A 130,040-nucleotide genomic window follows, 5' to 3' on the forward strand; every position below is an offset into this window, starting at 1 on the left:
TTGACAGTCAAACTTAATGACCGATTCAAGCACCCAATTAAATATTTCACATAATATGGTCATTTCATTTCAGAAAAAGACAACACACACAAACACACACACACACACACACACACACACACACACACACACACACACCTACATACACACAAACAATATGGTCGAGAAGGCCATCACAATGGGGGACACGGAAAAGAGCTTGAGCTGCAGCAAAACTGCTGACACTAAATGACATTGATAACAGCCGCAACGAACACTTATCATAACATTTAAAATAACACATTCCAGCGCCGGATCACCAGTCAAAACACACACAGATGAAATAGAAACTCTAACTCAAGAACTGAAGATGTTTCATGTGGATTATACACATACCTGACGAAAGCTATTTCAAAAAGTGGTGAGGACACATCTAACCCATCTCAAAGCATAACTGACGGTGATCTATCTAATAATCATTCAGTGAATACTTGGAAACAACTGAGAAATTCATCTTTTACCTCTTTTTTTTCCACGTATTTGTCCATTGTTGTTGAGGAAATAAGCTCATCAAACCACGAGAGCCCAAACACTGTACACATGCTGCTATAGTAGATAGGCAATTGGCAGATGCTGTGATTGGCTGCTGCTGTAATCAATCAATGGGTCTGTAGTCATTTGTGCATTAGGTGAGAGCTTAGGCAGTTTGACATGAATAAACAATGTCAAAATCAATGATAATATACTTACATTTATATTTAGTACATTTGGATGATTATGCTAGGGTGGCAGATGGGGTGGCAATGCTTTTTCTTAGGGTGGCATTTGCCACCCCATGCCACCCTGGTAGATCCGTCCCTGGAATCATTGTTTAGTTCTTTTTTTTTTTATTTTGCTACCTTTTCACTCTTACTGTAGAAATACACCATCTATCAGCGCCACACTGAATTATTTATTCCTCTAAACACCACCTACGCCTGCTCCAGATTTCCATTCTCTCTCCTTTTCTTTTTCTATTTCTCTTCCCATCTATTTCTCTCTCTGTGTCTTTTCCACAGTGGAGTTGCGGGCACTCATTGCGCTAGATGACAGTTCTCCTCCATAGTGATTCATGGATCCAAATGCTGCACATATTGCATATTTTGCATTGCAAAAACTAGTTTGTCAAACCGAAAAGAAAAAGTATGTCTGACAGAAAGTCTAACCATTCACTCTTTCCAGTCTCAATATACGTAGCATGATTATTTTCGGCTGCGAAAATATAAAAATAAACAATTGAAGCAATAAAAAAAAAATATGACAATAGACAACAGAGCAGTTAGATAGAATGCTAATTCTTTAAAGCTGTATTTTTTACTCATAAACCTCAAGGTTTGAAGCTCACTCTTTTATGCAATAATATAAGGTCATCTCTTCACCCTTATGATTTGTTGAGACCCAAATGCTATATGTTCCTCAGATCTAATCAGATCACAGTAGACAAATATTATAGAAGCTTTAAGCAACAACCCTTTGTGTTGTATCACAAAGAAGACATGCACTTTTCAGAATGGTGACTGTTATCCAATATAGTACATTGTATTCCTTTGGGTTCAAAATGACCCATGCAAAAACACATTGTACAACATTACAATAAAACAAATAAAAAATAAACAATTGACAATGGTGTTGTAATGTAAACTCAGACTCGAGGATGATGTTTGAACCCAAGCAGGTATTTATTGACACACAAACAAAGACAGCAGGTAAGTGATGACGTGACAGTACTGGGTTGAAGTGGTGATAGTTTACGTGATGAAGACTAATGCTGATAGAGAAGGTGACTTTCCTAGAGGTGGAGGGTTTGCAACAACGAAGCTTGTGTTGAGGAGATGGACACTGGAGTCACTGGAGAGGAAACGTTTGGAGTAGAAGAGTCGCTGGAGAGGAGAGGAATCGTTAACGCTGGAGATACAGGTAAGTGAGTCTGTATATGAAGTTGTGACCAGACACAGAATGGAAGGGGAGTGAGGTTTATATATAGGGGTTGATTGATGCAATGATTGGAGGCAGGTGTGGGTGATCAGTACTCAGGAGAGTGAGAGGGTTGAGTGAAATTGGTAGGTGGGTCAGAAAGATCTGTGACATTACCCGCCCCACCCCCCTCCACAGACCGCTACAGAGGGACATGCTTCCTGACACTGTGGCCGACCCCGTCCACACAGAGCTGGATGATCAGGATGTGCATCGTGGAAGTTGGAGAGTAGGGTCGGGTCCAGGATGTCATCTCGAGGAATCCAAGATCTCTCTTCTGGACCATAACCTTACCAATCTATGAAGTATTCGAGACGACCCCTGTGGCGTCGGGAGTCCAGAATGTCTCGGACTGCGTAGATCAGTCCGTCCTCCAAGACAAGTGGCTGGTGGGGGGTGGTAAGGTTTTAACAGTGAGACGTGGAAGGTGGGATGTATGCAATATTGGGGAGGGAGTTGGAACTGGTAAGTGACTGGGTTGATCTGTCTGGTGATTGTGAAGGGACCAATGTAACGGGGACTTAGCTTTTTGCAGGGGAGATGCAGCCTGATGTCCCTTGTGGAGAGCCACACCTTCTGCCCAGGTTGGTAGGTGGGAGGAGGAGATCTTCGGGCATCGGTGTGGAATCTCTGGTGGTGCACCGCCCGTTGCAGGTGGTGGTGAGTTAAGTCCCAGACCCTCTCGCTTTCTCTGAACCAATGGTCGACTGCTGGGACATCAGATGGTTCGCCAGACCAGGAGAAGAGAGGCAGTTGGTAACCGAGTATGCACTGGAAGGGTGTGAGGTTGGTGGAGGGTTGATGAAGGGAGTTCTGTGCATACTCGGCCCAGGACAGGAAGCGACTCCAGCGGTTCTGGCGGTGATGACAGAGGGTTCTAAAGAAACAGCTTACCTCCTGAATCTTCCTCTCTGACTGCCCATTACTCTGCAGGTGGTAACCAGATGAGAGGCTGATGGACACTCTCAAAGAGAGAAGAAGGCTCTCCAGTCTCAGGAGATGAATTGGGGACCACGGTCGGAAACGATGTCTTCAGGGATCCCATAGTTCCGAAACACATAGTTGAAGAGGTCTCCAGAGTTGTGGGCAGACCCTTGAGGGGGATCAGTTTGCAGGCTTTGGAGAAACGGTCTATAGCTACCAGCATGCAGGTATGACCCTCAGAGGGAGGAAGGTCAGTGATATAGTCGACCCCTAGATATGACCAGGGTCGGCGAGGAACGGGCAATGGAAGGAGTTTGCCAGCCGGTAGTTGTCATGGTGTTCTGGATATAGCATATTCTGGGCATCCTTGGATGAACCTTCTGACATCTCGAACCATGTGGGGCCACCAGAACCGGTTCTGGATAAGCGAGAGGGTCCTATTGGTCCCAGGGTGGCCAGTGCCCAAGGAGGAGTGTACGGAGTCGATGAGTGTGAGACATTGAGAGGAGGGTACATAGGTCTTGTTGGTAGGGCATCCCGACAGAGCTGGTTCAGTGGCGGAGGCTTCACGGATACTATCGTCCAGAGACCATTGAATGGGACTTACTATGACATGTGGGGGTAAAATGGTATGCGGTTCCTCGGAGCCTTCCTCTGGAGTGTAAAGGCGGGAAAGGGCATCTGCCTTGGAGTTCTTGTCAACTGGATGATAGGAGATGGTAAAGTTAAAGCGAGTGAAGAAGGCCCATCTTGCCTGGCGAGGGTTTAAGCAACAAGCCTCTCTGAGATACTCGAGGTTCTTTGGCCTGTGAGCACCAGGAATGGATGTTATGCTCCCTCCAGCCAATACTGCCACTCCTTCAAGGCCAGTTTAATTGCCAACAGCTCTCGGTTCCCGATGTCATAGTTCTGCTCCATCGGGGAGAGTTTCCTGGAGAAGAAGGCACATGGATGAAGTAGCGGTGGTTTCCCCTGTTGCTGAGACAAGACTGCTCCTACGCTGCTGGTGGAAGTGTCTACCTCAATGATAAATGGTTTATTCGGATCAGGGTGTACAAGGAATGGAGCGGAGGTGAAGGCATCCTTCAGGAGTTGGAAGGCGTGTGAAGCTTCGGAGGTCCAGGAGAGAGATTTGGGTTTGGATCAGAGAAGAGAGGTCAATGGGGATGTGAGGGTACTGTAGTTCATGATGAAGCGGTGGTAGAAGTTGGCAAATCCTAGGAATCACTGGAGTTCTTTGATGGTGGTTGGAGTGGGTCAGGATTGCACCGCTGTTACCTTCCCCTTGTCCATCCGAATGCCTTCCGGGCTGATGATGTAGCCAAGGAACTGGAGGGATGTCTGGTGGAAAGAACACTTCTCAGCCTTGAGGTACATGTGGTATTCCCTCAGCTTTTCCAACACGAGCGCTACATGATGACAATGGTTGGTCATGTTCCGAGAGTACACCAGTATGTCATCAATGTAGATGAGGATGAATCATTGGAGATACTCACGGAACACCTCATTCATGAAGCCTTGAAACACGGAGGTGGCATTGACCAGGCCATACGGCATCTCCCGGTACTCGTAGTGGCCTGTAGGAGTCACGAAGGCTGTCTTCCATTCGTCTCCCCTCCATATTCTTGTAAGTGCTGCGAAGTTCCAGCTTGGTGAAAACAGTGGCTCCTCTCAACAGTTCCAAGGCAGCTGGGACGAGGGGAAGTGGATACCGGAACTTAACCATAATTATGTTGAGGAGTAATCAATACAAGGGCATAGGCCTCTGTCCTTCTTAGCCACGAAGAAGAAACTCGAAGCAGCAGGGGAAGTGGAAGGTCGGATGTAACCTTGGCTTAGAGCCTCCTTGATATAATCCTCCATGGCCTTCTGCTCAGGAATGGAAAGTGGGTAAACTTTGCCACGAGGCACTGGCTCATCAGGGAGGAGGTCTATTGCACAGTCCCAGGGTGGATGAGGTGGTAGTTGTGAGGCACGTAAAGGGCAGAAGACGTCCTGTAAGTGTGAATAACAGGAAGGGATCTCCAGAGGGGTTGTACTGGCAGGGCTCTCAATGGTGGTGGTGTTGACATTGAGAGGGGAAGAGTTTCTGATGGGCATGCAGGGTCTGTGAGTGAGTCGGTTTGGGAAGCAGGCAGGGAAACACTGAGGCCCCCCATTTCAGGATGTCGCTGAAACCCAGGAGATGACTGGAGAATGTTGTATAAGCCAGGGACGCCCTAATACGTTGTCTGCGGTGGAATTCTCCAGAACCAGTAGGGTGAGGTCTTCGTTATGCAGCCATCCCACTTGGAGTCTTACAGGACCCACGCTGTGACGAATAAAACCTCTTCCTAAGGGCTTGCCAATTATGGAGTGGATTTGAATCTTGTGTTCGCAAGGTCGTTTTTGAAGCTGGAGTTGGTGACAGAGCGCATCCAAGATGAAATTGCCTGCTGAGCCGGAGTTGAGTAGTGCGGATACTGAAAGAGCGATATCAGGAATTGTAAGTGTTACACAGGTTACTAAAGGAGAAATACTGACCATAGCTGTGGTCAGGTGGCTCACCTGAGGACGGGGAGGTCGAGTGGGACACGCAGAGATTATGTGTCCCTTACCACCACAGTACAGGCACAGACCCTGGCTCAGCCAGCGTTGGTGCTCTACAGTGAAAAGAAGAAAAGAATCCATCTGCATGGGCTCGCTGCTAGGTTCTGGATAGTGGAGAGGGGACCTCAGTGAAGGGAAAGGTGGGGACTGCAAGGTGGGTAATTCATTGAGGCAGCTCTTCCTGTTGGCTACTCTGATAGAGAACTGAATGAAGCACTCCAGCCCCATGGTGTTGTCGTATGATGAGAGATATACTGTAGCTGCAGCTTGGGATCGAGTCCATGGCGATAAGTGGTCAGTAGAGCGGACTCATTCCAGCCACTAAATGCTGCCAGAGTACGGAACTTTAGAGCATAGTCATTAATAGAGGACTGACCTTGACATAGTTTGAGAAGCTGTTCAACAGCTGATGCGTCACCCTCAGAACTTCCAAACACCTCCTTAAAGTGCTGAATGAAGCTAGCAAGAGACTGTATTACTGGACTTTTCTGTTCCCAGAGTGAATTGGCCCATTGAAGTGCTCTTCCAGACAGCAAGGAGGTGATGTAGGCCACCTTCGACCGCTCGTGGGGAATCGATGCAGCTGCATCTCAAGGGCGAGCGAACATTGGAGTAGGAAACCACCGCAGTCCTCCTTCGATCCTGAGAAGGGCGCTGGATTGACCACGGGACTGGCGGAGTACACCAGTGAAGAAATTGCAGAAGTGCTGGGAGCAGGTGAAACAGAGGGATTGCGGATTGAGTGAGTGCACGCCGTAGTGTGTCAACCAGCTCCTGGATGGGATCCGGACCTGCTGGGTTCATGATTCTTGCCGGTCTGATCTTCTGTAACATATACTCAGACTCGAGTATAATGTTAGAACCCAAGCAGGTATTTATTAACACACAAACAAAGACAGCAGGTAAGTGATGACGTGACAATACTGGGTTGCAGTGGTGATAGTTTACATGATTAAGACTAATGCTGATAGAGAAGGTGACTTTCCTTGAGGTGGAGGGTTTGCAACAACGAAGCTTGCGTTGAGGAGATGGACACTGGAGTCACTGGAGAGGAAACGTTTGGAGTAGAAGAGTCGTTGGAGATTAGAGGAATCGTTAACGCTGGAGATACAGGTAAGTGAGTCTGTACACGAAGTTGTGACCAGACACAGAATGGAAGGGGAGTGAGGTTTATATAGAGGGGTTGATTGATGCAATGATTGGAGGCAAGTGTGGGTGATCAGTACAGAGAGTGAGATGGTTGAGTGAAATTGGTAGGTGGGTCAGAAGGATCCGTGACAGGTGTATAGCTACAGCACTGTGTGCAGACAAATCACAAAAATCCAACCCGGACCCATGATAAGTTGTAATAATATTATGAGATGGTGAAACCATAATAAACTGCATGAGTTGGCTAATACAAAAATGTATGACTTTTACTCCCACAGAGAAAAATAAATGAACAGATGAACAATGTTATACATATACTTAACCCCTAATCAAAACCTTAACCTAATGTGAAATTCTGTTTGATGATTGGTTTCACTGAAATAAAAGTGTTACCTTTTTGTACGAGCCAAGTCGCGCTATATCTTATAATTTTGCCATATCATACGAATTATTAAAGGTGTCATAAGACTTTGTAAGAAAATGTTTGCAAGCGAAAATGAATTGCAATTGTTAATGTTTTGGTAACAATTTATATGAAGGTTCCATTTGTTAACATTAGTTAATAACAGTAGTTAACATGAACTAACAATGAACAATACTTTTACAGCATTTACTAATCTTAGTTAATGTTAATTTCAACATATACTAATACCCTTTTAAAATTAAAAGTTGTGTTTGATAACATTAGTTAATGCACTATGAACTAACATGAACTAACAATGAACAATTGCATTTTTATTAACTACCATTAACAAAGATTAATAATTGCTGTAACCAATGTATTGTTAATTGTTTGTTCATGACACCTAATGCATTAACACATGTTAACAAATGGAACCTTATTGTAAGTGTTACCCATGTTTTATATCTGGGCTCTCTGAGATCCAGAATATAAGTAATGTAAAAATTTTCATGGAGGTTGTTTGGCGCAAGCTATCACTTTAAAATGTTGCTCATAATCAGTTCTTACAATATTAGAATACTTCATTTCTTCAATGTTAAGTAAGTTTTTGAGCGATAAAGACCCCAAATAGAGCATGGAGGGTTAAACACAACACTCAACGTAAAAACACCTTAAACATTTCTAGGTAGGCCAATATGATGTATACTGTACAGACAAAATTAGGTTATCTTTCATAATATCAAAGAATATGACTGAATGAGTTCTATGAGTGGGCTTTCTTAATGGTAATATTACTTGCAAAACAGGGACATATGGGTGGCATAGGCTTTTATACAGATTCATTGTGAAGAGGCAGATGTAAGAGGTTCCTGCTTCACAGCTCATAATCACTGTCAATCAAAACACAAAGGACTGAGAACTTGCACATTAAAGAGTGAGATAAAGAGTAAGATGACAGCTTAGCTCAGGTTTCATTTATGGTCAGTAGTAGTCAACATTTTATGTATGAATAATAACAGCAAAACGGAGGTCTCTTTAGTGCACTTTAAAATCAAAGTATTCATTAAATAACGGGATAGCTGTTGCCTCATTACAGCCCAAAATAGATGTGGAAATGTTTTGCATAGCCAAAACATAATCATGAAGACCAGTTTCCATGAGCACATTTCTAAGTAAATAAATTCCCTGCTACAAAATCAGCTAAATTTCTCGCCAGAGAGATTAATGATTCAGATAAATGCTGATAATGTAAAATCAGCACACGAAAATGGTTACATACCCCCCATGTTCTTGTTTCCTTTCTTCTCAAAATAAAGTTGACATATCAAAAGTGCTTCAGAACACTTGACAGTTTGTGAAATAAATTAATCACATGCATTCTTTTATCTAACAGACTCCCTGTAGATCTAATTCGACAGCTGTAGATATTTAACAGTCATCCTCAAACAGAATTATTTCAGTTCCAGTTCCCAAAGTTCATTATTATTGCATCACTTATGGCTACTCCTCTTCATCAAGGCTGCATTACATTATTTACAAACTGAAAACAATTGTGTGAAAAGTAAATTACAAGACCGGGGACACAGCTAAAAAGGAGTTTGCATAATGTATGAAAAAGTCATTTTTCGTGCATACGTTACATAACAAACTCCACACGTTGGTGGTATATGAGGAACCAGCACTTCCTAAACTCATCTATTTGTTTTAAGAGGGAGGTAAATGGACAGATCTAGGACAACCTAGGTGGAGTCTCAGTGCTGCAAAGTGGCGCTCCATAACTTCATGGCCCTAATGGGAAGAGAATTTCACAGCAAAGCTTCTTGTTTCTGAGAGAAGGGGCAAAAATAGATATAAATGGACTTAAATAGCTGATCAAGGGGAAAAAAACACAGAAAAGCAGAACAAGGAACTCGTATTTCCTTCCTATTTCGGTATTGCTAGAGTTCAGAGAGGTTTGGGTCTCAGCAAGCTATTATGGGTCAAGGGAGAAGATAAGAGACACTGCTGATAATCAAACATTTTGCTGCAGTTTGCTCTAATGAAAAGTCCCTCAGAGCAGACGATTAGGAGGGAAACATTTTACACAATAGTAGTGGCATGGTGTTCACATGGGCTCATTTTTGCTCCTACCAAACTATTAGCTTTTTCACAGGTACGATAGCTCGAAAATGTTAACTGCAAACATATATTGACAGTATCTATTAACTTGTCAAGTTCTTTTAAATATGTGGCAAGCAATACCACATAATATTTTGGCTCCTGTTTTATACTTAACACTAGCTGACAGAGTGGAGTCACCTGACACCATGCGAGGATCGGATGTGTGAACGGCGAGCTCTGTGCACTTTGCTAGTTTTTATATCTTTTAATGACATAAACCAGTGAGATCCGATACACTCTGTTCCCTAACTGTTCTAGGAGGACAATATGTCAAAGAATTCAAAATCCTCAGGCTCTGGAGACATAAAAAGACACTTACGTGCTCAGGCTGACACCCCTGAGAAGGCCGTGGACCAGGGAGTTGATTTGGTCGGAGAGTTGCGGGAAATGCGGCGAGATGTTGAACATGTCGGCAATGCTGACGAAGGTCATTGCTGACTTGGAGGATCTTGCTGTTATACGTCGATCGATCACTGCCATGGAGGCGAAATTTACTGATGTGGTCACAAGAGTGGGGGATGTCGAGAAACGGATCGATTATCTGGAGTCATCGTAGAGGGAACTATCTGCTAATCCGCTAGCAACCAAGGTGGATTTGGAGCGTGTCTAGGAGAAGTTGGAAGACGGAAAACCGTAGCTGGTGGAATAACGTCCGTTTCATGGGAGTCCCAAAGGGAGTGGAGGGACAGAATATGGTGGAATTCCTGGACGGGCTCTTTCCGAGTCTGCTCGACATAGCAGGCCATAAGCTGGAAATCGAGCAAGCTCACAGGGTTCCAGCTCGGCGATCTGCTGAGGGAGACAGACTCCGATCAATTCTGGCCAAATTTCTGAGATCATCCGATAAAGATCTTGTGTTACGTGAGGCGAGGAGTAAAGGAAGGCTTTCTTGGAAGAACCACAGCATTTTCTTGTTCCCAGACTTTGCAAACTCGACAAGAGAAAAACGTGATCGATTCAAGGAATGCAAGAAACTTTACATCAATGGAAGGTTGCTTTTGCACTGATATTCCTGGCCAAATTGAGAACAGATGCTAAGGATGGCCGTAAAACATTCACATACCCACATAAATTGATGTCCTTAATAAAGTCAATGGAGTGAGTGGGTCGTGTTGTGGTGCTCACGTTGCAGCCGGGTGGACCGGCTTACTGAACATTCGCTTGACTGTTTGAAGATTCTGCACGCTCTTTTTGTGCTGGTTCCGCCTAGTGGCTGGAGTTTATTTTGTAGAGCAACACACCTTCAGGACGGTTTTGTGTATGAATCTACAAGCTCTTTGTGCTTAATCTGCCTATTGGCTGGAGTTCCCTATCTGTCACTCACTCGACGTTGTGTCGATGTAGTGACACTAGGGGTCACTCTTGGGAGCCCGAGACACCTCTGGTCTTTGATAAAAGGCCAATGAAAATTGGCGAGTGGTATTTGCATGCCACTCCCCCGGACATACAGGAATAAAAGGAGCTGGTATGCAACCACTCATTCAGATTTTCTCTTTGGAGCCGAACGGTCATGCTCACTGAGCTGAATTCCCACGACTGTTCATTCACCTCTGCTGGATCTGACAGCGCATTTCAGCAGCTTCTCCCCGCTCTGCACTGGTACACTGCAGATAATTCCCCTGGGCGCTTCGGCAGAAATAAAAGAGTATATTTCTCTAAAAGTGTATATTTCTCTAAAAGAGCGGCACACACGGAACATCTTTTTAAAGACGTGTCTTTCTAAAGATGCTTTTCCGATTGTGTGTTATTCTTGGTTGCACTCGTTATCTCTCGCTTTCTGAAGGTCACGATCACTGTTGCAGTCGCGGCTCTCCTTAGTAAGAAAGCAAGCCACCCCAGAGGCTCCCTGCCTCGGTCCTTTTACCCACGGGTATGAGGCCAGCGCAGCTAGCACTGGGGGGCGATTTGGGGACCCCAATGGGACCGCCTCCGTCGGGTATCCCCCCGCAGACCTCCCATTCCCCAGCACGCTCGTCTGCCCCGATCGGGCTTCCGGATGAGTCCGCCGGCACGTCTCAAGGCGAGTTCGACCTCTTATTCGGAGCCCGCGAAAGTGATGAGCTCTCGAGCGCAGCATCGGAGAGCGGGCTCATCCAGTCGGAAGCCTCAGCTGGGCTCCTCCCTTCGGGGATGATCGCTCAGTCACAGGCTGACGCGGAGATGACGAAATGCTTTCCCGGGCAGCTGCGAGCGTCGGCTAGAGTGGATCCCTCTGCTCTTCCCTGAACCCTCGCGGCTCGGTAATTGGTTCCTGGGCTCGCGGCACCGCTCAAAGCCAAACCCGCCCCCGTTCCTTTCTTCCTGGAAGTGCATGAAGAGCTGACAAGGTCGCAGGAGGCACTTTTTACTGCCCGGTCTTACCGCCCTCACTACCCTCGATGGTGGGGCAGCCAAGGGCTATTCGGCAATCCCCCGGTGCACCAATGCCTGCAGAGCGCCGCCACCTGGCGCGGGTGCCCAAAGCCCCTGTCCAAGGCCTGTAGGTTTACGTCGTCTCTGATGGCCAAGGCCTACGGTGCCGCTGGACAAGCCGCCTCCGCCCTGCATGCCATGGCTCTCCTGCAAGTCCGCCAAGGCGCTAAAGGAACTGCACGAAGGTAGTTCCACCCCGGGATTGATGCAGGAACTGAGCTCGGCGACCAACCTTGCTCTCCGAGCGAGCCCAGGAGCACCACCTTTGGCTCAACCTGGTCGAGATGGGTAAGGCCGACAAGACACGGTTCCTTGCTGCCCCCATTTCCCAGGCGGGCCTATTTGGTGACACCGTCGAGGACTTTGCCCAGTAGTTCTCGATGGTGGAGCAGTAGACGGATGCTAGCCGACATATCCTGCCCCGGTGCGGCTCAAGATTCTGCACGCCGTCTACTCAACGCCAAGGGCGTCCCCCTGCGGTGACTGCACTGGCTCCGCTGCAGCCCGCCCCTTCGGCCCGGCCCCAGCGTGGAGCCCACCACAGGAAGCAGACGCCACCCGTCTCGTGGCTGCCCAGAACCCATGAAAGGCTTCAAAGCGCCCTTGAGAGGGGCGACCCAGGGACAACGAAACCCGCTGCTCTGGAGCTGGTAAGCAGATCTCTCCATCTTTTTGTTACCTTTTGCATTTAATTGCGCTGCATGCCCAAGTGGCTGCAGTACTCAAGAGCTCAGCAAGAGCAGTTTCCTTGTTCCCTGATTCACATATCCGGTGTCTCCATGGGTTACGAGGACAGGCCTCTTCCTCCCCCGTCCCAGGCTGTTCCGGGGGTGGTCACAAGGAGCCAGGTAAGTGCTTCGTTGTCCTTAGACTCAGCACAGCCACGACGTGGTGTGGCACCTCGAGCTTCGCCCCGCCGCGAGGCCCCACCTGCCGGTATGTCCGATGACATTGTCCCTTTGGTCCCCCTTACGTGGAACTTGGACGCATGGCTTGCACTTTCCAATATGTCGCGAGGGCTGGTCCGGACCGTCGGACTCGGCTACGCAATTCACTTCGCCGGGTGTCCGCCCAGGTTCAGCGGTGTCCGCTGCTACCTTGCGTGGAGATCGCTACCCTCCTACGGAAGAGCGCAATAGAACCTGTCCCTCCAGCTGAGATGAAGAAGGGGTTTTTCAGCCCCTACTTCATCGTACCGAAAAAAGGCGGTGGGTTGCGGCCAATCTTAGACCTGTGAATACTGAACTAGGCTTTACACAGACTCCTGTTCAAGATGCTGAAGCAAAAATGCATTCTGGCAAGCGTCCAGCATCAAGATTGGTTCGCGGCGGTAAACCTGAAGGATGCGTACTTCCACGTCTCGATCCTTGCTCGAAACAGACCCTTCCTGCGGTTTGCGTTCTGTGTCAGGCGTATCAGTACAAGTCCTCCCTTTCGGCCTGTCCCTGTCTCCTTGCATCTTTACGAAGGTCGCAGAGGCTGCCCTTGCCCCGTTAAGGGAGGTGGGCATTCGCATTCTCAACTATCTCGATGACTGGCTAATCCTAGCTCACTCTCGAGACATGTTGTGCGCACACAGGGACCTGGTGCTCTCGCACCTCAGCCGACTAGGGCTTCGGGTCAACTGGGAAAAGAGCAAGCTCCTCCTGGTTCAGAGCATCTCTTTTCTCGGTTTGGAGTTGGACTCAGTCTCCTTGACGGCGCGCCTCACGAATGAGCATGCCCAGTCAATGCTGGCCTGTTTGAAGGCATTCAAACAGAAAACAGCGGTTCCACTGAAACTTTTTCAGAGGCTCCAGGAGCATATGACATCCTCGGCTGTGGCCACCCCGCTCGGGTTGATGCATATGAGGCCGCTTCAGCACTGGCTCCAGACTCGAGTCCCGAGATGGGCATAGCACCACGGGACATGTTGCGTGGTCATCACGCCGGTCTGTCACCGCCTTTTCAGCCCTTGGACCGACCTCTCGTTTCTACGGGCAGGCGTTCCTCTAGAACTGGTCTCCAGGCGCGTCGTGGTCATGACAGACGCCTCCAAAATGGGCTAGGGCGCTGTTTGCAACAGGCACGCAGCCGCTGGCCTCTGGACGGGTCCGCAACTGCATTGGCACATCAACTGCCTCGAGTTGTTGGCAATTCTGCTCGCCCTGCGGAGGTTTCGGCCGTTGATCCAGGGCAAGCACGTGTTAGTTCAGACAGACAGCACAACAACGGTAGCATATGTTAACCGCAAAGGTGGTCTGCGCTCTCGTTGTATGTCACGACTCGCCCGCCGTCTCCTCCTCTGGAGTCCCGGGCAACCTCAACACTACAGCGGACGCGCTGTCATGACAGGTTACCCTCAGGGGAGAGTGAAGACTCCACCCTCAGGTGGTCCAGCTGACTTGGAGTCGATTCGACAGGCACAGGTGCACCTGTTTGCCTCCCAAGAATCCTCCCCACTGCCCGCTCTGGTACGCCCTGACCGAGACCCCCCCGGCATAAACGTGCTGGCACACAGCTGGCCCCCTGGCATTCGCAAATATGCGTTTTCCCCAGACCCTGTGCAAGGTCAGGGAGGACGAGGAGCAGGTCATCCTGGTAGCACCCTACTGGCCTACCCAGGTGTGGTTCTTGGACCTCAAGCTCCTCATGACAGCCCCCCCTGGCGAATTCCCCTGAGGAAGGATCTTCTTTCTCAGGGACGGGGCACCATCTGGCACCCACGCCCAGACCTCTGGAATCTCCATGTCTGGCCCCTGGACGGCCCCTGCAGTGGTAGACACGATCACACAGGCTAGGGCCCCCTCTACGAGGCGCCTATATGCCTTTAAGTGGCGTCTGTTCGCTAAGTGGTGTTCTTCAAGTCAGGAAGAGCCCCAGAGATGCACAGTCAGATCAGTGCTTTCCTTCCTGCAGGAGAGGTTGGAAGGGAGGCTGTCCCCTTCCACCTTGAAGGTGTACGTTGCCGTCATAGCAGCACACCACGACACAGTCGACGGTAAGTCCTTAGGGAAGCATGACTTGATCATCAGGTTCCTAAGAGGTGCCAGGAGGATGAATCCCTCCAGACCACGCCTAGTTCCCTCATCGGACCTCTCTCTGTAGTTCTTCAGGGTCTACAGAGAGCCCCCTTTGAGCCTTTGCAGTCAGCTGAGCTTAAGGCATTCTTCTTGAAGACTGCCCTCTTGACTGCGCTCACTTCCATCAACTGCAAGCGTTCTCTGTCAGCGAAACGTGCCTGGAGTTCGGTCCGGGTTACTCTCACGTGATCCTGAGACCATGACCAGTCTATGTGCCCAAGGTTCCCACCACCCCTTTAGGGACCAAGTGGTGAACCTGCAAGCGCTGCTCCAGGAGGAGGCAGACCCAGCCCTGTCATCGCTGTGTCCGGTGCACGCTTTATGCATCTATTTGGATCACACGCAGAGCTTTAGAATCTCTGAGCAGCTCTCTGTCTGCTTTGGTCCACAGCGGAAAGGAAGAGCTGTCTCCAAGCAGAGGATCACCCACTGGCTCATTGACGCCATAACTATGGCATATGTCACCCAGGACATGCCGCCCCCGGTAGGGCTACAAGCCCATTCTACCAGGGGTGTAGTGGCTCCCTGGGCCCTGGCCAGGGGTGCCTCTCTAACAGACATTTGCAGAGCAGCGGGCTGGGCAACACCCAACACCTGTGCAAGGTTCTACAACCTCCGGGTGGAACCGGTTTCGTCCCAGGTAGTGGCATGCAACACAAGCGAATGAGCCCGGGATAGCTGGCTGGGTGAATCGCTTGCACATAGCGCTTTCCACCTCCCTTGGAGCTGAAGACGTGCGCCATTAATTCCCAGTAGTGTTCACAAACTTTGTTCCCTGGTTGACTTCCTCCGAGCCCTGTGGCAGTTGAGTTTTTGGAGAGATTCGCTGCTGGCCCAGTACACGTGCTAACTAAGAGCCCTGTTCTGGGATATGTGCTCCGCATGTTCCCTGTAAGGCTAACCCCATGTGATTATATATCTTCCGCTAATTCGTTTCCCTGTTGGCAAACTGCGTCTTCCTTGGGCAGAGCCCCTCTAACATAGTTCAGCCAATTGTGGCGTTTCGTATAGTTACCCCTAGTGTCACTACATCGATACAAAGTTGAGTGAGTGACAGATAGGGAACGTCACGGTTACTTGTGTAACCTCCATTCCCTGATGGAGGAAACGAGACGTTGTGTCCCTCCTGCCACAACGCTGAACTACCTGCTGAAATGGTCGGACCTTATATCGGCTCCTCAGCATAAAACCTGAATGAGTGGTTGCATACCAGCTCCTTTTATACCCGTATGTCCGGGGGAGTGGCATGCAAATACCACTCACCAGTTTTCATTGGCCTTTTATCAAAGACCAGAAGTGTCTTGGACTCCCAAGAGTGACCCCTAGTGTCACTACATCGACACAACGTCTCGTTCCCTCCATCAGGGAACGGAGGTTACACAAGTAACCATGATGTTTATTTTGTGGAGAATTTATGGCAAAGTCATTGGAGTAAGTTATTTGCTTACAGTCATGTTGCAGCCGAGTGGGCCAGCTCACTGAACATCCGCTTGACAGTTTGAGGAACCTGCACATTTGTTTTTTTTTGTTTTTTTTGTGCTGGTGCCGCCTATCAGCTGGAGTTTATTTTGTAGAATAATACACCTTTAGGACTGTTTTATGGATGAAGCTACATGCTTTTTGTGTTTATTCTGCCTACTGGCTGTAGTTTGTTTTATAGATTATCTTTTGCTGTGTAATTCTGTCTCAAAATTTGTATAGAATCACCGGACTTGAGCAATCTGAGGGCAAATTTGTCGTGGAGGTTCTCATAGGCGTTCATGGACTGTTTGTGTTTGGAGGGATGGACACTAGTTGCCGCTGTCATGCACGGGGTTAATGCGCACGTTTTTCTTTTTTCTGTTTGTTTGGTTCTGGGGAATGTCCGGGTTTTGACTGTTGCACTAATGTTGGAATGTGGTCTTTATAATCCTGTTTTTGACACCCAATCTATTTTTCTTACATGTCAAAATATGTTAATATGAGTGGATTGTCTCTATCCACGTGGAATGTGAATGGGTTGGGGCACCCCATCAAAAGAAGGAAGGATATTCTCTTCTTAAGCGTAAGAAATATGATATAGTGTTTATTCAAGAAATGCATCTTTCCCCTCAGGAAGCTGAAAAATTTGGAAAGATATAGGGTGGGAATTTTTTTATAGTGCTGGCTCGAGTAAGAGCAGGGGAGTCATTACACTGATAAGTAAACATCTACAATTCAAATGTCTCAAACAAAGTAAAGATAAATTCAGGGACAAAGTCTTATTTTGCCGAATATTTATACACCTAATGTTGATGATCAGGGCTTTTTTATAGTCTTGAAGGGAGGTTGCAAGCTGCTGACACCCCTCATGATATAATATTGGGAGGAGATTTTAATCTTTTGATGGACTCAGTCCTTGATCATAGTGAAGCAAAAGTGTGCAAGCCCCCTAGAGCAACAGTGATGTTTCACAGGATGTGTAAAAAACATGGTCTTACAGATATTTGGAGACTTTTGAACCCATCTGGTAGGGACAATAATTTTTTTTTTCTTCAGTCCATAAGACTTACTCTATAATAGATTTTTTATATATCTAAGTCCCTCATTTCATCTGTTGTTGATTGCTCATTTGGAAACATTTTATTCTCAGATCACGCCCTGGTGTGTTTAGAGGTGTTGCCATATATGTAGAAAAAGAAATCATATAGTTGGCACTTAATGTATCCCTTTTGCTAAATCCTGAATTCCAACAAAGGCTGAAATCAGTGTCTATATGGAGACCAACTGGTCCTCAGTATTCTCTGTGGGCGTGGTTTGGGAGGCACTTAAGGTGGTTCTTAGGGGCCGGATCATACAGTATGCCTCATTCACCAAAAAATCCAAAGCACAAGAACTCGTGGAATTAGAAGGGAATATTAAAAGTGCCGAGGCAGAGCTGAAGCACCGAATGTCATCAATGACCTCAGAGAAGTGACCCGATTAAAATACAGATATAATACACTTTTGTCATGGAAGGTGGAGTTTGGCTATTCAGGGCAAGACAGTCAGACTTTGAGTCAGGGGACAAAGCAGGGAAGCTTTTGGCTAGATATATAAAACAGAGAGAGTCTTTTTCTACCATTCCCTCAGTGAAATCTGCTGGTGGTGAAATATTTACCTCGGCCATTGATATTAATAATGCTTTTAAAGAATTCTATCTTGATCTCTATAGTTCCATGTCTTTGTCTACTGATGAAAATATTAGAAACTTTTTGGAACCATTAGAACTTCCTAAACTGACAATTGAGCAAACAAATTCTCTTGATTCTGAGATAGCCTTGGAGGAGCTTGGTGAGGTAATTAAGGCTTTGCCTACAGGAAAGTCTCTGGGGCCAGACAGCTTTGCCGCAGAATTTTTTAGATCTTATGATACAGAACTGGCTCCACTTTTGCTAGAAGTTTATATGGAATCATTAAAGAATGGAAAGCTTCTGCCAACCATGACACAAGCCCAGATCAGTCTGATTCTTAAAAAGTACAAAGATCCAAACGAGTGTAAGAGTTACTGTCCAATTTCCCTGATCCAGCTAGACGTTAAAATATTGTAAAAAATTTTGGCTGACCGATTAAGTAAAGTTATGACATCTCTTATACATCTAGATCAGGTGGGGTTTATTCGGGGCCATAGCTCTTGTTACATTAGGCGTTTCATCAATATCATGTGGTCAGTGGTGAATGATCAGACCCCGGTCGCTGCCATCTCACTTGATGCTGAAAAGGCGTTTGATATGGTAGAATGGAATTATCTTTTTAAGATTTTGGAAATATATGGGTTTGGGAATACTTTTATTGGATGGATTAAGTTACTTTATAGACACCCGGTAGCGGCGGTACAAACATTCGATTAATTTCAGATTATTTTACTCTGGATAGGGGCACCCAGCAGGGTTGCCCTCTTTCCCCATTATTGTTCTGTCTTGCCCTGAAACCATTAGCAGCCGCAATAAGAAAGGTGTATGATTTTCCAGGGGTGGTGGCGGGACATATGACACATAAGCTTTTGCTTTACGGTGATGAGATTTTATTATTCGTCTCTGACCCTACTAGATCTATGCCTTGCCTCCACAGAATTATTCATTCTCAGGATACAGAGTCAGTTGGTCTAAATTCGAAGCTTTGGCTCTGACAGCATACTGCCCTGTAACGGCATTTCAGCCGGGCACCTTCCAGTGGCCCAAACAGGGCATTAAGTATTTGAGCATTTTATTCCCAAATTTGTTTCATTTAGTTAGAGTTAATTTTGACCCTTTAATAAAAAGGTTTTTGAACAATGTGGGCAGGTGGGCGTCATTACATTTATATATGAATGGGAAGGTTAATGTTATTAAAATGAATTGTCTTCCAAAATTCAGCTAGCTGCTACAATCTCTCCCTGTAGATGTCCTTCATTTGGAACGGTAAATGTCCCAGATTACATTTCAGTAAATTGCATAGGCCGATTGACAAAGGTGGGCTAGGGCTACCCAAGATTTTTTTTATTATTATGCATTTGGTCTCAGACATTTGGCTCATTGGTCACTTCCACCTGAGAGAGCCCTTCCCTGGTTTTGTATTGAACAGGAAGTTCTTGCAGCTATTTCGCCACTGCAAAGTCTTTCTATCAAACTAACTTGAGAAGTAAAGTAATACCCTGTTATCTCGCATTTGCACGTGGTATGGACAAAAGTGTGCAGAGTGTTTAATTTAGACATTTATTTAAATGTTGCTTCGAGCATATGGCTGAACCCAAAATTATGTATTAATAAGTCCCCTTTCTGCTGGACAGAGTGGATTGTGAGGGAGGTTAGTACGCTCGGTGTCTTGTCTGAGAGTAGAGTGTTGAGATCCTTTGAAAATATTGTTCAACCTTTTGGGATCCCCAGGTCTCAATTATTTAGGTATTTACAGCTGCACCACCTGCTCTGTACTATTTTTGGGAGTAGCATACACCCCCCTAAAGTGGCAGATATTCTGGAAGTGGCGATTACTGCTTTTGGAAAAGGCCATGAGGCATCAGTGTATTACTTCCTGCTAATTCAGAGTCTGGGGAACGGAGCTTCAACTTCTCTCAAGAGATTATTGGAGAAAGATTTAAACTTGGTATTGGAGGAGGGAGTGTGGGCTAGGATTCTAAAAAACATCAAGTCTACATCTAGAGATGCAAGGGTGCGCCTTATGCAATTTAAGATTTTACATCGATTCTATTGGACCCCCTCTAGATTGTATAGGCTTGGTCTTAAAGACACACCCACCTGCTGGCAATACCAATCAGAAGATGGGGACACAACCCATGTTTTTTGGTTGTGTGTTAAGATCCAAGATTTTTGGTTGAGGGTTCAGAGTTTTATGTGTGACATATATATGGGCAGTGGTAGCTCAGCAGTTAAAGGCTCTGGGTTACTGACCAGAAGGTCAGGGGTTCAAGCCCCAACACTGCCAAGATGCCACTGTTGGGCCCTTGAGCAAGGCCCTTGACCCTGTCTGCTCCAGGGGCACTGTATTATGGCTGACCCTGCACCCTGACCCCAGCTTAGCTGGGATATGTGAAAACAAAGAAATGTCACTGTATATATGAAAAATATATAATGTGTGACAGTAATAAAGGCTTTCATAGTATCGGACACTCAAATTTCATTTTGCCCCAGACTCTGCATTTTAGGCGATGGGGCAGTCATTAATATAGGGGATAAATATATTTAAAAAATTGGGTCCTAGCCAGTGTTATGATCGGCAGGCAGGTCATCCTTAGGGGATGGAAGTTGGCTGGAGCACCCTCATCTCAGGTGTGGTGCATAGAGATGGGCAGGGTGGCGGCATTCGAAGAAATGTCACATAGAAGAAGGGAAACTTGAGTTATTTAATAAAAAATGGGGCAGCTATTTGGCATTTTTGGAAGGCTCTCGGGGAGGGGAAGTGCAGAGAGATGTGTAGTTTTAAATGTGTGTGATTTTTATTTTTATTTTTTTATATATATATTTTTTTGTTTGTTTGTTTTGTGTGTATTCTCAAATTGGACCACAGGGATATTTGTTGAGGGTCAGGGTGGGGTTGGGGATTGGGAGGGCAAAAGGGAATTGTGGGGGTTAAAAGTTGATTCGGTGTTTATATGTTTGCTTTTCTGTTTCTTGTGTCTGAATCAATAAAAGTGTTAATCAGAAAAAACACTAGCTGACAGATTCGCTCCAAACTTATGAATCCATTCGACACATAGTCTCTTACTAACTTTGAGTATATGCTTATTATTCTGTTTATGCTCTCATTTAGATGACCAATTATATAACACAATGTTACTGTTATAGATATCCTTATTTGTTTTATACAGCTCTGTTGAGAACATTTTGCTTGAAATCTGCCTGTCACACACCCAGAAACCTTACATGAACATTTACATTCTGATTCCCTTGGATGTTTTTTGTGTTTTTGTATTTTTCTTATTTTTTTTTTTTTTATAGACATTATAGCGATATACCATTGATCATGGTATAAATATGGGGGGGGGGGGGTTAATGACTTCAACCTAAGTGTATGTAAACTTCTGACTTCAACTGTGTGTGTGTATATATATATATATATATATATCATTCTCCACTTTCACATTCTTCTTCCTTTGTTTTTGTTGATGTGCATATCACCACCTACTGGGCAGGGAGGATAATTTATGGTAAAAACAGACTTAAATATTGATATTTTTCTCAACCACACTAATCATATCGCTTCTGAAGATATAGATTTTAACACTGGAGTCGTGTGGATTACTTTTATGCTGTGTTTATGTGCATTTTGGAGCTTCACATTTTTGGTACCCATTCACTTGCCTTTTATGGACCTACAGAGCTGAGATATTCTTCTAAAAATGTATTTGTTTTTGTTCAGCAGATGAAAGTCATACACATCTGGGATGGTATGAGGGTGAGTAAATGATGAGAGAATTTTCATTTCCCTTAAAGATTAGATTTTCATCAAAACATGCGGTAAGTAATGCGGTAAGTAATACAAAAGTAATCAGATTACCTAAATTATATAACCTAAAATGTGTCATCTAAAAGATTACTTTAGTAATTCAAATTTTAGTTGTGTAATTTGTTATCATTACAAGATCAAATTTCAGAAGTAATCTACCCAACACTGATACTTATGGCGTAGAATATTGTAGTTTTAGCACTGATGTATGATCAATGTTATTAGTCAAAATAATTGCCCTCTAGGCTGAAGGAATATCAGTTGTGTCATATTAAAAATGCTTCCACTCTGCAACCCTTTATCCTTGGTCAACATTTTCAAATGTTTATCATACTGTATATGTGAAAAGTTCCACACAAGTCAATTGGTGTCCAGCTGTCTATAACAAACATCTCTTAGACACTCGCTAAAGATTATCCTCTTAAACATCTATTTCAAGGGAAATAATGATTGGCCATAGCTAGAAAAAATTAAAAAGCAAGCTAGTTCCTCCTCACACTCTTTAGATGTATCACCAAACCTGCCCTCAAAAGACGGGCACAGATTTTTCTTTTTTAAGACTCAGCCAATCTTTTTCAGTTTAATCTTACTGATTTTTTAGAATGCACAAAACAGAGCAAAGCAAGATGTGTAATTAACCTAGGTGTCAATGATGTATGCTGATAAAATCAAGCCCCCTAAGCTGAGTGTTGAAATTTTTACTATTTTAACACATCTGTGATTATTTTTCCATTGTATACATGTCTTGCACCAGGGTAAATACATTACATGCACAACAGCAATTAGTCCCATCATTCGCTGTATATGGCACCATTGCCTTTTTGAAAGAAAAACATAGTAAGCTCCCTTTAGTACAGTAAACAGGAAAGCGCACAGCATGCTAAACAGGGCAACACCTGCAATGTGTGCTGGTTTGGACCATCATTAATCAGAACTGCATTGCTGGTGGTTTGTGTAGATTGAGCGATTTGCGGGTCATGTAAACTCTGAGTGGCAATGATGCAGAAAGGTACCACTAGTGTGTTTTCCAGAAACACCGCCTGGAGGATTTATGCACACTTTGTGGTGTATTCATATTTCACCCAAAAATGAAAATTCTCTCATCATTTACTCACCCTCATGACATCCCAGATGTGTATGACTTTCTTTCTTCTGAACACAAACAAAGATTTTTAAAAGAATATTTCAGCTCTATAGGTCCTCACAAAGCAAGTGAATATGTACCAAAAATGTGATGCTCCAAAAGGACATAAAGGCAGCATAAAAGTAATCCATATTACTATTACATATTACTTTAGTTAAATCCATATCTTCAGAAGTGATATGATAGGTGTGGGTGAGAAACAGATCAATATTTAAATAATTTTTTACTGTCACTCTCCACTTCCACTTTCACATTAGTCTTCTTTTTTTTTTGGCAATTCACATTCTTCGTGCACCTACTGGGCAGGAGGAGAATTTATAGTAAAAAAGGACTTAAATATTGATCTGTTTCTCACCCACACTAATCATATAACTTCTGAAGATATGGACTTAACCACTGGAGTCTTATGGATTACATTTATGCTGCCTTTATGTGCATTTTTAGAAAATTAAATTTTGGTACCCACTAACTTTCATTGTGAGGACCTACAGAGCTCATATATTCTTCTAAAAATCTTTGTTAGTTTTCAGCAGAAGAAAAAAGTCTTAAACATCTGGGATGGCATGAGGGTGAGTAAATAATGAGAGATTTTTTTATGTTTTTTTGTTTGTTTTTTTTTTGTTTTTTTTGTTTTTTGTTTTTGTTTTTTTGGGTGAACTATCTCTTTAAGTACTATGTGACATCCCAATATGTCAGGGAGACACAAGCAGTTCAAAATTGTGAGGAATAAAAGTGCAGTGCAATTAAAAGACAAAGTAAGTGTAACTTTGGACACCTAACAAACAGATTTCTGGTTAGAATGTCATATATTATGTGTTTTGCATTAATTAACTTAAATGCTATTTATTAATATGATTTAGAGTTTGGAATGTGGAAAAAGTACTTTTGCGTGTACACAAAAAATGTGGCTACCACACCTGGAGTTCGCTAGTTAGAATCCCAGGGGTGCTGAGTGACTCCAGCCAGGTCTCCTAAGCAACCAAATTGCCCGGTTTCTAGGGAGGGTAGAGTCACATGGGGTAACCTCCTCGTGGTCGCTATAATGTGGTTCGTTCTCGGTGGGGCGTGTGATGAGTTGAGCGCGGATGCCGCGGTGGATGGCGTGAAGCCTCCACACGCGCTATGTCTCCGTGGCAACGTGCTCAACAAGCCACGTGATAAGATGCGGGGGTTGATGGTCTCAGATGAGAGGCAACTGGGATTCATCCTCCACTACCCGGATTGAGGCAAATCACTACGCGACCACGAGGTCTTAAAGGCGCACTGAGAATTGGGCATTCCAAATAAAAAGGATTTTTTATTTTATTTTTTATTATTAAATCATAAAATACATTATTTTATAGACCTGCTTATAATTATGGAATGTCCTGCCTATTGCTATATTATTAATAATTGTATGTAACACACTCATTCTTTATCATTACAGTTTTGCACATTTTAGAATAATAGTCAAGTAATCAAAACTATGAAATAAATAAAATGGAAGTAGCTATGGTAATTATGTAGTGACCATACAATATCAAAATTCTACAAAATTCAACATTTTAGCTTCTTCAGAATAGACATCTTTTGTCTTCATTCAACCAACTTGATGCATTCACCATTCTTTTTAAACAGAGTTAGAATTTATGCTGCTCATCCATCTCAACCATTGCAATATTTTTAATTAACATTTTAGTTTTGATAGATTTTCATACAAATACACAATTTGTATTTGTATCCAAACCTTATTTCAAGGATGCAGCTGCAGCATAAGCATAATCTTTTAAGATCATGAGAAACTTTAATTCAGTCAAATGTGTCCAGATTTGTTGGTAATGAATATAACATGGATCAGCATAATTTAAAGTGAAACACAATGTTTGGTCCTGGATGTTTCATACAATCGAAATTCTTTGGATAGGTGCAAAGGGAGCACATGCCAATGATACCTGCTCCAGAGACTCTATCAGAGACTAATCTGACAAAGGAACACCTGCTTGGATTTTATATCCCTCTTCTAACAGTATGGCTTGGATTTTAAAGGACCAATAGTGGGATGCTCTTCCTTGAAGTACGGCTACAGAGAGTTCTCCCCAACCATTTCCTGATGGGCGCCACCTGTTCTTCTTGCCACATGAGGATGCGTGCATCGCTGGGGGAAGAGAATATTGTCACCATAACACTGCAGGAGGTTCTCTCTCATTTTCCCTTTATTCTTTTGTCACCTGTTGTCCTTCAGATAGCAGATGTGAATGTTGGTGCAATAAAGGCCTTATCATATGAGTTTATCTGGCATGATTCCAGCTAGAGTGAACGTAGACAGACATAAGATTATTTTTATTAGTCTTTTACAAAATCCTCCCAAAGACAAATCATTGTTATATAATTGATTGTTAAAGGAATAGTTCACACAAAAATGGAAATTCTGTCATAATTTCCTCTGCTCATTCCAAACCGTATGACTTTTTTTCTTCCGTGCATGGAACACAAGGGATGAAAATTTGAAGAATGTGGATGTTATTCTTTTATTTATATACACAGAAAGTGAATGGTGACTGAGACTAACAACATCTCAGACTGTATTCCACAGAAAAAATAAAGTGGTACAGGTTTGGAACAACATGAAGTTAAGTAAATAATGACAGAATTTTAATTTTGTGGGGACTATCCCTTTAAAAAGAGAATATTCAATTCATATGCTCAATAAACATTGACATAGGACACAAATTTAAACTTGATAGCAATCCTGACCTCCACCATAGCGTTCAGTTCTTATTTGTGGTTCCACACATTCAAACTTAGCACTTTGCGTTTAGTTACAAAATGTGGGAAAATGCCATTTAGCATCACTGACGCCAGATCTGATGTGTTCCAACAAGTTTGAATATGCACAAAAGCAAATGAGATTTGAGATCCACAGCAAATTACATGATTTTCAGTGAATAACAACATAAATTTTGGTCTGTTCCACATACAAAGCTATCGTGTGGCTTCAGAAGACGGAATATACCCATTAGTCAAATGGACTACTTTTATGTTTTTTTTTTTTTTTTTTTACATTTTGGAACTTAACAGCCTCTTTCACTATATTGTTCCGTTGTACAGAAAAGAGCAGCATGAACATTATTCAAAACATCTCCTTTTGTGTTCCCCTGAAGAAAGTCATGCAGGTTTAGAACAACATAAGGATGAGAATATAATGACAAAAGTTTCATTTTGGGATGAACTGTTACTGTAACAGAAAACAAAACTGTCTATGAAGCAGAAAACGGGCTTTTGCCACCAAAGTGAAAGTGTAAGGGCTATTTAGTCATTATTTATTTATGCTTAGTAAATAAGTTATGAGTGTTTGTTACCCATAGCTTCAGTGGTGATTAGACCTTTGGCATGGGATCACAGACTAGTCTAAAACATGAACCTTTAGTACCCCACAAATACAAACATCTGGTGCCAACAGGCACTTTGTGTCTCATTATGCTGTAGACCAACAAAGTTCCTTCTGCCATGCCATTTTAAAGCCATAGATATGTTCACTGGGTAATTTGAGTTGTCTTCATCATCCGCTGCTTTCTGGTGACAAATGGAACTTCATGCAGAGGACCAGATGGCAAGACTAAGTCATAAATCTCAGAAATAAGATGTGATTGATGACTTTAGAGAGAAAGAAACACTCTCACTACGAAACAAACCGAACGGCAATTTCTATCTAATTTAAACTCACGCAACACTAGCAAATCTTTGCAGCTAATTAAATTTCATTTTGGCTTCTTGAAAATATTAAGCTAATGAAGTAAGTTGTATAGACTTTGGTCAAACTAGTTTTAAACTTGAGGTTTAAAGAGAAAGTTTCTCAGAAAATGAAAATTTTGTCATTATTTACTTATTCTCATATTGTTCCAAACCCATATGACTTTCTTTCCTCTATGGAACACAAAAGGAAATGTTAGGCAGTGTCAGGGGGCGGTAACACTACACGTCACTCTCCATTCACTCCCATTCAAAAGCATCCGAACGCGGGAGACCGGAAACGTAAGCTCATGCAAAGAAATTTTGCATTTGACAGTTGATGAAAGTTCATCTTTGGTGAACTCTGACCTGCAACTAATAGAAGATCGAAATGTCACACGGTGCCCACTTGGCTTAATACAAAGAATACATATTTCAAAGCTGCATGTTTAATTATTGCAGGTAAGTGGACAAAATATTATAACATTTTGAATATAATATAATTTGTTGTTAAGTATTTACACATTACTACACTAGAAGCCCTTGTGTGTGACTTCATATTGTGTTGGCTGAATAAAATTTGCGTGCTTAAAGGGATAGTTCACCCAAAAAGGAAAATTCTCTCATCGTTTACTCACCCTCATGCCATCCCAGATGTGTATGACTTTCTTTCTTCTGCTGAACACAAATGAAGATTTTTAGAAGAATATATCAGCTCTGTAGGTCCAAACAATGCAAGTGAAAGGTGGCCAGAACTTTAAATGTCCAAAAAGCATAAAAAGTCAGCATAAAAGTAATCCATACAGCTCCAGTTGTTAAATCCATATCTTCAGAAGCTATACAATAAGTGTGGGTGAGAAACAGATCAATATTTATGTCCTTTTTTTTTTTTTTACAGTCAGTCTCCACTTTCACATTCACCTACTGGGCAGGGAGGAGAATTTATAGTAAAAAATGACATCTGTTTCTCACCCACACCTATCATATCGCTTATGAATATTTGCATCCAGAATTTTAACCACTGGAGTTGTATGGATTACTTTTATGGTGACTTTATGTGCTTTTTGGATCATCAAAGTTGCATTGTATGGACCTACAGAGCAGAGATATTCTTCTAAAAATCTTCATTTGTGTTCAGCAGAAGAAAGAAAGTCATACACATCTGGGATGGCATGAGGGTGAGTAAACGATGAGAGAATTTGCATTTTTGGGTGAACTATCCCTTTATAGCCTAGTGTGAATGCCCCTTTAGTCACCATTCACTTTCATTTTATTTATTTTTTTCCTATACAATGAAAGTGAATGGTGACTAATGCTGTAATTCTGCCTAACATTTCCTTTGTGTTCCACCAAAAAAAGAAAGTGATACAGGTTTGGAACAACATGAGGGTGAGTAAATGATAGCAATTTTTTTAGTGAATTATCCCTTTAAGTATCAACACAATTTATTGGATCCAACAGTATGTGCAATGAAGTTTTCAGCTAAACAATGTATGAGTAACCCAAGGGTGGATACTCACAATCTTAAGCTGTGAATACACAAGATGATGGATCCATAATAGCAATTATATCCTGGAACAAGTTTGCATATCCCTGTATAACAAACCAAACCAAAACTAAGGTTCTTTTTACACTGAAAGTTTGACTCACTCGGTTCAGCACATTTAAAAGCACGTGTTTTTTCATGAGGAAGGCATCATAGTGACAAGTTATCACATTACATTATGAATAAAACATCTTGTGCTCAGGAAAAGAACAAATGTCTTTTCAGTACTCACAGATCTGTTTCTGTGATTAGCAACCTAAACTTTACCACACACCAACTATTGTAAGCAGACTGTCACACATTTTTATCTTTGTCCAAGAATGTCAACAATTTATTTTCTCCCTAGGTCTTCATTTATACAATTCATAGCTTGAATTGAAACCATTTAATCATTTACAATTGACCAAAAAAATGACAGAGAAAATGAAAGGAAATACAAAACATTTTGAATAGCTATTTTATTCATAATATACACCAGCAGATACAAAAAAAGAAAAAACCTATCCAAATGTGCAAGAAAATACTATTGGTTCTTTCATTAATTCAAATGACAACAAACAATAACTGACTTTGGAAAACAGACCATGTAAACTGGAGTGAGCAGACTCTTTCTGATAAAGGACTGAATTCAGAGCATTATGACTAACTAGAAACATTGACAATAATTTTTGCATCTGACTTTCTCAAGAGTATACCAAAGTCATTGTGTACACATAGGCCTATACCTAGGTGACATTCCATCTCCCCCATTTTGTAATTAAAAAGGCAATCATAATCGTAAAGCAGCATAAATGTGCATGACCCTTTAAAGAAAAACATTCGAAAAATTGTACCAAGATGTTTAGAGAGAGATCATATAAACAAAGAAAATGTCATTTGTATCATGTAAACATTCACCTTCATTCGCAGTACGAGGACAACATAATATGGATCAGAAAAATATATATTTCAGTGAAACTTGTTAAGTGCTTGACTGTCATCACAAAAGTCAAAATACTTCAGCAGTCCGAACAAGCAACAACTAACAACATACATACAAGGTTATGAAAAAAAATATTAAACATGATGGAGTCCCGGCAATGTTTAAAAAAATGCATGCTCACACACCACAGACAAAACTGAACAATTTCAGTGTTTATCTAATTATAATCCACACATCTGGCAAAAATAAAATAAAAACATTGTACATTGTGATCAAACACTTAAGTTCACATTTATTTTTTGCAATAGTCAACTTCCACATTCTGGTAAATGCATTTTCAACTAATTGAAAAGCTTGTGCCTTGCCTAAGACATTCTTCTTTTTGTTGCTTGCTTGTTCACTCACTTACACACACGATTTATAAGTAATTCAGACATCAGCAATTGATTTGAGAAGAAAATTCTCCTGACTCTTAACAAAACCATTTAATGGGGTAAAAAAATGGCAACTTCACCAGTTCAAATACAGCAAACACAGCCAACAATACACCTCACATTCAACAATACAGAGCACATTCTTCACCTCAACCTAAACATCTATGGTGTGTTAAAGGGACAGTTCGCCAAAAAAAAAAAATTATTTACTCATCATCATGTTGTTCCAAACCAATATCTTTCTTCCTTGGAACACAAAAGGAGATGTTAGGCAGAATGTTAGCCTCAATTACCATTCGCTTTCATTGTATAGAAAAAATATGACTGAGGCTAACATCTCCTTTTCTTTCCCCCAGAGGTCAGAAAGTCTTATAAGTTTTGGAACAAAATGAGGGTCAGAAAATTAGGACAATATTTTCATTTAGGGGTGAATTATCCCTTTAAGGGGAATCTTCCACCTCAACTGTTCCCTCATAAGCATATTTAAATCAAACTCATCACACTAATAAAACATTCATTCAAGAAATAAATTCCATGGGTATGTTTTCACGGATGAATATTAAAGATGGCACACTGTTTATTTTACAGCTAACCTTCAAACTCTCCCCAAGGTGTTTCACGAGTACTTCACACTGTATTGTTCAATGTTTTCCGTGAACGCTAGTTGGCACCTTTTATTTTTTTTAATAAAGGTCTTTAAAATGCCTTAGACCATGTGTGGTGTGAAAACCGTGACCAAGAAATTCTGGCTCTGATTCACACACATTTAATATGCCAGATAAAAATAAATGTGTAAGCTCCCCTATTTGCTGATTATCCCAATATAGTCTAAAGTAAAACAGTGCCGACTCTTATGAGGGCAACACATGTAGTCCTAATCTATCCCAGCATCATTTAGTCATTTCAGTCACATTCAGAGTTGATAACTACACCTTGTTTGATATGACTTTTTCCCTATAAGAAAGCCCAATTAAAGCCCTGATTAAAAGAAAAAAAAGCAATAAGCAATTCCCATTCAGGTGATAGGAGAGGTGATGATGACGACAGGTAAGTGAAAAGGAGACTAGCGGTGTGGAGAAAAAACAAAAAATGCACAACAGTGTATGAATTCTCAAATGTCTGAATGCAACATTTAGGCTTGAAGCATAGTTTATCAAATACTGACAGGCTGACATGTTGCTATTATAGAGGGCAGCGGGTAAAGAAAACCTGCTCTCATTCTGCATGGAAGAAAAAAATCTCCCATATTCACTCAGAGTATTTGACTTATGAATGCATAACTACTTTGGGATATTTGCAGATTAATTAATTGAAAGTTTGTCTATGGTTCAAGTATAAATAAGCCATTTAAGGTGTAATGTCTATAAAACTGTGCTTTTAGGTTTGGTAGATTGTCACGAACAATTCCTGCTTAATTTCCTTCACTCAACCACAGCAACTACAACAACAACTGATGGCAATCGTTCCAGCACTAGAATCTCAAAGAACAAATACTTGAAGTTAGTTCACTCGAAAAAGAACATTGTCAAAATGTTCTCACCCTCATTTTGTTCCAAACTTGTGTGACATTTATTTTCGTGGAACAAAAAACATTGTTAGGCAGAATGTTAGCTTCGATCACCATTCATGTTCATTGTATGGACAAATATGTAATGAAAGCAAATGGTGACTGAGGCTAACATACTGCCTAACATCTCTTTTTGTGTTCCACGGAAGTCAGTCATATGAGGTTGGAACAACATGACGGTGAGTAAATCAAACGAAGAAGACAATTTTTTACATTTTTGGGTGAACTATCCCGTTTACATGGTGTTTAAAAACAAAACGTTCATGAACCATATTATCTTTGCTTATGTACGTGAGCCAAAAATTTAGTATGATCAAATGGTACAGTAATTTTAACAGAACAAAATACTGCATGAACCACACAACACAACATAAATTAAAATAAAACAAAAACTCTTGTTCTTTACCTGCTCCCTTTTTGGAAAAAATCTGAGATTATTGGCATTTAAAAAAAACAAATATTTTTCTATATTTTTTTATTATTATTTTTTTATGTGATTCACAGTTTTTCTTTGTGGTGCTCTCATACCTGACTGACTCAATTTGTTGTCAATTTGCACAGATCTACAAAAGTGTAATGCATGGCATTGAACAAATGTTTAAAGTAAATGTTAAGAGAAAAATGTAACTTTTAACAATTGTAGAAGATTAATCCTCAATAAAAACTAACTCTTTCAGTAAAGTTTGTTGATCTTTGATGCAGAGCTATAAACATATTCCACCAAAAATCGGCATCCAGCATATTAGCAAGTTTAATTGAAACGTACCGATTATTAGAGAGAAAACTATTAAAACCTGCCAAAAATGTGGCTGACATCATATTTTCTTAGCAAAGAACAACCAAACGCTGAAGCTTTACAGCAACATGACTGTTTTCCAATCCAAGCTTTCAAATCAAAATCTACAATACATGTTCACTTAATCTGTATGCCTATAACTTCATTAGGCATGGCATCCCAATCCTGACTATGTTTCTTACAACATAATCTCAGTGAATGTTACTATAACTATAGTTTTGCAAACTGAGTTTTACGTGCCGCTTTCTACGTTTTTTTTGCAGTTTCCTGGTGAAATATACACTAGAGGCACTACAACAACTGTGCATTTTATTCACTTTCACACAAATCAAGGGTACAACGGCTGTTTATTACTTTATAAACACTTTTCTTATTTCCTCGCTCTATAACTCACACCCTGCTACGTTTTTCTCTAAAAACACGTTTATTCTAATGCATCATTTGAAATAGGGGTTAGCATTTTGGTCATTTTGTCTACTCAAGTACTCGGGGGGGGGGCATATAGACATGTACAAATACAGTATGTACATACATGTCATACATCTTTGGCTGCTGCATTGTCTTGTTGTTCCAACGTCTATTCATTAACATAGGCTGTTATAATGTAGTCTGTTACAATACATACAAAAGAAGGCATAATCAAAATATAACGCATAATATTTTGTCATTGGGAAGACTCGCTGGTCAAGTCAATGAAACAATGCTTAGAACATGCGTCTCTGTTCTTCCTTCAGGTTACTGTAATAAGCTTAGTAAGTGTGCTCCACTGTTTCTGAACCGTGTATCTGCAAACCGTGGTTTCCGTGACACCATAATAATCGCGTTTTTAAAGCACAGTGTTAAGTGTTTTGTTCTGTTACATTCAGCTGTGCTTGATCTAGATAAAGAAGATTTCCCTTATACGAGTGTGCATGTGCATCTCGAGAGTCTAGAGCGCTGTCTCTGCCCCGGACAGAAAGTCACGCTGCTCTCTGTTGGAGTTCGTTGCTGTGATAATTCATGCTTCCTCCCATTTAACTTGGAATTTTAAACTTCATACTGGGAAAACTGCAATGGAATGCCACTTTATGTTGGACTTACACAGGGTATCTGCAGGTTCGAAGGAATTAACTTTAAGACTTTTTAAGGCCAAATAAAAGAAAGATTTAAGACCACTTTCGCAATAAAATAAAAATGAATTAGCTGGTAAATACAAAACCACTGAAGCGATTTGAATGTCTCTGGATGTTTTTTTTTTAATATATATATATTTTATTGTGCATCTTGTTTTTCATTCAATGAAAGTGAATGGTGACTGAAACTCCCTAATATCTCCTTTTGATATCCACTGAAATAAGAAAATCATACAGGTTTGCAACAGCATGAAGGTAAGTGATGAAAATTTTCATTTTTGAGTGAAATATCTCAAATAAAAACTCATCAGTTACCTTAAAAATGGCCGTTTAAAGCTAACAAGATGTATTGAAAATGTTAATGCGCTTTGCTGTTGTTTTCCCCTTGATTGGTCTGAATAACTTGCAGCATCATGCAGGCTGCTCTGTCTTGTCTGTCCGTGCGCTGTCAGTGTCCTCTTTGCTCCGTGACGTTATCACTGCGTGAGAAAAGGGACGTGTGGTGTGAGAGTGTGAGAACAGTGTCAATTGCGTTGGCAGCCGTACATCTAGAGAGATGGAGATGAGAGATTTAACAGGTGTAAATCTGCAGCTGAGTAGTTCTGTTAGCTTTACAATTACTGTCAAATGTAGTGTAAAATAAGGAAGCGCAACGATTTGAAAGGTGTCAAAAGACCGCTCCAACCTCGTGCGCTTGCAAATTAACACCATTTGCATTTCGGATTAACGGGTTTATGAAGGTTTATACATGTAACATCGTAATTTCAGTAGAAATTCGCTTCCCTGCACGCGCTCACACTAAACTCAAGCTTCAGCTGCTAAATGCACGAGAGAGAGAGAGAGATGATTTTGACTCGCGCAGATTCTGTTTTTTGTGTGTCCTCTATTCACACCCCAAAATTTAAGACCTCAGCAAATGAAATTTAAGACTTCTTTAAGGCCTTACATTTTAAAAAGTAAATTTAAGACTTAAGGACCCGCGGATACCCCGTTACAACTCGTGCGGAAATCTTCAGCTCTGATTTCACTGAGATGCAGATGTCACGCAAACATGTCGGCACCGAGAGAGATTTACAGTCAATGACAAACCTTCACTTTTATTAAATGATATAAATTAAAGTTTCCACATTATATGACAATAAAACCTGTTTAGCAAATGTGTGCAGAGACAGATGTTCAAAACACGGTGGATTAAACTTTCGTTTGATTATCATAAACCTGTAGAACAAACGTTAGCATTGCAGCATCGTTTAGTAACGTCAGTTAGGTTGCTATGAGACGTCTCTGTTGACAATCAAGGTACCGCTGAAAATGACAATGTAATCAATCTCAAAAATAAGGCCCCTCTTTGATACGTATAGTTGTCACTGAATTTTGAATTCAGTGGTCACATCAAGCATTTTCATTTTCTATCATCGTTTTCATGATCGATCATTGCTGTCACTTCCGAGTACTCCCCTAATTTGAAAAACGATACATTTTAACGCTTGTATTCCAGACCGACCTACATTTACACACTTATTCCAATGTGATTAACTTCCGCGGGAGCTCACCTGATAAGAGTGTTGGACTTTGGACTTGGAGACTGAACCTCGAGCCCAGCCATGGACGCTCAAAGCAAAAGTGAAGCGAACGTGCCATAAAAGTGACAAAAAATGATTTTGTACACCTCTCATTTATCTTTTTAAACACTATTGGTTAGGTTTAGGTTAAAGTTTTAAGTTAGGGAGGTATGTTTTACTTGTTAAAACATCCATCTAATATTCTCCTTTAAAACCTTATCTGATTACAATATAATTTCACTCGATTTTGGTGCCCCCCGCTGGACATTTCACTGAGAAACTGCAGCCAAATGCGCAATGAAGCACTTAATTTTGGTTTGCAAAAATGTTGCCATTGTAATATAAATTTGATGAGAACAGGCTGGTTTCTTACCATGTAGCTATGATGAGCCCTGTAAAAAGTAAAACACTGAATCAGAGCAACAACAAATTTATCGCTCTTATTTGTAGGAAGATCAGATAGTCAACCTATGCTTTTGACACAAATCAAGCCTTTACCTCCATACGTGTAAACTGTTTTAAGGACGTATCACTCAACAAAAAGTGCAATTTACTACTGCATCCCATTACAATCAGTTCAGTAGTGCTTCTCCTGCAAATAATCTTTCATTTTGTTTGGTAAAGGCAGTTTCTGAATCAGATCGATCCGCGTGTACTGTCGAATGACAAATCGGCAAAGATATTGCAGCGAACGGACTTGCATGAACCGAGAGACAGGATTGGTCAACCGAACGGGGTACATGGCTGACCCTGGCAAGCGCGATCTGGAGTAACAGAACGCACCGTTTTCCGAGTCTTTAATAGAATGCTCAATGAGATCTACTATGGAAGTGTGACCTTCTATATCTGGCTGCTCATAAAAACTGAACCTGCCGTTTGAGTGTTCAATCCTGGTATGGAGCGTCTTTCTCTGTGACCGAAAGCTCAAGCTGAGAAGATGGCGTTCATCTGAGCTGTCTCTCACCAAAAAGGAACCGTCTGGAAGGTTGGTGAGCTTCTCCTCAGCCTCCCATCGAGTTATAGGTCCCCAGTACCAACCCTGCTTGGCCAGTTTTTTTAGTTCCTCCGTAAGGCTTGTTACAACCGTGGGTCCACTGCTTTGGAAAGAATCATACACCCTGCTTACACCGGGAGCGGAACTGGGGTCAAAGTTCAGATGATGCCTCACTCTCTCCACAACGTGAGAGTCTGCACCACTGAACCCGGAGAGGGTCCTTGGAATTTCAATGGTGGAAAGAGGTGACAGTGAGGGAGAAAATAAAGGTGTATTGGCTCTGGAACTGGAAAGGACCATTGATGGAGTACCAGGTAGGTTTCCATTCACTGACTGGTCCATAAGAATGTCTGATGGCATGAGATCATCTTGGTCCATGTGCAGCGAGTTAGATTCGACCTGATTTACCACTTCCATGGGCGAGGGGCCATCTAAGCAAAAAGCCTGGGATGAAACTGGGTACATTCCCTCATCTAAAGGCATTGTGTACTGGATGTAGTCCTGAGGTGTGAGTCCAATAGGCACATGATCCTCAATGTTCAAATGCAAGTTACCACTTTGAGTCTCCATGTCCTTCAGAGATTCAGTCTGATCTTGGAACAGACCTTCTAATTGGATGTCATGGAACTCCTTTCTGATGCCATTGAGGGAGGGACTAGGGTTGGGGGAGTGGACCATGGCTTTTACCTTCACCTCCATCTTGATACAAGCTTCCTCAGAACTCACAGGCCGGAAAGGCCATGGAGAAGGGCTGTAATGATGGCTTCGGAGAGAAGAGGATCTTAAGGGGCGCTGGGCTTTGATTTCACTAAAGCTTATTGGGACTGACGAGGAAGAGAAGCAGTCATCGTCGTCCCCAGAGCCCACTGCGGCAGAGCCTCCTTTGACTTTAGCTTTCTGTTTTGTAGACAGCCTCCTTTTTAGAGTGCCCATAAGACTCTCACTCTTCGATCTGTTCTTATGACCCTTCTCATCCTCCCCATTAAGATCACAACCGACCAGCCCTTTGGTGTAACAACCTCCAAAGAGAGAGTCCTCCTTGGTAAACTCGGCAGCTAAAGATGGCTGCTGGAGCATGACAAAATCCCCATCTTCTTTGCCCTTTATGTTAAGTGACTTTCTGATCGTCTTGAGACTGATCTTCTTCATCCTTACACACCCGGTCAGGCGAGGGCATGGGATGGTCCTTTCTGCTGACCAATAGATGCTAACTGCAGAGTCTTGCCATGTGACCGGGAAATGTCAGTGAACACCAAAGCCCTCGTCATCTGTAAAAGGTGAGATAAAAGATATAATTAAAAAGTGGACTAGGCATTAAACATGCTGTTTTATATTTACATGTATAACATAGGTACATATATTGCATCATAATGTAATCATTTATACATTTTTGCAGTCTGCCTTATGCATCCAATTTCCAATGTTTGTCAATTCCACGTAAAATTTTACATTTACACAAGAGAGCGCATATCAGCCCACATCATTTACACAATGCTCACATAAAGAACAGAAACTGGCTCTGCACCCTCCTATCTACACTCACTATAACTCTATATACCCTCCAGTAGCTTGCAATCAGCCAGTGAGCGGCACCTTATGGTGCCATCTCATAGCGGTTTTCCCAGACTTTCACCTCCACCTTCCTCGCTGTTGGAATGACCTTTCGAACTCCACCCGAGCTGCTGATTCTCTAGACACTTTCAAGAAACATCTAAAGACGCATCTCTTCTATGAGCACTAGACTCAATAATAACATGATGATTGCACGAGAGACGTTCCATGAGTACTGATGGTCTCACACCATCGACACTCGGACACTTCACTGTGTGTATCACTCCACTTGTGTTCGTACCATTCTAAACTAAAGTGTAAGAGCAGTGCAGATGTGTTCAGAGATATGTCTCTTTACATTTAATTTTGCGACATTAAATATTTTAGCCAGCAGGTAGAGGCAAAAGACCATTTTTGTGTGTAATATGAGCCAGTTGGCGACGTGAAGCGTGTCAGCGTCACTCAGTTTTTATATTCAACAGCACTCCATGATCGCTCGTATTAATACTACATTACTAAAACTAGGAAATAGCTTTAAACGGCTTTAAGCTAACAACTTCAGCATTAAGGCTCATCACAGCTGAGAGACACAACAGACTGATTAATTACACAAACTCAAGGCGCTTACCTCTTACCGGACTTTCCACATTGGAGAGAAAATACTGTTCAAAATGGCAGAGGACATTGCGGTTTCTATAGTGAATGACTCTTGCGCACCGGCTACCGCGAAATACGAAGGAATACCCCCGCTTGCACGGCTATTTATCCACTGAGAAAACAGGATGAATTTAATCAAAATTACATTATCTTCAAAAAGCTGACTAACAGACTACAGCATCATCAGCAGGTGATCGCACACACTCCACACTCTCTCTCTCTCTCTCTCTCTCTCTCTCTCTCTCTCTCTCTCTCTCACACACACACACACACAAACACATCCTTGTTTCTCCTATAACATGTTAGAAACAGCCCAAGCTGTAATACTAATAGTTCTGAAGTGATGTTTTTGAGAGGCCTGAATGCATCATTTGGTTTGAACCAGCAACTGCACATTCTGATCCATCGTGTAAGAAAGTAGTTCCATGCACAAATGCGTTTTTATGGCCGTACTCAGTTTTTCCAAAAAAAAAAAAATTTTACTTGTTCATTGAACTGTTGTATATAAGCAACATCACACTCGCAATCGTGCTATATGGCCCTAAATAAGCACTGCTGTGATTACCTGTGGCAAATCACAGCAGTGCTGATATAAGGCCATATCGCACTCTTGCTCGTGTTATATTGCATAAATAATTGTCTGCCTTTAGATGTTTGTTCTTTCACTTAATCAAACCTTTAATCAAGCGATCAAACCAACATGAGGTTCAGTCTTACAAGCTAATCTGTGGATGATAAATTTACCATTTATTTATATAAATCAGTCAGATCAACTTACAAATAAATGTTGTCTGGTCAAACAAACGTGTTTGTTTCGAATTCATTTGCAGATGATAATTCTGATTATGCAGAAGTTTATACAGCCTATATAAAACTTGACACAGGCCTGTGCAACAACATATTTAGCTTGAGTATGAAAGGACAAGCTAACTATCTCTATAATTTTAGCGTCAAAATAGAATAAAAACAATACTGTCACGTTGAGTCAAGTGAGGTCAACTCATTACAACATTACAAAAATAATAACGACTGTCAAATCAACCTTTATAACTTTTGTCTCGCAAAAGAAACAGGCCTTGAAGTGAGCTAACTCGGCTAGCATGCTAAGGGAGCTTCATATGTCAAGAAACAATTATAAATTGTGAATTTTTACTTATATAAAACAAGCTACTTACACTTACCACTTTAAAGATAATTAAATTCCCTTCCCGTTTAAAAAAGAAAGAACTGGGTGGAATGTGACGGCAAGACTGGCATTAGCTTGCTGATAACTGGCTGCTCACTGCTGAGCTAAAGCATCTGCAACTCCTTCACACGAATAAGAGGTTTCGCTACATAAACACACAATGCTCGTCATCTATGCTCATCTCATACACGTAGCTTTCTCTTCATCTGCATCTAGCAGTGTGATGAGAAATACATTCCTTAAAGTTTCATGAAAAGTCCATTCCTATCTTCCTCTGTATTTGTGCTAACAATCTCAATCTCCCCTCCCTCTTCCTTTGTTTACTGTTGCATTATGGGAAAAGACACTAAAAAGATAACCAGAGGAGGATTTCTGGACTGGGATTTGTGTTTGCCTGATTGTAGCCTATTTATTATATTATATTATATTATATTATATTATATTATATTATATTATATTATATTATATTATATTATATTTATTTGAATAAATCAACAACTGCTTTTCATTTGGTGGACAAGCGTACGACAGTGTGTTATTCTCACAGAATCTTGCTTTGCAAATTAATACATACAATAATACATATAATATTTTTGTTTATATACATATAAACAAAAATAGTATCCTAATATTATTAGTGTAAATTTTTAATTTTGAGTTGGCAGTAATTTATCTATCACTTATTATTGTATTAGATTCACTATGTAACACAATTTTTGTTCCTGGGTAGTAAATGTTATTTCCCAATTTCTTATGCCTCAAAAGTATAGAAAATGGCTATTATTTCCCACAAACTTTGCTTTTTGTGTCCAGGATATTTTGAAATTTACCTATTTCCAATGAGAAAACGGGCGAATTTGTGTCTTTTCGTTCACATAAAGTCAGAAAAAAACAACATATGAATCCAAAATCCTTCTTTATCTGTGGTCCGACGAAGACACCGGCTTTGACCTTTGCCTCAGACAGCTTAAGGAAGAAGTCTTGAAGGTACTTGAAGGCTGTCGACTCCTTACCTAGAGCTCTGACAAATTGTTTCATAAGGCCCAATTTGATGTGCAGTGGTGGAATCAGCACCTTCCGGGGGTCCACCAGTGGCTCCCACTTGACGACGTTCCTCCCCACAGAGAACTCGGTCTGCTGTGGCCAGTCCAGCCTGTGGTAGTGCGCCTTGGTGTCCCTGCTGTCCCAAAGGCAAAGATAGCAGGGAAACTTGGTAAAACTGCCTTGGAGACCCATCAGGAATGCCACCATTTTTAAGTCTCCTATGACCTCCCAGCCGTACTCATCATACTTCAAGGCATCCAGCAAGGTCTTGATGCTGTTGTAATCCTCTTTGAGGTGCACTGAGTGAGCCAGGGGAAGAGACGGGTACTTGTTACCATTATGGTCCAGCACGGCTTTGAATATTACTTAAGTATAAATACATGTTAATTTGGATTCATACGTTGTTTTTTTCTGACTTTATGTGAACAAAAAGACACAAATTCACCTGTTTTCTCATTGGAAATAGGTACATTTCAAAATATCACTGTCCTGTTCACAAAAGCAAAGCTTGTGGGGAATAATAGCCATTTTCAATACTTTTGAGGCATAAGCAATTAGGAAATAACACTTTCTACCCAGGAAAAAAAAAAAAAAAAAATTTACACAATCAAATATGTTATATAGCTTATATTAGAGGCATATGTTTGTTTGTTGGTTGGTTTGTAATGGCCAGTCTTATGCAAATAAAGATATAATCGCATAATACGACTTTAACAAAGAGTGTCAATTTTAATCTCAAGTATTCAGTAGATTATGTATTACTTTTTATTATATTTGAATATTTATAGAATTATATCTGATGTACTGTATGACATAGTCTTTATTAGATTTGATTATTGTTTGTTTACAATAGCCTTCATAAATAAGCTTCACATTTGGTGGACAACAAGTCCAACAACATTGTTTTATGCTCACAGAATCTTATGCAAATTAAGATATAGTCATATAATGTGACTTTAACAAAGAGTGTCAATTTTCAACATTGAGTATTCAGCTGATTATGCATAACTTATTATAATATTGTATTATTTCTAAAATTGTGTTGTTCTATTATCTCACATGTGATACATTAGATTAAATTGTTTGTTTGTTTGTTTGTTTGTTTGTTTGTATAAAATAGAAAAACAACTAAGCTTCACATTTGGTGGGCAACATAACAGTGTTTCATTCTTACAGAATCTTATTCAAATTAAGCTATAATCACTTAATATGAAATAAAATGTTGTAACACTCTAATCTTGAGTAGACAGTAGTTTATTTATTGCTTACTGGAATGTTTATTAAATTATATATTATAAATTATTTAGCATGTGATATTTATTCGATTTCTTATTTATTATGTGAAATATCCAACAAACCTGTACATATGCTTCACATTTGGTAGGGAACAAGAAATGAATGCATATACATATAATAGATTAGATTATGACTCAAAGGGTGTCATCTTTAATCTTGAGTAGGTTGTAGATTATTTATATTATTATAGCATTGGGATATTTATATTATTATACAGTATATTATATATTATTTACCTCTAAGGGTGTTAGGAGTTGTAAGGATGTAAAAAAGCAACTATATGACTGATGCACCAAAAGCGTTAACAAACAAGATGAAATTGTGTTCTACCTTTTGACTATGTTGCAGTTTAAGATGATGAAATCTCCTTCAAAAGGTGAAAACTTATCTTTTAAACTCTCACAGCAACCCTTAGGTTAGTTACAGTTTTGTGGTGCATTCTTTTTCACAACAGTATTTTTTCTTGTGTTATAGCCAATAATCTGAAATAGATAAGAGTAAGTCTTAAAAATGCCTACAGTAACAGAAACATACAAACACATATACACTACCAGTCAAAAGTTTTGAAACACTTGACTGAAATGTTTCTCATGACCTTAAAAATATTTTGATGTGAAGGCGTATGCTTAAATGTTTGAAATTTGTTTTGTAGACAAAAATAGAATTGTGCCACCATATTAATTTATTTCATTATAAAACTAAACTAAAATTTAATTTAAAATAAAAAGTTTTTGAAATTGATCACTTGGACCAAATAATAAAGAAAAGCAGCCAATAAGTGCCCAGCATAGATGGGAACTCCTTCAATACTGTTTAAAAAGCATCCCAGGGTGATACCTCAAGAAGCTGGTTGAGAAAATGTCAAGAGTACATGTCTGCAAATTCTAGGCAAAGGGTGACTACTTTAAAGATGCTAAAATTTAACACAGATTTGATTTATTTTGGATTTTGTTTAGTCGCAACATAATTCCCATAATTCCATGTATGTTATTCCATATTTTTGATGACTTTACTATTATTCTAAAATGTGAAAAAAAAATAAAAAATAAAAAATATATATATATATATATATATATATATATATATATATATATATATATATATATATATATATATATATATATAAAATAAAGAATGAGTAAGTGTTTCAAAACTTTTGACCAGTAGTGTATATATTTATAATGTTTTCTTGCTTTGTGTTTAAAAACGGCAAAAGATTGCTTTATTTTTGAAGATTTTGTCAGGTTACTATCTTCTTATTTCTAAAGTGGTGCAGTATATCAGAGATAAAGCATGAACTTTAAAGCAATTCATTGGTGGCCTAATTAGTGTCAGTATTGTTGTAAAGTGGGTAATTGTGTTTACTGCTGTTGGGCTAATTTGAGCCTTACACTCTGAGATATTGTTTTTTCCATTTTAAAGTTAAACTGTCAAGTTAATAAAATGATGTGGTGAATCTGCCTTAACTATTTGCGCAGACAGCTTCTATGCAACGAGTCTAATTACATGCCCCTATTAGGGCTTATCAAGCTCAACCACATTATATCCAGAGAGGAGAAGAGAACCTGTTTCTTGTGAGAGCATTTTAAAAGCACAGTCATGTTTTATTTAACAGGTTTTTGGACAAATCAAAATCTTTAATAAAGAAAGAAAGATCTGATTTTTTATTTTTTATTTTTATTATATATATATATATATATATATATATATATATATATATATATATATATATATATATATATATATGATAGAAGGACAGATTTGTACTTTGTATTCTCTTGACCAAAATTGATATATTCAGAAAGATGAGCCGCACAGAACAATGTCGATCACTTGAAATGTTACAAACAGCCATATTCACCTTTATGTTTTTTAAAACCTTGTCTAGTGCTACAAGCAGGAGATTATAATTTGTCATATCTTGTATTATTTGTCCTATTTTGTATGAACACTGCGTGAGCCAGAAATTATTTGCTCAGTATGTCTGCAACATCCCTCACATTGATTTAGTCCTTCAGCTTGAGTGTTTTCGCTAGGGGGGCAGTTGTCAGAGGTCCCTCAGTGCCCACCCTAATATCTTCAACACTTGCAGTGGAGCGGAAGATGTGTATTACAGACAAGTCAGACAGTGATGGTACCAGTGGGACCACTTGGGTTTTTGTTGTCTGAGATTACTTGGATATAGCGGCTCTTGCACTCCGGTCCAGGGTCATTTATTGGATTGATCATGTTTAGCTCTTTAGCGTGTGCCCTCCTTTCCTTTCAAGCCAGCAAGTGCATGCTCCAGATGCATTAGCATGCAGGAAAGGCAATCTGTGAGCTAGTCCTTCAAAACCTCTGCTCGCTCCACATGGAGAGTCCTTAAAGGGTCTGAGAGAGTTTGCATTAATTACACCTGAAACAGCTGGAGCCATGCAGAATGTAATTAGTCAGCTTTAGTATGACTTGAGCTGAATGCAGTTAACATAAGCACAGAGTGTGGAGAAAATAACATCAATATTTACTTAAGCATGTAATACATGGTTTTACTCATTATGCTTACACTAGGCATGTCTTTTTTGGTCATCTGGGTGTTAATGTGCTTCGAAGAACTCTATGAATTGTGCATGTGGTGAACACTTCGAATTTGTGTCCTTATGCAATGATGATAGTTTGGTTGTGTAATGTTAAAATATGATGTGTTTTATTCTGTTTTAGAATGAATCATTAGTGCATGCCTGTTACTTCACTTAGATATGCACCTTCTGATATTATTTTCACCCTTTAGAAATATTCCTGTGCATAGAGGACTAATAGTGAGATAAAAAAAAAGAAAGAAAAGTAAACAAAAATGTCCTATAATCAGACATTGAAATATATTAATATTTCCATCAACATCTTGTCTTTAATGTTTGAGTGTTTGGTTTCTAAATAATAATAATTAACTGAAAAAAAAAAAAAAAAAAAATTGTTGTCAGCACAAACCATGTCCTTGTTTAAAGTGAACCCAAATTTATAGTATTTTTGGTAGTATTTTCTTTAACCTTCCATAGTTTAGTTCATGGTTTTTGGGATGAGGGCATGTCACACAACCTGTCCATGTTGGCATCTGCCTAATTTGGCTAGCTTCTACTAAGTGACAGATGCATTGGCATCAAAATACTGGAGAGTTTAATTAAATGCATGGCCTTTGACGTCAACAACAAAAAATTTGCTTTCTCCCCCCTTTTAAAAGTTAATAAACCTTTTGCATTCCTATCTGTGAACAATTATATAGTTAGTTGCATTTTATTATTTGCTCTAGTATTTCTCCCCTGTTGTATGCAACCTTATAAGAACAGACCTGTGACCCATTTTGGGGTCTCAAAAAGAATCCATTAAATTTTTAAATAAGCAAATAAGAAACAGGACAGTCTTTTACGAAGGGTACAAAATCCAAATGCAATATCAAAGGACTCCAAGCTTATAGTGTTATGTTTCATATTGGACTTTTAGTGCAGAATATTCATGATAAGTCAGAGAAGGAGCATGGTTGCAAGCCAGGGCGATAGATTTGGTTAATCAGCCAAGCACTTTATCTCACAGCAGGAAAGGAAAGGGTAGAGTGATCCCTTTCCATATCGCAGGTTCACATATCAGAAAGAGACAGCCATGTGGAAAATAAAACGGGGAAATCAGTCTAAAGGTCTGTAGATCAGGGATGTGCTGAGAACCATATCAACTGGTCAGACTGCTCGGGGAGAAGACCACAGCACTGTGGAGTTTTAGACAAATAGAATGATTTTGACAGTAAAGCTTCGGTGTACCAGAGAAGGTGATGAATCATACTGAACATGGACACATTTATCTAAAGGTGCAGTCTGTTTCTGCAGGCTGGATTAATTTGAATGACTGATCTCAGATCTAGCCTGAGTACCAGCTGGGTCTATCACAGTGAAGACATGGTCAATATTTAGGTGTTTAAACCATATTTCATCCACTGCATAATAATAATAATAATACTTTACTTATATAAAGACTGATACAAAGGGAGGGTAACTCATCCGATGCTATCCAGAAGATGTGTCCTTTGAAACCAACCAGAATTAGAAATTAATTTTGTTTATTTGGCAATAAAAGCAAGATCTTAACTTTTTTGTCAAAGACACAAACACAATAAGCATTGTGCACCTTGTTATAACAGCAGCAATACCAACTCCCTGTCATTGGCATATCTGGCAAGTAAATACACTAATATATATATATATATATATATATATATATATATATATATATATATATATATATATATAAAATATTTTAAATAATAATAATAATAATAATAATAAAATGAGTGAGTGTTTTCTTATGCAGTATAATTCACAGTACATTTGAATCAAAATCTGGTGGAACACATCTCACAGCACATTGCATATGGATCAGATTGCCCTCTGTCACTTAGCTTGTATTATGTATGGACCATTTTTATAGGGATTGTTCACCCAAAAATGGAAATTCTCTCATCATTTACTCACCCTCATTCCATCACAGATGCGTATGACTTTTTTTCTTCTGCTGAACACAAATGAAGATTTTTCAATATCTCAGCTCTGTAGGTCCATACAATGCAAGTAAATGGTTGCCAGAATTTTGAAGGTCCAAAAAGCATATAAAGGCAGCACGAAAGTAATCCACATGACTCCAGTGGTTAAATCCATATCTTCAGAAGTGATACGATAGGTGTTGGTGAGTAACAGATCAATATTTATGTCCTTTTTTTTTTTTAATTTTTTTTTTTTTTACTATAAATCTCCACTTTCACATTCTATGTGCATATCGCCACCTACTGGGCAGAGAGGAGAATTTATAGAAAAAAATATTTAAATATTGATCTGTTTCTCACCCACACCTATCATATTGCTTCTGAAGAAGACATGGAGTTAACCACTGGAGTCGTGTGGACTACTTTTATGCTGCATTTATTTGCTTTTCTGGATCTTCAAAGTTCAGGCCACCATTCATTTGCATTGTATGGACTTACAGAGCTCAGATATTTTTCTAAAAATCTTCATTTGTGTTCAGCAGAAGAAAGTCATAAACATCTTTGATGACATGAGGGTGAGTACATGGTTTGAGAATTTTCCTAGTTGGGTTAACAATCCCTTTAAGTAAAAAGACATGCATGCACAGTTATCTATCAAAACTCTAGACAACTTTAAAATACCACTTTTGAGGATCCCACTGAGTTGTCATATGACACCGTCCAGTGTGTGAAAAATGTTAGTCACCAAATAAATACTATCTGCAAAATCATATGGACAGGCTTAGAGAGTCTTTGCACACCAGTTATAGTTATCTGATTATTGATGTTTGATGGTGGATAAGCTTGCTGGCAAGACAGTTTGAGGCACTTGAAATAATATGATGTCTCAAAAGTGTCTCTTGTACACTGATCACTTTTGAAATAAAACAGATCACTGTATTCATTTCACTGCACAGAGTTATATTGACTTTTCGTGTGTGTAAACAGTGTAGCTGATAAAGTGTTGTAATGAGCAGTGACATTTCTTGCTAGTAAAAAGATTCACAGTACAAATGCCACCCAAGAAATCGACAAAGGATACCCTGTAGGTCATATCTAGTCTTCCGAAACTCATATTGTTTTTTCCAAACAACAATCCCTCAAAATGCATGAAAAATCATTTTTACAAGCAATATGTCAGAAACTCCAGCAAGGCTATACTGTCTCAATGAGACAACTCAACTGATAAAATTGTGGTGTTTGTAGTAAGACCAAGTAATCAAAGGTAACATCATTGATGACTCTTTGTCTTAGATAGATCTAATGTAGGGTGACCATATGTCCTCTTTTTCGTGGACATGTCCTCTTTTTCGGACCTTAAAAAAGCGTCCAGCCGGGATTTCTAAATTTGCGAAAATGTCCGGGATTCGGCTTTAGTTGCATTATGATGTGCATCTGGTCTAATACTTCATTGTGTGCGCGTGCATATTTGCATTGCTTTAACCCCTCTTTGTAAGTCCCGCCTTCTCGCATGCTTTCGTCCAGGTCGAGATCCGTGGGAAGCAGAATGTATGACATGTAAAGCTGGCACTTATGTTTCAGTTGCTAATAAAGGTGCAAGTGATTCAGAAGCACACATTAGCTCTGCAAAGCATAAAGGGTCAGCAAAAGGTGAAAGTTCATCAGGTAAATTAACGGACTACTTTTTGCGACCAGGTAAAATTGTTATCACATTGCTTCATTTTCCATGGCCATTCAAAATAAAAGTAATAGTAAATGAAGGTACACTCATGGCATCAAATATTTTATTTTAGTACATGGACATTCAAAAGAATGTTGGAAACTTTTATTTATAAGTATTTATGTTATGCTAATAGAGTGTCTTTTTCGCTGTATTTGACTGTTTTGAACTCTATTATTCCAAAACCAGAATATGGTCACCCTACACGCACGCAACTGCTGTGGCGAGGAAGTGACGTTTAACCGAAAACTGCTGTGTGTACAATAAATGTAGTTTGTTTTGGTTTCTCACCAGAGAGACAGATGTCCATGGAGTTGTCATCGCTCATCAAGAAGATCGGTAAGACGGTTTTGTACAAAATTTCGCCAGTTTTTGATAGTCAATCATGTATCAAGACAGCTGATTTTTAAAGTAGCATGGTAAGCTAAACAGAAGTGAAGCTGTATAAGTGTAGATCAGTTATTTATAAATGACGGTCTCCATAATACTTAATTATCGTGTTTCTATTATTGTATTTCCGTATTACTACTAAACTCAGCAAAAAAAGCAACGTCCTTTCACTTTCAACTGCTTTTATTTTCAGCAAACTTAACATGTGTAAATAGTTGTAAGATTCAACAACTAAGACATAAACTGAACAAGTTTCACAGACATGTGACTAACAGAAATGGAATAAAGTGTCCCTGAACAAAGGGGGGGTCAAAATCAAAAGTAACAGTCAGTATCTGGTGTGGCCACCAGCTGCATTAAGTACTGCAGAGCATCTCCTCCTCATGGACTGCACCAGATTTGCCAGTTCTTGCTGTGAGATGTTACCCCACTCTTCCACCAAGCCAGTTGCAAGTTCCCGTACATTTCTGGGGGGAATGGCCCTAGCCCTCACCCTCCGATCCAACAGGTCCCAGACGTGCTCGATGGGATTGAGATCCGGGCTCTTCGCTGGCCATGGCAGAACACTGACATTCCTGTCTTGCAGGAAATCACGCATAGAACGAGCAGTATGGCTAGTGGCATTGTCATGCTGGGGGTCATGTCAGGATGAGCCTGCAGGAAGGGTACCACATGAGGGAGGAGGATGTCTTCCCTGTAATGCACAGCATTGAGATTGCCTGCAATGACAACAAGCTCAGTCCGATGATGCTGTGACACACCACCCCAGACCATGACGGACCCTCCACCTCCAAATCGATCCAGCTCCAGAGTACAGGCCTCGGTGTAACGCTCATTCCTTCGACGATAAACGCGAGTCCAACCATCAACCCTGGTGAGACAAAACCACGACTCGTCAGTGAAGAGCACTTTTTGCCAGTCCTGTCTGGTCCAGCGAAGGTGGGTTTGTGCCCATAGGCGACGTTGTTGCCAGTGATGTCTGGTAAGGACCTGCCTTACAACAGGCCTACATGCCCTCAGTCCAGCCCCTCTTAGCCTATTGCGGACAGTCTGAGCACTGATGGAGGGATTGTGTGTTCCTGGTGTAACTCGGGCAGTTGTTGTTGACATCCTGTACCTGTCCCGCAAGTATGCTATTCGGCTGTACCGATCCTGTGCAGGTGTTGTTACACATGGTCTGCCACTGCGAGGACGATCAACTGTCCTTCCTGTCTCCCTGTAGCGCTGTCTTAGGCGTCTCACAGTACGGACCTGGCCACATCTGCAGTCCTCATGCCTCCAGGCAGCATGCCAAAGGCACGTTCACGCAGATGAACAGGGACCCTGGGCATCTTAATTTTTGGTGTTTTTCAGAGTCAGTAGAAAGGTCTCTTTAGTGTCCTAAGTTTTTATAACTGTGACCTTAATTGCCTACCGTTTTAACGACCATTCCACAGGTGCATGTTCATTAATTGTTTATGGTTCATTGAACAAGCAAGGAAAACATTGTTTAAACCCTTTACAACAAAAATCTGTAAAGTTATTTGGATTTTTACAAAATTATCTTTAAAATACAATGTCCTGAAAAAGAGTTTATCATGCATTCATGAAAAAAATTTATGTGATGTTGCCAGTAACTGTTCAGACTTTAAGAGCTTTTTCATCAAGTTTATGATAATAACAAAAGACTGCACCTTTTTTGTAAGCTAAAGAAAGTTAAATGCCTTCTTTTTGTGGTATTTTGACAATTCACCAAACCAAAATGAGCTACTGACGTTTTTTTCTTCTTCATTTTTGCTTTGTATATTGTTACATATTTTGTAAATTGCACTTTATTTTTTCCATAAGGTCACTCCTTAGAGGAAACCAGAGTTCGGGCACTAAAAAATATCAGAAGCAAATTGGATCATGGTTTCATCTCCACTCCTGATCTGGTCTAGGAAAGGATGCTATTGGTTTTCCTTCTGGAATGGTTTAATTTTCCTGAGGTTCCAATGCAAGAGGAGGTTCTAGAGTTGATCAGCACATTGTCCAAGGTAATAATATGCACTGAGTGTAGCCTATATGGAATAATTTGAGGGTCTTGGCTGCATTAAATGAGATGTTTTCATTGTCTGGGAGTGAGGTTTTAATGGGTCTCTGTGCAAACGCACTATTCATCACCAATCTGATTTGGAAAAAAGCACTCAAGGGGATATTAGCATCCACTGAAAGTAAGATTATTCTACTTGATGACATGTTTTGAGCAGTATCTAATTTTGGTTTCTGTGCCATGTCATAGCACCAGGCTGGAGCACAAATGCTGCGGGAAATAGGGGCTGTCGAATTCCTAACACAGCTCTCGCCTAATGTATATCCTGGCCTTTGAACATTTGTAGACAGCATCTTCGATCAGCTCTTGCACCTCCCAGAGGCCCTGCCTAGTTGTCCACCCACCATCTTCTAGCAGCCACACACTCTGTTCCCTTACTGCAGACAGGTATAAAAAAACATGTTGCATTGATTTTATATCCTTCTGTACCACAGATTACTGTACATATCGATGTCATTGCTACCATTGTCAAGGCTACCACATTGGCCTGTTGAATAGCTGTCTTACACTACCTTCTGAATGAACATACGACTGTCTGTTTTAAGGCAAAGAACAGCATAAAAGTACTGGTTTCTGATTATGCCTTTACTTATAGCTGCTTTTGTGTCCTCCGAAGAGGACTCGTCAGCTAGGGGATATTTCCAGTGCAGTAAACCCAAGCAGACAGATGCTCCAACCCCCAGATTATCAGGTGACATCAACTCCCAATGCATCGAAACACTTTTAGTTAAACAAACTTTCAAAGGAACTTAAACATATTAAAAGGAATAGTTCACTCACATTTGAAAACTCATGTCATTCCAAAACTACATGACTTTCTCTTTTCTGTGGAACACAAAAATGAGATATTTTGAAGAACGTTCATACTGCTCTTTTCCATACAATGAAAGCACACAGTGCCTAGGGTCTGTAATGTTCCAAAAAGGACAAAAATACCATTAAAGTATTATAAAGTTGACCATATGACTCATGCTCTACTTTCTAAGTCTTCGGAAGCCATATGAAAGCTTTGTGTGAGGAACTGACCAAGTCATTATTTGCTGGAAATTTTCTCAACCTTAGCATATTTCATCTTGTGTTTATAATTCTTTGCATTTGTGCTTTATTTGAGAAGTTGACGTTGTTTATTTTTCATCACACAGTCAGTGTGTCTATTAGATGCTTGAAGTTCTCTGTTTTTCCATGGCTGTCTTTGAACACAACAGATCGGCATATATTGTTGTCAAACGAAAGGTATTTGCTTAGTGGAGTTTCAACAGAATTGCAGTCTTATGTGTCTCTTATTACACATATCAGAGTCTTAATGGTAAATTGACCTGTCGCTTACTCAGTTCTTAGTTCCCTTACACTTTAGTGCAAACCATGTGTGAGCTTCTCCGTGATGTCATCATGCAAGACTTCCACTCTGAAATATTCCTACAAAGGCCAAGTACATTGCAAGTAAGATTTACATTTCATTTCTGTCTTTGAACTGTCAATTTAGTTAACCCCGATGGGTTCTTGCAAGGTGTCATGAGTGACACTGATGAAACTGATATTGTGGGCTGCATGATTACAGTTCCATCCTATGCTCAGCAATTAAATTATGTGGAATCTGAGTGGTTGTAGAGTATGTTCATGTCTGGAAAGTATTGGAATGACAGCAGGAAATCGTGTCTTGTGTCAAGGGCTGCATGGTGATGATTAGCTGGCAAGCTAACACTAGTCATTTTAGTAGTAGCATTTAAAGCCAAGTGACTAGCATCGCTGTATATCTGTAAATCATGTTTTTGCACGGATGCATTTGAGACAGACTCTCAGATTTAAATGTCCTCAATGAAAATGATTAAGTGTAACAATAAAGTGCCCCCTTATATGTGTTCTTAATGCTCTTTATCTTTTGTATAATTGTTTAGAAATTGAGGGTGCCACTGATTCTGACTACGGTTGATCAATTCAATTAAGTTTATTGAATCACACTGATTCATTGACATGGGTTTGGTACCACTGGAGGGGTAGTTTTAAATTGGTACAAATTACACAACTTAAAAGTCAAGTTAAGGTGTCCTTTTATTTAGTGCCTAATTTAATGTGGAATTACTATTCAACAGTTTAAAGTCAATATGAAATCAGTATATCAAATATTTACCTTAAAGATACACTTCCAGGCCTTACAGTAGTGTTGGATTCGAGTTCACATTAGTCGAGTCCGAGTCAAGTCCGAGTCTTATCGAGTTCGAATCCATAACAGTCCGAGTCGAGTCTGAATGAATCTGTTCATGAATCTGAATTCAAATTTTAACCGTAAACTCAACATCAATATTTTAAGCTTATTTTAACTTTCACAACTAAGAAAAAACAATTGTTAATATAAATGTAACAAAAACACCTCTATATTTTATGATTAGTTTCCTGCTGAACAAACTTCAAAGTGGTTTCAGAATGAAAGCATATGTTTTAGGTGTATGAAGACAAAACTGTCCTTCAACAAACTTCCTATTGCGTTCTGTTGACATTTCAGTTATTTGTTGCTTTTCCCCTCCACTCAAACATAAACTAAAGAAAGTGAAAGCTGCGTTTGTCATTAAAACCAGAGTTGTTATTATTTCGAATTTTAATTTTGTTTTTTATTTCTACTTAATTTTCAATTTGTCCTTTCAATTTAGTTTAGTTTTATCTAAAATGATCCCTTTCTAAAGAAATAATATATATTGAGATTTCTTTTTGTCTCTTATCTGCTGACTGGTTTGGGAAAATAATGAGTCAACACAGAAGTAATTAGCACTCGCTGAGAAGTTACATCTCACGACTTGACTGCAAATGCTACATCTGAAAACACTGGTAAAGCCCACTGCTAATATTAGGACCATTTAACACAGACATGATTGTTAATTCACGGAAAACGTGGGGCAGTTCTAAGCACTGCTTGTGCACCTAAAACCCTGATGCGTCTGTGTGTTATTGTTTAAAAATAATAAGAGGTATCATAAAAATTTATTTAGTACTACCTTGAAGAAGCTATTTGACAACAGATACTCACATACTGTATATTCCACAAGACAAAATGGTAACTGAATTTAAACAAATGATCCGGTTCAAAAGTTTACCAAAAATGAAAATTCAGTCATTGTTTACTCACCCCTGTGTTGTTATAACCACATATGACTTTCTTTCTATTTCTAAACACAAAGGGAGAAATTGTGAAAAAAAAACAACAACAACAACAAAAAAAAAAACACATATGTATATATATATGTATGTATGCTCAGTGTTGTCACACATTTGCAGTTTATGGTGACCACTTCAAGCTTCAAAAGGACACAAAAGTATAATTCATAAGTCTAATAAATTATTGTATGCGACTCATGTCTTGCTCTGAAGGAATACGATAAGGTTTGGTGAGAAAAAAAACGAAATCTGATGTATTATTAAGTGAAACTCTTGACCGACCGTTGATCTCCTGTGCGCGTTCATGTGACAGACTGCACATGAGCTTTAGAGCTACTGGCATGAGAGCAAACCCTTTAATATGGTGTGTTGCTTTCTTTATAATTAATGACTGTTTGTGTAATAATTGTTCATGAGTCCCTGCTTTGTCCTGAGTTGTGAAGCTCTCCACTTTTCTTAAGAAAAATACTGTACATTCTTTGGTTTCCCTGTGTCTTCTGTACATTTTGAGTTCTTTCCAACAGTGGCTAAATGATATAGACATCCAGCTTTTGACACTTAAGACAATTGATGGACACATATACCGCTATTACAAAAGGTGCAAACATTCACTGATGCTCAAGAAGGCAACACAAGAACCAAGAACCAAGGGGATGCAAAATTTTGAACAGGATGATTTGTGTAAATTACAGTACATTTAGTGTAATATACCTTCTGAAGGGCAGTACTACATAAAATATATAATTTTTTATCTCTTATATTTGCATACATTCTGAAAGGGGTGTGAAAACGTGTAGACCTAAAACAAAAGGGGTATGCAAACTTCTGCAATATATAGTTTGTGAAAATGTATATTTTACTTTATATTTTGTTTTTCACTATTTAACCACATTTCAGTTTTTTTTTAATTTACAAATTCTACATAGCCTATTCTATCCATATAATTTTATATTGCATGTGTGATTATGAGTAGACTTGTCATGTCAGGTACACATTTTAACACAAAATTTACAACATTGGAACCTAAAATTCAAAATACAATCCCCTTATCTCAACATTTAAAGGAATGTTCCGGGTTCAATAAAAGTTAAGCTCAATCGACAGCATTTGTGGACATGAATGTGGACAATTTTTGGAGGGTTTAAACAAAGAAATGTGAAGCTATTAATTTTATAAAAGCACTTGCATTAATTCTTCTGTTAAAACTCATGTATTATTTGAGCTGTAAAGTTGTTTAAATCATAATTTTTTGTCATTTTAGGGTTTGTTGACATTACATCATCATGGCAAAGAAGTTGTAAAATTGGCTATAACTTTACACAGAAAAGGTTTGTAAGTGATTTTTTCACACTAAAATCATGTTGACATGAATATTGTGTATGTCTTGTGGCTATAGACCTACTTTTGAAACGAGTATTTTAACGTTCAAAAATTGGCCCACATTGACTTCCATTGTAAGTGCCTCACTGTAACCCAGGTTTTTGCTTTTTTTAAATTTTTTTAAGAAAAGTAAATAAATTTGTGTGGTAATCAACATTATGCCACAAATGCTGTCGATTGAACTTAACTTGTATTGAACCCGGAATATTCCTTTAAGTGCTTGTAGTATGTAAAAAGTGCAGTTTAGCTGTCTGAATGTGACACTAGTTTGATTTACCTCCATGCTCGTGGGGAAAATGAACATTCAGAAAACACCCCACTTACATATTCACATGTTGTGCAAAGACATGGATCGGCTTCTTTCAGCTCATTGTTGAAAATGCATTTTTGCATTATTTTGGGCATTTGCGCTGACTGACAGGACAACATAACATCATTGCCATGGTAACCAGACACATTTCAGCTGATTTGCTGAAGACTAGAATGAATGTATCGGCAAATTAACATGCGACGCAACAAAATTTATTTTCATCTCTGCAAACGATACCAGAGAAAATAGCGATAAGGACAATGAAGAAATTTAATTTAAGAAGAAAAAATCAGTGACCCTACCAAAAACCAGGACTGTCCTGTGTAATAAACCAGGATGTCTGGTCACCCAATCTATAATTAAATTATAAACAAAACATTTCGCTGCCCAAAATAACGTCATATTTCATTGTGCATTTTATTGTGGAAAAAACTGTAAAAGAACATATATTAAGCAGCTCGTCAATGCTTTTAAAATAGAAAAACAATAAATAGGTGCTGTTTTTATCTTTTTTTCAGAGTTGCAGTCTGCTTTAGCAATAAAAAATGTCTCCGTCTATTTAAAAAGTTACAGTTAATTCATCAAGGACCAGTTTAAGTTGACAACACTGCATGGACCACAAAAGACTACAGATGCCTACATGTGTGGATACATTACGCCTAAATATTTGTATATGTAGATTTAGTAAACTGTGAGAGACATGATGTGGGTGACTTGACTTGACGAAACCGCAATGAGAGCACTGTCTTGACTGCACAAATGCCACGTGCGATTTTACCAGTTGTCAGGTCCCGTGTCATGCGAAACTGCCTTGTAGTTTCTAGTACATTGGCTACATACCTGTCTTTATGTGTTTGTCGTGCCAGCCACCTCAGTAATCAATGTTATACAGCAGTCTCCGTAGCAACATTCAAGCGTATTGGTTGACTGAGTTTGCCACTCTGCAGGTGTGTTTGCTCAACATGGTGAAACAAACTCTGGCTATGTCTACGACATCAGGGGGTGCTACGACTGCTTGTAGACAGAGTGTCCATTTATTTCTGTTTTGTTATTTTTATTTATTTATTTTGTTCATTGCATCACAAATCAAATGCCATGGACTCGGCTGGACTCTGAAGTCCCAAAGGCTCGAGTCCGAGTCAAGTCCGAGTAAAAATGCATCCGAGTCCGTGAGAAGTCCAAGTCCATTAAAATTGGACCCGTGACTTGGTCTCGAGTCCGGGTCCGAACTCGAGTACCCCAACCCTACCTTATTGTTTATGATTCATCAATGCATGGATGTTATTCCAAAAATGTACATTCTCGACTCGACTGCACATCCTAGCACAGAAACTGATTGTGTGGAGCAGTGAACACTTATTACGTGGGACGCATGTTCCGGGCATAATAAACACGGGAGTGGATTTACTGTATGGAGAAAGGAAACTTCAAGTGGTGAGCCAGGTGTGGGAGATACGGGCAAGCTGCCGTATCTCTCGCATCGCCCGAAAACGCTCACTCACTGTCTTCTGAACCAATGTCAAAAGCGAAACCGCGCTAAAGAGACTAAAGAGACGTGTGCATGACAGAGACTGAATGGCAGCCAGAGAAAATAATAGTTTTGAGATTTTAAACTTCAGCAAATATAATATTTAATTTGTTTTATATCTGCATATATAGTCTATAATAATGAATTGACAATGTACATTTAAGTTTATCTTGCCAATAAAGCTTGATATGAATTGAATCTGCCCATTTGATCCTATTATTCAAAATGTCCACTGGAAAAATTCAGAAGAGTTTGCCAAACTTTTAATTACAGCTTGTCCACTGATATTATGGCTTTTGTACATCAAAAGAATTGTGAATCAAAGAATTACAACTGTAAAAATGTGTCTAATAACTATATCCGCAAAAAAGTTTAAAATGTACACATTTAAATAAATAATGACAAACCAATTTCTTGCAAGTTCGAGACAAAGTATAAAGTTAATATACAGGTATGTATGCTTATATTTTAATGTTTGTTTTAATGTACCACGATTAATTGCAATTAATCACAGAAAACTGTGCGATTAATTAGTTAAATTTTTTTTAATCGGTTCATAGCCCTAATTTGTAATATTTTATCAAATTGTAATCAAATCATTTAATCATCTACTTTTTCTGCTTCTGAAATGCCTTTCCTTTTAGCTTGGTGTCAAATAAGCTGTTTATTGTTAACCAACAGCCAAGCTATTGCGATTGTTTTAGGCTACTGATGTAGGTAATGCAGTCTTTCTAAAGTCTTTCCAATAGTGAACACAATAATTCGACACAGTAATTTAATGTCGACGTTTACAATCATGTTCAAGGTTTCAGCAATAATAGCAAGAAATAATAGATTTGGAAAAGAAGTGTTACCATTGGGATACTTTGGGCTCTTGGGCTTGAACTTGACCTACCCATTTTTTTCTGCAGAAATGAGATGTGTTGCCAATGTCATTTCACCATCTGGATGGATTGTTATAATAGCTCTAGCAGGTCCTGGCAACTTTACATGACTTGCCAAATTCAAAATCAACTTCTGTTCTTATATTTTGCTATTTTTCCCTCCAGAGCCTCCTGCCACTTCTTGTTCTGAATGTTGATGGTGATGCCAGTTGTCTGACGTTCCAGGCATTGGCCTGTCTGGAGCAGCTCTGTAGAAATCTGAGGAGCCGCCTACGTTTCTACAGAGATCCCAGCTTCTGCTCCTCCAAGAAAGGTAACTAAACTCCCCACACCTTCCAGTATAAACTAGGGATGCACCAATACCATTTTTCTCTCCCAATCCGATTCCAATACCTGAACTCTCAGTATCGGCCAATCCCGATCCGATACCAATGTTGTTTTTTCTTAATCGGTTTGGAATATCTATACCTCACTGTGTGGAACTGACTGGGGGATGCACTTATATGTAAAGATACAAAAACATCTACTCATTATTTCTTTATGAAATAGAAAAAAACAAAAAATAATTACATAAAAAATGTGTAGCCCATAGAAAAACTTTTATTTTTAAGTAGTCTTACTGGATAACGCAGCAGCAAAATTAAAAGTAATTCCAGAGAAAGTCTTCAGTAGAAAATTCTACTGTTTTCTTAACACATTTTTACAGCTTGTAGCTAGACTTCTCAAACTTTTTTGATCACTTCAGTTGTAATAGGATTTCAGTCCACTTTTCAATCACAGTAATTTTTTTGGAACCCAGTCAACTTAAATATTATTGTAATTTAATAATAAATAAATAAATAAATAAAATAGAATAGTAATAATCATAACAATATTTATTTTCAATATTATTATTAATATTAATAATAATAATAATAATAATAATAGCAATAATAACAACAACATTAATAATAGTACATATTATAATTGTATTATACAATATAAATATATTTCAGTCATAATTTCTGAAGCTTTTATTTTGATGTAAAACTCCAGGAAGACAGTGACTATAGAGTGTCTGTGTTTGGGCTAGTTCACAATGGTTTATACTTTTTATTAAAAATCTGGTGAATTGCTCCCCTGGTTCCAATCTCAATTAATGTTATAAGCGAACTGAACTATCATGCATATGTGCACCGCTCTTAGACTGTGTGTGTGTGACACAATAGAGCACCGTTTATTTACTGGAGCCTGCTGTGCATGCAGACTATATATTTATTTATTGAATGCAGCCTTTTTAGATTTACAAAGCAATTGTATGTATAAGAAAATTAAATGCACAAGTGATATGGACAACTTTAATTGTGCTTTTATGCCTTAAATATTGGAGCTTGACGGTAACGACCATGACTACATCACGGTATCAGATTTGGATCAGGCTCATTGGACCGATAATATAAACACACTTTCTTGGACTAATGTGGCTAAGGTGGCTAAATAAAAGACTTTTTCAGAGCAGTCAACATATTTTAAAGTTATATATTATTATTATATAAAGTTATATATTATTAACTTAACAAAAATAATTTTGTTTAAATGATTTACAAAGAATTAGCATTTTAACTTATACTGATTACCATTGGCCTATCTTTCAAATGTAGTTTTTAAACTTAGTGAAACTTTATTTTTATTTTTTTGAGAATCTTCTATACGGAATTGTAATATCCATCTCATTATTTCATCCTTTTAGACCCCATCTCTCAGAACTCCTGTATCTCCTACTCTCAGGAGGTGAGAGGAACCCAGTGGCCAGGGGTCTCTACTCCCTAGGAATGCTCCCCCAGACCCTCTGCGGTGGGTTGGCCTGGGCAGAGGTTCCGAGGGGATGGCCAGGAAGGAGATGTGGCCTCCTCTAGGTTCCTACCAGATGTCTTATTCTACCTTTAAAAGGGGATTTTTTTTTATTTTTTTATTTTTTTAAATAAGACATACTCTAACCTTCACAACGCAAAGCTCCCTCACCATTCCACCCAGACAATTTAGAAAACTAAGGTGCAGAAACGGGTCATGGTTATGACATCACATTAACCACATTTACACGTTAACCCCCATTCACTTAGCCTGCCTTGATGAACAGCAGTGTGAACTATGCTGGTATGCAGATGTTAACCAGTCAAAGGTCATTTTGATTCAGAGAGAGGGTTAAAATTGTTAAACTTAATTATGACTGTTTTTGCTGCCCCTTTATATTTCCCTTTTAAGAATCAGAATGAGCTTTATTGCCAAGTATGCTTACACATACAAGGAATTTGTCTTGGTGACAGAAGCTTCTAGTACACAAACAATACAACAACAAGAGATACTAATAATTAAAAAAAAAAAAAAATAGAATAAAAATAAAAAGTAAATAGAAAATATAAGTATATATAGAAATACACAATAAGAAAAAAATTTATATATATATATATATATATATATATATATATATATATATATATATATATATATATACGTATGTACAAATATAAATCTGTTATATACAGATAGTGCAAGGGAATGGAATGGCAGGTGAGGTAGGATATGTTGGATAAATATAAATAGACTAAGCTGTGTATTGCACATTAATTATTGCTCAATGGGGCAGTTTTAACTGTTCATGAGATGGATTGCCTGAAGGAAAAAACTGTTCTTGTGCCTGATGGTTCTGGTGCTCAGTGCTCTGTAGCGCCGGCCAGAAGGCAACAGTTCAAAAAGGTAGTGGGCTGGGTGAGTGGGGCCAGAGTGATTTTACCAGCCTTTTTCCTCATTCTGGAAGTGTATAGTTCTTGAAGGGAGGGCAGGGGGCAACCAATAATTCTCTCAGAAGCCCGAACTGTCCTCTGTAGTCTTCTGATACCTGATTTCGTAGCTGCACCAAACCAGACAGTTACTGAAGTGCAGAGGACAGACTCAATGACTGCTGAGTAGAACTGTATCAGCAGCGCCTGTGGCAGGTTGAACCTCCTCAGCTGGTGAAGGAAGTTCAACCTCTGCTGGGCCTTTTTCACAATGGAGTCGATGTGGGTCTCCCAATTCAGGAGATGGTAGATCCCAGGAACCTGAATGACTCCACTGCTGCCACAGTGCTGTTCAGAATGGTGAGCAGAGTCAGTGTTGGGGTGTTCCTCCTAAAGTCCACAATCAGCTGCACTGTTTTGAGCATGTTCAGCTCCAGGTTGTTTTGACTGCACCAGACAGCCAGCTAGAATTAAGGTTAGAATTATTCAATTTAGGTTTATGTGGGAAAATATATTGAAAGATAAAAAGAACTGAGTTAAAAGAAATCAACATTGCCTTAAAATCTTGTTCTTTTAAAATGTTGCTCAAAACCATCCGTCTTTAGTGATTAAGGATTCTTTTTGATTGTGTTCAGCTGTAGCAGCAGTCAGAGAGGGGCTCCCCCCAGGCCTGCCCAGCAGTCTCCTCTCTTGCAGCAGTGGAGCCTGGCTAGATTCAGTGTGGCGGCCGTAGAGCACGCACTCCCTCTAATAAGGACAAGTGAGAGCACTCTTAAAGCCCTCTTTACGATTTTAAACAGGGCTACAGCTGGTGCTGTACCCATGTGCTTCTAGCCATCTATCTTAGGGTTGTCACTGTACCAAATTTTCGGTAGTCAATACCCACAATTCTAAATACCAATTTCAATACCAAAGCAAAAACTAACACCAATCAATTTCTTAAGTAACCATTATTTTAAGTTCTCCAGCAATTATTAAAGAAATAGTTCATCCAAAAATGAAAATTCTGTCATAATCTACTAGGCATAAGACGGTATAAAATTTTCACATCATGATGATTGCTGAAGCTTTTATCACAGTATACGGTATTATCGCAGTATTGTATTACATTACAAAAATGGGTTGAAAGATAAACAAACTTTATTGTTGTTCTCTTAGTAACAAGTTTTATTACTTTTTTCAATTCCAAACTGGCCTGTTAAATGAACAGATAACAAAGAACTTTGAAAAGAACCCTGAACATTAAATAATTACACAAAATAATAATAATAATAATAATAATAATATACAATAAATTTTTTTACAAATGTATTAAGTTAAATAGTCAGTCACCAACTTAAAGTGCAATGCTGGAAACATGTAAGGTCCCTTTTGAACAATTGCCACATTACCATTATTAAATACAAGACTAAGTATTAGCTAACTACCACTGCAACTGGAAACGTTAGCTAGCGGAGTTTTAGCGAACTATGCTTCGGCTACTTGAACGCAAACTACACATAATCTGCAAATGGCAACAACAGTTTACTTTCTTTGTCTTCTTATTTGTCACTTAAAACAGTATGGAAGAATGAGCAGAACTGTCTCAACTTACATTTTTCTTGCTGAATTGCACAGGATGATTGTCCCAAAGATGAGCGAACATTTTGGAGGTGTTCCCATGTTTCTGTAGGTTCTACTGGTTGTTTAGATCAGTGTTACTATCAGAAATAATTAATAATTATTTCTTTAGTTATTAATTAATATTTAAATTAAATAATAGAATCTAACTCATTAAAACCTCATACGGGGCACCAGTAAATGTAGTGCGCTACGTTCAGGAGCGGGTTTGTTTATCAGCAATAATTCATAATTATCAAAGATAATCATCAATTATTAAAATCAATATAACATTGATTTGAATCAGTGTTCGCTTTTTTAATCCTTTAAATCAACAATTATCAAAGATAATCATTAATTATTAACATCAATGAAACATTGATTAAAATTAACAATAGCTTATTGATCCTTCAAATTATACAATCATCAAAGATAATTATCAATTATCAAAAATCAATAGAATATTAATAAGGATTAATATTGCCAGGGCACCACCCTGGAATCAGGGACTAATAACCAGATAGTATAACAGTCTCAATATTAGATTGTTCTCTTAGGAAAATCGACATCCGAAGAATATCGACCTTCAAAAAGAAACAATGAAGGCTTGAATCTGAGCACTGACATCCCCTGTCAGCATTTGACACAGGTGTATGCAAAACAAACCAAATCACTTCTCTTTGAAATATAACAAAGTTTATTTATGCAGTAATATCAATTAATAATTAATACAATGCAGTCAATAAACTTCCGACTTACAACTACAAACTTCACAGTGACATGATTAGATGTGGTAACCAAAATAATCCTATAACACATGAGAGTAAGGTGTGTGTGTGAGAGAGAGAATGGGTGTGTGTGTGTGTAAGGAGGGATGCACACAAAATGGCGGACGTGACTCTCGTGGAGAGTATGTCACGCAAGATTTCCGGCCAGAGAATATGGCAGCAAATGTGGGCGGAGAGAAGCCGGTCAATGGCGTCTGCCCGTTTACTGCATGTCTCCGCTTGTACGATAACTTAGGGACAAAGCTGAGCTTTATCACAAAGTTATCTACTAGCCAAAAATGTGTGCGAGAATGTTTGTGAGGGGTCGCGCGTGTGTGTGGTTAGTACAAGAGAGAGAGAGAATAAAGTGGCGGCACCAAAGCTGGTTTCGCGATCGTGGGAGAGAAAGCAATTGTTAGTTTATCACTCAGAGACGCGGTGGATGGCTCGTAAACTGTCCCACGGTCTTTGGTTCTTTAATGGATAAACTCAGTGTGCCGGTCTCACCCGCGATGGTGGAAATACACAACAGTCCAATGTGGTTGGACTACAACACAGCAGATCTCATTTGTGATAACAGTACATTACAGTAATACCTTGAGTATTATTAGCAGCAATGAGCGGACTCGGCGGTCCGTAAACTGTACAAGCAATAACCTTGATACACAAGAATAACACACTATAATATTCTATCTCTGCCCAGACGTAAACCTCTTACTTGAATCGTATGAGGACACAGATGAATGTGTGTTCATCCGTCCTTTAACTCCGACTCGGTTCCTCGAGGCTCAGGTGATCTCCTTCCTCGATCTGTCGGTGGGCGGTACGGCTGCTGATTCTCGGCGGGCTGGCAGAGAAATCAGCGACGTCGACTTGATTGAAGAGGGAAGAGAAATCTTTTTTTCTCTTCACTTCTGCAGGCAAATGGATGAAGATGCGGATTGCTTGGCGATCTCCTTCAGATCCGTTAGAGCATTCGGTGGAACACAGAGTAATCTCAACTCGTCCAGCGAGATGGAGATTGTATGGCCACAGTTTCAAGTCGTACGTTACTTCCTTGTGCCATGAGGCTACACTTGAGAGCAGCGATGAGCTGCATCTACGCACGGTGAGCAAAGTTGCTGAAAGCAAATCCCGGAAGCATCTCAGAGGTATTTTTACTCATGATGACGTCATGGTTGAGGGGCGTTCTGTCGTGTGCCTCATCCAATAGGAGTTGAGAGTTCGGTCCTTTAGTGAGCAAGGCTTCATGGGATTTGTAGTCTGTTTTGGACTCCCTTTGTTTGATTTTGGCGCAGTTTTTATCAGTAAGATTTATGACTGTTTGTGTGGGCCTCAGTTAGATTTTACAACTGTGTTAGGCCTGCCTTTGTCTTCTATCTGAATACATGAGGCCCAACATTTCTCTACCACATTTCTGCCACATGTTTTACACAAAGGGAAACCATCTTCGACCAACTATCCCTCTTCATTTTTATGGAACCTAAAATATTTCCAGCTTCTGACTTAATCCTTTTAAAGTGCAGATAAAGGGTCGGCTGCATTCCTCCTCCAGCCGTTCTTCTCGTCCACATTGGTTTTGTTTACATCAGAGTGTGCATGTGTCATTAATGCCACATACGCACAGTGTTGTGAATCTTGATTCGTTGAAAAAAAAAAAAATGACTGTGTGATCAGGAAAATCTTAACAATTATCTAGAATTATTTACAATATTTTTGTGCCACTGTGAATAAGCTTCTCTCATGCACTCATTAATGTCCAATGGACATCGAAAATTTCACTGAAAAGGATTTATATTTCGAGTTGTATGCCTTCAGAAGATGCATAAATTGCATGAACTACTTTTATGATACTTTTGGGTCCTTTTTTACACCTTAAAGAAAGGCACTATCCACTGCCAATGTACTGAAAAGACAAACCAAGCTATTTATTCAAGCTTCTCATTTTGTGTTCAGCATTAGAAATATTTGGAACAACATGAGGGTGAGTAAATTAAGACAGAATTTTCCTTTTGGGGTGAATTATTCCTTTAAAGAAAAGTAAACAGACAATAAAATAAGGACAAAGAAACAAATTAAAAGTAATAGAACAAATAAAGACAATAGAACAAAGATGCCACCTTTTTCCAGGCTTCTAACAGCAGTATCAAGTATTCAAGTAAACATTCAGAAATGTAGATAAAAGTAATCAAATGTAAACAAAACACTGATATAGTCTTCAATGTATGAATTGATATAATACATAAATTCTTTTTAAATCTTCTATATGTATCCAGCCAAGTGAGTGGTTTTTTGTTTGATTAATATTAATGACTTAATAACATGGCAGGTCTATTAGGCTGCATATAAACCGCAAGACCTAATGCACAGATTCAATATTTTAACACATACTGTACAGTATCTTAATTTTCCCTGTTTCCATTCACTTAAGATATAACGGACTATGTCAACATTAATACTTGCCAAGACAAACATTTTGACCTAATTTTGAGGTAGATTTGACCGTTCATGCGTGCATCAGCATTTCCGCAAGCTCTCTTCACAGAGCACGCACACACACAGAAGGCACATAGCTGCCTGTCAATCAGTCACCACAAGTGTACCGAACTGAACCAGTATTGATTCTACCGGTACTGCTGAAAGACTGGTGTCATTACATCTTTTTAATTGTAGTAACAGCTTGGTGCCGAAGTACTGGTACTTATGACATCCCTTTTCTCTTTCATATTGCTCATTTTCATTACATCCCCGCCCTATCAGACAGCCTAAATGTTTTCCAACGGGCGCTGGAGCTGCTGGCGGAGGCGCAGGGGCTGCTGGGAGACAGCGTAGCCCCCGAGGTGTGGGATGAGCACAGCCTCACTGCGACAGAGCTGGCAAGTGTCTTCAACAGCCCTCCTCCACGCTGCAGAGCTACAGCTATGAGACTTATGTCTGCATTACTGCATATAAACACACACCTGTCGCCTCTCAGTCTCACCCACTCCTCTTACTCCAGGGGGCAGATGGTCATTGTTGAGCCCAAATCAGTCATGGCATGTCAGTTGTGTCTTAGGCCAGGTTCACCACTTAAAGGTCCCCGTTTGCTCTTGTCCTCAACTCAGTACATTTGTATATCCACCACAAATGTTTGTTTTAGTTTAATAGTATGGAAACACTCTACATTAGTTAATGCATTAGGGATCATTAGCAATGAACAATCAGTTTTTACAGTATTTATTAATCTTGGCTTATGTTAATATATGCTGTAAGTATACTATTGTTTGTATAATACATTAATGTTAACATATTCACATACAACTTTTAATGTTCAAAATGTATTAGTTTATGTAAAAATATGATGTATTAGTTTATGTAGAGATATTAACCAATATGTATTAGTATACATAGAAATGTATTAACTAAATGCTGTGTAGTTGTAGATGAGTCATCAACATTTTTGGTCCGCTTCTCTGGAAGAGAAAGACTACATTTTAAATGTGTATATATATGCTAAAAGTACATTTAGTAAAATTTTAGGAGTACACTAGCAAATAGATGACTCTTAAGTTAATAGACATAGACTAAAAACAACCTTCAACTATTGTGTTAACTAATGTTAACATAACACTTTATGATAAGGTTGTGTACCAATTATGAGGCACATTATATTGTTATGCAAGTTAATGTTGCAAAGTTCACCTTGTCTTATTCAGCTTATGAGTATTTTACAATAAATTATACACATGCATTACATTATATGAATACAAAGGATTATGTAGGTCACATTACAAGGATTTTCAAGCGATATTATTGCCTGTAGAACATTTTCTAAATACACTCATTGTGCTTTGTGTGTGCATACTTATGAGAACATACCCCGCTGCAAATAATTACCGGTATGTATATTTCAAGTCATGACTCTCAGCCTCATTGATCTTTAATGCATGCTCATGGCGTTTTATCTTAAAAAAAAAAAAAAGAAAAAAAAAAAAAAAAAACAAACTGCTGTCATCTGAAAACTTTCTTTGAAATGCACAGGACTCTTGCTGCCCCCTGCTGGCAGGAAGATGCCACAATCAGAAAGTCCTCCTTTACTAATATGTTTCTTTTTTTTTTTCGGTCTCCCAAAAGAGGGAGAAATTACAGGCATGTATAGAGACACTGGGAGATGTTCTCTGCTACCATCATGGGATGACATCCTCTGAACAACCAGAGTCATCTTTAATCCACCAAAGAATGGTCTTTTTGGGCACTGCCATTTTCGCAGTCCGCCTCCTGCAAACCTTGTTACCTGTGGAGAAGGTGAGTGAACATATGGCTGTGCCATTCTTAGACATTAATAAGCTGTGCCACCAGCGCTGAATGGACATATGGCCTTGTCCTTCATGGTCATTATTAAAACAAATGAGAGTGTGAAACAAACCAGAAGTTGCTGTGAAAGGGTCAATTGTTCAGTTATGGCTGAGACCTAAGGAATCATTAGTATTTATTTATTTAGTGTACGTGTGTGTTTTATTTGAGCATTTATTTTAATGCGTGTTTTAACTTCAGCTTTGCTATTGTGTAATTTCTGCATCACTTCAGCACCAAACGGAATTTAAAAAATAATTGTTTTCAAACAGGTAACCTGAATACCACCTGTCTTAAACTAAACTTCCATTGGTTGGACAAACAGATAGTAGATTCAGAGGTTTTTAAGACATGTTTTTAGAAGTTTAACGTGACATAGCGTTTTAAAAAAGCAACAAGTTTGTGTGGCGGGACACTTAAAAAAAACAAAAAAACAAAAAAAAAGAAGGGACATACACGACACAATGGACAAAGACTTCTGTCTGCTTTTGTATAGCTGAAGTGGCAGTGCTTTGAATTAATTGTGAACAAAAGGGGATGAATTTAAAGACTTTTAAGTGAGAGTTTTTTCATGCAAACTGTCTAACAGCTAAAGCTTACATTGCTAAATAAAGTTAAAACAAACAAAAAAAAATATATATATATATACAGTATAAACTGTTCAACCTCACTAATAAACTAGTCAGTTCATGGACAACTTACCATCTAGTTGACCATTGTGACCCATCCCTATTTTGCAACTTAAATGATAGTTTGTCTTCATTCAAATTTCAAGAAGTGGTTTTTAAAGTTTAAATGTTTCTTAGCAGAGTGATAAGAATTGGCATGAACCCTTGCAGCTTGCTGACCAAGCAATAGATTATTTTCCGTACCATCAGCACCTGCCGGTGGTGAAGGAATGTGTCCAGATTTGCTCCTACCTGTAAGATGATCACAATTATGGAAACAGCAAAACTTCCATTGACATCTGCTGTTTTGTCTGGTGTCATTGTATGAAAATCTGTAAAAGTCATGTCTCTTCGTAGGTGGAAATTTGCACAAGCGTTCCCGCTCCTGCAGTCGGAGAGTCAGAAGATATTTCTGAAGCTTATGTCTCATCCTATGTCTCCGGTGAAGGTGGAAACATACTCCTGCACTCTGAGCGTTTTGAAGGTACAAGATGTACTCTGGAAATTGGGCACTAGGGCCTATTTTGAGTTAGATCCAGTAGATAAGTGACAGAAAGAAATTCACCAAGTTTTGCCAGCCAAAATAACACAAAATCTAGCTAAAACCAGCTTCTGATGGTAGCGGGTATTAGGAAGCAGCATTTTGGTCACATTGACTGAGTAGTAATTGAATAGTAGAGCTTGAGTAGTAATGTACAGTGTGCAGTTGAACAAAATATGCAGGAAAAGCATGCTAAACAAATAATCTGAAAAATATGTTATTGACTATTGGTGAATCTCATATTTCTAATGACACCTAGACTGAGCTTCTAGTTCACTCAGAGGCTGATATATTCGATGAAACAATAGAGGTGGTGCATGAACTGAAAATTAGACTGAATATCTATGGACGAGTACATCTCTGAGGGCTAAAATGCATCAGAGCACCACCTACATTTTAGATCTGCATTTTGTGATGAAAGGTGATAGAGAATTTTTTTTTTTACTTAGTACTTGCTGCCATCTAGTGAAATAAAATAAGACTTTTTAAAGGGAGACAGAGTGAACAGAACCAGAATTACATGCTTAAATATTTAGGACACAACAGCTACACCACCTTCGCAAATTTAAATTGGCCAGGATTCCCACAGTGATGGAAAATGGGGAATTTTAAAATAGTTGTCCATGCCTGGAAAAGTCATTGAAATTTTTCAAGTCATTTTAATGAGCTAGATATTGCTCTTGTGTAGAGTAAAACTTGTTGCAAGCAACAGTGATGTCTGATTTGTCAGTGAACTATTCTTTTGAATCAGTTATTTTCAATAAATTATTCGAAACAGTTCACAAATACAGTATGTCTATATGATCAATTTACAAATCAGCCTGAATCAAAATTATTATTAAATATCTTTATCCAGTTATCACAAACACATGCAGAGGTCATGCAAATGTCATGGAAATGCATTGGTTAAAAAATGTGGGAACCTTGATTGGCCACCTTAAGCTGGTATGAGCTGGTATTGCCAGCAAGTAGTATTATATTTTGGTAAAAAGCAATTTATGTCGAGGTTAAAATGCTGGGATGTGTTGCTAACCCTTGGTAATGGCTGCTTTTGTGTACTTTATATTAAATTGCTATTACGTTTCCTTGCAATTCTATTACAATCCACATAGAGTTATAGTGACCCCTGAACTCTATTGACAGTAATATTGCCACACTATCTCGCTGTTCCCACCCCCACAGGAGTGTTTAGGAGTTCAGAATGTGGTCAGACCTGCCTTATCCATCTGCAACGGTGTGCATTTCTTGCTACACTCCTGTGTCCTGTATGAGATCAGTGTGTTTGGCCTTCAAGACCAAGCAAGGGAGGTGAATTATTCAGCTTCCTCTTTCCAGCGAGACCCAGTGTAATGCACAAAGAAGATATATTTATATGTATAAGTACTCCGCTTGCTAATAAATGATGTATCCAGGCTCGATGTTTAATGTGTATGTCAGGTCATGCTAAACTAATGTTTGACATTGAAAATGCCCTCTTCTCTTTGCTGTTGGTGGCATAGCTCAATAGCTGGATTTGGATGATATAGCTTGTTTTAAGTGCAGTATCATAGAGCCATCAACTAAGTTTATGTGTGATCTAAAGGTGAGCTCCGCTGCCAAGGATATTCTCCTCTATCTGCTGAAGGGGCAACTGATGATGACAGCTGCAAGTTAGAGCAGATTTAATGAGGCACTTTACCCGGTCATTCCCGTATTACAGGAGCAGACATTCTCACTCTTTCGTCTCAGTCTCTCTGCACACACACACAAACGCGCAGTAGCAATATAACCATCAAGCTGGGCCACAAAAATAATTTCAAACGTAATATTAACGTGTTTGCAAGATGCCCTAGGCGGAATGGTAATATCCACGTTACACCACATTCTCTTTTAAACAAGGTTATTTTGTACTTTTTTTAACTATCGAAGCTGCACTATTCTTTTTATTTTTTTTAAATGCCTCACACACCGGTTTTGATGAGGGGGGTTGAATATTCATAAATCTTGTTAAGGTAATCAAATTTTATTCATTTTTTGCTGTGGACACTCGATTATTGGTTTGTCCCTTCAATAAAGCTTGACTGAAATGCTCTCTCAGAATTGCGTGTTTGTTTATTGTTATGCTCAGCTGGATTTTCATTTTGAAGTCTCTTGTCTGCCATGGCTGTATTAAAGCCCGGTGTGTTTATGTATATTAAGAGTTATGCAGGCACAGAGGATCCCTGGGAAACTGTATCCTGCTAATAAGTGACACATCTGCTGAGAATGGAGATCAGGTGCTTTCACCAACAGCAAGTCTACGGGCCGCCCTTTGGATTTCTGTACAACTGTGTAGGAAAATAAGCAGGCTCTTGTGTGTTTGAGGAATTTCTTCTTTTTTTTTTTTTCATGTCTTCTATTAAAGGTGCTCTCAGTAATTTTTTATATCGCACTAGCCAATATGGTAGCTGTGTCTGACTTATACTGACACCAAAAGCAAATGTTTTTGAGTACCAGTGCCACTGTAGAAACAATCTATTTGCAGTCAGTCATGATTCATTTGCTCCACAATAAAAATGGTCCAATAACATGGATTACCAAGACAAAGTGAGTACAGAAGTATCGGCTAGTCCTAATATAGATCCTAATATACTGTATTGGCCCACAAAAGCCAACTCACTCCATATAAAATGAAACTGCTTTTGTAAGGCCAATGATATAACTGGAGTCCTCATCTCATGTGAGTGTACATGATTTTAAACATTAAAAAATACTGCTCATTTATTTGTGTAAAAGTTGAATGAGCGCCGACTACCACCCCTGGAGTTGCGAGTTCGAATCTAGGGTGTGCTGAGTGACTCCAGCCAGGCTCCCAAAGCAACCAACTGGCCCGGTTGCTAGGGTGAGTCACGTGGGTTACCTTCCTTGTGGTCGCTATAAGGTGGCTCTCGATATCGATTGGGTGCGTGGTGAGTTGTGCGTGGATGCTAATTCTCCGCGGAAACGCGCTGAGCAAGCCACGTGATAAGATGCGTGGGCTGACGGTCTCAGAAACAGAGGCAACTGAGATTTGTCACCTGGATTGACCACCCGGATTGAGGTGAGTCACTGTGCCACCACAAGGGATAAGAGCGCATTGGGAATTGGGCATGCCAAATTGGGGAGAAAAAAAAAGGTTGAATGAGGTGCACATTTACAGTAAATGTGTTGCTTGTACATTTTGGCATGAAATAATGTATTTCAGCATTATTACATACTGTTCTAACATTCTTGGTTTGGCATTATTAGTGTGAGGAATACAGCAGTTCAGCATCTGATACCACACGTGACCAGTGCTGAGGGTGCCAGCACCACCAGACCAGCCCTGGACAGCTCCACATTATCAACTCTTTACATTCTGAACAAATGTGTCGACGTTAAGTTTAATAACTCAGACAAGTCATATGTAAAGATAAATAATCATTTACTTTCAACCACGTATTCATAAATAATATGCACGTTTTTGTTTTGAAAACATTATATTGTAATTTCTAGTTAATGCTACAGAACATGATCATTTGTTTTGCTATAGAGAGTAATTTTGATGCTTTTGATTTCTAGAGTGCAGTATAGAGATTTGGTGAATTATGTGGTTCTGTTGTCAGTATTGTAGGTTATCGTAAATACACTGTTCTCTGTCTATATGGATTTTGTTCTCTTTAAAAAGGTGGAGTCTGTAAAAAAGCTATACAACATTCTCACATCGGAGACAGTGGATCTAGTTTAGTGGATCGATCAATCCATCCATCCATCCATCCATCCATCCTTGTAGAAATGCGCTATTAGCTGTCAGCCATTATTAGGAGTTCAAGCATGAAGTGCTAGAAACACTATGTTTTTGCTCAGATTTTTATTATTATTATTATTCTGCCTTAAAACTGATAGTGGAGCCCAAACCGTAAGGGGTAGAGACATGAAACTTGGTCAGAAGGTAGTACTCACTGTCGCTACTCAGGCACAAAGTCTTCCCCCGATCGGCCAGATGGTGGCACTATAGTGAGCAAACCAAAAACTTTTTAACTGTTTGTCAAGTGCCTTATATCAATGGAATCTGTGGCTCAAGACGAACAAATTGTATCTAAAATTTTCTGCCATCTTGGATTTTTTGTAAAACCTACTTTTGCGAACTAATATAACTAAGTAATTATGTGACATATCATGTGATAGCTCTTCTCATTGTGAACAACTTTGCCTCAAGAACAATTGGTGTCCGTCAAACCATTCATTAAATATTTGAGATTACGTAATAACCTACTTTTGTGAACTAATCCTAGGTGTTTGTCCGAACCAAACCAATGGCAAACGATTCTATGGAGTCTCAATATCAATAATTATTAAAAAAAATTGAACTTTCGATTCACATTAGATACGATATGCGAAAACACAGGAAGTAGGCGTGGCCACTTTTACATAAATGGCTATAACTCTTGAACGAAATTAGATATCTTCACTAAACTTGACATACTTGTGTATGGGCTCTATCTGAGGATGCACAAGAAAACCCGCACAGTTTTGCCACTTGGTGGCACTATAACAGGGAAAAACATGAAAATGGCAGTAACTATGGAACCATTGGTCCAATTGACTTCAAACTTTGCATGCAGTGTCAGTGTCTCAGGAGCCATCAATATCTATGAGGACATTTGTGTATGTTTAAAAACATGGCCGCCATTGGCCAATCAGCTTTCAGCAGCTATTAGACAAGGTTAACAAAGGTCGATCGGAATGAAACTCAGTGGACCTATTTGACTCTTGGCCTAAGAGGTCTGTGCAAAGTTTTTAAAAAATCGGCCACTGGGTGGCACTATCATGATTTTTGTCCATGTTAACAGTTGTATATAACGCAGTGTTTTAAAAAACACAAGTAATCCATAACATATGATAGCTCTTCTCATTCTGAACAACTTTGCCTCAAGCACCAATGGTGTCCGTCAAACCGTTTGTTAAATATTTGAGATTACGTTTAAAACCTACTTTTGCAAACTAGTCCTAGGTTTTTCACTCAATCTCAACGAAACAAGAGCCACAAGATTCTCTGGAGTATATTTATGAATAATCATCATAAAAAAAAATTTACTTTCGATTTTACGTGTCGACAGCATGCAAAATATTAGTAGTTGACTTAGCCACTGCTACTTAAATAGCTATAACTCTTAAACGGAATGAGATATTGTCACGAAATGTGGCACACTTATGTAAGGGCTCATTCTGAGGACAAACATACAAAGAAATGGGGCTCATCCACTTGGTGGCGCTATAACAATAACAACATTTAAAGTGGATGTAACAACGTTACCGCTTTTCCGATTGAGTTGACATTTTGTATGCAATTTGTGCATTGTCTTTGTTGCATAATGTTTGAGAAATGCCTAATATAGTCCAGAATGTGGGCTTAAAGGCCCTGCGGTGCTTGAACCACGATAATTGCTGCTTGCAGCTGTATTTATACTTATAATTATATAAGACTTATATATAACTTATAATTTATTATACTGTATTATTATACTATTGTAAAATATGTAAAATAAATTGGCTTTCTATTAGGCTACTGATATGACTGGAGTCTTCATTTCATGTGAGTGCACATGATTTTTAAACATATTTCTTAAAAGTACTATTCATTTAATTAGGGATATAAAACCATTTTTAATGAGAGAGCATTACTGAGTGCACATTTTAAGTATTTAAAAAAAAAACAACACATTGATTTTTTGTTATCTTTGAAATGTCAATTGATTTAAAGCTTTAAAGACCTTTATATCAACCATCTTTATGTCTAAGAAGAGAAGAAAACAAACAGTGTTGTCTGCTAATGTTCAAATCAAAATCGTTCTTGATATATATTTCATTATATTTTTCATAGATTCATCAATGCACGCTGTGCTGAAGGCTTTGGGTTTATCAGACATGCTCATATCTTTCATCACGGAAAATGTCAACAACAAGGTGGCGGTAAACCTCAGGTTCTTTCTTGTTCATGATCCTTTTATCCTTTCATGAATTAATTCAGTTGAAGCTTGAGTTAATGGTGTCAGTCAAGTGAGTGAGTCAGTCCTAATTCATGTCTGTTGCATGATCAGTACATCCTTAGGTCGAAAGCTGCCATCTTTGTGGAGTAGTCTGCCATGCTAATGAGGATAATTAGAGAGAATTATGCACTGAAATTTCTGGCAATTAGGCCACAAGCTGAATCCGATACGTTGCCTTCATTTGCTATGCCTAGTTAACGCTGTTGCCGTCAGTTATGACATTGTTTTGCCTATTTGTTATGACTAGGCTTTGATGCTGTCTAAGTTTTGTGGTGCATTAGTTTCACTCTGAATACTATACACAGTGAACTCAATCGTAACTGCAGTCAAACACTTCTAGACTCAACTGTGATTGCTTGTTATGACTTTTTACTTGCAGTGCGGTAATGGTGGCATAACACCACTCAAAACAAATTAGCATTGCAATAGTTTATTACAGTGTGTGGCTTTCCCCAGGTTCTTCTGATGATTACAGAGACTCTAGTTTAGTTTAGCTTTTAATTAATCAAGTATTTATTCAGTAGGGGTGACTGGGGGCATTTGTAACATTTCTACTACCAGTATAAATCTGCCTGCCATCTTTTGGTTTAAGAAACACATATGTGTCCCACCAGAAATAGTACATTTAAATATTTACATTGATAAAGACTTGATTATAATTTTGAATTTAATACATGACGTCAGAATGTTACAATTTCCCCCATTATAGGGGAGTATGTAACAGTGGTTGAGGCTGGCACTGAGTGTATGTATAAATTGTAGTGCTGTCAGTCGAATAATTTTTTTAATCATGATTAATCAAATTATTTTTCGTAGTTAATCGTGATTAATTGCATAATTTTTTGGAGTTAATCACTATTAATCACAGATTTTGAAAGTGTTGAAATTTGTCTCTAAATATACTACTCCTGTCAAAATGCATTTATTTTTTTCTTGGGAAAGAAAATAAAATAAAATGTAACAATATAATGCTATGTTAAAAATTTCCAAACAAAGTCTTCCACAGTATAAAGATAGAAATGCACTAAAATAGCACCAATTCATTAAAAGTTCCCCAAAGTGTAAGTGGGAGTATGACTAATTGAAAGAACTAGTCCTCACATAGGTTGCATATTCATTGCAATAGACATTAAATCTTAAACTCTCATCCTCCACAATATTAATCAGCCGGCAGACTGTGGCTATCCACTTTGTTACAGCAATCGTGAAGCCGTGTTCATGAGTCACATCAGAGCGTCAGTGCCAGTGCCAATTTGAACTCTACATGAAAAGCGCTTGCAGACAAAAACATCGCATTCTGCATTTTGGTGATAGTTAAGACTTGGCGTGCTTCTGTAGTAAGTAGCTTTACTTGGGCTGAAAAATACTTGATTTCTGTCACAAGTTCCATCTAGGCTTGTTTTGTACAACAAATAGCGTTAAGAGCTCCTTTCCCCATCACTTTTTTACTGACACAAATAAACTGCTGTATTTGTTTGTGAAGTATGTGTCAGTGTAATGACACCAGGCGGACACATCGCAAAGGTTCCGCCCTTTCAACCAGTGTTATGCTGGTTTATGCTGTAATAATAGTAAATGCGTTAATCGCGATTAAGAAAAATTAACGTGTTAAACTTTTTAAATGAATCACTAATTTTGACAGCTCTAATAAATTAAGTATATTAACCAGTGTATCTTAAAAAAACCACACCTCTTAATATAATAACTATACTATGTCTACAGTAAGCAGTTTTCACTTTTAAAGAATAATTGTAATAATTTATTAACTGATAAGTGTAAAACAGACTTTAATAATCTTTCATTTATTATTTCAAAGACTCGATTCAGTCACAACCACAATAAAATATTGTATGGTAGCCAGCATCAGTGTTGGCGTCTGTCATTCATGTTAACTTTTAACTGATAGCCTAGAGATAAAATTGATATTATGTTAAAAATAGTAGTTTAAAAATAAAAGGCATCCGGGAGTCACGTGACACCATGTGAGGTTCAGACGTGTGAACGGCGAGCTCTGCACACTTTGCTAGTTTTAACACTATTAATGTCATAAACTGGTGAGATTCAATACACCCTGTTCCATAACTGTTCCAGGAAGACAATATGTCAAAGAATTCAAAATCCTCGGGCTCTGGAGACATTAAAAGACACTTATGTGCTCAAGCTGACGCCCCTGACAAGGCCGTGGACCAGGGAGCCGATTTGGCTGGAGAAGTGAGAGGAAATTCAGTGAGAATTGTTGAACATGTCGGCAATGCTGACGAAGGTCGTTGCTGACTTGGAGGATCTTGCTGTAATACGTCGATCGATCACTGCCATGGAGAAAAAATTCACTGAGGTGGTTACAAGAGTGGGGGATGTCGAGAAACGGATCGATTATCTGGAGTCATCGGAGAAGGAATTAGCTGCTAATCTTCTAGAGTCCAAGGTGGATTTGGAACACATCTGGGAGAAGCTGGAGGATATGGAAAATCGAAGTCAGTGGAATAACATCTGTATTGTTGGAGTTCCTGAAGCCGAAGAAGGTGGGAATATGGTGAAATTCCTGGACGGGCTCTTTCCGACTCTGCTGTACATAACGGGCATAAGCTGGAAATCGAGCGAGCTCACAGGGTTCCGGCTCGGCGATCTGCTGAGGGAGACAGGCCCCGATCAATTCTGGCCAAATTTCTGAGATTATCCGATAAAGATCTTGTGTTATGCGAGGTGAGGAGCAAAGGAAGGCTTTCTTGGAAAAACCACAGCATTTTCTAGTTCCCAGACTTTGCGAATTCGACAAGAGAGAAACATGATCGATTCAAGGAATGCAAGAAACTCTTACATCAATGGAAGGTCGCTTTTGCACTGATGTTCCTGGCCAAATTGAGAATAGATGCTAAGGATGGTTGTAAAACATTCACATGCACACAGCAAGCATTGTCCTTTATAAAGTCAATGGAGTAAGGTATTTTGTGGTACTCACGTTGCAGCTGAGTGGACTGACTCACTGAACATTCACTTGACTGTCCGAGAAACTGAGCGCCTTTTTTGTTTCTTTTTGTGCTGGTTCCGCCTAGCGGCTGGAGTTTGTTTTGTGGAGGAACACACTTTTGGGACAGCTATGTGGATGAATCTACATGTTCTTTGTGTTTATTCTGCCTATTGGCTGGAGTTTGTTTTATAGATTATTTTTGTTGTGTAATTCTGTCTCATAAAAATTGTATAGTAACACTGGACTTGAGCATTCTGATGGCGAAGTTGTCGCACGGGCTCTCGTAGGCGTACATGGACTGTTTGAGTTTAGAGGGATGGATGCCAGTTGGAGCTGTCGTGCGCGGGGTTAATGCGCACTCTTTCCTTGTTTCTGTTTGTTTGGTTCTTGGGGAAGTTTGGGGTTTGATTGCTCTAATGTTGGAATGTGTTCTTTATAATTTTGTTTTTGAAACACAATCTATTTTTTCCTCATATGTCAAAATGTCAAATGTTAATATGAATGGATTGTCTCTCTCCACGTGGAATGTGAATGGGTTGGGGCACCCCAGGTTATTTCTCTTCTTAAGCTGTAAGAAATATGATATAGTGTTTCTTCAAGAAATGCATCTTTCCCTGCAGGAAGCTGAAAAATTTGGGAAGATATGGGGTGGACATGTTTTCTTTAGTGCTGGCTCAAGTGAGAGCAGGGGAGTCATTAAACTGATAAGTATGCATCTACAATTCAAATGTCTCAAACAGATTAAAGATAAATTAGGAAGAGTCATTGTTGTTTTAGCAGAAATTCAGGGGCAAAGTCTTATTTTGGCAAATATTTATGCACCTAATGTTGATAATCAGGGCTTTTTTATAGATCTTGAAGGGATGTTGCAAGCCGCTGTCACCCCTCATGATATAATATTGGGAGGAGACTTTAGTCTTTTGATGGACTCAGCCCTTGGTCATAGTGAAGCAAAAGTGTGCAAGCCCCCTACAGCAACACTGACGCTTCACAAGATGTGTAAAAATCTTGGTCTTACAGATATTTGGAGACTTTTGAACCCATCTGGTAGGGACTATAAACAATTTTCATCAGTCCATAAGTTTTACTCTAGAATAGATTTATTTTTTATATCTAAGTCCCTCATTTCATCTGTTGTTGATTGCGCAATTGGAAACATTTTAGTCTCAGATCACGCCCTGGTGTGTTTAGAGGTGTTGCCACATACGGAGAAAAATGAATCATAGAGTTGGTGCTTTAATGTATCCCTTTTGCAAAATCCTGAATTCCAACAAATGCTAATTGATTAAATCAGTGTTTATATGGAGACCAACTGGTCCTCAGTATCCTCTGTGGGCATAGCTTGGGAGGCACTTAAGGCAGTTCTTAGGGGCCGGATCATACAGTATGCCTCATTCACCAAAAAATCCAAAGCACAAGAACTCGTGGAATTGGAAGGGAATATTATAAGTGCCGAGGCAGAGCTGAAGCACCGAATGTCGTCTAATGGCCTCAGAGAAATGACCCGATTGAAATACAGATATAATACTATTTTGTCATGGAAGGTGGAGTTCTGGCTATTCAGGGCAAGACAGTCATATTTTGAGTCTGGGGACAAATCAGGGAAGCTTTTGGCTAGATATATAAAACAGAGAGAATCTTTTTCTATCATTCCCTCAGTGAAATCTGCTGGTGGTGAAATATTTACCTTTACGCCATTGATATTAATAATGCTTTTAAAGAATTCTATCTTGATCTCTATAGTTCCATGTCTGCATCTACTGATGAAGATATTAGAAACTTTGTGGAACCATTAGAACTTCCTAAACTGACGACTGAGCAAAAAAATTCTCTTAATTCTGGGATAACCTTGGAGGAGCTTGGCGAAGTAATTAAGGCCTTGCCTACAGGCAAGTCTCTGGGGCCAGATGGTTTTGCTGCTGAATTTTTTAGATCTTATGCTACAGAACTGGCTCCACTTTTGCTAGAAATTTATACGGAATCATTAAAGAATGGAAAGCTTCCGCCAACCATGACACAAGCCCGGATCAGTTTGATTCTTAAAAAGGACAAAGATACAAGTGAGTGTAAGAGTTACCGTCCAATTTCCCTGATCCTGCTAGACATTAAAATATTGTCAAAATTTCGGCTAACCAATTAAGTAAAGTTATGACTTCTCTTATACATATTGATCAGGTGGGGTTTATTCGGGGCCATAGCTCTTCTGATAACATTAGTCATTTCATCAATATCATGTGGTCAGTGGTGAATGATCAGACCCCGGTCGCTGCCATCTCACTTGATGCCGAAAAGGCATTTGATATGGTAGAATGGGAATATCTTTTTAAGATTTTGGAAATATACGGGTTTGGGAATACTTTTATTGGATGGATTAAGTTACTTTATAGACACCCGGTAGCAGCGGTACAAACAAATGGATTAATTTCAGATAATTTTACTCTGGATAGGGGCACCCGGCAGGGTTGCCCTCTTTCCCCATTATTGTTCTGTCTTGCCCGGGAACCATTAGCAGCCGCGATAAGAAAGGAGGTTGATTTTCCAGGGGTGGTGGTGGGTGGTGTCGTGCATAAACTTTTGCTTTATGCAGATATTTTATTATTCGTCTCTGACCCTACTAGATCTATGCCTTGCCTCCACAGAATTATGAATTCCTTTTCTAAGTTCTCAGGATACAGAGTCAATTGGTCTAAATTCGAAGCTTTGGCTCTAACAGCGTATTGCCTTTAATGGCTTTTCAGCCAGGCGCCATCCAGTGGCCCAAACAGGGCATTAAGTATTTGGGCATTTTATTCCTAGCAAATTTGTGTGATTTAGTTAGAGTAAATTTTGACCCTTTATAAAAAGTTTTTCGAACAATGTGGGCAGGTGGGCTTCATTAAATTTTTCTATGATTGGGAAGGTTAATGTTATTAAAATGAACTGTCTTCCAAAATTCAACTACCTGCTACAATCTCTCCCTGTAGATGTCCCCCTCTCTTATTTCAAGCAATTTGATAGCATTGCGAAGTCCTTCATTTGGAATGGTAAACATCCCAGATTACATTTCATAAAGTTGCATAGGCCGATTGACAAATCTTGGGGCCTGCCCAAGATTTTGTTTTATTAATATGCATTCTGTCTCAGACATTTGGCTCATTGGTCACTTCCACCTGAGAGAGCCCCTCCCTGGTTTTGTATTGAACAGGAAGTTCTTGCCCCTATTTCGTCATTGCAAAGCCTTTCTATCAAACTAATCGGAAAAGTTAACTTACACCCCATTATCTCGCATTTGCACTCGGTATGGACAAAAGTGTCCCGAGTGTTTAATTCAGACATTTATTTAAATGTTGCCTCGAGCATATGGCTGAACCCCAAATTATGTATTAAGAAGTCCCCTTTCTGCTGGTCAGAGTGGATTGTGAGGGAGGTTAATACACTCGGTGACCTATATAGAGTGGAGTGTTGAGATCCTTTGAAAATTTGGTTCAACATTTTGGGATTCCCAGATTTCAGTTCTTTAGGTATTTACAGCTGCGCCACCTGCTCTGTACTATTTCTGGGAGAAGCTTACACCCCCTAAAGCTGCAGATACTGTGGGAGTGGTGATTACTGCATTTGGAAAAGGTCATGAGGCATCAGTGATTTACTAGAGATGCAAGGGTGCGCCTTATGCAATTCAAGATTTTACATCGATTCTATTGGACCCCCTCTAGATTGTATAGGCTTAGACTTAAAGACACACCCACCTGCTGGCGATGCCAATCAGAAGATGGAGACACAACCCATGATTTTTGGTGGGGTTTTGGGATTCATTTGATGGGAATTGGGGCAGCTATTTGGCATTTTTGGAGGGCTCCCAGGGAGGGGCAGTGGAGAGAGAAGTTTAGTTTGAAATCTGTGTGATTATTATATATCTATATATATCTATATCTATATATATATCTATATGTGACCACAGGGATTTTGTTGAGGGTCAGGGTGGGGTTGGGGATTGGGAGGGGGAGGGGTAATAGTGAAAGTTAAATGTTGATTCTGTATATAATCTGTTTTGCTTTTCTTTGTTGTCTATATGAATCAATAAAAAACATTTTCATCATAAAAAAAATAAAATAAAATAAAAAATAAAATAAAAAAAATAAAAGGCATCCAAGGCTTTAATGAGCAGAAGAAAATTACAGTATACTGTATATATCCCTTTTATAACCCCAAAACAGATTTTTGTTGAAAATTCTAACTTGATTTAAGACGTTTAGACTGTTGCAACTGACGCACAGTGCCCTGTATCTGATCTAAAGGTATGCATTTGGGTTTTGTACACATTATGTAGTGCATGGATTGCTTGTTGGAGCCCAGTGTTTGCATGCTGAGGAAACTGCCGTTTGCCGACCCCTCCCTGCGTCACAGTCTGGCCCAGCAGACATCTCTTCTCATGCTGCTCAGAGGTACAGCCCACCATGCTCGAAAAGCTGCCAACAGAACATATTCACATATTCTTACTGTCACAGTTTTATTAATTCAGCTTAATGTAGTTATAAATGGCGGGAAAAGTCGATTCACTGACGCATCATGATTCTTTTCCAAATTATTCTGTATCTGCAAAATCAGAATTTTAAATGAATTAATATAAATCTGCTCATTGAAAAACATGCAGGACTAAACATTACAGATAAGTAACATGCAGTGTGTCAAATCAAATTTTGAGGTGCCTAAAGATTCCCACCCCTAGTTATAAACAAAATTAGATCTATGTTTTATTTTCATATTTACTTATTTTTAACTGAAAATGCACAGCTTTGTTCATTACATTCTTCTTCCAGTTCTCTAGCATGATGCACAAATGGCAAATGTAATTTTTATGCTTGTCCCACTTGAAACATTCAGACATTTAAAAGCATAAAAAAGCTCCCCAATATACTGTTTGTAAATGTTTAGTTCTTTGTGATCATCTGGAGTACCCTAATATAAAATGTTTTTCAGGCTCAACTAAATTTTTCTTTTAGTTTTGTTTTACTTTCAAATTTATAATGGATAAGTTGTGTTGTTTTGCTTCTCAGTTTTTGTTGTCATGGTTTATTTCACCGTGGTCCCAAGATATGAACATTTTAACTATTTCATTAAAACTACCACTGTTTTGATGCAGTTAACATACAATTCACAATTCAAATGCTTTGCTGCTTTAACACATTTTAATGACATGGCTCAGGAAACAATCTTTTTTATTTATTTTTTTATTTTTTATTTTAGCATCTCTCATAATTAAGGAGAACAAGGTTGATGTGAGCGAGGCTGCTGCATTGATGTGCATTCTACTATTTGATGAAATAGCACGAATTGATGTTTGGTAATTTTTTTGTTGTATGATCTCACTGTAAATGTTTATGTATAAAATATCTGTCCCTTAATTCAAGGCATCTGCTTTGTCAAACAGACATTGAAGTTACAGCTTATTCTTGATAATCACACTTGAAATTTGTGGTTCTTTCTTGTATCTTTGTTTCATGATCAGGACTGACAAAGCTAGCTCAGACACAGGCCTGTCTCACTTCTCACTGCCTGCCTTTGTTATATGAAGGTACATCTCATATATAACAACATTTTTACTGTGCAAACTTGTATACGTGTCAAAGGTGTTGATGAAATTTCTGTCATTTACTCAAACTTATGTTGTTCCAAACCCGTGTGACATTCATTCTTTTGTGGAACACAAAATGAGAAATGTCAAAGAATGTAATGACCGCTCTTTTCCATTTAACAAGATTGAAAGGAGATCTGGGTTTTCAAGCTCCAAAATGACAAAATATCTGAGGGGCTGAGTACATGATGACAGAAATATTTTTTTTGCATATGAAACGTATTTTATATTTTCATTCCCATGCCATCTCACAGGTATAATCTGCCATTTCAAGCTTCTGCACACCAGTGAGTCCATACTGTTCAGTTCTCCCTCCATATTCGGATCTGCTAATTCTGAAGCCTGCCTGGGAAGCACTGCAAATCACCTGGAACAGAATGTGGCATTCTGGGACAGATGGACTTTTAGAGCATCTAAGGGGTTTTACGAGTGATGTACCTGAGTAAGTTAATTTACGTGTGTGTGTGTGTGTGTGTGTGTGTGTGTGTGTGTGTTTTAGGTGGAGAGTATTTTCAGGGGCTTCGAAATTTTCACTTGATTTAATTTGATAGCTCTTTTATTGATTTGTTCTGGTTTGCTTTTTTTTATTTTTTTTTTATAAGCATTCAAATTGTATTGAGAACTGGGAGTTTTAGACAGTAAATCTGGTTCAGATAGATAGTTAAGAGATAAGACAGATCACTTTCATTGTTTTTGTGTTTGGAAACTTTAACAGCATATGACTGCTGTTTAGGATGTATGTCTTTTTAAAAACACTGCTGCTGTTGTTTTATTACCAAGTTTAAAATAAATACAGACTCACTGACAGTAAATCTGTCTGACCTCCTTAATGCTAAGTTTTGTTGTTCAGAATTTAAAGTCTTGGAAGCTTGCATCAGTTTAGGCAATTTGAGGAGGCAATGGATAAATAATTAGAATAATTGAATGATAGGGTTGGGAGCTTGGCAATAGAAAACCGTTTCTGAATAAGCCATTTTTACAACAAGCCATTATTTAAAATACACTGTTGGAGTATTTTAGTAGAGTGTTCCATCTGCATCAGCAGAAGAATACAGACCAAACGTTGAACCAAACGTTGTGAGATACATAGGTAATAAGTAGATTATCGAATAATATTTTATTATTGCGTTGTCGTGGCTGGTTGTTGGCAACAACAAACATCCAGTTTGACCAGTGTAGTCCGAGTCATGAACAAATTGCTTTTATAAGGCAATTATATTAAATGAATTGATAAAAAAAAAACCTATTGTGGTTTATTTGTACCTACAGCTTGTGAGACTTAAAACTGAAGTGTGTAACTTTTTTTGTGTTAAAATATATTCTTCTATCCCAGCTTTATATGCAGAGACAACTATAAGTAAGACATTCATAGGTTAATTTTCTCAAAAACCGTAAACACTTTGTGTAAAACGGCTCTGTGGCACTATAAAAATCTCTTTGTTAGTTTGGAGTTACGCATATATACTTATACAACAACACTGGCTCGTCAAATGGTGTGAGTTTTGGGCAGGACTAATTGTTGGTTCAAACAGCAGACAGAGGGTGTATCCAGAAAGCTGTTTTGAAAATGTTTTTTATTTTTGCAGTTCCATTCAGTGGCACTAGTGGGGCAGAAATTACACACTTCAGCTTTAATTCAGTGTAATTACTGAATGGTTATTCATATGACAATATGTAATTAAATATACATAATAAAAAAAAGAAAAAAAGAAAAAAAGAAATAAACCAAGTTACCAGGCATCCCATATACCCCTCACACCCTAAGGTTTCATAGTGAACATCCTGGTTACGTTCGTAACCTCCGGTCCCTGATGGAGGGAACGAGACGTTGTGTCGATGTAGTGACACTAGGGGTCACTATTGGGAGCCCCAAACACCTCTGCTTTTTTGAAAAAAGGCCAATGAGAATTGGCAAGTGGAATTTACATGCCACTCCCCTGACATATGGGTATAAAAGGAGCTGGTATGCAACCACTCATTCAGGTTTTGTGCTGAGGAGCCGAGACCAGGTCCCGACCATTTCAGTGGGTAGTTCAGCGTTGTGGCAAGAGGTACACAATGTCTTGTTCCTTCCATCAGGGAACAGAGGTTACAAAAGTAACCAGGAGGTTCCCTATCTGTCACTCACTCGACGTTGTGTCGATGTAGTGACACTAGGGGTTCCTATATAAAATGCCACAACTAGCTGAACTGTATTACGTGAACTGGCGGTGTGTGACGGGCAGACTGCTGTGTGCCTCATAGCCAGTGCACCAGGCCGTCACGTAACCTCCCCCAAGGCTCTTATGAGTGTCGAACGGTCCATCAGGAGCAATTCGACTGCCCAACTATAGGGAAAGGCTAGCCCAGCCGAGGCCTCTTTTCCCTCTCTTTTCTCCCCAAAAAGAGTGGAATTTTTTAACTGACTGGGAGCCATAAGTGTCTGCATCGGGGGCGGGGTGTCCCTCCCAAGGGGAAGACACCGCAGAGACCACACCCTGCCCAAAAAGGGATGGGGGGGATTTTGAGTGGAATATGTCACATGGTCTTACCGAGTCTTGTCGGAAGTATGTCATGTGGAGAGATCCCATGGTAGGTACTACCCGAAGGGGGAGGAATTTTTACAGAGCATGGCGACCGGGAGCAGAGGGGCCTCTGCCTAAGGAAGACGCAGTTTGCTGACAGGGAAACGATTTTGCGGAAGATATCACATGGGTTTCTCCACAAACTCAACTGCCAGAGGGCTAAGGAGGAAAGTCATCCAGGGATCAGAGTCTGTGAACACGACTGGGAGTCAAGAGCGCACGTCTTCACCTCAAGGGAGGGGAAAGGTGCTATGCGCAAGCGGTACACCCAGCCAGTTGTCCCGGAACTTACCTGCTCGTGTCAGCCAATACACGGGACAAGACCGGCTCAACCCGGAGATTGTAGAACCTCACAAAGGTGTTGGGTGTTGCCCAGCCCGCTGCTCTGCAGATGTCTGCCAAAGAGGTGTTCGCGTCAGGAAGAACACCACTTAGTGAACAGACGCCACTTCAAAGCATGCAGGCGCCTTGTAAAGGGAGCCCTAGACTGAGTGATCTTGTCTTCCACCGCGGGTGGTTGGCCACTTAGGTCTTTCGAGTCCCGTCCAGGGGCCAGATGTGGAGATTCCAGAGGTCTAGTCGTGGGTGCCAGATGGTGCCCCATCCCTGAGAAAGAAGATCCTTCCTTAGGGGAATTCTCAAGGAGCATGAGATCCGAGAACCACGTCTGCGTGGGCCAGTAGGGTGCTATTAGGATGACCTGCTCCTCATACTCCCTGATCTTGCACAGGGTCTGTGAAAGAAGGCTCACTGGGGGAAACGCGTATTTGCATAGTCCAGGGGGCCAGCTGTGTGCCAGTGCATCTGTACTGAGGGGTGCCTCGGTCAGGGCATACCAAAGCGGGCAGTGGGAGGATTCCCGGGAAGCAAACAGGTCTACCTGTGCTTGACCGAATCGACTCCAAATCAGCTGGACCACCTGAGGGTGGAGACTCCACTCTCCCTTGAGGGTAACCTGACATGACAGAGCGTCCGCTGCGGTGTTGAGGTTGCCCAGGATGTGAGTGGCTCGTAGTGACTTGAGGCGCTGCTGACTACAGAGGAGGAGACGGTGGGCAAGTTGTGACATGCAATGGGAGCATAGACCACCTTGGCAGTTGATGTACTCTACTGTCGCTGTGTTGTCCGTCCAGACCAACACGTGCTTGCCCTGGATCAACGGCCGAAACCTCCTCAGGGCGAGCAGAACTGCCAACAACTCTAGGCAGTTGATGTGCCAATGCAGCCGCAGGCCAGTCCAGGAGCCGTTGCATACGGCACCCCAGCCTGTCTTGGATGCATCTGTTGTAACCACGATGCACCTGGAGACCTGCTGTAGGGGAACCCCTGCCCATAGAAATGCAAGGTTGGTCCAAGGGCTGAAGAGGCGGCGACAGATCGGCGTGATGGCCACGCGATGTGTACCATGGCGCCATGCCCATATCGGGACTTGAGTCTGAAGTCAGTGCTGAAGCGGTCTCATATGCATCAACCCGAGCGGTGTGGCCACCGCTGAGGATGCCATATGCCCCAGGAGCCTCTGAAAAAGTTTCAGTGGAACTGCTGTTCTCCATCTGAACACCTTCAGACATTTCAGCACTGTCATCGAGACTGAGTCCAACTCCAAACCGAGAAAAGAGATGCTCTGAACCGGGGAGAGTTTGCTCTTTTCCCAGCTGACCCGAAGCCCCAGTCGGCTGAGGTGCTGGAGCATGAGGAACCTGTGTGAGGACAGCAACTATTGAGAGTGAGCTAGGATTAGCCAGTCGTCGAGATAGTTGAGGATGCGGATGCCCACTTCCCTTAGCGGGGCAAGGGCTGCCTCTGCGACCTTCGTGAAGATGCGAGGGGACAAGGACAGGCCGAAGGGGAGGACCTTGTACTGGTACGCCTGGCTTACAAAGGCAAACCGCAGGAAGGGTCTGTGTTGAGGTAAGACAGAGACGTGGAAGTACGCGTCCTTCAGGTCTACCGCCGCTAACCAATCTTGATGCCGGACGCTTGCTAGATTGCGTTTTTGCATCAGCATCTTGAACGGGAGTCTGTGCAAAGCCCGGTTCAGTACTCGCAGGTCCAGGATTGGTCGCAACCCACCGCCTTTCTTCGGTACGGTGAAGTAAGGGCTGTAGAACCCTTTCTTCATCTCGGCTGGAGGGACAGGCTCTATCGCACCCTTGCGCGATCTCCGCACGCAAGGTAGCAGCGTTCTCACCCTTCACCGAGTTGAAGCGGACGCCGCTGAACCTGGGCAGGTGCCTGGTGAACAGAATCGCGTAGCCGAGTCGGACGGTCCGGGTCGGCCATCATGATGGGTTGGAAAGTGCGAGCCAAACGCCCAAACTCCGGGCGAGGGAGAACAAGGGAATGATCACGTCAGACGTACTGGCGGGTGGGGCCTTGCGGAGGGGCCACATCGAGGGGATTCGAGCCCCGTGGCCATGCTGAGTCCAGGGACATCGAAGCACTTACCTGGCTCCTGTCGCCCACCATAAGATTGGCCGAGGAGGGGGGAGGAGGAGCCTCGTCCCCGTAGTCCACCGGACCCAATCCCGTGTGGCCGTGTGTGTGCCACAGCTGGGCGCACAGGGGTGGGGGGACCGCCGCTGGAGCACCATACCTGCAAAGATGGAACGGTGGACAGTAGTCGTGGTGACAGCCGTGTGCACTGGACATGTGACCCAGAGAACAAGAAATCTGCTCTTTTGTTGAATTTTTGGGTACCGCAGCCTCTTGGACATGCGGCGAAATTAAATGAAATTGAAATAAAAGATTCTCCTCCCGGCCCTCCACCGGAGGATGGAGTGGTCTGCTCACCAGCTCCAGAGAAGTGGGTCTCCTTGCCCCTGGGTCGCCCATCTCAGGGGAGCTTTGAAGCCTTCCTCGGGTTCTTGGCGGCCGGCCGTGAGACGGGTGGTGTCTGATTCCTGCGCTGGGCTCCACACCAGGGCCGTGCCATTGGGGCGGGCTGCGGTGGAGCCGGTGTTGTAGTTGCAGGAGGACGCCCTTGGCGATGAGCAGACGGGGTGCGGGGTCTTGAACCACGCTGGGGCAGGATGTGCTGTATGGCCTCTGTCTACTGCTTCACCGCCGAGAACTGCTGGGCAAAGTCCTCAACGGTGTCGCTGAATATGCCAACCTGGGAGATGGGGGCGTCAAGGAACCGTGCCTTGTCAGCCTCTTGCATCTCAACCAAGTTGAACCAAAGGTGGCGCTCCTGGACCACCAGGGTGGACATCGCCTGCCTGAGAGACTGCACCATGACCTTCGTCGCCCGGAGAGCGAGGTCGGTCGACAAGCGCAGTTCTTGCATCAATCCCGTGTCAGAACGACCCTCGTGCAGTTCTTTTAGCGCCTTGGCTTGGTGTACTTGCAGGAGAGCCATGGCGTGCAGGGCAGAGGCGGCATGTCCAGCGGCACCATAGGCCTTAGCCGTCAGGGACAATGTAAACATACAGGTCCTGGACGGGAGTTTCAGGCGCCTGCACCAGGTGGTGGCACTCTGCGGACACAAGTGCACCGCAAGCGCCTTATCCACCTTGGGGATCACCGAATACCACCTGGCCGCTCCGCCATTGAGGGTAGCAAGAGCGGGGGAGCTAAAAGACCGGGACCGGGCAGTAAATGGAGCCTCCCACGATCTTGTCAGCTCCTCATGCATTTCCAAGAAGAAAGGAATGGGGTGGGGCGTGGCCGTGGGCGGCGCCCCGAGCCCAGGAACCAATTGTCGAGCCGCAAGGGTTCAGGGGAGAGTGGAGGGTTCCACTCTAGCCCGACGCCCGCGGCCGCCCGGGAAAGCATGTCCATCATTTGCGCGTCGGCCTGGAACTGGGCGACCATTCCCGAAGGAGGAAGTCCAGTCAAAGCCTCTGTGTCTGACTGGACGAGCCCGCTCTCCGATGCTGCGCTCGATAACTTGTCTTCTTCCTGGGCTCCGAACGAGAGGTCGAACTCACCCTGAGACGAGCTGGCGGTCTCGTCCGAGCGGTCCCATTGAGGTCCCCAAATTGCCCCCAGTGCTAACCGGCACGGCCTCATACCCATAGGTAGAAGGACCGAGGCAGGGAGCTGCTGGGGTGGCTTGCTTTCTTACGAATGCAAGCCGCGACCGCAACGTTGCCATGGTCATGTTCTTGCAATGAGGACAAGACCATCCACGAACGATGTCCCCACGTGGGCAGCGCCCAGACACGTAAGACAGCGATCGTGGCCATCAGAAGCGGAGAGATAATGACAGCAACCAGGAATAACACACAAACGGAAAGGCATCTTTAAAAAGACGTTCCGTGTGTGCCGCTCTTTTAGAAAGAAAATATACTCTTTTTAGAATATACTCTTTTAGTTGTTTCTGCCAAAGCACCCAGGGGCGTTCTCTGCACTCCATGGGTGCAGAGGGGGAGAAGCCGCTGAAATGCGCCGTAGAATCCAGCAGACGAGGTGAATGAACTTCGCGGATGAATTCAGCTTCAATGAATAGAACCGCTCGGCTCCGAAGAGAAAATCTGAATGAGTGGTTGCATACCAGCTCATTTTATACCCATATGTCCGGGGGAGTGGCATGCAAATTCCACTCGCCAATTCTCATTGGCCTTTTTTAAAAAAGCAGAGGTGTTTGGGGCTCCCAAGAGTGAACCCTAGTGTCACTACATCGACACAATGTCGAATGAGTGACAAATAGGGAACTGGTGCTGTCCAAATTCCAGGCCATGGTGTTACGGATAAGCAACAACAGATCTGGTTTACAAGACTGCAGTCAAACAGTCCATGGTGCAATCTCCCACAGAGACCCTTGCTGTGACCAGAATGCACCTGTACCTCCTTGCTGACTGATTGGCCCTCAAACCTGCTGCTCAGAACAGCAAAAGCATCCTGCAGACCCTTTGCTGGCAAACTGCTGTAGAAAGGTATGCATACCGCCACCCTCTGTGGTTGATCTATAGATTTGTTTGGCTTCATAACCTCAACTATTTGATTTGTGATCACCAGGCATGACTTTACATGAGTTTGATGGAGTGTGCTTGCATATCACAACCCTGAACGATGAATGAGCTGACAGATTCCAGACACAGTGTTTTATCTTTGGCAAAATAGAGCTCAGAAATGCCACTTGCTACTGGAAACTAAATACAGTCCTTAAACGGCTGTATGTCACCAGTTTCCCTCCTCCTTTGTGAAGCCTGGGGAATATATCACATTTTCACGGTTTATTCACAATGGTTTTGCTAAACATTTAAAATTAAGCAACAATTGTTAATATCGCAATTTAATGGGCTATGTATTTGCCATTAAGTTTCCAAAAAAGTGAGTCATTTCACTAATTTAATTAAATTCACACACCAGACACGTCTGGCATTGTAAAATTCTAAACAATTGTTTTCGATGAATGTATGCCCACTGCCACCGCTGCACGGCATATGTTGGCGGCACCCAGCTACGTCTCCGGAGGCTGCTCGAATTTCTGCCATGCCACGGAGCGCAACTTGCAAAGTTTTCCATTCAATTTGACCAAAATCATTATCAAAGGACATAGATTATTTTCTCTAGCACACTGGATGATATATTGTGTACATGTTTCTTTTATATAGCCTACACAGTGTTTTCAATTACAAGTATGTATTTTGTGGTTTAACAGCTTGAATGAAGCCCATTCAATGCTACAGACAGAGAAATTGCTTAATTAATGTAGCCATTTCTAATCGTTCAGTTTGTGCAGATACTACAGTTTCTAACACTAACCTAAAAACTCATCAATGTCACTTTGTTCATTCCTGAAGAAAGGAAAAACCTTGGTAACTTTAGTGTGTACTGTCTGCCTCCTGCACTGCATCAGCGTGCCTTGTGTTTGATACCTATGCTGTGTCCTATCTGCGATGCGGCGTGTCAATTCTCATCCAGTGTGCAACCGCCTTGACAGTTTATCTGACTATCTATGCCATGTTCTGACGACTAACAATCTTACTGGCTAGCTGGCTGTTTGCCTTACTGTAATGTCTGTGTATCCACAGAACTTCAAACTTTTAAAACTAGTTTAAACTTTCAGACAAGGCTGTCAAGCCAACATCAAAGTTTTTCTTGAAAAACTTTACCAGTCTAGTTTATATAACTATTGTGTATCACACTTGCAATTGTGCTGTCTTGCTTGTGTAATATAATGTGATTTACTAGATGTTTGTTGTGTTTTAATTCTTACATTAAGCCTTTTTAATCTACTTTGAATCTCTGATAGAAAAATCACTTATGCATAAATTATGAGATGAGATAAAAATCATCAAAAGGCTGAAAAATAATGAAATATAATTGTTTTTAGCTATATCTCTCAGCCATATGCTTTATTCACCTGCTAGATTCCTCATGGTGCATCCAGTTTGCCATCAAGACGAGAGGCTTTTGGTGGACATAGTGTCATTCCTCAACACCTTCTTCAAGCAGAATCAATCTGAATCAGACCACCAGGACCTGAAATGGCTCTTAGAACTGCTCCTAAACCAGGTATTATTAAATAATTCCAGAGCCATATTCCACAACCATACCAGAGCCTGTTATGGATGAGTGCCTGATTTCTCTGAGATTACTTTGCAGGCGTCATAAAACAATAAAGAAACTCATCCTTGATAATTGAATTAGCCCAAATGAACACAGTGTGGTGTATTTATTAGGAGTAGCTGAAATAAATCACACTGCAGAGCAATAGAAATGCATTATTATCGTATTACTGCTTGTAACGTAGAACCGTTCGTCAACTGTCCTTTTTTTTTTTTTTTTTTTATGTTGTTATTCCTCGACAGAGACTTGTCTTTGTTTCTCACTCTGGGATTAATGGCTTTATTTCCTAAAAGTTTCAGATAGACTCTGTTTGCTCCTACCCTACCTCACATTAATGTGTATGTCTGCTAACAAACCTGCCTCAATGTTTGGATTTGATGAAATGCCTGGTGGGGGAGGTGATGAAATGGAAAGCGAATCCACAGTTGCTGGAGTGTTTCTCAAACATCTGTGCTGTCTAAACAAAACACAGCCACAACAGCTTTTTTTTTTTTTCTTGCTTACTAAGGCAAACATCACTATTGTTATTGCTCATACTTATTATTATTCTTCCACCCCAAACTTCGGTGTCTAACTCATCCCAGCACCATTTGTGCTACACACATGAATAATACCTCAAATTGTTGTGTTTATTGTGGAGGGTGCCTAAACAACCACCCAGATCTGCCTAGTAACGACCTGGCACCACCCTAGCAGCTAGTGGTCGAACGATATATCGCCCAGGCCGATAAATAGGCAGATATTCATATTTTTAGAAATGATCTTTATCGGACGGTACATTTTCCCGTTTGGCCGATTAGTGTCTCAAGCCGTGACAGTACCAAGAATTTCCTGTTGCACATGAAGGAGCTAAAACTTCTATCGTATACCATCTGCATATATGTGGATATCTCATTTAAAAAGATTTAATTCAGAAACCTCACTCGTCTCACTTCTCTCAACAGTTCCCTGTAACTGTTAACAAACTTCACGAAACTTGCGCAAATCCGTTTTCTTTCTGTGGAGCGCTCATATATATATTCCTCTTAAACATGTTTTATAATAGCCTGGATCAAAATTGTCCATCTGACTCATGAATGCTGCATGACAGTCTGTCCATGACACTCCAAGCAGACAATCCAGGACAAGTAAACTGGAAAATGTCAGGAGATTGCTGCTCTCGCTGGATCCACACGTGAGCGATAGAGCAACTTTAGTAAATGTCATATTCACTGTGCACTTTATGTACAGTTCGTTTGATTCAGTCATTTTTTTAGAAAATGTGATTGTTAATGCGCACATACCATCCGTGGATGCTGGACTGTGTGCACTGTTGTTGTTTTTTCATTCTTCCCAATATATTACAATTTCTTTCTGTGCAAACAACTACTAAAATGGGAACAAAGTGCAAACAGAACAAACAGAAACCTCTATCTACCATCTAAAACACACAAAGATTTTATTTTTATTTTTACAAGGTTAAAGTTTAGTGTGAAAGTTTGAGTAAATATAATGCTAAATAAAAGTTAATTAATTTTTTTGTCAATTTATGTATATGTCATTTACTATTATAATCAATTCTGTGATATATCGGTGTAATATCGGCCTATCGGCCACCCTGCTCTCTGGACGAAGGCGCTACTTTTAGTAGTATTTTCTGAGGCAGCGAGAATGGTTACACTGAATTTTGTTCAACTTATTGTGGTGTATCTTGTAGCTGTAGTTAACAGATCACATTGTGAAGTAACTGTGTGAGTGTATAGGAATCACACACCCTGCTGAACTTGTTGTTGAGTGGTGAGCCTCAGACACACACACGGTTCCAGTCGCTGGCCGATGAGCTCCAAGCCCACCTCAGTCACCGGCTACAAAGAGAACTGACAGGCCTGTTCAACACTGCTTCTACGACTGACACACACTTCTGACAGGTAACACACCAACACACACACACACACACACACACAGTGGTGGATTACACATAAATGCAGGATAATGACTCACTAACTCAGGGACATAGAATGACTCACTCTCACACACACACACAATGACTCACTGACTCATTTAGCGACAGTCTCACACTTACTGACTCACTCATATTGCTGCCATATAACACATGCAGTCAACCATCAGCCAGCTCTATCTATAGAACATGCCCCTACACACACACTACCTCCTGAGTACTGCCTTGGCCCCATTTCATGTTTAAAGAATATATAATTTAAAGTTTCTCTCCATCTTCACTTACTCTTAGCTAGGGATGCACTGATCTTAAAATTTGGGATATGCGGGGGAAAAAAGAATGTCACTGCAAAATGTATAATGTGTGACAAAATAAAGGCTTCTTCTTCTCAGGCTTCTTCTTTTCTTAAAACCTGGCAATAGTTGAGCCAGACCTGTCTGCCACAGTCTAAGTAACCTGATTCTGGTCGAAATCTGAAGTTACCTTGTTTTGCCTTTGCACAGCAGAATAATCAATAAGAAAAACATGTAGATGTGTCAGGAATCATTTGCTATCAGATCGTGACTCACAGAATCAGAATCAGATCGAATTGTGAGGTGCTTAAAGATTCCCACCCCTAGCTATGAAAGCACAGAAATCTTTTCTTTTGTCTCTCTGCAAAGGAGTTTTAAGCTAAACATTTTTTTCAGCTATTTTTAACTTACGTGGTTATGCAAAGTGTTTTCGATGTACTGCAGTTCAATATCTTTTCTAGAGTTCATGACTTTGATTGTTCAATCAAATGTTTTTGTATTATGACCGCTAAACTGTATAATTAACCGTTGACCCAGCCAACTGATTTCCTACATATCTGGGCAAGTTATCTCTCTAGTATATCACTTTGTGGTCTCTTTACTTGCACACATAATTTAACTTTAATAAATATTTCATGTCCAATTATTCATTTGCTAAGTAGCCATGCACTAAGCAGGATAATGTATGGTCATCTGGTCATTATAAAGCGGTGATATGTATTAAAAATAGTGCTGTCAGTCAATTCAAATTTTTTATCACGATTAATCGCACACTTTTTCGCAGTTAATCACGATTAATCACAGATTTTGAAAGTGCCGAAAATGTACTTTAAATATACTTCTTTTCCTGTCAAATTGCATTTATTTCCTTCTTAGGAAAGAAAAGAAAACTGTAAAATATGTAACGATTTAATGCTTTATTAACATTTTCCAAACCAAGCCTTCCATGATATTGAAAGAACTAGTCCCCACATAGGTTACATATTCATTGCAATGGGCATTAAATCTCTTAAACTTTCCTCCTCCACAATATTAATCAGCCAGCAGACTGTGGCTATCCACTTTGTTACAGCAATCGTGAAGCTATGTTCATGATTTGCATCAGGGTGTCAGTGCTGCTTATAAATCCACATGAAAAGCACTTGCAGACAAAAACGTCTCATTCTGCATTTTGGTGATGGTTAAGACTTTGCATGCCTGGTAATTAAAATGCACCTTATTTGGCAGAAATATACTTGATTTCTGTTACAAGTTCTATCTAGGTTTATTTTGTACAACAAATAGCATTAAGAGCTCCTTTCCCCATCACTTTATCACTGACACTTAATCACTGATGTGTGTGTTTGTGGTGTGTGCACCAGTGTTATGACTCCAGGTGGAGACATTGCAAAGTTTCCACCCTTCCAACCAGTGTTTATGCTGGTTAATGCTTTATGAACAGTAAATGCTTTAATGGCGATTAAGAATTTTGAAAGCTCTAGTTTAAAATAAAGTTATACAAAGCCTAATTTGCCACTGTGGCTCACTGTGCATAATTCCTTACATTTCATCACAGGCATGGATATTTTTTACATTTTCGGGCTTCAGTCACTCTTATTAGATAGCTATGTAGTGGAAAGATGTCGGAAATTATGGGGGGAGTGAAAATGGGAAAAGGGATTGGGTCATGCCACAGGCTGGACTTGACCTTGTGTCACCCATATATGAGATCAGCATTCACTCTGATCTGGGTCTTGTTTTAAACAGGCTGATTGATTTAGCCACTGTGCATTTGAATTAAAACTTCAAACCAAGTGTATTCAAGAGCTATAGAAGCTATGGAGCTTACTGTGCACCTGTGGTTTGTGAGAGTTAGAAAACACTCAACCACATCTGTTTGCTCCCTAAAATGAGCTAATTGAAATCATTTAGGCAGACAAGGCAGATTTGTTATTCCAAAAATACTCCCCTCTTTTCTCTTTGGTCCAATACATGCATAAACAATTGTACTACTCTCATGTGGAGACTTCTACCTCTACCTGCCATCAGGGGAAACAGACAAATCTAATGATGCTTTTGATTTAATTGTGTTATTTATAGAAGAACTCTTTGGAAACCTCTTTAAATTGAAAATCCCCTCTGTTTGTTATTGATGTATCAAGGCCCTGTAATGCAAATCTGTTTTACCAAGACATTTCCCTGCATACATTTGTGGTTTATGAGCAGCAATCTAACAGGTATCATCCTATCAATAAAGTATTTTAGAATACTAGTATGAGCATGATCCTTTGCAGCCTTCATTAACATAAAATGGACTTGTTTTCCTCTAGACTCGAATTAATTGATCTGTCAACAAGAATAGAATGGATCTTTGTCACCACACATTCAGGGCAGTTCACACAAACTACCCTTGTGGAGTTTGAACCTACAACTTTTTGGTTACCAGCCCAGATCTTTAACCACTAAGCCACTTTAAGGAAGGAAAATAAACACACACATTAAGGAAGGAAAATAAACACACACACACACACACACACACACACACACACACACACACACACACACACACACACACACACACACACACACACACACACATACATACATACACATACAGGGTTCCCGCGGATCCTTAAAAAGTCTTAAAATTCAGTTTTCCAAAATTTAAGGTCATAAAAAGTCTTAAATATCTTAAATGAAACAAAAGTCTTAATTTTATTTAAAGATGTCTTAAATTTGGGGGGCGGAAAGACAGGAATCATGATATGACCTAATGTGATTATCAAACTTCAAAAGAATGCGATTTAATTAAATAAATGCATGTGCTATGTCCTTCAAATTGAAAACATGGCACTGTTGTATTTTATCCAAGCACGTGGGGCTTGTGAGTGTTTTAAGCTGTTGCAGAGCAGTTCATAGCCATATCATAAATTTATGACAAGCAATCACTAATGATCAGCTGTTGATGATGATGATATAGTGTTGATGAAATATGACAATGTTTACTTTTAATTGTTTATATTGTAATATGTTGTAGATTATTGTAGGAGAGCACATTTTATATCCCTTATCTCTTTGAATGAGCAGCTGGAAGCAGTGAAGCTCAAACATTTAAAAATAAGAGTCCCTGGTGTATTTCAGCCTTTAAAGTTAAAAGATCCACTCTATGAATAAAATATTTTTTTTCTCTGGTTATTGGTATTTTGGTTGCACCATAAACTGCATCTGCAATTAAATTAAATTTGGACTTTTGTAGCCTCTGTGTGGCCCTCCAATCACATGAAGACTAAGAACATTTAATATAGGCTACCAATTTTAAAACCTATTGGCAGAATAACTGGCTTTCTTTCAACACATTGTCATATCAGCAAAATCCAATACTGGTTGACCTCTAATTTGTATTTATTTATATAATGGTACCTCTACTGAGTATTTTAAATTTGCATACAGCCAAACCTGTTTTACTTATAAGCATTGTTAAGGCCATGTTGAATGTGTGCCCCTGCCTGTTTAAATAAGAGTCTGTGATGCAACCCTCTACAATGCGAGTAAATCACTCGCATATGCGACCAAATTTCACACTAGGCGACTAAAAAATGTCTTTAATTAGCCAATGGCTAGTAAATTGTCCGATTTCACTCACCTGTGATTGAGTTAGAGGCAAAGAATAAGTTTAGCGCAGATATAATTTCAATGCCTGCTCAGTCCGCTTTACGTACCGTCGCTTGGCTGAGAGCACCCTCTGTCGCTTTCTCTCACATATGTGCACTCAAAGTGAGAGAAAGAGAGAGGCTTACACATGCCATGTAAAGAGAATTGACGTGCTAGATCTAAATGGTTTTCTTTCTTTATTGTGCTGTGGTTTTTGTTGTTGTTTTTAATTATCCGTCAATGTTTTAAATTCAGTAAATGACTGAAAATGTTCGTTTGATGCAATGTGCTGTGCAAACCCCTGCCCAATGAGTGTTATCCTTTTAACTGTATTAATATAAATATTATATATATAAATTACATATAATTGTAATTAAAATATTTAACAATTAACATAATATAAAAGTGTAACACTTGCTGGACGATGTGTTTTTACGGCACTCGTCACGCACGCAAACACCCGCGCATTTGTCTGCTTTTACAAAGATGGATGCAAAAAAGCCAGTGAATCCCAGCCAAGCACGTCAAATGTGGCGGAAAAGATTGTGCATTCTGAATCAAAAAGTGTCATGGAAAAGCGAAAGTTCCAGACTCATTGGCTGTTGGACTTTGATTGGCTTTTGTATGATGAAGAGGAAGATGCGATGATATGCAGGTACTGCAGTAGAAAACCTAGCTTAGCCGGTAAAATGGACTTTGTATCAGGGTCACGCAGTTTCAAACATGAAAATCTCACAGCACACTCAAACAGCAAATGACATGCAGCGTGCTGTGATAGTGTGATGGGTTTCAAACTCAAAATAAAAAGAATGGCAGCGCAGAGAGATGTGAGCTTTCTGTGAAAATGAATACAGCTTATTATATTGCAAAGGAGGAATTGAGTTTCACTCAGATGAAGCCACTAATTCTGCTGTAGAAAAAAAATGACCTGGACCTGTACCAGACACTGCTGAAGCAACCCTACAGAGCTGAGATGCAAAACATTCTTCATCTTGTTCAGATTCTTTTGTTCTGCCAATCAGCTCTGCCAACTGCGAAAGAGCCTTCAGTGCCCAAAAGAGAATAAAATCAGATGTCCGCAGCAGTCTCACATCCTCATGCCTTTCAGACCTGATCCTCATTTCAACAGAAGACCCAGAGCTTCAACAGTATGACCCATCATCAGCTGTGGAGAGGTGGCTGAAGTCAAGTGGCAAGAGAAAGCCATTTGCTAAGAAATGGTAGATTAAATCCATATGCAACCATAAAGAATAATTCAGACAGATAAAGTACGTTTAATTTAATATTTTTTTATTTAATTATTTTTTTATTTTTTTGATTTTTTTCAGTTTCAATGTTCATGCATTCCATGTAAAAGGTCTGGCGAGTAAAATTAAAAATGTACTAGCCAATGGTGACTCGAGCTTCATTGTGTCCATAGAGCACTGTGATGCATGATTTATTTTGAGATTGTGTTGGTTTGTTTTGGTATGGGGCTTCGGTATTCATTTTAGTTGTTCGGGTCTTAAAAAAGGTCTTAAATTTGATTTTAAAAACTCTGCAGCAACCCTGTATATATGAAAGAATATATACATTTCTATTTATTCTTGCTATTACTTTTTTTTTTTTTTTTTTTTTTTTTTAAGAAAAAATCCAACTTGCATTGAAGAAGGTACCCAAATATCAGAGATTTGTGGTTTGGCCCTTTTGGCCTGAGACCACACAGAACACCCTTGCAAATCCCTAGCAACCATCCAGAACACCTTAGCAACAGCACAACAACACCCTGGTGATATTTTTGCATGGGGAAGCACAATTCACATATACTTCAGAAAGCACATTGTTTTTTCTTTCACTCTTTCTTTTCATCCATGTATGTTTTTAAGGGTGTGCAAGGTGTTATCCGGCCCATTCGTATCTGAATTCTCTCTACGCCTGCTGCAGTGTCTGCATTTGTCTGATGCCCCTCGCATCTATGGCCTGCCTTCTCTGGGGCATACACTCATGACCATGGTCCATGTGACCGCCCTGCCAGGCTGGAGCACACACACACCCAACATAGAGCCACACACACTGCCTCAAGTACCTCAGTGGCCTCCTGGAGGTATGCACATACACATTTATCTGACTCAAGTGCTTCAGTCACACACCAGAATATATTATGCACAGATTACATGTACTTCCTGTTGCTTTCAGCCAGACAGAACAACATTGAATGAATGAATGAATGTTATATTTATATAGCACTTTTCTGATACTATACTCAAAGTGCTTTACACAGTGAACAGGGGACTCTCCTCACCCACCACCAGTGTGCAGCATCCACCTAGTTGATGCGACGGCACCCTTAGTGTGCCAGTACATTCACCACACACCAGCTGTTGGTGGAGAGGAGAGAGTACAGTTATATAGCCAATTCAGGGATGGGGATTATTAGGAGGTCATGATTGATAAGGGCCAATGGGGTGAATCTGGCTAGGACACCAGGGTTACACCCCTACTATTTGCGAGAAGTGCCCTGGGATTTTTAGTGACCACAGAGAGTCAGGACCCCGATTTAACGTCTCATTCGAAGGACGGTGCCTTTTTACAGGATAGTGTCCCCATCACTATACAGGGGTGTTAGGTCCCAAACAGACCAAAGTGTGAGCACCCCCTGCTGGCCTCACTAACACCTCTTCCAGCAGCAAACTTAGTTTTCCCCAAGAGGTCTCCCATCCAGATACTGACCAGGCTCAACCCTGTTTAGCTTCAGTGGGTAACCAGTCTTGAGCTCCAGGGTGATATGACTGCTGGATCTAACATGAAACACACACGCACGCACACACGCACAGAGTCTCAGCTCATCAAATGCCCTTTGGATCAGTAACTCTCTATAACTTAATTACACTTACAGTATCATAACTCATGAATCTATTTTGGTACTGCTGAAAGAGTGGATTCATATTACATTTGAAGAATGATTTACTTGTCCTTATTTTTGTCAGTCCTACTTAAATCGTATATTAAGTAAATGAATAAATTAACATAAATGAACCCTATTCATCTCTCAGACACATAATGAAACTCTTTTTACTTTATACAGACTGCTAATTATTATGGTGTCTTGATATGATGTTTATGCTGCCTTTATGTGGTATTTTGAGCTTGAAAGGTCTGGTCACCATTCACTTGCATTGTATGGATCTACAGAGCTGAAATATTCTTCTAAGAATTTTTGTTTGTGTTCTGTAGACGAAAGTCATACACATCTGGGATAGCACGAGGGTGAAAAAATATTGAGAGAATTTTCATTTTTGGGTGAACTATCCGTTTAAAACATTAACAGTTAGCAAAGACATTTCTGAGTGCACCTAAAGCTGCCATCAATACCTTTCACCAAGTTTTCTTTCTTTATTAAGATTGATGCTGTTGCATGAGTGATGTAAAACTCTTAAGCGTACCGGTATATGAATAATTTGGTGGAAACCTTATTTTTTAGCAATTTGGGTCCTTTGGCCTTCTTTTTTTGGATAGTTTTCCCGAGCACCCGTGCATGTCCAGGGCTCCCTCAGCTGAGCAGATGCTGAGTACTGAAAATAATGGGCATGACGATCACAAATCTGTGCCAACATTGCCTGCCAAAGAGCCCATTGCAGTTAGCACTGCCAAGCACATGTGCTGGGTCTGAGCAAGTGTGTGTGTGCATTTGTTTGACCGAAGGTGCGCCGTGCCAACCTGGCTGTGGGCGCGGCTCTGAGTTCGCTGGAGAGAGGATATATGGCACTGTCAACGAGTTGCCAGAACATTTCAGGCAGTCTGTGGACCACGGTTCTCAACATCCTGCTAGAGAAACAAGAGTGCAGTATGGTGCGCAGAGAGGTAAATCCATCTAGCTATAGTTGAACACATATACTGGCCTGCAGTCTATCTGTGGCTCCACAGCCCTGAATAATGGAGAGCATGATGCTTAATCTAAGAATATAAGACATAAGAGTGTGTGAAGGGTGTTCATCCAAAAATGAAAATCCTGTCATCGTCTACTCACCCTTATGTTGTTCCAAACACACATGACTTTCTTCTGTGGAACAAAAAATGGAGATGTTGGGGAGAATATCTATTTCAGTCATCATTCACTTTCATTGTAAAAAAAAAAAAATAAAAAAGTTGCAATGAAAGTGAATGGTGACTAAGGCTGACAGTCCCAAACATTCTGCCTACCATCTGCTTTTGTTTTCCACAGAAGAAAGTAAGTCACACAAGTTTGGAATAACATGAAGGTGAGTAAATGATGACAGAATTTTCATGTTTTGTGTCAGCTAACCCTTTAATTACCCATTCTTTCTGATCTGCGATCAATTTCTGGGTTAAATTTTATGAATATAGAAGGGATTTTTGTAAAGAGGCAGATCCAGGAACAGGAACCAAATTGTTACGGTCTACTAATTGATAAAATACATTTAAATTTAAATGAAAAAGAATCAACAATGCATTTCCTTATCAGTTAGTTGGATATGTGCATTGTGCACTGAGAACCTTATTCAGTGACATATTCAGCAACAAACGCATTTGAAAAATGGTGGTGGCCACACACACACACACACACACACAAAATAATAATAAATAATAAAAATATGTGACCCAAGTCTTATTTTTGTTTTGATAATGCTAAACACTATATGCAATTTTCATAACATTTACATTTGAAATCTTTTTTGCCTACAATAAAAAACAGTACATAAAAGTGGGTTTTTTGTATGAGTAATCAAGAAATAATCGACAGATAAATCAATTATTGAGATTTCTTAGTTAAATCAGACAAAGAAAGTTCCATTTCATCTGATGTCTTTGAGGATTTTGCCACATGCTGTCTGCAATTCCACAGAGAATTCAGCCAGCATGCATTTCCATTCATTTGCAACAAGATGGCAGTGTTGCTGACTTTTACGTTTCCCCTCTCCACAGGCAGCGTTTATTTTGCAAAACCTCCTTGTGATGCCAATGTCTGCAAATGCAGAAGAGGCCAAAGAGTGTGCCTGGCAGGTATGTTTACAAGAGAACAGACTAAACGTTCAGAATTGAATATCAATAACACAGCCAGTCTTAAAAGCTCTGTAGACATAACAAATCAGCCTATGTTGATTTCTAAAGGTTGTGGTTCCCTATGTATTATCCATTTTTCCCTTGTACTCCCTCATTTTTCCATTTATACCATTATTTTTCTTTCTCCTGTGTCTCCCAGAGTCCCTGTGTCCATGACGAGGACTCAGACTTGTGTCTGGTTGGGCTTCCTGCCTTGCAGGCTCTATACCACTGCCAGATTTTTGAGAGCATCGGCCAAATGGTGAAGTGCTTTTACACGGGCAGACATGCCTTCACCCTCAGCCCCCCTCCACCGCCAGCCAATGTCACCCAGGGTACAGTGTCCATGTGCCCAGAGCACTGCCAGCTATTAGTGGATGTCTTACTCAGTGGCCCCCATATGTTTACACACATTATTAATGCTTCTGTATTAGTGAGCCTGATTGAGGGTGGTGTGCTACTACATATTTTAAAGAGTGTTTGCAATTGTGATTCACTTGTTTGCAATTATCAGATCAGAATTTTAAGTATTAGTAAGCTGATCAAGGTATTAATTATTCCAGCGCATATACTTTTGTATTAAATATTGCTGTTTTAGCTGTAGATGTTGAATCATAGTTTGTGTATATGTGAATATTTCTGTAGACACAGATCTGAATGATTCTTTGAAGCACTGGATAGGGGAGGGATACTCGCTACTCTAAACCAAAGTCAGGGCTCAGGATCCATATCCACCTCCAGCACTCTGGTCAGTAGATATGAATTCATGGTCGGCCGATGAGGGTTTTTAAATGGTCAGTGCAGATATTTATAGATTAGTGTGGCTGATTGTCATTATTATACCCCTATATATAATATGATTCAATTATAGGCATATTTTATACATATGTAATATGTTCTATGTTTAATGAATCATAATCATTAAACATAAATAAAAAACATATATTTTACCCAATATTTACTCAAAATTCACTCCAACATACAGTGGCAAGAAAAAGTATGTGAACCCTTTGGAATTACCTGCATTTATGTATAAATTTGTCTTAAAATCTGGTTTGATCTTCATCCAAGTTACAGTAATGAACAAACACAATCTGACTTAACTAATGACACATCCAATTAATGAAACAAGATTGGAGGTGTGGGTTAGAGCTACTTTGACTTTTAAAAAGCACTCAAACATTTTGAGTTTGCTATTCACAAGAAGCATCTGCTGGCGTGGACCATGCCTTTCAAAAAATATATCTCAGAAGACCCACGATCAAAAATTGTTGCTTTGCATATAGCTGGAAAGGATTACAAAGTTATCTCGAAGAGCTTAGATATTCATTTGTCCACAGTTACACAAATTGTCTACAAATGGAGATGATTAAGTACTCTGACTACTCTTCCTAGAAGTGGCCGTCCAGGCAAGATGACTCATAGGGCACACTGCAGAATGCTCAATGAGGTAAAAAAGAACTGTAGAGTGACAGCTAAAGACTTGAAGGAATTATTATAACTGGTTAACATCTCTGTTCATGAGTCTACTATACAGAAAACATTAAACAGGCATGGTGTCCATTGCAGGACACCACGATGGAAGCTGCTGCTTTCCAACAATAACATTGCTGCGTGCCTGAAGTTTGCCAAAGACCAACTCCACAACGCTTCTAGGAAAATGTCAGGGTGGCTGTGTGCCAGCTGAAGCTCAGTAGAAGTTGGGTGGTGCAGCAGGACAATTACCCTAAACATTGAAGTAAATCCACTACAGAATGACTTCAAAAAATAAAATCCACCTTTTGGAGTGGACCAGGCCGTAACCCAATAAAGATGCTGTGAAATGACCTCAAGAGAGCCATTCACACCAGATATCCTAAGAATATGGCTGAGCTGAAGCAGTTATGTAAGAAAGAATGGTCCAAAATTCCTTCTGAACATTGTGCAGGTCTAATCCGCAGCTACCAGTCATGCTTGGTTGAGGTTATTGGTGCCAAAGGAGGATCGACCAAATCTAAGGGTTCACTTATGTTTTCCACAGCACTGTGAATGTTTAATGGGATGTTTTCAATAAAGACATGAAAGATTATAATTGTTTGTGTGTTGTAAGCTTAAGCATATTGTTGTTTGTCTTTACTTGTGACTGATGAAGATGAGATCACAATTTATGACCAATTCAAAAATGCAGAAAATCAGCTAATTCCAAAGGGTTCACATACTTTTTCATGCCACTGTATTTGAAAGCAGTCACCATACATTTATCAGTGACAAACTGTTGGTAGATTTCAGAACTGCACAAAGGGGGTGCTTATACTTCAGTTTAATATACAAGGTTATCACAATATTCACATTACAGAAAAAGAATAGCTTTTATTTGCAGATGCAGGAAATATATGGTATGTGCTGCAGCTCCTTAGTAACCTGTGAATAATCAATCACTGCAAAAAACTGCAGCTCCTTCAGTACAGTATGTATAGAGCCCTTGGGTATTTTCTCTCTGGGTTGTTTTCAGATTGTTAGGTATTCATTGGCTTTTTTATTTTTTATTTTTTTGTGTGTGTGTGTGTGTTTCATATTCCATCAGGGATCTCAAGTGGGACTTATTCTCCAATTATGACCTCCTGTGCCACTGCAATCCAGGACACTCCAGTCAACAGACTCACTGCTCAGATTATGACTGGAAGAAAATACTGGACAATTTCTGCTAACTGAAGTTGAGGAATGTTTTTCAGTCTTCAGTGATTTGAGTCTTTCTGCTCTACTTTGTTTGTCCTGTATGTCAGAGCGACACAGACAGCTCAGACTCCACCCTCTCTCAAGAGTCCTACCCAGTGGGGAGGCCGAGCCTATTGCCACAGTAAACCCTCACATGTTGCTAGCTGTTTGCGGTCTACTGGTCAACCTTCTGGCTGTGCTTTCTGAGTTTAGTCTATTGGCACTTAAACAGAACCAAATACCGGAGGGCATGGTCAGGTTAGAGATACACTTGCACACAGACAAAAACAGATATTCCCTCCCTATTTCAGCATTCTGGCTTTATTTATATTCTTTTTGAGCCATTATGCTGACATTTTGGACAATTTGAAAAACTAGTGAATTTGTCAATAAGATTTTCTGTGCCCTTAATCACAGACACACATTGCATATAATGTATCACATATTGTAGGTACACCTCTCACCTCATTTTCACACAGGCACACAAATATAATTATATTCTCTTGTTTTATCTAACAACACAGGTAACACAATCACATACTGGCTGCCATCTGCCCACTTATTCTAAATACCAAACTGCGGTTGTCTTTTTCAGGACTTAACAATCAATATTTTTTTAAGCTGGCCAAGTCAGGCCAGTAGACTTCTGCTTGCCCTGGAAACATTTTACTGGCTTCACCACAAAAATAATTCCATTTTATTTTTAGCAACATATTTTTGTTTAAAAATAAGATGGGAATTATATGGATTTAATGTAACTCCATGACAGCTATAAAATCATAAACACATTTTGCTGGAAAACAATGGCATCCCTGGATTTGTTTATTGATTTTAACCCATTTTAACCCTTTATGCTCTGAAGCTGTTTTTTAAGATTTCCTGTTTCAGTGGCATGCCCAAAATTAAAGATTTATAGCTCAAAAAAAAAAAATAAATAAAAAAAACACTGAGGATCAATTGTTTGATATCGTTTTAAAGAAAAAAATAATAATGATAAATTATGAGACTCTCAGTCTAAGATACTACTGAAAAATAAATAAATAAATAAAATGAAAAAAATAAAAAAATTGAGCCAAAAATTTACTTTTTTTGCTTATTTTTCTGATTTTACATTATACAGTTGAAGTCAGAAGTTTACATACACTTAGGTTGAAGTCATTAAAACACATTTTTTAACCACTCCACAGATTTCATATTTGCAAACTATAGTTTTGGCATATCTGTCATTTAGGACATCTACTTTGTGCATGACACAAGTTATTTTTCCAACAATTGTTTACAGAGAGATTGTTTCACTTTTAATTGACTATATCACAATTCCAGTGGGTCAGAAGTTTACATACACTAAGTTAACTGTGCCTTTAGGCAATTAGCTTCTGATAGGCTAATTGGAGTCAATTGGAGGTGTACCTGTGGATGTATTTTAAGGCCTACTTTCAAATTCAGTGCCTCTTTGCTTGATATCATGGGAAAATCAAAAGAAATCAGCCATGACCGCAGAAAAAAATTTGTGGACCACCACAAGTCTGGCTCATCCTTGGGAGCAATTTCCAAATGCCTGAATGTACCATGTTCATCTGTACAAACAATAGTACGCAAGTATAAACACTGTAAGATCACGCAGCGATCATACCGCTCAGGAAGGAGATGCATTCTGTCTCCTAGAGATGAACGTAGTTTGGTGCGAAAAGTGCAAATTAGTCCCAGAACAACAGCAAAGGACCTTGTGAAGATGTTGGAGGAAACAGGTAGACAAGTATATATATCCACAGTAAAACAAGTCCTATATTGACATAACCATAACCTGAAAGGCTGCTCAGCAAGGAAGAAGCCACTGCTCCAAAACCGCCATAAAAAAGCCAGACTACAGTTTGCAAATGCACATGGAGACAAAGATATAACTTTTTGGAGAAATGTCCTCTGGTCTGATTAACTCAGTCCGATAGAAAATTTGAGGGAAGAACTGAAAAAGCGTGTGCGAGCAAGGAGGCCATATAAACCTGACTCAGTTACACCAGTTCTGTCTGGAGGAATGGGCCAAAATTCCAGCAACTTATTGTGAGATGTTTGTGGAAGGCTACCCAAGTTAAACAATTTAAGGGCAATGCTTTAAGGGCAAAAAGCTGAAATAAATAATTTTCTCTACTATTATTCTGACATTTCACATTCTTAAAATAAAGTAGTGATCCTAATTGACCTAAGACAGAGAATGTTTTCTACGATTAAATGTCAGGAATTGTGAAAAACTGAGTTTAAATGTATTTGGCTAAGGTGTATGTAAACGTCTGACTTTGACTGTATATCTCTGGGTGTAAACAAGATACCTCTGAATAAGACTGCTTTTGTTATGTTCCCAATCGTGTCACCTGTAACTGAGTAAAATTGTGTGTTGCTGCGACAAAGAAATCAAAAGTTATAGCATTACAAAAATAATTTATCCTAGTGTCCAAAAACATCTCCAGACAAATAAAACATAATAATTGTATGTACCGTCATGTCGCATCACGTAAAAAGCAATAGAACCCCATTATAATCAGTGATGCTGTCTACACTGGAAGCGTCCATTGAAGCACAGCGCGTCGACAGCAAATGGGTGTTCCGTTCCATTTTGCACTGCATGTGCTGGTGCTTCTACTGCCAACAACACAAATAAATGGTTTAGAACATTTGTGTCGATGCATCCAGTGTAGACAGCCTCAAGCCGGTAAGGTGTATCGCGTCGGGTAAACGGAAATGCCCGGTGTAGACAGGGTGCAACACAACTGGTTTCGCATTCCATGACATTGGACCACGTACTACATCATTTCTGATGAAGTCCAGAAAAGCTAATGTGTTTTTAGCCATATACCACATTATGTGCTGTGTTCACATTGTGTTTAATGTGGATTATTTAATGATCCATGCATCATTACATACGTCCATGCATCCTGTTACATTGTCTGTGGGGAATCCCCCGTTTTAACTGGAATCCCCTTCTGTAAGTAATGATATGTGATATTTTAAGTTCTGTTTATTTTTCGTGAAGTTATAAGCGAAAACGTGGCTTAAAAGCAACATCAGTTTACATGTAACATGTATGTCAAGGGTATATACTAAGCTATTACTCACTATATTTTTGTCTGAGAGTAAAACAAATAGGTTGTTTTTTCTTTGTATTTCACTCTTTGAGAGCTTTCCAACAACATATGACACATGGCTATTTGATCAGTTTGATGTTTTTATCGATTACAATAATATGTACAGTGCACAATTATTAATAAACTATCAAAACGGAACGCATCTGTTTTGTCTGCAAATTTCAAAGCACTTCTTCAGTACCTTGGTGAATTATTTACATCAGCAGAATTCAAAATGGCAATGTTCAAAAATCACAGAAACCCAAATGTCTACGTTTAGAAGGTGTGAAAGCATATGGATATGTTAGTGACAGCAAGTGACAGTTCCTTCAATTGATCCAATGCTCTTGCACTCTAGTCCTGGGCCATTGAGCAATTTTATTATTGAGCCTTGTTACCTACAGTTGAAGTCAGAAGTTGACATACGCCTTAGCCAAATACACTTAAACTACGTTTTTCACAATTCCTGACATTTAATCATAGAAAACATTCCCTGTCTTAGGTCAGTTAGGATCACTACTTTATTTTAAGTATGTGAAATGTCAGAATAGTAGTAGAGATAATTATTTATTTCAGCTTTTATTTCTTTCATCACATTCCCAGTGGGTCAGAAGTGTACATACACTTTGTTAGTATTTGTTAGCATTACCTTGTTTAACTTGGATCAAACATTTTGGGTAGCCTTCCACAAGCTTCTCACAATAAGTTGCTGGAATTTTGTCCCATTCCTCCAGACAGAACTGGTGTAACTGAGTCAGGTTTGTAGGCCTCCTTGCTCGCACACGCTTTGTCAGTTCTGCCCACAAATTTTCTATCGGATTGAGGTCAGGGCTTTGTGATGGCCACTCCAATACCTTGACTTTATTTTGCCACAACTTTGGAGGTATGCTTGGGGTCACTCTCCATTTGGAAGACTCATTTGCAACTGAGCTTTAACTTCCTGGTTGATGTCTTGAGATGTTGCTTCAATATATCCACATAATTTTCCTTCTGCATGATGCCATCTATTTTGTGAAATGCACCAGTCCCTCCTGCAGCAAAGCACCCCCACAACATGATGCTACCACCCCCATGTTTCACGGTTGGGATGGTGTTCTTCGGCTTGCAAGCCTCACCCTTTTTCCTCCAAACATAATGATGGTCATTATGGCCAAACAGTTACATTTTTGTTTCATTAGACCAGAGGACATTTCTCCAAAAAGTAAGAACTTTGTCCCCATGTGCACTTGCAAACAGTTGTCTGGCTTTTTTATGGTGGTTTTGTAGCAGTGACTTCTTCCTTACTGAGCAGCCTTTCAGGTTGTTGATAAAGGACTCGTTTTACTGTGGATATAGATACTTGTCTAATTGTTTCCACCAGCATTTTCACAAGGTTCTTTGCTGTTGTTCTGGGATTTATTTGCACCTTTCGCACCAAACTACGTTCATCTCTAGGAGACAGAATGAATCTCCTTCCTGAGCTGTATGATTGCTGCGTGGTCCCATGGTGTTTATACTTGCGTACTATTGTTTGTACAGATGAACGTGGTACCTTCAGGCATTTGGAAATAGCTCCCAAGGATGAACCAGACTTGTGGAGGTCCATAAAAACATTTTTCTGAGGTCTTGGCTGATTTCTTTTGATTTTCCCATGATGTTAAGCAATGAGGCACTGAGTTTGAGGTAGGCCTTAAAATATATCCACAGGTACACCTCAAATTTAGTACACCTCCCATCAGAAGTTAATTGGCTAATTGTCTAAAGACTTGATATCATTTTCTGGAATTTTCCAAGCTGCTTAAAGGCACTGTTAATTTAGTGTATGTAAATGTCTGACCCACTGGAATTGTGATATAGTCAATTAAAAGTGAAACAATCTGTCTGTTAACAATTGTTGAAAAAAATTACTTGTGTTATGCACAAAGTAGATGTCCTAAATGGCTTGCCAAAACTATAGTTTGCTAATATTAAATCTGTGGAGTGGTTAAAAAAAATGAGTTTTATTGACTTCAACCTAAGTGTATGTAAACTTCTGACTGTATATGGACTAACAGAATCTCACATGAAATTCAAACCATGTTTAAGTTTTTGGATTACATGCTAATCTTTAACTTAAAATTTGAAATTGTTCCTTTTTATCCACAGTATGTCACATTTTTGGCTTGTTTGAACTTTAAATTAACATTCAATGCAAATGTATTTAATATCACTGAGGAAAAAAACACGTGAGCTCGGCTGCATGACTGTTGGTTTTATGCTGTCTATTTCAGTGTGGTGGACAAGCGGCCATAGCTCAGTGTGTGAATGAGTTGAGGACACCTCTTCTCTCAGCTGCTATGGAAGATGCTAGGAACCAGGTGCATTCTAATATGAATCTGTCACAACTTCTTATTTATTGTACAATACACACAAACTCTTAGCAGAAAATATACTGCCCTTGTATTCTGCTACTTTAGGTAGAATAGCATGATGGTTTCTGGGTTGTGATGGTTTGTGAAACCAAAGTGCTCTGTGTGTGTATTTGTTCATTGATAACTTTACTCTCCTCTTACCCCCTTGGTTTCTCCCACAGGTGCTGACTAGTGTGAATTATGTGCAGAGTTTGTGTAACCTCCTGCAGTCAGCAACAATGCACAGTGAGAATCTGTCATTCCAGCGAGTGCTCCTTAAACCCCTGCTGAACAACCTAATTTCCATCTTCACATTGCCTGTCAATGACTTGTGTATCCACTAACACAACTGACAAACCGAGGAATAGTTCACCATCATTTACACACACTCATGTTTTTCCAAACCCATATTATTTTATCTCTCCTGTGAAGCACATAATGAGACATTTTAAAGAATATTCTGGTCACTCTTTTAGATTCAGTTATAATGAATGGGGACTGGAGTTTTCAAGCTTCAAAATGGAGGCAGAAAACACCATAAAAGTATCATAAAAATGGTACGACATATATATTCCATGTCTTCTGAAGCCAGAGGAACAGACCAAAATTTAAGTTGTTAATGACTGTTAATTTTTGATATCCACCTACAGTAGCTCTTCTTGGCATGTTCATGAGAAAAGTAGCAATGTCCAATTCGTGAATGAGTAATTTTTTTGAGTTATGTATCTGTAGATCCAGTTCACAAACGTCTCGGTTACTGTCGTAACCTCCATTCCCTGATGGAGGGAACGAGACGTTGTGGCGATGTAGTGACTCTAGGGGTCACTTTTGAGAGCCTTGAACACCGTAGATCTTTGAGAAAAGGCAGATGAGAATTGGCGAGTGGAATTTGCAAGCCACTCCCCCGGACATACGGGTATAAAAGGAGCTTGCTCGCAACCACTCATTCAGGTTTTGTGCTGAGGAGCCGAGACAGGGTCCCGGCCATTTCAGCGGGTAGTACAGCGTTGTGGCAGGGGGGACACAACGTCTTGTTCCCTCCATCAGGGAATGGAGGTTACGACAGTAACCGAGATGTTCCCCTTCTGTCACTCACTCGACGTTGTGTCGATGTAGTGACACTAGGGGTCCTTATACGAAACGCCACAACTAGCTGAACCGTGTTACGTGGACTGCCGGTGCAGGTGCAACAAGCTGCTGCGTGCGTAGTAGCAGGTGCACTGGTCTGCACGTAGCCTCCCCCAATGCCCCAAAAAACGTCGTATAGTTCCCCTCATCCCTGGGGGGGTGGGGGGGGGGGAAGAGACGTATCTAATATGGAAATAGTAAGGGATGTTAGGTGGTTTGAGGGATAGAGCCCCATTCATTTAAATTGCCATTGGACCCATAGTTGGGGCGATGGATTGTACCCCTTACATGGACACCCACTTGGCCACTAGCTTGGTGGCCATCTGTCACTTTGCCATTACTTTGGGGTAAGTTTCATTTTCCTCCTTACTTCGCCGTATGGACACCTCTAGGGGTGCTCTCGAGTTGTCATGGTCACTTCGAGCAGTGCCCACGAGCCACCTACTGCCCATGGAGCATTTAGTAATGTAAACAGCATCCACAGAGCCTCTTTTTGTCCACCTTACCACTAGTCCTTCCTGTGTCCACGAACTCACTTCCTGTGTCCCCCTTACCCACTGTTCTTCTAAATGGGCTTCGTGTTGTCCACGTACTCACTTCCTGTGTCCCCCTTACCCACTATTTTTCTAAATGGGCTTCCTCTTGTTCACAAACTCACTTCCTGTGTCCCCCTTTCCCACTATTCTTCTAAACAGGCTTCCTGTTGTCCACGTACTCACTTCCTGTGTCCCCCTTACCCATAATTTTTACTCATAGTCTTCCTTCCATCCACAGAACCACTATTTGTCCCCTTACCCACTAAATACCACTTTGGCATGCCTTTGTCCCCAGTGTGCCCCCTGATGCCATACATCGCCCTAATTTGTGCCGGGCAGAGCCCAGGCATCCCACATGCCCCCTATAATTGTGTTTTAGGCGTTCCTGACACAAATTATATTTTTCACATTTTTTAATCCATTTCCTCATGGGGCACACGGCAGGGGCCCGCTGTGTCCGCCCAGAGTCCTTTAAAGGTGTTTTCTGACGTTTGACCAAAACTTCACCGAAATTATTAGCACTCTGTCTTCAAGAGGCCCACAAGGGGACACTGTGTGAAATTTGGGGTCTCTGGGACCTCTGGGCACGCTGCCAGGGCACATCCCACGAGCAATTTATCCATTCATTTCTATATGTGTTTCCAATTTGGCTCCAATTTGAAATCTCTAGCTTCTCAGGGGCACCTTAGTAAGTGTGCAAAGTTTGAAATCTGAATGACTTCGATAAGTGCTTAACTGGCTGACTTGTGAATGAAAAGTGACAGTTATTTTTCTATAATGTTTTTCTTGATTTTTTTAAAGTACTTCCCAAACTGTGAGGGACACAGCTTTTTAATATATTGTTTCTAAGGGCCCTACGATGAAGCATTCAAAGCCCCCAGGTCTTAGCACCTAATTTAAGGCTGTCCACGAAACACCTATGGAATTGCTTTGTTTTAATGGGCAAGTGGGACATCTAGAAAAGGGGGTTCCAAAGGCCACAGGACCTTGAAATTTTAGTTCCTCGACCATCAGGGGCCCCCAATCAGGTATTAGAATTTAGAAGTCATAGGTGCTTGCTAAGTATTAAAGCCTCTGATGAATGGACTGATGCACATGGGCCTACAGGGCAGGCTGTCTCATTGATTCCTATGACAAGCAGGGAGATCTATTGAAAATAATGTAAAATACTTTCTGCATCCTAAGCTTTAGTCCTCTTAATATGGTGTCGAGGGGCACTCGACATATCACCGTGTGAAATTTGGGGTCTGTCGGACCTCTGGGCACACTGCCAGGGTGCATCCCACGAGCAATTTTTTCCATAAATTTCTATAGGTGTTTCATGGACACCCCTCAGAAAGATCAAAATGACTCCAATTTGAAATCTATAGCTTCTCAGGAGGGCCTTAGACAGTGTGCAAATTTTAAAGTCTGAATGAATTCGTTAAGTGCTTAATTAGCTGACTTGTGCGCCTAAAATGACAGTTATTTTTCTTTAATATTTTTCTTGATTTTTTTTTTAAGTGCTTCCCAAACGGTGAGAGACACGGATTTTTAATATGTTATTTATGAGAGAACAAAGATGAAGTATTCGAAGCCCCTAGGTCTTAGCATCAAATGTAAGGTTATTTTCACCAGGTCACACAGGAAGTGCCCATGTACAATTTATTTGAATGGTGAAAAATACATGTTTCGTGGACAGTCATTTTTAGCTAATTATAAATTTTAAAGAGTTGCAAGTTGCATAAATGGGCTCCATTGAGTATGTTGAGTGATATACTTGATGTTTGATTGATAATATTACTTGCAAATAGCAAGAAAAGCTTTCAAAATGACGGCCCATGAACCATGTATTTGCTAAAATTCGAATAAATTGCACGAGGGCACTTCCTGTGTTTTTGCGAAGTCATGCAGGAAGTGCCCACGTACAGTTTATTTGAATGGTGAAAAATACATGGTTCGTGGACAGTCATTTTTTAGTTAATTATACATTTTAAAGAGTTGGAAGTTGCATAAATAGGTTCCATTGAGTATGTTGAGTGATATACTTGATGTTTGATTGATAATGTTACATGCAAATAGCAAGAAAAGCTTTCAAAATGATGGCCCATGAACCATGTATTTGCCACCATTCAAATAAATTGCACGTGGGCACTTCCTGTGTTTTTGCGAAGTCATGCAGGAAGTGCCCGCGTACAATTTATTTGAATGGTGAAAAATACATGGTTCGTGGACAATCATTTTAATGCAAATTATACATTATTATGAGTTATAAATTGCATAGATATATTACATTTAGTATGATGAGTCCTCAACAGGTGGTTTCATGAACAGTATCACATACAAATACTAATAAATGTCCTAAAACATGATTGTCCACAGACCACCTATTTGTCGTTGATAAAATAGATTGTATCTGGGATGATCCCATGTTCAATATGTGACAAGGTCCAATCTTCTTGAAATTCACACCATAGATAGAGGAGGTTGAGATGAGCACAGCAGTACCAGTTTCAACTTGCTAGCTCAATCTAGAGCTGAGACATGGTGATCCCATGTACAATTTATCCTATTCAAAATTTAGGTGGTTCGTGGACAGTCGAATTTCGAGGTTTTGAAGGGTATATATTGTTCAGGGGGTGTCATACAGTCACCTAAATGTGATATTCAGTGAATTAATCTATCCCACCCAATAAAAACAGATGTCCACCAAGTGACTATTTTGGGCAATGCAAATAAATTGTACATGGGCACTTCTGTCTTTTTGCTGTCTTGTAGGAAGTGCCCACGTACAACTTATTTTAATGGTGGCAAATACATGGTTCGTGGACAGTAATTTTTTAGCTAATTATACATTTTAAAGAGTTGTAAGTTACATACATGCATTTATAGGAGTGTTCTGAGGGTCATACATGATGTTTTATTGATAATATTTAATATAAATACGAATAAAGTCATATAAATTAAAAAAATGTGGCAATTTTTCACAAAAAAAAAAAAAATGATTAAAGTCCAAAAGGAAGGTCCCATCTGCAGCTTATTTAATGGACACCAAATACATGGTTCATGGACAATCATTTTAATGCAAATAATACAGTATTATGAGTTGTAAGTTGCATAAATGGGTTCCTTTGAGGATGTTGAGTGCTATACATGGTGTTTGATTGATAATATTACATGCAAATAGCAAGAAAAGCATACAAATGACTGTCCATGAACCATGTATTTGCCACCATTAAAATTAATTGCACGTGGGCACTTTTGTCTTTTTTCTGTCTTGTAGGAAGTGCCCACGTACAATTTATTTTAATGGTGGCAAATACATGGTTTGTGGACAGTAATTGTTTAGCTAATTATAAATTTTAGACATTTAGACAGAGAACGCTTGTCCCCGACCCTCTTGATGGAGGTGAGCGCAATCAGGAGGGCCGTCTTCAAGGAGAGGGCTTTCAATCCGACTCACTCTAGCAGCTCAAAGAGGGCTCCACGAAGGCCCAGGAGGATCACGGAGAGATCCCATGAGGGGAACAGGCGTGGCCCAGGAGGATTCAGCCTCTGGGCACCTCTCAGGAACCTGATGACTAGGTCGTGCTTCCCTAAGGATTTACCGTCCACTATGTCATGGTGTGCCGCTATGGCGACCACATACACCTTCATGGTGGTGGGGGACAGCCGTTCCTCCAGCCTCTCCTGCAGGAAGGAAAGCACTGACCTGACTGCGCATCTCTGAGGGTCTTCAGCTCGGGAAGAACACCAATTCACGAACCGACGCCACTTCAGGGTATAAAACTGCCTCGTGGAGAGAGCTCTGACCTGAGTGATCGTGTCTACCACTACTGGTAGTAGGCCAATTAGGTCTTCCACGTTCCATCCAAGGGCCAGACGTGGAGGTTCCAGAGGTCTGGGCGCGGGTGCCAGATGGTGCCCCATCCCTGAGAAAGAAGGTCATTCCTCAGGGGAATTCGCCAGGGTGGGGCTGTCGCAAGGAGCGTGAGGTCTGAGAACCAAGTCTGGGTGGGCCAATACGGGGACACGAGGGTGACCAGCTCCTCGTTCTCCCTGACCTTGCACAGGGTCTGTGCAAGTAGGCTGACTGGGGGGAATGCATACTTGCGCAGCCCCTGGGGCCAGCTGTGTGCCAGCACATCTGGGCTGAGGGGGGCCCCCGTTGGAGAATACCAGAGCGGACAGTGGGAGGTTTCTCGGTAGGCAAAAAGGTCTAATTGTGCTTTGCTGAACTGACTCCAAATCAGCTGGACCACCTGGGGGTGGAGTCTCCACTCTCCCCTGAGCGTCACCTGCTGTGACAGTGCATCCGCTGTGGCGTTGATGTTGCCCGGGATATGAGTGGCCCGCAGCGACCTCAGTCGCCGCTGACTCCATAGGAGAAGACGGCGGGTGAGTTGCGACATGTGACGTGAGCGTAAGCCACCTTGGTGATTTATATATGCTACTGTCACTGTGTTGTCTGTCCGGACCAACACATGCTTGCCCCGGATCAACGTCAAAAGCCTCCGCAGGGCGAGCAATACTGCCAGCAACTCGAGGCAGTTGATGTGCCAACACAGTCGCGGTCCTGTCCAGGAGCCAGCGGCTGCGTGCCTGTTGCACACGGCACCCCAGCCTCGCTTGGAGGCATCTGTCATAATGATGACATGCCTGGACACTTGCTGTAGGGGAACTCCTGCCTGTAGAAATGCCAGGTCTGTCCAAGGGCTGAACAAGTGGTGGCAGATCGGCGTGATGGCCACGCGATGTGTGCCGCAGTGCCATGCCCATCTCGGGACTCAAGTCTGAAGCCAGTGCTGAAGCAGTCTCATATGCATCAACCCTAGTGGCGTGAACAGCGCCGAGGATGCCATATGCCCCAGGAACCTCTGAAAGTGTTTCAGTGAAACCGCTGTTCTCTGCTTGAACGACTTCAGGCAGTTCAGCACTGACCGCGCGCGCTCACTTGTGAGGCGCGCTATCATCGAGACTGAGTCTAACTCCATGCCGAGAAAAGAGATGCTGTGAACCAGGGTGAGCTTGCTCTTTTCTAAATTGACCCGAAGCCCTAGCTGGCTGAGGTGCCTGAGCACGAGGTCCCTGTGTGCGCATAGCAACTCTCGAGAGTGAGCTAGAATCAGCCAGTCATCGAGGTAGTTGAGTATGCGGACACCCACTTTCCTTAATGGGGCAAGAGCCGCCTCTGCGACTTTCGTGAAGATGCGAGGGGACAGGGACAGGCCGAAGGGGAGGACCTTGTACTGATAAGCCCGGCCGTCGAAAGCAAACCGTAGGAAGGGTCTGTGTCGAGGTAGAACCGAGACGTGAAAGTACACGTCCTTCAGGTCTACCGCCGTGAACCAATCTTGATGCCAGACACATGCCAAAATGTGCTTTGGCGTCAGCATCTTGAACGGGAGTCTGTGCAAGGCCCAGTTCAGAACTCACAGGTCCAAGATAGGCTGCAACCCACCACCTTTCTTCGGTACAATGAAGCAAGGGCTGTAAAACCCTTTCTTCATCTCGGCTGGAGGGACAGGTTCTATCGCGCCCTTGCGCAGAAGGGTCGCGATCTCCAAACACAAGGTGGCGACATTCTTGCCCCTCATCAAAGTGAAGCGGACGCCGCTGAACCGGGGTGGGCGCCTGGTGAACTGAATCGCATAGCCGAGTCGGATGGTAATGGCCAACCACCGTGACGGGTTGGAAAGCGCTAGCCATGCATCCAAGCTCCGGGCGAGGGGCACTAAGGGGACAATCGCATTTAACGTACCTGTGGGTGGGGCCTCATGGCGGGAGGTAGCAGGGGATGCCACGTCGAGGAGCTTCGCTTTGTCTTGAACTCGTGGCTGCGCTGAGGGGACCCTCGAAGCACTTACCTTGCTCCATGTACCCGGTGTCGGGGGGGTTGGCGACAGGGGAGGAGGTACTTTTTGACCGTCCTCGTAGTCCGTCATAACCACCTGGCCGTGGGTGTGAGTGTGGTGCAACCGGACGCGTGAAGGCGGGGGGCCCACATTCGCGGCGTCTAAGTCACAGGTGCTCAGTGCCCAGTTGCCGTGATAACTGTGGTCGTAAACACTGGCTATGTGACCCAGGGAGTGAGGAAACTGCTCTTTTAATGATAATGTTGGTACCGCAGCCCGTTCGGGGTGCGGCGAACATAAAAGAAAAGGAATCCACCTGAGGGACCTCCGTATACCCGTGGGCCACCCCACCATCGAGGGCGGAAAGGCATCTTTATAAAGACGCATCTATAAAAAGATGTGCAACGTCAATGTGTGTGCTCTAATATAGAAAATATACTCTTTAGCAGGAACATACACTCTTTTAGTGCTGTCGAAACGCACAGTGGCGAAATCTGCACTTGTCGTGCAGAAGGAGAGAAAGCCGCTGGCAATGCGCTGTATATCCAACAGCATACGCTTCTTAAGAGGTGAATGGAACAGCAGTATTCAGCTCGCTGATAGTACAACCGCTCGGCTCCGAAGAAAAAATCTGAATGGATTGTAGCGAGCCAATTCCTTTTATACCCGTATGTCCGGGGGAGTGGCATGCAAATTCCACTTGCCAATTCTCATTGGCCTTTTCTCAAAGATCTGAGGTGTTCAGAGCTCTCAAGAGTGACCCCTAGTGTCACTACATCGACACAACATCGAGTGAGTGACAGAAGGGGAACCAGTCTTAACGGTTCATTCCCACATTTTCGGTGCTTTTTACAAGATTTTTTGTGCTTTTGTGTTCTTTGGAAGCGTAAAAGCTCCAGTCCCCATTGATTGTAATTGCATTGAAAAGAGCGACCTGTACATTCCTTTTTTTATTTTATTTTTTTATTTTGGCATGCGCAATTCGTGGTGGCGTAGTGACTCACCTCAGTCCAGGTGGTGGAGGACAAATCTCAGTTGCCTCCACGTCTGAGACAGTCAATCCACACATCTTATCACATAGCTTGTTGAGTGCGTTACTGCGGAGACCTACCACGCGCCCCACTGAGAGCGAGAGCCACATTATAGTGACCACAAGGATGTTAACCCAATGTGACTCTACCCACCCTAGCAACCGGGCCAACTGGTTGCTTAAGAAGCCTGACTGGAGTCACTCAGCACGCCCTGGATTCGAACTTGCGACTCCAGGTGTGGTTGTCAGCGTCTTTTACTTGCTGAGCTACCCAGGCCCCTGTGACCTGTACATTCTTAAAAAATATTTTTTTTTTTGTTCTTTGGGGTTTGGTACACAGTGTTTCATTTTTGGATGAACTTACCATTTCAGCAAGTCCCTAAGTCTAAAAAAATGATTCATATGGAACCTTCAAATGAATGAATAGTGAGTTTTATACAAGTGAGTGCTTGTTTTGGTTGTCCTCAGATGTGCAGGCCCAGGGTGCAGTGCTCCACACCTGGGTGGATGTGTTGATGCTCCTGGCTACTCTGCTGCACAGGAAAGAAGCTGCAGTCGGCCCATCTGTCGGTGTGGCACTGGGAAAACACTGGCAGTGCTATTTAGGTGACACACACAAGCACACACACCAAATTGTGCTACAAAGGGTGGAAACAGGCAAATACAGAGGGAAGGCAGAAATAAAGAAGATTACAAAGAGAAATGATAGCAAACATGATGAATATGCATAGGAAAGTAGGGATGAATGAGAAGAGAAAAACTGAGGCATTTTGATGGGAGATGGGAGGGTTGGATAGACATTGAGTAGGAAAGAGACAGCTGAAGAGACAGAAAGATGGAGACAGGTGCAGTGGGAGGCCAGCTCATTATGTCTGTATGTGTAGATGAGTGTCCCTGCTGCACATGACAGACCGGGACAAAGACAGGGAGAACAGTCAGTCTGTTTTAGATCTGATGGATGGGGTAGGAAATGCTGGAACAGGTGGGTGGGCAGAAGACTCGCTGACTTGCCTGCAGGCATCTAGGCTTTGGAAGCAGTTTTTGAAAGCCTGTAAGTTTGAAGAGACTTTTCATCAGATGTTTCCCACTGGTGACGATTGTTTGTTGTGAAGTTTTGCATCTTTTGAATCTTCTCATCTCTGAATTTAAGCAAAGCTCCAAAAATGAAATATTAGAATTCTTTATGCTTTATGTTTCTGCCCTTGTTTGTCCCTTCTCAGACACCGTCCAAGTTTGTTTGGAGCAATGGTGCACAGACTCTCCAATCTACACCTCAGCCATGCAATTTCTGTGCTTGCTGTTCACTGAGGAGGCCAAGAGAAAATCAGGAGGCCACACAAAGGACCAGGCCAGCTCCAGTTCCTCTTTAACTGCAGTCTTGCCCTCTGAGCCAGGAGAGGTCATGTGTGAACTACTGCTAGCGGTAACACAGACTTCAGTTTAGATCAGTGGTTCTGAACTAGTCACAGATCTGTTCCTACTAAGTTACAATGAAAAAAAACAAACAAAACAAAAAAAACAATGCTAAATGCAAACAATATTATATAACTAATCATGTAATCATGCATATGTAACCGGTCCTGCTCGACCCGCTCTGAGCGGGATTCGAACCGGCATCTCTGGCATGGGAGGGGGGCACGCTAATGAGGAGGCTAAAGGCTACAACCTCTAGTGTCAGTCGCTAGTACACCTCTTGAGGCCAGGGGAGTGAGGTTTACACACTGCACAGCTACCTACCAGCTGTCTACCCTTACACATAGTAAGGATAGAAAAATAAATGGGCTTATTGAGTTTTATAGAAGTAAATGCTTTTTATGGCATTTTGGTGCAAATTCATCTATCACCTGGTAGCCAAATTAGGGTACATGGCATGCCAACATGGACAGGTTGTGTGACATGCATGACATATCTCATATTCGCTTGACCAGTGGTTCCCAAACTTTTTACAGTGGTGTACCCCTCAAAACATTCAACATACTTTTGCATACCCCCTCTGTAACGCATAGATAACATTCACACAGTGTATTTTGAAAATATGTATTTTAGCACAATTATCTTTGTAAAACAACTCCCTTATATTGTAAATGTTATATTTGTACATGTTTGTACATTTTATATTAATCAAATACATATTGAATAAATGGCTTACCGAATGAGATGGTTATGTTAGATATGATATAACTGCATAACTTGAAAACTCCCCCTTCATTGCATCGGTACGCAAAAATAGCGTTCAGTTCTGTGCCTGGAATTGTGCATCACTGCAGGTACGGCATTGCTGGCCGACTTCAAGTATTGCGGGTATCTGTGCCACTGCACGGTCAGCTCAAAGTGCTTTTGTTATGTCACATTTGACACTATTAGCAATGTTGAGCTCATTTGCTGAAAAAACATCAATCAACAATGTAAAAACAGGTCTTTAGTGTGCGAGCAAATGTGAGTAAAAATTACTATGTGTGAATGTGGAAAATTATTTGGCCGCACCGGATGTCTGACAAGCTCATCAAAGCTTATACCATAAGAATAAAAACTCCCTATGCATCTAACCTTAAATACAGATTACGGTTAAACTAAGAAAAAAAAAAAACCCAGACAAACAAAAATTCTGGACGACTGACAAGTGCGAGTCTGGCGTATCAATTTTACTTGCTTTCACTAAGCTATGTCACCTAGCAGTGTGCTGGGCTGGCGAAAAAAGATACTTGTGTGACGCACGACGCATGAGTAGATGCATTTTTATAACAGCAAAAGATAGGGTTATTTCATTGCATATTTATCTGACCTTAATGACAAAACAATTTTGGTGTTTCTACACTAGGGTGCACACAAAATTATTTTTGCCAGAGAGAAATACATGAACTGGGTTTGAATGTTATTTTAGACTGTGATGAAATTAAAAGAACAGTAATTCTCCAGATTTTATTTGCGTACATCCATTGTCACCTCATGTACCCCCAGGGGTATGTGTACACCAGTTTGGGAAACACTGCGCTAGACTAATACAGTTGTTTCAATGTGAGCAGGTGGAGAACAGCATGAGAGAGCTTAAGATGATTCTAGAGATACTGCGAAATTGTCTCTATCATCATAATAAATATAAAGAACGTCAGTTCTAATAACCCTCCCTGTGCTGATTATTTCATTGGTTACTTCTACAGTAACAGCAGACATGCTCACAGTGGTTTTGGTTTGATCCAGACCACCTCAGTCTTTACAAGAAAATCAGCACGACAACAAATAAGATGTTTGTGTGCATGTGATCAATCATGTGATCATTTCTATGAAGGAGATGAGCAGTTGTCACGTGAATATTTCACCAATAAAACTTAATTTACTGCTTTTCCAAAAGATTTTGAGAAACACATTAAAGAAATGCATTTTTCAACTTTAGGCCTTGAAGTTGAATGCCAAAATGTAATAATTTAGTCATCCTCATGTCATTCCAATCCAATATTATTTCCTTTCTTAGTAGATCTTAGGCCGAATTGATTTATACCTCTAATCTCCAAAAAATCAACAACAACAACAAAACAAGAAAAGCACCATAAAATGATAATAGAAGTAGTCAATACGAATCATGCACTATATTCTAAATCTATTTAGAACTTTGGCCAAGAGAAAGATTATCAGTGAATAATAGCTTAAATTACAGAGGCTTTAACCCTCTGGGGTCTGAGGGTGTTTTGGGCCCTGGAGAAGTTTTGACATGCCTTGACATTTGTGCTTTTTTTCAGTTGCTTAAAAAACATTTTAATGGCTAAAGCCTGATAACACTGTATTCAGCACAAACTGGGCTACAATAATATGTGAGCAACATGTACGTACATGTTTGTATTTTTGAGAAAATAACGTTTATGCATGGTTTTTGAAAAAACAAAAATTTTAAGTCACTGAAATAAGGCCATATAACACATACTAAACATTTGTTCACAAGACTTTTGAGGACTGGATCTTGTAGCCTAGAGTTTTTGCTATAAAATGATGTGAAAACCATCCTGATACTCATTCATACAAAACAATATAGTCATTTAACTTTTGTAAGACACTTTTAGTGTTAGAAAGGCCATATGCGAGGAGACGTGGATGATCATGAATATTGATGTGATTCACACCTGAGGAGACAAAGACCCCTCCCCTGAGAGAGAAAGAATGTTTGTAGCTTATTCACAAAATCAAGTTTAAGTTAAAAGAAGTAATTTGACTATACATTTTCTTTACATAAAGACTTTACTTAAAAACTTTAGTCCTACACTACCGTTTAATAGTTTTAGATCAGTAAGATTTTTTAATGTTTTAAAAGAAGTCTCTTCTGCTCACCAAAGCTGCATTTATTTGATCCAAAATACAGCAAAAACAGTGATATTATGAAAATTTAAAATTACTTTTCTATTTGAATATATTGTAAAATGCAATTTATTCCTGTGATCAAAGCTGAATTTTCAGCATCATTACTGCAGTCTTCAGTGTCACATGATCCTTCAGGAATCATTCTAATATGCTGATTTTCTTATATGGGCATATTTACAGCTCATTTTACACATTTACACCCGAACAGATATTTGCAAGCACAAGCTTCGTTGATGATAATGAGGCAGCATAAATACTAGTTAAAATATAATCTAAACATTCATATTATTTTTATATCATATTACATATCATATTTATATCATACAGCATACAATTGAAATACCTGCTTTAGCCGAAACAACATTTAAATGTAACTAAAACTTGCCTATCAGGACATATTTCAAATTTCAATACTTTGAATACTGGCTGGCAAGTCTGGAAATAGTCCAACTAGTAAAATATGTACATGTTTGTATAAAATAGCATGTCAACTAATGTATGTAAAGACTTACTCATCTGAAATTGTATCCTTGGCTTGATCAAGACACTCTTCAAAATGCAAACGTTCAACATCGGATTCCTGCTCTTCTTCTGAGGAAAATGTGAACTCTTCCTCACTATCCAGGACCATCTGTTGAGCTTCCTCACCTGTGTAGCGTGCCATCTTCCAAACGCGCAGGAAAGTGAATGAATCTGATGATGAATTTGATGTTTTTTAAGGCATTGTTGGGGGCGTTTACCATTTGCATTGATCGTCTCAGAACATTACCGTATAAATAGCACGCTCTGTTGGTGGGTGTGATCACATTAGTGATAATGAGCTGAGCCAGGAGAAACTGTACATCGCTTTGTTTCATACAGATTACATTGCAGGAAAATATTTGTTTTAAATTTGAATTATTGTATTTAAAAGTAGACATTTAAAGCTTTCTTTAGACATATGTTTCATGTTTGTGTGATAAGTATTCGCGGAGTTTCACTTCATTTTTGTGACGTGTTTCAGAAAGATGCTCGCGGAGACAGAGATGGCTGAAAGCGCACCCTGTTTATTTTCTTTATTTTACAAAAGCACAAGGTTTTGTTGTTATTGTGAGTGTACACAAATAAAAGCAGACCTTTATAGCTTCTAATGATGTCTTACACTTATCTGTATGCCCAAAAATTGACGGAGTATTTTAAGTTGTTTCTGCTGTTATGCGGAAAAAATCCAGCAGGACGTGCCGGCATGTCCATCGACCCCAGAGGGTTAAAATGACTTTAAAAGACATGGAATATGAAGCACAAGTGGTATGGACTAATTTTATGATTGTTTTATGGTGCTTTTTTGTAATTTTTTGTGCTTGACACAAAAATTCAGCATCAAATTTCATTATATGGAAAAGATCAGTTTGGACATTCTGCTTAACATCTTTTTTTGTGTTTTAAAAAATAAAATAAAAATAAAACAAAGTTGGAACGACATGAGAATAAGTAAATGATGTCAAAATTAAAAAAATGTGGGTGAACTACGTATTTCTTTAATATTGTGCCAATTAAACTGATTAATTAAACTGACTCACAGAGCTGCGTCTGGCGGTGCTAAAGATGGCCTTGTGGCCCTGGATCTTGCTGGACGACCCCACCATGACGGCGGCCCTGGAACTGCTGTGTGTTTACATGGCTAACTGCACAGTGGGTTAATATGCGTGAAAGGTGGTGGAACGTGTGCAAGAGAAAGGGCATAAGAGACTGAAAAAGTATTAGAAAGTGACAGACATGGTGCTTGGATAATGAATGTGCTTTGTCTCCATGCTTACTGTTTCTCTCTCCATGAGTCATGTGGCGGTACAGTAAGGGCCATTGTGTGCCAAATACAAAGCTGACATGAGCCTGACAGCTAGAGAAGGAATTGTGTCAGAGTAACAGTGTGCTGTCAGATTATTGGATGTCTAGCCTGGAACATGTGTTAAGGGGAGGCACTGCAGGAATAAATTATGATTTTGGTTGGATTTAACACTTTTGACTTTACGCAATATTTTGCAAACTCAGCTATGAAACTTTCAAAAAATAGCCAGCAAAATGTTTTAACATTACATTTGTATGATTTGATATCACCTTTACCAAGTAAACAAAGCATTTCCATATATCTATATATATATCTATCTATCTATCTATCTATCTATCTATATATATATATATATATATATATATATATATATATATATATATATATATATAAACAAACTTCTTGCCATTTTTAAGCTAAAAGCTAGAAATATGACATATTGCACTTAATTCTCTCTCTCTCTCTCTCTCTCTCTCTCTCTCTCTCTCTCTCTCTCTCTCTCTCTCTCTCTCTATATATATACATACTATATCTCTATATATATATATATATATATATATATATATATATATATATTGCTTCTGTCTCTTCTTGTAATCCCAGACTGACTCAATATTCAGTGGGAGGCTCTGTGGGGACTATATATATATTTCCCATTGACACACTAAAGCTGAAAATATAAATAACCATCTTAAGACATATGTTTTTGTGAAGCATCTTATGTACCTAAGACTTTTGCACAGTACTGTGTGTGTGTGTGTGTGTATATATATATATATATATATATATATATATATATATATATATATATATATATTTATACAATGCCTTGCAAAAGTATTCAGACCCCTGACCAATTATCTCATATTACTGAATTACAAATGGTGCAATGAAATTTCATTCTGTTTGATATTTTAAAACACTGGAACTCAAAATCAATTATTGTTAGGTGACATTGGTTTTATGTTGAGAAATATATATATAAAAAAACTGAAATATCTTGCTTGCATAAGTATTCAAACCCTGTGCTGTGGAAGCTGCAGGGTTACAGATTTTCTAGTACCAATTTATCAATTTAGCAGGATTACTCAAGGATAAGGTGTTGGAGTGATGGCTGCTGGAAATGGGGCCTCTCTAGAGTTGATCAAAAATTACTTTTTTCAAATAGTGATGGTGCTGTTTTTTTTACAAGTCAGTAATGTCCTGACTATACTTTGTGATCAGTTGAATGCCACTTTGGTGAATTAAAGTACCAATTTCCTTCCGAAACAGCAACATCTGTACATTATTCTAAACTTTTGGCCGCCAGTGTGTGTGTGTGTGTGTGTGTGTGTGTGTATATATATATATATATATATATAAATCATAATGATAACAGAAAGCAATGGCCCTGATCAAAAGTTTGCATACCCTTGAATGTTTGGCCTTGTTACAGACACACAAGGTGACACACACAGGTTTAAATGGCAATTAAAGGTTAATTTCCCTTTTTAAATTGCAATTAATGTCTGTGTATAAATAGTCAATGAGTTTGTTAGCTCTCACATTGATGCACTGAGCAGGCTAGATACTGAGCCATGGGGAGCAGAAAAGAACTGTAAAAAAGACCTGCGTAACAAGGAGCACAGTACTTGTTGACCCCTCTCCAAACATAGCGCTTATTGTTGTGACCATAAAGCTCTATTTTGGTCTCGTCACTCCAAATTACAGTGTGCCAGAAGCTGTGAGACGTGTCAAGGTGTTGTCGGGCATATTGTAACCGGGCTTTTTTGTGGCATTGGCTTCTTTGTGGCAACTCGACCATGCCGCTCATTTTTGTTCAAGTATCATCGTATTGTTCTCCTTGAAACAACCACACCGTCTTTTTCCAGAGCAGCCTGTATTTCTCCTGAGGTTACCTGTGGGTTTGTCTTTGTATCCTGAACAATTCTTCTGCAGTTGTGGCTGAAATCTTTCTTGGTCTACCTGACCTTGGCTTGATATCAAGAGATCCCTGAATTTTCCACTTCTTAATAAGTGATTGTACAGTACTGACTGGCACTTTCAAGGCTTTGGATATATTTTTATATCCTTTTCCAACTTTATAAAGTTCCATTACCTTGTTACGCAGGTCTTTTGACAGTTATTTTCTGCTCCCCATGGCTCAGTATCTAGCCTGCTCAGTGCATCCACATGAGAGCTAACAAACTCATTGACTATTTATACACAGGCACTAATTGCAATTTAAAAAGCCACAGGTGTGGGAAATTAACCTTTAATTGCCATTTAAACCTGTGTGTGTCACCTTGGGTGTCTGTAACAAGGCCAAACATTCAAAGGTATGTAAACTTTTGATCAGGGCCATTTGGGTGATTTCTGTTACCATTATGATTTAAAAAGGAGCCAAACAACTATGTGATGATAAATGGCTTCATATGATCACTATCCTTAAATAAAAGACTTTTTTTTTTTTTTGCATGATCAGTCATATTTTCAAAATCAATGCCAAAATTTCACAATTTCTGCCAGGGTATGCAAACTTTTGAGCACAACTGTATTTAATGCAAAATTTGCATATTTTAAAACTTTAAACAAGTAAAGTCCTTTACCTGTAAAGTGTATTTTCATATGACAAAGTTCCATTTTGACAAAAGGAAAGGAAAATGTTTAGCGTATTCACCTGTACTACCTCCCCAAAATAGAGTCTGTCTGTATTTATAAATATATGTTTTTGAATTATGAACCTCTGAAGCTAGTCAGGAATTGGTCATTCTAGCACTGAAATGGAAATTTCAACTGTAATATTTACAACAACTGCTTGTGTTTGGATGCGTGTGTGTGTGTGTGTGTAGGTGAGAGAGAGAGAAAGAGAGACGGTTATTCATGAAAGCATTTGCATGTGTTTGTGAGGGAAGGAGAGATATTATTGTACATGAAAGTGTTTGTGTGCACAATGATTTCTCTGTTACATATCTGAGCTCATGGAAAGCAGGGCTTTGGGACAGGATGTGGCTTCACACCTGTGAAGAGCTAGCAATGCATGGGTGTATGTCAGTCTGTACATATACCTCTGTGTGTGGGTGCACATATGTGTGTGTCTGTGTGTTCTGCCTTATATGTTCTTGTATCTGTGTGTGTATGTGTTGGGCTGTCACTATGGTTTAACAGCACTGTGCTACAATAGCGTGCTGTCAAATGTGGTGATTCTCAAGGTCTGTGTGAGCAGCAGGTAATGTTTTAAGTTCATGAGGTTGGTTCTTAAATTATGGAGTCAGGCCTCAGCATAACAGCACTTTTTGCCCTCAATATTCTTATACACTTATATTACAGAATTCATTAACCTGCAACACGTAACCCTCATTCTTTCATCTGGCTGATTAATATTGGATGTTTTCTGCAAGAAAAACCCTGCTGAGGTCTCTCAACAATCCACACTACCCAGGATAATGTTAAATGATTAGTTTGCGAACATACTTTTCAAAATATGTCTGTTTGCTTACCCAGCAGTGAGACATTTAGTGGTTTTACATTTTGCTAAACCCACCATTTTCAGACCTATAAAGGAAATGCTTTTTTCATGAATTAAAATACACAGTGGAACAATGCAGTTTCCATACAGTTTCAAAGCCCATTATCTTACACAATCAGTGCAGTGAAGAAAAAGTATGGGTGGTGTGTAATTTTATAACAACAGTCTGATCATGAGATAAGTTTGCTTATTCTACTTTGGGTCTGATTGATGTTTTTGGGTAGTTGATGCATAATGTGTCCATAATAATAATAATAATGATGATAATAATAATAATAATAGTAAAATAATTAACAAAATGCTTATTAAAATAGTTTTAGATGGAGTATAGCACTCTTTGTATGGAATATTAATTTTTTCCTAAATCAAGTTCTCTCTCTCGTTCTCTCTTCCCCCCCAATTCTAATTCAGTATGCAGTGCTTTATGTAGTAACAGCAGCAGTGGTGGCTCAGCTCAGAATGTTCTACCCAAGACTATGGTCACAAATTCACTGATGCATGGCATGATGAAACTGGCCTCACAGGTTTCCCCTGACAACAGCAGCATTCCCAGTCTGGCTTTCTCATTGCTGGCCAACCTGGCAATCTCGAGAGACTGCAAAGGGGTAATGCAGAAAGTAACTAACCAGCTAAAGGTTAATGCAAAACATTTATTTCGGGAAAGGAGAAAAAAATAGAGTCAAAGACAGTGGGGTAAGATGTTTCGGCCATTTTCTTTAGCAAACTGTGCATATTTTTTGTCTCATGATCATATATTTAGAAAGGGCCAATCATATACAACTGCCTGTGATTGAGAGATGCACATGAGACAAGTGATGAGCATTTTCATGCTAAAAGGATATTTTCTTAATTTAAGCAAAAAGCAAAATGTCACAGTGAACGTATCCGAGTATATCATATAGTATGTTGGTGAATTACCAATGTAAAAACAACATGCAAAATCTTTGGCTAAAGATTAGGCATGAAATGTTTCATGATAATTTTTTCCCCCAAAATTGTAGCTGTGGTGTAAAATGTGGCAGATGCTTTGAGGTAAGTTCTGCCACTGACTCAACAAATAGGGATAATTAGGGACCAAGCACTGAAAGTGTGGAGGCCCTATTGTTCTTCTAAGGATTATTACTGTATTATTAGTCAGTCGACCATTTTGGATTTTCTGAAAATTGCAGGCTCTGAACTTTTAAATACTCCTCCTTGGGTATTTGTGTCTGGCACCAAATTTGTGCAACATCATTCCAAGACATTGTAGATGCTAAATTGCCAACATATTTTTTATATTTTGAACGGTGTCGCTAAGGTGAAGCAATACATTTATGGTGA

General features: G+C 40.1%; 1 protein-coding gene and 1 pseudogene across 3 annotated transcripts; one reads left to right on the forward strand and one right to left on the reverse strand.

The window, feature by feature from the left end:
* Nucleotides 1-28,341: 28,341 nt before the first annotated feature.
* Nucleotides 28,342-39,116, reverse strand: LOC127431959 (suppressor of cytokine signaling 6-like). Of its 3 annotated transcripts, none has more exons than XM_051682634.1 (3): nucleotides 38,805-39,116; nucleotides 35,295-36,683; nucleotides 28,342-33,407 (listed from the first exon to the last, which is right to left on the reverse strand). In XM_051682634.1, the coding sequence occupies exons 2-3, from the start codon at nucleotides 36,562-36,564 to the stop codon at nucleotides 33,271-33,273; spliced, it is 1,407 nt and encodes a 468-aa protein (XP_051538594.1). In that variant the 5' UTR covers nucleotides 36,565-36,683; nucleotides 38,805-39,116; the 3' UTR covers nucleotides 28,342-33,270. The 3 variants fall into 3 exon arrangements, with proteins under 3 accessions (XP_051538594.1, XP_051538593.1, XP_051538592.1); XM_051682633.1 differs by adding an exon at nucleotides 37,595-37,735 and having other exon boundaries at nucleotides 33,278-36,683; XM_051682632.1 differs by having other exon boundaries at nucleotides 33,278-36,683.
* An 8,562-nt stretch (nucleotides 39,117-47,678) lies between these two features.
* LOC127431709 (rotatin-like) lies at nucleotides 47,679-120,817 on the forward strand (annotated as a pseudogene).
* The last annotated feature ends 9,223 nt before the right edge of the window (nucleotides 120,818-130,040 follow it).

Source organism: Myxocyprinus asiaticus, chromosome 41 (genome assembly GCF_019703515.2).
Source record: "Myxocyprinus asiaticus isolate MX2 ecotype Aquarium Trade chromosome 41, UBuf_Myxa_2, whole genome shotgun sequence".
Lineage (NCBI taxonomy): Eukaryota > Metazoa > Chordata > Actinopteri > Cypriniformes > Catostomidae > Myxocyprinus > Myxocyprinus asiaticus.

What these genes read in the sequence shown, in the direction of transcription:
- LOC127431959 (XM_051682632.1), bottom strand. Translation starts at nt 36,564, where the DNA reads ATGAAGAAGATCAGTCTCAAGACGATCAGAAAGTCACTTAACATAAAG.